The sequence below is a fragment of the Sminthopsis crassicaudata genome, chromosome 4, assembly GCF_048593235.1.
Source record: "Sminthopsis crassicaudata isolate SCR6 chromosome 4, ASM4859323v1, whole genome shotgun sequence".
In the NCBI taxonomy this organism is placed as follows: Eukaryota; Metazoa; Chordata; class Mammalia; order Dasyuromorphia; family Dasyuridae; genus Sminthopsis; species Sminthopsis crassicaudata.
Genome location: NC_133620.1, coordinates 375,103,493 through 375,247,671, shown reverse-complemented (window position 1 = coordinate 375,247,671; position 144,179 = coordinate 375,103,493). Strand labels below are relative to the sequence as shown.

Genomic DNA, 144,179 nt, shown 5'->3' with positions numbered 1-144,179 from the left:
GAATGTAAACTGTTATTTTTACCTTCTGAATCCAATTCTTCCTGTGCAACAAAAAATTCGGTTCTACACACATATATTGTATCTAGAATATACTGTAATATATTTAACATATATAAGACTGCTTGCCATCTGGGGGAGGGGGTTGGGGAGGAAGGGAAAAAATCTGAATAGAAGTAAGTGCAAGGGATAATGTTGTAAAAAATTACCCATGCATATGTACTGTCAAAAAATGTTATAATTATAAAATAAAATAAAAATTAAAAAAAATTAAGAATAATATCTTTGAGTGAATAAAACACTTGCTATTATAATTAGCTAAATTAGCTACAAAGGACATGTGAAGGAAGATATCTGCAAACAGAGAAAGAACTGTTAAATAGGAGTATGTATAGAATGATTTTACATTACGTGCGTGTGTTTACACACATATGTGTGTCTAATGGTAGCCATCTCAGGGTGAGGAAAGAAAAAAAAGAGGGGGGGGAATCTACAGAATAATTTTATTCTATATGTAAAGGAATAGCAAGTTGTATATAACAAATTTGTAGTCTCACGTACATTCATCTTATTTTATTATACTAAGTTATAAAATTCTTGTTTTATTTTATAAATTTACAATAAAATAAATTTTAAAAATTTTAACGTGAAACCTTATACACACATAAAGTATTGTTATTCATCATGAAGGAAAGGGAATTTATTACCAAAATTTCATTAAAGATTAGTCTACATATAGAAATTATCGACATAATCCTAGTCCCACAAAATGACCCCAGCTGATCTAGAAGAAACTAGTAACTGCACCTCGTCCTGGATCTATATTCTGATACAAATGAATGAGAACAGAACTAAGAATCATAAGACCTGAATTGAATTCCTATATTATCTATGAACTATATTTTGTGATTTAGATTAAATTACTTCACCTGCCTAGGGCCTTGCTTTTCTCATCTGCAAAATAAAAGGGTTTGACCAAAATATCTCTGTCTCTTCTAGCTCTTCATGCAACAATTTCCAAATCCATGAATATTGAATAGAACCCTGGGATCCAGGGATTCAAAGGGTAGGAAGGGATGTGGAAACCATCATGACATGAGCAAAAATTTCTAACTTCTATCCCAATGAATTTGTTAAATGTGAATTATAAAAGAATAGGAACTAAAACTCTACAAACCTAAAATAAAGAATAGAGATTATAAAATTAGTGTTATGGTTAGTTCATTTCAATTTGCCTAAAGGACAAAATTCATCTCTAAATTTATTTCATTCTCACATCTAAAAAAAAAAGGTCTATTGTTCAGAGTATATTCTTTTCATTCATCTAACAATGACTCATTAAGACAATCTAATGGGTTCAGATTGCTTGCTCTGATGAATGGCATTCCAAGATAGGACTGGCAAAAGAATTAAGTAAGGGGTGTGTTCCCTGCAATTTTAGGACACAGGTTTTGGCCCATTGCTCGCCAAAGAGCTGCTTTGAATTCCTTGTTCCTCAAACTGTAAATCATGGGATTGAATAATGGGGTTAGAATGGTATAGTACACAGATATTAGAATATCTTGGCTTGAGATGTAGTTGGTCTTGGGCCTCAAATAGATAAAAGAGGCACAGCCATAGTGAACAGTCACAACAATAAGATGAGAGGCACAGGTAGAGAAGGCTTTGTATCTGCCCACAGTGGAAGGGATCTTTAAAATGGCAGAGATGATATGGATATAGGACACCAGGATTAACAGCAGAGGAATGACTAGAACCAACACACTAAGCATGAAGATGATCATCTGGCTTAGACTAGTGTGATGGGAAGCCAGCTTGAGAACAGGAGAAATGTCACAGAAGAAGTGATGGAGCTGGTTGGAGGAATGGAAGGGCAAGTGAAAGACCAGAGAAGTGATGATCAAGGCAACAGTAAAGCCACAGGCACAGGCTGCAGCCACAAGTCCCAGACATGTCCCATGACTCATCAACACTGTGTAGCGGAGAGGGTTGCAGATGGCCACATAGCGGTCATAGCCCATGGCTGCCAACAGGAAAGAGTGAGAACAGCCAAGGAAGAGAAAGGTAAGCATCTGAACAATACAGCCCAAAAAGGAGATGGTCTTCTTCTGGGACAGAAGATCTACCAGCATTTTGGGCACAATGACGAAGGTGTAGCAGGTCTCAAAACAAGACAATATTCCAAGAAAGAAATACATGGGAGTATGAAGAGCTCGCTCCAGCAGGATGGTGGACAGAATTACAGCATTGGTGCTCAGTGTGAACAAATAGAGGAGAAGGAACAACGCAAACAGTAGTCGCTGAAATCCAGCCAGGTCTGAGAAGCCAAGAAACACAAATTCACTCACAGCTGTTACATTGTTCCTCTCCATAGAGAAAAATCTTCAAGGTTGGTAAAGGAATAACAGGCTATTTATTATCCAAGGAGTAGAGACTTTAAAATATTAAGCTTCTTTCACCCTCTGTAATATTTCTGTTCATGAAGCTGGAAAACAGTCTATAGATCAGGAGTCTATAAATGAGCATTTCTTCTCAATAACTATCTAATCTTCACCATGTTTGATTTCTTACCTTCTTATTTAGCTCATTTCTTATTCCTATCATTATTAAATTTTTTCTCACTTGTCTTGATCTCCTCACAGCACCCTGATCCTTGGTTTCACAACTTCTATACTCAACTCAGTGGTCTTCTTTGCAACTTGTTCAAGTTCTCACAAATATTCCTGATTTGCATACCTACTATCTTCATTCTCTCCTTCTATATTCTACTATCTTTACCTCAACTCCAATCTCATATCCATCTATTCTACCTAGTCATTGTTCATTCAAAGGTCTCATAAGATTGAGGTGAAGTGAAGTTGTCAAAGCTTATGACAGTGGAACACAATATTTGTTATGTGACTTGCATACAGGCTTGCTAACAGGCCATTTCTCTTAACTGATTTGGTAGTGGCTAATCACTGAGAAGCTAATCCATCATCTGCCTAGCAACTGAATTGGGGGCCACTGAAATTTATGCAACCATTTATCAAGATTGAGAAGTGCTTCAACTGAAACTAATGAAAAGAGAACCCATATGAGCAAAATCATAGAATTGTAGATTTAGAGTTAGAAAAGATCTCAGACACCATATAGTCCAATTCATCTAATTTTGCAAATAAGGAAAAAGAGGTTTACTCAAGTTAAGTTTCTTGACTATATAACACAGGCAGTAAACAACATATATAGAATTTGAACACAGATCCTCTTACTCTTTTCATTGTATTATGATATTTCTTAATAAATTCTTGAAATTGTTATGTTCTTTCTAGATAGGTTTCCTTGTGTTTTTCACTTTTCTTATATAAAATTAGCATTCAGTTACAATCTCACCTCTTTCAGGTGGGACCACTTTTCCCAGTTGGTCTATAACACACACACACACACACACACACACACACACACACACACACACACTTCCCATTGAAAGTTGATGTGTACATGTGCATGCAGGTGTATGTGTGTGTTGTGTATGTGGTGAGTCATAATCCTATTTGGGGTTTTCTTGGCAAAAATACTGAAGTTTTTTACATTTTCTTCCAAAGCATCAAACTTAGATTATTGAAAAGATCAAATTCTACCTCAGATATTAACCTAGCTAGTCCCCATTTCCTCATCTGAAAAATGGAAATAAACTCTAATGTTTATTACCAACATCACTGAGTTATGATGAGAAAAATGTTCTAAAGTTCCTAAAACCTATGTAAATTGGTGTTTTTTTTTATTTACCAAGAGGTATATTGGCTCTAGTTTAATGGAAATAGGCATTGAGAATTTAAATAATGTAACTACTTTATGAGAATTTAGTATTTACAGTGTGATCTAACTGCATTTCTTTTATATACATAGCAAGGATATTATAATGTCTTTTCTGGGCATCTCTGGCAGAGAATGTAGGGATATCCCACCATTTCCTTCTGTTTTTCTGGAATCTTATTCTTTGTTTGATGGTATTTGTTCCTCTCCCTGTGATTCCTTGAAAATCTGTTAAATGATGAATTGCACAATATGACTACACAAAGAACACAAAAAACAGATACATTCATTCTGTGTAGTACTAACTGTAATAGACATGGCTAATGAGCTATCAACTAAGAATGGATAGACAGAAAAGTCACACAACTCAAATTATCTTCCATCAGGCCAATACATCAACTTGGAACTAAATCCAATAGCACCTTCCAATAGCCAGTCCTTTAAGGAAGAACTAGAGAAGAGAGGAATCTAAGCTTATCTAAGAGTATCTAAGCTTAGTTTCAACCCTAACTTCTTCAAACTAACAAAGAATGCATTGAATAAAGTAATGAAAATAGTAAGCAAAGAAAGAATACATAAAAACATATATATATATGAATATATATATTCATATATATATGGATAGAGAGACATATGTGTGTGTGTATCCAACCTTACTTTAATTAGTGAACTAAACATGGAATTCCATCTATCTTCAAACTCTATGCCTTCTTTGTACAGGCTGTCTTCTCATGATTGAAATATTCTTATTAGGGGTGCGAGAGGAATGAGAAACCACATCAACATTCCTGGCCCATCATATATGGTTAACCCAGTGCCTTCTGCTCTTTGTCTTCCTTATTAGATCTATTCATAGAACTCTAAATAGTTTCCATGGCATAAATCATTGCATCTCAGTGTCTCCCCTCCTCATTGACTTATCCAGGCACACACACACACACACACACACACACACACACACACACACACACACACCCCATGAAAAAGAAAAGTCATTGAGCTCTAGTACTCTGAATAATATAAAGTAGAATCTATGAATGGCAGAGAAATGGAAGTGTAGAACTTCATCTAACATAATAAAAAAACAGAAGAGAAATCTTCCAGAAATAAAATCAAGTAACAGTAGACATTCTCATTACCTCTTAGAAACTCCCTTCAACAGTGATACAGTGATCCTTAACAGAAGATGTGATTAACTTTATCCAGCTTTAGTAATCTGGAAAGGAGAAAGAATGCAACCATGGAAGAGAGACAGGTCTTTCATTATAGGGCTTGATCCAAAACTTTGAAAAAAAAAAAAAAAACAGAAATAGTATTCAACAAGATGGTGGAGAAAGAGGTTGAATAAAATTTCAGCCCCAAGAGAGCTAAACTCCTAAACAGCTAAAAAGCCAACCAATAAAATAAAGAAAAGAAACAAGAAAAGGGAAAATAAGATAATTTATTTCAGGCAATATGGCTGAATGAAAGGACATATCTAAACCCAATTTCAAAGAAGCAAGTAAAGTATCAAAAGAGATAAAGGGATAATAACAAATATAAAAATAAAGGATATGAAAAATATCATTAAAAACAGCATCATTGGCCAGCAAAAAAAATAGAGACAATCTTGGAAAAGGCACAATACAACAAATAAATACTACAAAAAGAAGAAAGACAATTTGAAAACCCCCAATAAGGGCAATAAATTATAGGATAGCCACAAAAATGATAGTGAAATAATTGGGGGGAAAAGCCTCCTGAATGATTTAAAAGATAAACTTTAAAGCTAAAAGAAATAAGAATATAAATCATGGTCCAAATCAGAACTTTCAAAGATTTTTTTTTCAAAGAATGTGGCCATTTAGAAAATATCATGAAGATAATTTTCAAGTAAAAAGAGGAATAGAATATTTGGAACTTAAAATGCAGAAATAAAAGAAAATTGGTAGAAAAAATTAACACTACATCTTTGAAAGAACACATGACTTTTTTCATGTTAGGACTATTAACTTTAATAACAAAATTCACAGGGAGAATTCAAGTATCATTGATCTCCCAGTAAAACATGATAAAATAAGAGATTTGAAAATACTTCTAATAAAAATATTCACCATTCCTGTTTTCTAAAAAGTTATCTAGAAATATTTAGAATAGAGTAAAAACTACAATTCAAGTACCTACAATCCATAAGGCACCAAAAATAAAACCAAAATTTTAATTACAAAGAAATTATATGGTAGCACAATTTCTAAATATAAATATTAATTGATGTACCTTTTGGGTAACCAGAAAAGAATCCCCCAGATTTTAGAAAATTGGCATAAATCTTGAAAGATAGCTCCTTATTTATGAGAAATAAAGAGAGTAATTGGAATATGATCTTCTAAAAATGAAAGATCAATTTGTACTATGAAATAGCATTCTACAAAAATTAAGTTTAATCAGCAGTGGAAGAAAAAGACAAAGTTAAATTTCTTGCCTTCTCAAGGAGGGAAATGAAATTGTAAAAGGTAGAAAATGTGTAACTAAAATATTTTAAATGATGTTAATAATATTTTACATGTAATTGGGAAATAATGAATTAATAAGATATTTTAAATGATAGATTCTCAACAAAAAAATTTGAACAATTCTCTCAAAAGAAACCAGAGATACAATGAAAAATTTATAAACATTATATCAATCAAAATAAGCACAAGAAAGTTAAATGATTATCTTTGGGAGAAAGAAAAAAAAAAGCAAAGGAATGAAATCAATCCTGTAATGATTCCAGTACCAAGACAAAGACTTTAAAAAACAAAACACATCATTTGAGGTGAAATAACAATAAAATCATTTACAAGGACAAAAGTTTTAGGGGGTCAAAAAATTCAGGGGTAAGAAAAGAGGAAGAATCGAATTATCATACATTAGTCTAAAAACTACATTCCCTTAAAAGGGACTCAATGACTGGGGACATAAGAAAGTGCAGAGGAAAACTGGTTAAGTGAGAAGACAGGAAGGGGGAAAAGGGCAGGATCAAGATATAAATTCCCACATTGAGGCAAAAGAATTATTGACTTTTTTTTCAAGTTTCTCATTGTTCTGGAGTAGAAGACTTAGAAGAACAGGGATAGGGACAGCTAGGTGGTGTATTAGATAAAGCACTACCCTTGAAATCAGGCAGACTGAGTTCAAATCTGGTCTCAGACACTTAACACTTCCTAGCTTTGTGACTTTGGGCAATCCCAATTGTCTCAGAAAAAAAAAAAGATCAAGAAGAAGAAGAAGACCATTTGCCATCTTTAATGTCCAAGAACATCTGGTGTGAAGAACAAGTAAATAGGCAGACAAGAATCCAAAACAGGATTAACTTGCATTAGGATGGGCAGGTGGTAAATAAAAAGACAAACAGTAGGACAATCCATCAACATAAAATATAAAGTCCCTTCTACCATTCTTTGCTGCCTTCTTTATGAATAAATATTTCTGGTTTAAGATGGCTTAGAAGAAAACTCTTGACAAAAAATATTCTTAAGGAAATTATAATAGAAGAAAGATCTGCAAAACACGTGTAAAGGTATATAGATGGGGGAAAGTCCTTTTTTCTTTCAAAAATTCTATTTTGTATGAAAGTTATAGAGAAATAAAAAAAAAAAACCAGCACAAAGCTCATCACAGGAAATTTTATCCTATATTAGCCTAGAAAGGTAAAAAAGCAAGAAAGAGAATGAAATAAATTGCTACTTTCAGGAAAATGGAATAGTCAATGAATATTGTACTAAGACTGTCAATAGTGGTAGGAAAAAGGGGAGATTTCTGAACAATATCTTTATCTGGAGAAGAAAAGGAAATGGAAGGAAAGGAAAAGAAAGAAAAAGGGAGAGAGAGACAAAAAGAGAGATAGAAACAGAGACAAATAAACAAAGAGACAGAGACAGAGATAGAAGACCTGGACCAGTTGAGAGGCAGATTCTATGTTCAATATCAGGAAAGGCTTCCTAAGAATTCTAGTTGTCAAAAATTATAATAATAAAATTAGATATTTGCAAAGCACTTTGCAAAACTTAAATACTATACAAATACTAGCTGCTTTTTTAAAATGGGCTATCTTGGAATGGAGGATGGAGTGAATTCCATTATTAAAGGTTCTCAGAGACTAGATGACCACTTCTTGGAGATGTAGATAATATTCATGATTTGTTACAGTTAGATTCAATGACCCCTAAAGTCTGTTCCAACTCATCTGTGACATGACAGAAATATCACAATCAAAAATGTACATGAAAGTTATTTGAAAACCACAATGTGGTGTTAAAAATGTAAAGGAATATTGTAACATACCCCTCTCAATCTCATACCAATTCAAGACCAAGGAAATCAATGATTAGGTAATTAAATACTAGATCATGTCATCCATAAAGAAACTAAATTGGAAAGTAATTCAAGTTCAAAAAGAAATGTCTTTTGCTTAATTTATCTAGTTTATTGGAATAATCTCAGGATCAGTCTCTCCTGTAAGCTAACTAACTGGGTCTTTTGCTTGACCTTGTAATGGCTAAGAATCACAGAATTTTAGAAATAGAAAGATCAGAGATCATGAAATCCAACCCAAATCAGAAAAAAAGATGTAATTACAACATACTTCACAAATCGTCATCTATTCTCTATTTGAGGGCTTTGGATGAAGAGGGAAATTCCTGAGGCAACCCATTCTACTTTGGGATATTTCTAATTGTTAGAAAATTCTTTGCTTCCATGAAGACTAAATCTAAATCTGCCTCTTTGCAATTTCCATCCATTACAGCTTATGATTCTGTCTGTGGAGCCAAACTGAACAAGTCTATATATGAATGAATTTTGATAGCAAAATTGTAGAAAAGATGCATAATGATCACCTTCATGTTTTTGTCAAACAGAGAAATTCTATGATTCTATTACTTTATGAACTGCCTCCACCTGGAGCCTATGGGACTTCTCAGTTCCACCTGGTTCCCACCTGATAAAACGAAAGCCTTAGTTTCTACCATGGAGGCAGCCCTTCCTTTCAGATGGAAGTAGGCTGCCCTGAATTGTGCCATCGTTGGGATCTTGCACTGAGTTTGGGGATAAAGGGAAGCTTCAGGTCCCTTTGTAAGCAGGTGTTGAAGGGAGGAAACAGATAGATATGTGCTTTCAGAAAGAAACTACAGGATGGGCAATGATCCCCCAAAGAGTTCCATAGAAATCAACCTAAAAATCTCTCCTGCTCTTTCCCCAATTTATTTTATCTGATTTGTTCCTGACCTTTCCCCAAAACAATACATGAATATAAACTCATGGGAAGTCCTGGGCATGATCATAGCTACCCCAAAATGAGGAAGAAAACATACCTGGTAATTCTGCTTAAGTCCTGAAGAAGAAAGTACCAAAGAGGAGTTGGGGGGAAATAAAGGTGATGTGCATATGGGGAAAGAAACATGAGTTTCAATTTTGACTTTTTTGCCACTAAAGTAATTTTGTTGCTGTCATGTTTCAATCATATCTGACTCTTTGTGACCCAATTTGAGTGTTTTTTATTTGTTTGTTTGTTTGTTTTTTGCAAAGATAATGGAGTGGCTTGCTTTTTTTTTCTCCAGTTGATTTTACAAATGAGAAACTTAGAGTAAATGATTTATCCAGGATTTCATAGCCAGATTTGAATTTATGAAGATGAGATTTCCTGATACCAAACCCAATGTTCTATCCACTATGCCAACTAGCAGCTCAAAGTAACTTCAGAAGTAAAGTAACATACTACTCTTAGTTACCACTTTCTCATCTGCCAACAAACATACTTCATCCTTTGTTCTGAGGATCAAAGAAGACCTGGATGGAAAGTAGATTGAAAGAGTAAATTAGCATAGAAATGGCAGAATTTCCTTTTGTTTTGATTTCATCAGCATAAGAGATTCTAGGTTGGAAAACTCCTCTGCCAAAGCACATCAACAATTGTTTGTAGATTCTAGTATTGAAAAATTGCCCAGGATTTTGAAAAATAAAGTGATTTATCAGTTGTCATGTATATAGTATAGTTTATAATAGGGAAAGGACTTGCTTCCTCACTCCAAGACTGACTTTCTATCCAGTTTCTTTTTATTTTTCACATGGGTCTCAAATCACTGTCTAATTACCACCAGAACAGAGGACAGTATAGCCCTTTTTTCCTTTTATATAAAAAAGTGGAGATTAAGAAATGATTCAGCTCATTTAGGTTGTATAAACCCATCTGGAACCCACTTTCCACTCTAGCACATGAATGACAAATCCACTTTAGCATTATGAATGTTAAATGACAATAGTTTTGATGTTATAGTACTGAGTGGGATCCTTTCCAATTGTACTTCCCTTGGGATAGTGTAGGCTTGACCTCTGTGGCCCTCTCTTACCTGGACTCTACAATAGGAATTTTTTTAAGAAAAGGCCTATTATCTTCACTCACTGCCAGTCCTCCAAAGTGGCAATGTCACAAATGTTCCAGTCCAAATAAATGCTCCAACTGTCCAGCCTGCTTCCTCCCAAATATGTCATGAATGAGTTCCCAGTGTTGTCAGTTAAAAACATTGAAACAATGGTTTGGAATGTCAGAGATTGTGATAATCATCAGGATAACGACCCTCCTTCCTCCATCTTACACCTCTTTCTCTCTGACCAAAGAAGTGAGTCTTCAAGTTGTCAGTGACCACATACACAGTTCTTAAGGAGGAGAGGTAAATTTATTGGTCCCCTAGCACTAGAGTTGCTGCTATGGAGAAGTTTCACAGGGGATAATTAGCAATCATGGTTCTCATGGAAAAAAGTAACTATTTTTGCACAAGTGGTCTGAGTCCTAAGGGCCTTAGAGATTCAAAGGACATGATGTCATCAAATTAACAATCCAAATTTATAGAGTGCTTTATATATATAAAACACTTTATGATCATTACCCCAATTGCTTCTTTATGATATGGGTAACCCAATTATTAGTATATCCCTTTTATGTATGAAGAAACTAAGGCATATAAATGTTAAGTGCCTTGCCTAAGATCAAGCAGCTATTATGTAGCAGAAAACGAATTCCATGCCTTCTGATGCTAAGCCCAAACTATTTGTTCCAAACTCAATGCTCCTCCAATTAAATCAAACATTTCCCTGGTCATCATCAACCCATATCAGATACAAAGACAGATTACTCTGCCTCCAAAACATTTCTCATTCCTTTTTTTTTCCATTTTTAAATGAGTTTTTATTGATGATTCTTTTTTTCCTATCACCATAGTTTTTCCCAATATTCCTCTACTGTTCCTCCCAGAGAGACATCCCTTATAACAAATAACATCTTCTAAAGATGAAAGAAAAGCAAAAGAAATGGAAAAGTTGACATAATCAATTAATACATTAAAAAAATCCAAAAAACACTTGCAATGCACAACACCTGTTGATCTACCACTTCCACAAAATAACAGATTGGGAACATCTTCTCATCTCTCTTTTTTCAAGTCAGACTTGATTTTATAATTTGACAATATTTGCTTTTCATTTTTTGGTGTATGGTTGTTCTTTCCATTTGCATTGCTGCAATCACTATACACACACACACACACACACACACACATATATATATATTGTTTTCTTGTTTGTTTCATTCTGCATCAGTTTACGTAGATACTTCTATGCTTCTCTGTATTTATCATATTCATCATTTCTTACAATAAAATCATATCCCATTATACCCATATCCCTAAGTTTCCTCATATGTAAAAATGAAGAAGTTTGGGGCAGCTAGGTGGTGCAGTGGATAGAGCACCAGCTTTGAATTCAGGAGGACCCGAGTTCGAATCTGGCCTCAGACACTTAATACTTCCTAGCTGTGTGACCCTGGGCAAGTCACTTAACCCCAGCCTAAAATTAAAAAAAAAAAAAAAAAAAAAAAAAAATGAAGAAGTTTGACTCAGTGGCATCTGAGGTACTTTTAGTTCTACTAGAGGATTACTGAAGTCTTTTCCCACTCTTAGATTCTGTGATTTTGTGATGTTGAGGCATGAACATTGGATACATACCAGAACTTTTATTTATGATCATGAATTCAACAAGTTACTTTTCAAAAGCCCATTTTCCTTATAAACAAAATAAGGGGGTTGGAATAAGTAATCTTCCCATTATAAATCTTATACATAGATGACATGCTTTATTTTCAGAATACTCCTTATCAGAGGCAGAAATGTTACAAGGAAGTAGTGCTATAATCTAGGAAACAAGTCTGCTTTGCAGAGCTCCTATCTTCTTTTCTCCCCTTCTTTTGAGGCAGGCTATGAGTTCTCTGATCTTAAGGGACATTTAAGGGATTTCTTCTGCTTCTGTCTCTCTAGAATAGTCCCATACTCTATCATTGATATATTTCCTCTGGCATATAGTAAAGTGCCTTATTCAGATAGAGGTTGGAATAGATGGTCTCCAGAGTTCCTTCCAACCCTGAGACTATATGATTCTATAATATGTTTGATTGATTTAATGTAATCTAATTTGAATAAAGTAGAAGTCAATCAATAAACATTTATTAAATATTACTATGTCAAGCATTCCATAGCATCATCATCTTCACCATCCCTCACATTTTTGCCCGGGTATTAGAGCGTGCCGAATTTTTTCCAGTTATTAAGTATTTATTAAACAGGTACTATGTGCCAACTGTTATGCTAAATGTAGGAGATATAAAGAAGGTAAAAATAGTACCTGTCCTCAAGGAGTTTATATTCTTTTTTTTTTTTAACTAATTAATTAATTAATTATTTTTTTTTAATTTTTATAATTATACCATTTTCTTTGGCAGTACATATGCATAGGTAATTTTTTTTGCAACGTTATCCCTTGTACTCCCTTCTGTTCCGAATTTTTCCCCTCCTTCCCTCCATCCCCTCCCCTAGATGGCAGGCATTCCCATACATATTAAATATCTTATAGTATATCCTAGGTATAATATATATGTGCAGAACCGAATTTTGTTATTGTTGTTGTTGCAAAGGAAGGATTGTATTCGGAAGGTAAAAATAATCTGGGAAGAAAAACAAAACAAAACAAAACAAAAAACAAACAAACAAACAAACAAACAAAAAAAAACACGAAACAATGCTCACAGTTTATACTCATTTCCCAGTGTTCCTTTTCTGGATGGTAGCTGATTCTGTCCATCATTGATCAATTGGAATTGGATTAGCTCTTCTCTATGTTGAAGATATCTACTTCCATCAGAATACATCTTCATACAGTATCATTGTTGAAGTGTATAATGATCCCCTACTTCTACTCATTTCACTCAGCATCAGTTGATGTAAGTCTCTCTGAGCCTCTCTGTATTCCTCCTGTTGGTCATTTGTTACAGAGCAATAATATTCCATAACCTTCATATACCATAATTTACCCAACCATTCTCCAATTGATGGACATACATTCATCTTCCAGTTTCTAGCCACTACAAAAAGAGCTGCCACAAACATTTTGGCACATACAGGTCCCTTTCCCCTCCTCAGTATTTCTTTGGGATATAAGCCTAATAGCAGCAATGCTGGATCAAAGGGTATGCACAGTTTGATAACTTTTTGGGCATAACTCCAGATTGCTCTCCAGAATGGCTGGATTCTTTCACAACTCCACCAACAATGTATTAGTCTCCCAGTTTTCCCACATCCCCTCCAACATTCATCATTATTTGTTCCTGTCATCTTAGCCAATCTGACAGGTGTGTAGTGGTATCTCAGAGTTGTCTTAATTTGCATTTCTCTGATCAATAGTGATTTGGAACACTCTTTCATATGAGTGGAAATAGTTTCAATTTCATCATCTGAAAATTGTCTGTTCATATCCTTTGACCATTTATCAATTGGAGAATGGCTTGATTTCTTATAAATTAAAGTCAGTTCTCTGTATATTTTGGAGATGAGGCCTTTATCAGAACCTTTAACTGTAAAAATATTTTCTCAATTTGTTACTTCCCTTCTAATTTTGTTTGCATTAGTTTTGTTTGTGCAGAAACTTTTTAATTTGGTGTAATCAAAATGTTCTATTTTGTGATCAATAATGGTTTCTAGTTCTCCCTTGGATACAAACTCCTTCCTCCTCCACAAGTCTGAGAGGTAAACCATCCCAAGTTCCTCCAATTTATTTATGATTTCGTCCTTTATGCCTAAATCTTGGACCCATTTTGATCTTATCTTAGTATGTGTTGTTAAATGTGGGTCCATGCCTAGTTTCTGCCACACTTAATTAAGAGTTTATATTCTAATGGATGAAATAGCAGGGCATTAGGGAAAGATACAGAAAAGAAAGAATTAACATCATCATTTTTACCCTGCCTTAAAGTATGCAGAGTTCTTTCTGAATTTTCTCAAGTCACAGCCAGTGTAATGCTTCCTTTTCACTTGGGTGGCTAAATCATTTGAGTCAAGACTAAGACCAGAGATGATATGCCAGAGTACTCAATGTGAGAAAAAGCTTCTAATTCCTCCTTGTCCATGAAAGTTGCATCTTTAAACTTATTAAAAACTTTGTCTGGACTGACAAACTTTCAGTAAAGGAGCTTTGGACCCAGAATACTTTTTAGTCCAGTTATTTCCATGTTCACTGATTATGCTAATGATTATGTGTCCTTTCCCAGCCTGGGATTTGGAGGGATCTACCACTTCTCCAGGGAGTTGAATCAGTTTTTGTTTGCTAGTTTGTTTCTAAGTTTGTTTTTCAGAAGTGCCAATCAGTTTTAGAATTTAGTTTTCCATCCCTTCAGGAAAGTATTTGTTCAAAATCAGATGCTAAATCTGATCCAGATTTGAATGGTTAAAACAACCAATTCATGTTGCATATAAACTACTAAGTCAAGACACTAAGATTATAAACATAAATTAATAGAGTGATATGTGAGGTAATGGAAGACTCCCTGTACTTGGAATCAGAATACCTAGGATTAAGTACCAATTATGTCAGCTGGGGGACAATGAGAATGTTTCTCCACTCCTGGATTTCAGTTTTCTCATCTGTTCAATGAGATATTGGACTAGATGATCTCTAAAGTACCTTCTGATTCTACAGGAAAGATCATTGACTCTGGAGTCAGATGAAATAAGGTGAGGTTCCATTCCTGACATTACTTCTGTGTCCTCAGGCATGTCACTTAAACTCTCCAGGCTTCAATTTCCCTGTCTCTAAAATGAGGGGGTTAGCCTGTGTTCTAAGACTATGATTTTATGCTATTATAAACATCTAATTTGTATAACAAAATTGGTCATCACAAAAGCCTTTGATTCTTCCTTCACAGAAACGTGCAATCTCCCCAAAGCAGGCTAGACCTCTTCCAATACACCAATTCCTCTAGAAGCTCAGATCACTGATTATACACCTCTCTCTCCCCCCCTTCTCTCCCTCCTTATCCCCCTTTGTCCCTCCCCCCACTTCTCTCTCTCTCTCTCTCTCTCTCTCTTTCTCTCTCTCTCTCTCTCTCTCTCTCTCTCTCTCTCTCTCTCTCTCTCTCTCTCTCTCTCTCTCTTTCTCTCTCTCTCTCTCTCATGCTCTACATTTTATGCCCACTTGTTGGTCCCTCAGCTAGATCCTTTGCTTAGGATTCTGCTCTTAAGAAAAAGATATTAGCTTTCTAGGGTCTTCCTCAACCTAGCAATGTTAATAGGATAACAATGTCCAGATTTATCTTCCTCTCTTTGGTCCCTGACCTGAAACCTCATATCCAAAGGGAAATACTTGATGCTCAGCAGGCCAGGTCATGATGCCATTAGACAGATTTTTTTGGATCAGTAATAATAATTAATTTATACTGGATTCATTTCAGTGTGTGTTCAGGGTGTACCTGATGTGTCATGTCTTAATATCTCAAAAACATTTTGTAATTTTAAGTTTATTTTTAAGTTCATTTGTTATTTTTATTTTAGTCCTATTTAGTTCACTTTAAATTTCTTTAATTTTATTAAATAAAAATTGTATATTTTTGATTGAATATTCAATAAAAAATCATCTGAAAAAATCAAAATTCCTAGATATACAGCCTAATGAAATGTGTACTATGCACAGCTATAGATGTTAAATTTCATACAGTGCTTTAAGAATAACCCTGTGATATAACTAGTGTTAATATTATCCTACTTTTTATTCGTCCATTTGCTCAACAAAATTTTATGAAGTTTTAACTATATGGAAATCATTAATGCCAAGCACTAAAGACACAAATGCAAAATTGTAATGTATTTTATCAGTGGTGAGGTGCCAACTTCTATGGGCTCTAGAGACTCAAGAGTAAAATTTCACTGAACATTTATACCTTGGAATTTGTCAAGTTTTACAAATCAGGACTTGTTTTTTTGGTGTTGATTATTTAGACTTTTAAAAATTATGGAGAAAATGTAAACAATTGACATTAAATATAAATTAATTTTATAATATGTATATACATATAATTATGATAATAAAGTAATTTAAAAGTTTGTTGTGTATATTTTCCCCAGAGATCTTTTTTTTTTTTTTTTTTTTTTTTTTTTTTTTTTTTTACTGAGGCAATTCAGATTAAGTGACTTGCCCAGGTCACACAGCTAGAAAGTGTTAAGTATCTGAGGTCAAATTTGAACTCAGGTCCTCCTGACTTCAGGGTTAGTGTTCTATCTACTGTGCTACCTAGCTGTCTTCAGAGAACTAATTTTTAAACATTTTCTAGCACACCTTTGGTTTTTCCCCTCATTCTACAAGGACTAAATTGCTGAATGACTTTTAATATCCATTTAAATTCTAAATCTATGATTCATTGGACAAGTACACAGGTAAGACAACACAAAATTCACAAATGTAAGGGAGGGCACTAATAATTTATTTAGGGCTGGGGGAAGCCTAATGGAAGAGATACCCCTAGAACTCAACCTTGAAGGGAGCTATCTATGCATTCCAAAACAAAACAAAAAGCAATGAGATTTACTTCCTTGTGACCTTGAGCAGATCACACAACCTCTCAGGGCCTCCCTTTACTCATCTGTAAAATGAGATCACTGGAATATAGGGCTCCAGAGGTCCTCCCAGTTGCATATCTAGGGAATACAATACTGGAAAACCTTCCAGCCATGTTGGGAAAGCCTATTCAGGAACAGGAGGTGAGGGATAATATGTTATGCTAAGGGACAAGCTAGTAAATTAATTTGGTTGTGTGAGAGAATTGATGTGATCTTCCTGGAAAAGATAGTTGGAACCATACTGCAGATGTCTTTAACCACTAAGAGGAGCAGTTTATATTTCATCCTAGTGACACAGGGGATTGTCCAAATGGAGTCCTCTCCTTTTAATATGGTAATTTTCTTCTATTTGGCCAACCTATGTAAATGCTTGAGGAGATTGCTTCTGTAATATCCCCATTCTGAAATTCCCCATTATTTCAAGGCACCACCACCCTTCAAGTCCCCAAGCTCACAAAGAAGGGGTCATCCTCTAATCTATTGTCTCTGTCACTCCCTACCCCTAAGCCCATACCCAATCTATTATCGTCTTACCAATTTTTACCTTTGTAATGTCTTTCTAATATTCTTCTTCTCCTCTTCTCATATTCCCACTACCCCATTACAGGTCCTTAACATCTCTCATTATTGCAATATCCTGCTGGTAATTTAATATCCTTAATATAAGTCTCTTTTCACTGCAGTCCATCCTGAAATCAGGGATCAAATCAATGTTTCTAAAAAGCAGTTGTGTCCATATCATGACCTTATTTAAAAACTCCATTGATTCCTTCTTACCTCTAGAAGAAAATATAGAATCTTCTGTTTTACATTCAACACCATTTATAATCTAGCCCTCTCCTATCTTCACAGTCTTTTTACATCTTGCTCATCTCTAAAGATGATGCCTAAGCATCCCATAAATTAGCAATACTGACCTCCTTGTCATTCCTCACACAGAACAAGCCATATCCTCCCAACTTCCTATGGTTACATGGGATGTCCCTAGTGGCTCAGATTCTTTTGTAACTGATCTTTTCTTCCTGGCTTCCCCAATTTTCTTTAGTGCCAACGAAATTCATAGCTTCTACAAAAAGCCTTTCTCCTGCCCCCTAAAGCCAATATCTTCTGTTTGTTGATCTCTAATTTGTTCTATGTATTCTTGTGTGTACATAGTTGTTTTCATTTCATCTCCCTCAATAAACAGTCTCTGGTCTTTCTTTGTATTCCCAGTGCTTAACACTGTGGCTGGCACATTTGTGTTCTTCAGTCATTTTAGTTTTATCCAACTCTCTGTGACTCCATTTGGAGTTTTCTTGCAGATTTGCTAGAGTGGTTTGCCATTTCCTTCCCCAATTCATTTTACAGATGAGGAACTGAGGTAAAACAGAGCTAACTGATTTGTCCAAAGTAATATAGCTAGTAAGTTTTGAGGATGAATATGAATTCACGGAAATGAGTCTTCCTGATTCCAGGTCCAGTTCTCTAACCAGTGGAGTAACAAACTGCTCTGGCACTTAGTAGGAGTTTAATCAATGCTTGTTTATTGAATATTGACTAATTGATGATGTGTAATATAGTTTGCTCCATGGTTAAGAACATATACAAGTATTGTAGTTATTTTCCCATCTCCTGCTTCTTGATAAAGAAAAGTTTCTTAAGTGACTGTAGATAGGAAATGGAACATGCACATAAAAGACCCTAAGCAATTACAACTAAGTCCATGCCTTCCTGCTAGATGTTTTTCCTAAGCTCTGGAAGATTTACATGGTGACAGGAGCACATCAAGGGGCATCACTTGCAAATATTGGAGATTTTCAATTACTGGTGGTAATGGCATCACTAAGAATAAGGAATATGGGGATTTGGAAATGTAATTTGGCATCATGCTTCTGGGGCTGCTTCTCAATCTTATTCTGGAAAATAGAGATACTTCCCTTTTCTCTTTTTTACCAGTTAAATACTTCAATATCCTCTAGCATTCTTCTACTCTGCTAGTCCCTCCCCTATTATGGTAGATCCCCATTACAGGAAGTTAGATGACAAAATGTTGGACTCAGACTCAAGAAGACCTAGGTTCAAACTCTATCTTATATACTTACTATGTAAACTCCCCATCAACATCTTATCAGCTTATTTTTGTGTATTATCATCCCTGTTTCATTGTAAGCTCTTTGAGGGCATAAACTACCTTTCTTGTAGCCTTCGCACACACCCAATATCTGGTACATAGTAGGCTCTTAATAAATGATTGTTAATTGATGATTCAACTTGGTCAAATCACTTAACTTTTCTTAGCATCAATTTGTTCATTAATAAAATGAGGATATTATTCATACTTGTGAAGATCAAATAAGATAGCAGACATAAAGCTCTTTTTAACTCTTAAGGTAATATGAAAATACTAGCTGTTCTAGGATAGGAGACTTAAAATTTGGAATTTAATTTTAAATTCAATTATGGAAAACTATGGAATTGATTCAGTACAATTCTCTCATTTCACAGATTAGAAAACTGAGTGTCAGAGAATCTAAATAACTCTCTCAGTGTCACAGAGATGCCAAAGCCAAGATTTGAACCACAATTTTCTGATTCTAAACACAATGCTATTCCCACTGTACTACCCTGCCTCCCAAGCAAAACCACCAAGGAGAGATCTCCTCCTTCCTTTCCAGTGTCTTAGAGATTTCTGATTCTCTTCTTTGTATTTCTTTTGAACACTTGAGGCATATGATCATTAGATGATAAATCTAGAGTTAAAAATAACTCAAATTATTTAATATAATCTCTCCATTTTATAGATATAGAAACTTAAGTCCAAGGTCACACAAGTTTTGATCCTCAACATAGATTTTGAATGCAGGTCTTCTAATGCTTCAGAGAAAATACTATTTATACTGTGCCATGTTGCCTTCATATTTGATATTTGAGTTATGTCCACATCTTATCTCCATTCCTGATTATAAGCTCCATGAGGTCAGGAACAATGCCTTACTCGTCTTTTTAAAAATCCTATCAGGGTCAAGTAACTTGCCCAGGTCACAAAGCTAGTAAGTGTCTGAGGTCAGATTTGAACTCAGATCTTCTTAACTCCGCAGCTAGTACTCTATCCACTGTACCACATAGCTCTCCCCTTATTCATCTTTGTATCTCACAGGTTCAGTACAATAACTCATTAAGTTACTTAAAATTTCTGTTTCCTTGAGTTAAAAACAAGAGGATAATCTAGGGGCAAACCATAGAGTAGAGAGAATATAACAAATGGGCTTTGAAAAAGGAAGGAAAAAATAGGACAAGATATATGGAGGAGGCAAAAATGTTGGATATGGCACAGGAGTGATGTGGGATAAGAAAGTCTGGGAAATATTTTTTAAAATGGAGATTCCAAAAGTTATCAAACTGTGCATACCCTTTAATCTAGCAGTGTTCCTACTGGGATTATATCCCAAAGAGATCTTAAAGGAGGGAAAAGGACCCACATATACAAAAATGTTTGTGGCAGCCCTCTTTGTAGTGGCAAGAAACTGGAAACTGAGTGGATGCCCATCAATTGGAGAATGGCTAAATAAATCATGGCATATGAATGTTATGGAATATTATTGTTGTGTAAGAAATGACCAGCAGGATGATTTTAGAGAGGTCTGGAGAGACTTACATGAACTGATGCTAAATGAAATGAGCAGAACAGGAGATCATTATACACAGCAATAAGAAAACTATGTGACAATCAATTCTGATGGACATGGCTCTCTTCAATATCGAGATGATTCAAACCAGTTCCACTTGTTCAGTGATGAAGAGAGCCATCTACATCCAGGAGAGAACTGTTGGAACAGAGTGTGGAACACAACATAGCATTCTCACTCTCTCTGTTATTATTTGCTTGAATTTTGTTTTCTTTCTCAATTTTTCTTTTTCTTCCTTCTTGATTTGATTTTTCTTGTGCAGCAAGGTAACTGTATAAATATGTATACATATATTGGATTTAATATGTATTTCAACATATCTAACATGTATTGGACTACCTGCCAGCTAGGGGAGGGGGGAAGAAGAGGAGGGGAAAATTTGGAACAAAAGGTTTTGCAAGGGTCAATGTTGGAAAAATTATTCATGCATATGATTTGTAAATAAAAAGTTTCAATTAAAAATGACAAAAAATGGAGATTCCAATGGAATATAGAGGAAAGGTTGAGAGATCGTGTATTATTTCTTCATGACTAACATGCACAGAATATGAAAGAAAGGAAAGATTTGATATTTGGCGAGGGGATTTTGGGGTGTGATATTATTTGAAAACCAAACCAGATACTTCATTTCTCTCTTAAAATAAAAATCACCCAAAAAAGATTAGAATAGATACATTTTTAGAACTGATTGTGTATTACTGTGTTTATACATTATTAGTGAAGTGGATATTAGGCAATTACTTGGTTTATGTGAACCTTATTCTTATTCAAGACTTGGAATCCATACACTTTCAGAAAAAAAGAAGACATTAGAAGATAATTTAAGCTATACAGAAAACCATGATTAATTGCACAAGTGTTGCCTGTCCACATGGGTCCAATGAAATACCTAATTAATAACTCATATTTATGTAGCTTTGTATATTGTAACCTTTTTAAATTTAACAGATAAACTAAGATTAAGAAGGGCTTGATTACTAATGAATTATTTGATTTTTTTTTTATTTTTATAGTAATTATTAATAATGAGAGCTGGCATTTATATGGTATTTTAAAATTTGCAGTTTTTTATAAATGTCATCTCATTGGATCCTTGGAATAAGCCTGATAAGCAGGTGCTACTTCTACTTTCACAGATTAAATTGTTAAAAGTAAATTTTGGACCCATGTCAAATTCAGCACTCCGCTATTCCACACTGCTCTTCCCCTTCCCTTAAACTGAGGTGAAGATGGCTGGCAATGGCCAAGTATGCAATGAGTTACCTTGATGTTTATATAAATTAAGTTCTTTCCCCAAACCTGGGCACATTCACTTGAAGATTCAAATTGCTTCCTGATTTGTACATTCCAGGTTTCAAGGTTCAAGATTTCCCTCAGGATCTTATTCCTATGGGGCATTATAGCCATATTAGCTCTAGTCTCAACTCGAATATTTGTTTCAAGGCCAGAGAACTACTGCTGACATTGAAGCCACTAGGCAGCTTCTTCATCTCCAGGGAAATTTCTATATTCAGACCCAGGGACCTTGGATATATTTCCCAAATCAAAAGTGGAAAGGAGATGCTCCTTCTTAGTCTCCAATAATCCATTTTCATTCTTTTTCTTCCTTAGTCTGCCCTGAATTAAAAAAGATGAAAGGAAGACATACCTATAACTGAATCCTGGCAACAAGCGTAAGTATTAACTAAAATATTTTTTTAGGACAATTTTGATGACATTTTCTCTCAGTCAGTACAACCTATCAAGGAATGCATATCCCTGTTGGCAAATCCATCCTTTTTAATACCTTGAGTCCAATTCCAGTCTCCTTGTCCTATGAGCAAACTCTTGCAGAGAAATCCAAAGAAAGGATAAAACAAGAAATCTGTTGTCAGAAAGTTCCCTGTTTTCTGAGGTTTGAAATAAGACATACTCCCCAAGATGTAGACAAATATACCAGTGGCATAGAATCCCATATAACAGCTTGTTAGAGCTATGAAAAGTATTGAGAAGGGATGAAAGGGAGCTGACCTAAGAATATAAAAATGAGAATATCAGGAAAGTAAAGGCTTCATGGAAGAGAAGAGTATAAATTTAGGTTAAAAAAAGAAATGAACAGAGATAGGCCAAGAAGAATTATCATGGCAGTATATATGAGAGTGATATGTGTGAAAGACTGAGGAGAGAGGAGAGCAGGTGGGGAGATACAGAGTAGGGAGATTTGCATGATAGGATTAGCATCTTAAAACAGGAGCAATGGGGTCAAAATAAAGTGGAGAGTGATGTAATGGGAAACTATTGCCTTTAGATTTGGCTAGCTTTGTCCTCATGTGTAAGTGAATTAATCTCTCTGATTCTATGTAGTCCATCTGTGAAAAATGAGGATAACTAAAATATTTAGTAAGGTGAGAGATTGTTGTCTGTTAAATGGTCATACTGCTTCATTCAGATTTTTGTTTTTTTAATTCCATGTAGATTATTTTCTGTAACTATTTTAAAGGAAAAATATATTCTACTTTATTTAACAATAACTGTTCTGTACTATATGGAATAAAATAAACTTTTAGATTTCAGCTTTAATATATCAAGGGGGAAGCAGCATGATAGTAGAGACACTGACCCAGGGAACCTAGAAACCACTGCTAGTCTTGATTAAGCCACCAGTTCTCTGTATGACCTTAGACAAGTCATTAGTCCTCAATATTTTCATATGTAAAAATGGGGAAGCTGAAATCATTGATAAGGACCTTGGAGCTCTACCATTTTGTTGTTCTAAATGGAAACGAAAATAACCTATTGACCAAAGTGGACGTAGAGTGAAACAGCAATTTCAGTCAGTTCAGGGAAATCCAAGAAAGGTTTTCAGGGAGTGAGTTTTGAGTTCAATTTAAAAAGAGGAGACCCAAGTGTTAGTGGAAAACCAGAATAATTACATTCAAGTAAGGAGGAAATACATATGTAGAGATGAATAAACTAGAGAGACAAGAAACCAAAAATATTTGCAGAATCTTAGGCTGCATCATTGCCATACAGAGTTGGGAAGGTGATAGTGGATGCACTGTTCTCTGCTCTGATCATACCTCATCTGAATAACTGTGTTTACTTCTAAGCATCGCATTTAAGAAGGACATGGAAAAATTAAAGAAGTACAGAGGAAGGCGGACAGGTAGGTGAACAGTCTGGAAATTACTTATTCAGCCACTGTTGTTTATTAAACACTTTCTATGTCTGATCTCTACGCTATGTACTGGGGGAGAAAAAGATAAAACTAAAATAATCCCTGCCCTTCAGGAAAAAATATTTTTTCCAGAATAATACATATACAAATATGTCAGTACAAAAATAGAAAATGCAAACTAATTCAGGAACGAGTATGAAAGTGCTATTAACTAGATGGGGAAAAGAAAGTCCTTACTAAAAAGAGGACCCTTGAACTAAGTCTTGAAGAAAGCCAGGAATTAAAAGAAGTGAGGGGATAAGTGCATTATGAGCATGAGAAAGAGGAGACCACATGGAGAATAATAATGAAAGCCAGAACAATCATAGATTCTATCTGTCTTTCTCTGTCTCCCCCTTCTTCCTCTCTACTTTCTTTCTCTATCTCCCTCTATCTTTGTTTCTTTCTATCTCTCTCTGTCTCTCTAGCTCTCTGTTTGTGTTTCTATCTCTGTCTCTCTATCTTTGTCTGTCTTTCTGTCTCTATTTCTCTGTCTCTTCTCCTCTTTATCTCTATCCCTTGGTCTGTGTGACTCCTTGCCTTGGTGTCTCTCTCTCTCTCTCTCTCTCTCTCTCTCTCTCTCTCTCTCTCTCTCTCTCTCTCTTTCTCTCTCTCTCTCTCTCTCTCTCTCTCTCTCTTTCTCTCTCTCTCTCTCTCTCTTTCTCTCTCTCTCTCTCTCTCTCTCTCTCTCTCTCTCTCTCTCTCTGTCTCTCTATATATGTCTCTCTCTGCGTGTCTCTGTGTGTCTTTATCTCTCTCCCTGTCTCTGTCTCTGTCTGTGTGTGTCTCTGTCTCTCTATATATGGTCTCTCTCTGCGTGTCTCTGTGTGTCTTTATCTCTCTCCCTGTCTCTGTCTCTGTCTGTGTGTGTGTCTCTGTCTCTCTCTATATGTCTCTCTCTGCGTGTCTCTGTGTGTCTTTATTTCTCTCCCTGTCTCTGTCTCTGTCTCTCTGTGTCTCTCTATCTATGTCTCTCTGTCTCTGTTTCTCTGTCTCTGCCTCTCTTTATCTCTGTCCCTTTGTCTGTGTGACTCCCTGCCTTGGTCTCTGTCTTTCTCTGTTTCTCTCTGTGTGTGTATTGTGTCTCTGTCTCTCTCTGTGTGTCTTTTTCTCCTCTCCTTGTCTCTCTCTCTCTCTCTCTCTCTCTCTCTCTCTCTCTCTCTCTCTCTGTATGTGTGTGTGTGTGTGTCTATCTCTCTGTTTCTCTGTCTCTGACTCTCTTTATCTCTGTCCCTTTGTCTGTGTGACTCCCTGCCTTGGTCTCTGTCTTTCTCTGTTTCTCTCTGTGTGTGTATTGTGTCTCTGTCTCTCTCTGTGTGTCTTTTTCTCTCTCCTTGTCTCTCTCTCTCTCTCTCTCTCTCTCTCTCTCTCTCTCTCTCTCTCTCTCTCTCTCTCTCTCTCTCTGTATGTGTGTGTGTGTGTCTATCTCTCTGTTTCTCTGTCTCTGACTCTCTTTATCTCTGTCCCTCTGTGTGACTCCCTGTCTTGGTCTCTGCTTTCTCTGTTTCTCTCTCTTTGTGTATGTGTGTCTCTGTCTCTCTCTGTGTATCTCTCTCTCTCTCTCTCTCTCTCTCTCTCTCTCTCTCTCTCTCTCTCTCTCTCTCTCTCTCTCCCTCCTCCCTCCCTCCCTCCCTCCCTCCCTCCCTCCCTCTCTCTCTCTCTCTCTCTCTCTCTCTCTCTCTCTCTCTCTCTCTCCCTCCCTCCCTCCCTCCCTCCCTCCCTCCCTCCCTCCCTCCCTCTCTCTCTCTCTCTCTCTCTCTCTCTCTCTCTCTCTCTCTCTCTCTCTCTCTCTCTCTCTCTCTCTTTCCTCCCTCTTCAATTATTCTTATTTGCCAGTCTTTCCTTTTCTCTCCCAGTCTATCTTTCTTAGTTCTCTGTCTCTGTGTCCATACGTGTGTGTGTGTGTGTGAGAGAGAGAGAGAGAGAGAGAGAGAGTGTGTGTGTATGTCTGTTTCAGTCTTCAACTATTGGTGGATGTTGTACAAGTTACCCCTGTTCAACATAGCTTAGAGTGGTTTCTGAAATCTGCTCTGAAAATACCTAATGGAGTAGAAGGAAGGATGATTATGGTTTTATATTTGCTGAAAAAATTGGGAATTTCCCAGTGCTTTGATCAATCAACAAGCTGTCTAGAAGCCTTTAATGTCCTGGAGTGTGTTCAAATAAAAGTCTGATGACCACCTGCCAGACATAGTATTAAAAGAAATGAGTATTTGGACCAAATAATTTCTCAGGTCCCTTCTAACTCCAAGTCATTATGATTCTATAAATCTAAAACCTCCTCCAGTGTTGGAAGATACATGTGGAGTCCACTGGCACCATGTTGTCATTTCATTTGTAGATCTGCAAATAAAACAGGAGAATTCCCTTGATACAGCAGGGCTAAGGCAGTACAATGATGGTCTGAAATGTGCAGTGAGCTGGTATGGAATGGGATGCCAAACAAATGAACTGATATTGGCAAAGATGTGCTTTGGTTTTTACTTTTGTTTGCACGGGAACAAAAATTTAGAGAAAAATCAATGGAACAAAAATTCTTTGGTTCTGTGCTAAGCATCCCAGGGGCTTCCAACATGCCAATAATTTGAACTGAAATATTTTGAATAAAATTGAATTGATATTGGGATAAGAATTTGGAACTACAGGGATCTTTAGAGACCAATAAGCCCACCCCCTTATTTAACACAGGAGGAGGAAATTGAGACAAGTAGAAGTGGCCTGACCAAGCTCACATAATTCATAAGTATGTGAGATGGGAGAAAGTTGGACTACATGATCTTTAAATACCTTTTCTATTAACTTCTTATTAATAGAAAGGACCTCAGAAACCATTTAGTATACCCCATACAGCACGAGCTCCCTCTATAATAGGTATCTACATCATGTGGTGGCTAAAGTACTAGATCCAGAGTCTAAAAATCCTGAGTTCAAATCCGTCTCAGATTTTACTAACTATGTGAATTTAGGCAACCTAATTTCCCTTAACTTCTGCTTACCTCAGTTTCATAATCAAGAAAATGGGGATAATAATACTACCTAACTACTAGGTAGTTATTGTGAATACTACCAGAGTTATTGAATACTATTGTGGATTACTACTAGAGTATTGTGAAGATAAAATGAGGTAAAATTTGTAAAGTGTAAAGATGTAAAGATACATCTATACCTATAAATTATATATATGCCCACATACACTCATATAAATACATATATAAACACATGTATGTACTCTCTAATATACTTACATCTGTAAATTAATACATATTATATATATGCATTTTCTATAGATTATATTATACATGTATATGTATGCATATATACTGTCTATATATGTGTATATATATGTATATGTATATATATATATATAGCATATGTGCAAATGTTGTATTATTATTACTGCTATGATTATAACTAATAGTTGTTCATCTAATCCATTTCCCAAAACCCTCCAATGATGGGGAAATTCTTTAGGTCTTAAGGCTACTCTACCTTTATTGAATATCTTATATTCCTCCTATTGGTCTTAATTCTCCTTCTCTGAGGGCAAGAGCAATTGTAATCCTTCTACCAGATGACAGATCTTCAAATATTTAAACATATCTATTATATGTCCTCTGACTCTTCTCTTTTCCTGGTTAGCATTCCTAGTTCCTTTAATTTACTGACAGATACATGGTTCGGAGTTTTCTGCTCTAGTTTAAGATATTTCAATGGATCTATGATGGGAAGCCCAATATATCCATGGCTTTTTATCCTGTTCAGTTCTTATCCATGTTTTTCCAGAAAGTCCCACAAAGACTATCCACCCAATATGCTGAAAGATTTGTCCTGGTTATAGGTTTTGTTTTGTTTTGTTTTTTTCATTTTGAGGGTAAAAAAGAATCAACTGGACTACCCATCTTTCAATCCATGACCAACCCACCTCCTTTTCCATCCTGCATTTTTTTCATTTATATCCTTTGCATCTCTTCTTAAGGTAGGTTATCACTGGAAATGAGTTTCAGCCTACTGGTGATCACTCTGTGGCTTTCCATTTACTTTTGGGTTATGCACAATATTAATTCCATAATATTCTAAGATTTACCATTATAGACCATCGCTGGCAAAACACTTTTTGTTTAAAAGGGGCTCTTTGTACTGCTGAGCAGCTTAGGGTTATTAAGAGCTTTGTGCCATTTCCCAAATGCAATCCATCCTTTTCTTTCCCTCCAGTTCAATTTTATGCCAAATTCATTGCTTCTCTAGGATTAGAGTGTTAAACAGGCTTGGAAACACTTGGGTTCAAATCTAACTTCTGATACTAAGTTTGAAACCATGGACAAATTATTTAATGTCTCCGAGTCTTAATTTTCTTACTTGAAATTTAGACTTAAAATATGTAGTAACAATGTCACAGGGTTGCTGTGAGGACAAAACAAACCCCAACATATGAAATGCTTTGTAATGTATCACCATATAAATGTCATACTATAATCATCATTAATTTATGTACCTATTCTGAATGCAACATTATACTAACTCAATGGACTGGCCACCCTCCTGCATGTTACTAGCTCAACATTAGGTAATTTCATTCGTGTAATTTTTCCTTGACTTATAGTTCAATCTCTTTTGAATAGAAATGGATCTCAATGTCATGTTCTGGAGTTTGAGCCCTTCAGTACAATATTAAATATAGATAATAGCTTTGGAAATTTTCACAATACATGGGGAACCCTTCTTCCATTTGGATCTAAACAAGGCACTCTTCAAGACTGTTGAAAACACCTTTGGTGAGCATATATTTTAATACCTTGACTATTGTTAACAAATACAGTATTACTGACTAGAATTGTCTATGTGATTGTAGTAATCAAGGAATATCGTATGATCTTTATATAAATTAAAGGTTATTTTATGGAGAAGACTTATAAAGCTTTGTTTTGCTCTCCTACAAAGTTGAATGCTTTTTATTTTGACAAAAACTCTATTGCATGTAAAAATCATTTACATATAGGTATTATAAAGATGTCTCATTGAGTGTCTTCTGTGCATATATTTTCCCAACTCAAGATCAGATCATAGAAATTAAGCCACAATGCCAGAGGTTCTCTGCTCATTTCAGTTTTGGAGCCTAGAAGTAGAAATATTTAAATGACTTAAGGACAACACTGTATCTATAAAAAAAGGACATTCATTCACAACCCTGCATATGCTCCGATTGATGGAATTTGGGGATTGAGCTATATATTTGGGTAGACTACCAGCACTGATATAATTTTTTTGAAGGAAATAACAACTGATCTTGACTTATACATACCTATGTTTCTCTTACTACTCCACAAGTTCCGTTTGTTCTGTTTGCTTTCCCCTTCCAAATAATTCACCCTCTTTTGCCCAATAATTTCCATTCCACAATGATAAATATAGTTCTAAGTTACACTGGAACCTCAGATCTAAAGTATATGTCATCTGACAGAAGCCCTTTGAACTCTTACCTCAAAATTCAGTCATTCTTTTTCACAAGAAGTTAGGATACTGACCAAAATCTTAGCATTAATTACATAGTCTCTAGGAGAGAATATAATACAATTAGAAATTTTTATCATTATTAAATCATTTTGGGGGGATGTATAACTGTGTGACCTCATTTTGGGTTTTCTAGGGAAAGTACTGCAGTAATTTGCCATTTCTCCTTCCAAATCACTTTTCAGATTAGAAAATTGAAACTAATGTGGTTAGCCACATGACTTTTCCAGGGTAATACAGCTGGTAAATGTCTGAGATTAAATAGAAAAATGAAGCTTCCTGATCCCAGGTTCTGGGAATACAGCCCAAAAGGGGAGAAGGAGAAATACTTAGCAGTATAGTGCCCAAAGCAAGTCTTTCTAGGTTAACCATCCAGAAGGATGCTTACAGCTAAATAAAGCTAGGGGAAATGAGAGCTAGCCTTGCTAGCATCTAGCTGAGGGATGAGTTCCCCTCTGATTGTTATCCTGCAGAGTTAATACTAAGAAGAGTGCACAGTCTAGGACAGAGCCCTCCAGTCTTAGTCCTGTTTCCCCACTGCTTCCCCCAAGTCCTACAAGTATTGTGAAACTGTAAGAGAATCATAGATTATAGTGCAAACACCAAGCAGACTAGTTGGACAATCCATTTCTCAAAAAATATCAATTCCCTTATCATTCCAAAGGAAGAATATCCTTTTTTGGGTGAGAAATCAAAAGGAACTATTCCCTCATAATGTGATTAATCCCCAAAAGACAGAGGCTTGCCAGTATTGAGTACTTACCCATGAGAATCAGTAACAGTGGGAACAAACTATTTTCAGTTTCTACCACATCTGTGCTGGATTTGCAAAGCCTTTCTGTTGGTCTCAATCAAAATTTTACCTAATGGGAATAGAGGGAAGTAGGAAAGAAACTGGAAGGAAAGGTGCTTGGATGCTAAGTATAATTTTCTGAATAATAGCACAGACTCCACCACTGTTCCTTTGGTCTGTCTAGAATATGATGACAGTTAAGAAATGAGGTCCAGGTGGTTACACGAGGCTGGGCTGGGATGTTTTATGCACTTGCTTCTTAAACTGTGGCATAATTAAATGAGGGGATCACGAAATTATGACTTGTTATCAGTAAATGTTTGATTTGCATGCCTACTTTTCATACCTTTAGACCTGGGGTCACATAAACATTTTTAGTGGGGGAGGAGGGTCATGTGTGGAAAAGGTTTAAGAAAATCTGGTCTAAATAGGGGAAGGCCCAGCCTCAAGATTAAAAGACATAGGAGCAATTAGTTGAACAAGTCATGTACACTCTTCTCTCTCCCTTCCTTTCTTGACCTTGACCTCCCTCCTGGTATCCCCATTGAATCTAGGCAAGACTCTCTGGGAATTTCAATATTTGCCTTCTATTCCCAACTCACTATTCCACTAGAAATGTCTTTAAGTTTTTGCCAGAGAACCATATTTCAGGCTCTCCTGTATCAGTACATTGGGATTGCCCCTTGGCATGGGATCAAAATCATCCCTAATACTAGGATGGCAAAAAGGTTGCAAACAATAGCTCACTCCCTGGGGAATGTGATAGGGATTTTCATTAGTGACTGAGTGGAAATAAGCATGGAAGAGATACTCTGGGTGGGGCTCCAGGCACATTCAGAATCCTCTGGTAGATTTTCCCATTGTGAGAGAAGCTGGGGTTATATTGCCCAATAGCAGAAAGTTGACCCATGATGGGTAGATAGGATAAACTTGGTGATGTCAAGGAGAACAGGCACTATAAATGTTCCTGGCTAACATTCCTCATAAACGTGTCACCAGATCCAGCCCTGACGTTAGACATTCCTGTCCCAGTGCAAACTCAGCTTCTTTTCCCAGAAAGCTGAGTGATTGAACAGCAGCCCCTTGGGTAGTGGCCAAAGGCAGGAGCCTCGGCAGTAGGGTCAGGCTGCCATCAGGCCTGCCATGACTGTTGTCACCAATGCCCCCATTCTGGCCTCTGATCACAGCAGCTTCAGCTCCAGCAGTCCCTCCTTTCTCCTCAAGTGCTTTTAAAAAAAAATCAACTAACAATAAATACAGTGATATTGATTTTTGGTCCTTCTTATAACTACAAGATGTGGTCTGCCATATAAAATTCTTTACAAAAACCTGCCTATTCCTTTTTCATATTTTCATTAAATAGTCTCTGAATATGTTTATACATCATTTCCTTGAACACTTGATAAAGATGAAAAGATTGGTATATAAACTGGTAATTACTGATGTTTTCTGGTCTCCACTTGTGGATACAATTAATCTTCCATAATTTCTCCAGTCTATTGGCATCCCCTCCATGAGGTATTGTGAAAAGTAATTCCTCCTTCCTTTAAATATTGTGTCAAATCTAGTCTATATTTGCTCCAGGTATATTATTTTGTTTTTATTGTTATTTTCAGCCACCCTTCCCAATGTCATATTCCAAAGTATTATTTGTTTCTATCATTCATATAGAACTTATACATCCATATACCTAAGTATCATTTTTACTTCTTTCACAAAGAATTTTTAGGACTAAGGTGTTGAAGTACAAATGCAATGGTTCCTCAGTTATTGATCACAAAATAGATTGCTTATGGAAATGTTGACAAATATGTTCCATTATACCTCTATGAATTGTCAGCCTGCCACTTTCTTCAATGACTGCTCTTAGAATAAAGCAACCCATTTGGCTCTCAAGCCAAGCTTCATTTAAGACTGCTATCACTTCCACTGCTTGCCAAAGACCTTTTTAAAATACAGTGCTCCTCAGTGAAAAATGTCTTCCAGATGCTGCCTGACCTGGCAAAACACAATGGACTCTATTGGTCCTTATTTTATCCAATGTTTCTCTAACTGCAGCCAGAACCTTCTGCTCAAGTGGTTCTCTAGCTTTCACATGGGCTTTTGTGTGGCTATAGCTCCTTTAGAGGAGCTAAGTGGTACAGTGAATAGAGTTCTCAACTTGAAATCAGGAAGATCTGAGTTCAAATCCAGGATCATGACACTGTATTTTCCTGGCAAGTCACTCAATTCTTTTCACCTCAGTTTCCTCATCTATAAAGTGAACTGGAGAAAGAAATGGCAAACTTCTAAAGTATATTTGCAAAAAATGGGGTCACAAAGAGTTGGAGATGAACTGAAATAGCACCTACAACCAGCACTTTTTCATTAGACACACACATTTAAATATATGGATAAATAGATATCTAATAGATAGAGATATACTAATATTTAAAGTCATTAAGTTTCACCTTATCAAATTCAGTACTTAAATGTAGCTGTCAAGATCTCTTATGATCTCATTTCTGTTCTTCAAAATATTTACCTATGCCTATTTCTTTAGCTTATGTCATCTACATAACTGTTATGCATTCTACCCCTACCTCCATTCAAATCACTGAACAAAAGAGTTGAAGCCAGATCATGGGAATATTTCATTTCTGACTCTTCTAATTTGTGTTGAAGTATGAATTACCATTCTTGCAGCTCAATCCAGTTCTGTCTAATTATGAACTATCATCTGGGCCATATCTCTTTAAACTTGTCCGTAATGACATCATAAAAATTGTGTCAGATACCTCCTGAAATCTATCTTAACTATGTCTATCATTCCCCTGCTATAGCAATATACTATTATTATGTTATAACAGTATGATTTGTTCTTGACATCCTATGCTGGATTAGAGAAGCCGCTACTTCCCTTTTTTAAGTATACAGAAACTGTTCTTATAAGAATGAATCCTATTTCCTAAAAAATGAAGTAGAGTCTCAAATCTACAGTTTAAAGAAACAATCTTTTCCTCTTTTTTGATTTGCTCATCTGTGATCCTGCAGAACCAATTCCATTTTCCATGATTTTATGGAGATCACTGATACTGGCTCCAAAATCACATCTTGATTTTTTTTTTCATCTTTAATACCCTGGTAATTATTTTGTTGTGGCCTGATGGTTTTAATTCACTTACAAGGACTAGGTATTCTCTCATTATCTCCTCATATATTTTTAGTTTCAACTCTCTTTTGCCAATCTTTTTTTTCAAAGATTATTTCCATGGAAGAAAACCCACGAACAAAGTAAAAGTTGATTTGCTTGGCCTTCTTTCTTATACCCATTATTTAACCCACTTATAGAAATGCCCTCCCTCCAGTCTTTGATATTTTTCAAATGTGGCTATAAAAAAGACATTTCTGATGTTCTTAGATTTAATTATAGCCTCAGTTCATTCTGAGCTTCTTATAAGTCTGATGCTCTTTTGTGTTCACCTTCCACTAACTGATTTTTCTATCTTCTTATACAGCATTTTTTAACAAAATGAATTCTTAATGAATTGTATCTATTGAATCAAACCTATGAACCCATATTTATATAAATATAGAGTACACTATCCCATGTCTCCAATTTCAGTTCTATAAAACCTAAGTGCAATCTGTACTAATATTATTTTGCCATTTATCCTTCTTATCTGTTTCAAAGAGATCTAAATTGAAGTATGGCCTATGCTCAAAGTTATGATTCAGTTGTTTTGGTCATGCCCAACTCTTTATGACCCCATATGGTATTTTCTTGGCAAACATATTGGAGTGGTTTGCCATTTTCTTCTCCAGTTCATATTTACCATTGAAGAGACAAACATAGGTAAGTGGATGGACCAGAATCATACAGCTAGCTAAAGGTCTGTGACCAAATTTGAGCTTAGAAAGATGAACCTTGCTGACTCAAGCTCAGCACTTTCTCCAGTGCATCACTTTGCTTCTCTCAGGCCATATTCAAAGGATTGTCACATATTTACACAGAATAAGAACAAGAACAAGAAGAAAATGAAGAACAAAAAGATAGAAAAAAAACAAGAAGAAAATGAAGAACAAAAAGATGAAAAAGAAGAAAAAGAAGAAGAAAATGAAGAACAAAAAGATAAAAAACAAGATAAAGAAGAAACACCAAAAATGTTTTGCATTAATCATAGTTATTGGATCAGTCTTCCTATAATTTGTTTTAGTATTAATCAATAATAAGGATGAGAACACAATTTATGCTTACTTATATTCTTGGTTAACTTTATTGAAATTGAATAATAGAGGAAGGAGCCAATTCACAGAATATTTGGATTGGAGACAAAGATATAAAGCTAATTTATTTGGGCCATATACCTTTTATACAAACTTCAACTCACATAAATTCTATCTGCATTTAGGTTGTTCACTTTTCTTCTGTGATCAATGAAGAGACAGAACCAGAGTATGATCACTGAATTCGTCCTTGTGGGCTTCTCCAGTCTGGGAGACCTGCAGATTCTGCTCTTCATCATCTTCCTTCTGGTCTACCTGACTACCTTAATGGCAAATGTTACTATCATGACTGTCATTCGCCTAGACCGCACCCTCCATACGCCAATGTACTTCTTTCTTTTCATCCTTTCATGTTCTGAGACCTGCTATACCTTGGTCATCATCCCCAAGATGCTGACAAATCTGCTCTCTACTGACAAAACTATTTCTTTCTCTGGCTGTGCAGCCCAGCTCTACTTTTTTGTAGGCTTGGCTTGTACCAATTGCTTTTTAATTGCTGTAATGGGTTATGATCGCTATGTTGCCATCTGCAATCCTCTCAACTACATGCTCATTGTTAGCCAAGCAACTTGTATTCAGTTGGTGTTGACCTGTGCCTTCTGCGGTTTCATAATCTCTGTCATTGTCAACATCCTAGTGTTTAGCCTGCCTTTTTGTGCATCAAACCGAGTTAACCACTTTTTCTGTGACATCTCTCCTGTCATCAAGTTGGGCTGTACTGACACAAATATGAAAGAAATGGTCATCTTCTTTCTCAGTATTTTGGTGTTATTGGTCCCCTTTGTGCTGATATTCATCTCCTATGTTTTCATTGTCTCTACCATCCTCAAGATCTCATCAGCTGAGGGGCAACGAAAGGCATTTGCCACTTGCATCTCCCACCTCACTGTGGTCATTGTCCATTATGGCTGTGCTTCTTTCATCTACCTGCGCCCTACATCCCTCTATTCCTCAGACAAGGACCGACTGGTGGCAGTGACCTACACTGTGATTACCCCAATGCTCAATCCCCTTGTCTATACTCTGAGGAATAAAGAAGTAAAAACAGCCTTAACTAAGGTCCTAACCAGATACTCATTTCCCAAAAGCATAAAACTAGATGGGAAAGCAGTGAAGCCTCAAACTATATAGGACATGGGGGAGTCAACAATCCTGCATGTGGAATATCTGTCATGCTCCTTGAAGATATCTTAGAAAGTAGAATCCATAATCAACTGTTGGATCTTTTGGTTGTAATCTGCAGGAAGTTCTTAGACTTAGACTACTGAGTATTCATATGCTAAAAGTGAAGCTTTGGATAAGCTTCCCATCAATTTTTACTTTAAAAAAAAAATTTAAAGGGTGACCTTCTGAAACAATGAGCGCGTGATAACTGAAAATGCCCATTTATTTGTTGTTCAGTCATTTTTCAAGTGGGTATTATTCTTTGTGATCCTATGTGGAGTTTCCTTGGCATAGATATTCTTACCATTTCTTTCTTCAGCTCTTTATACAGATGAGGAAACTGAGGCAAACAGGATTAAGTGACTTGTCCAGGGTCACACAGTTAATAAGTGACTGAAGCCAGATTTGAACTCAGAAAAGTGAGTCTCTCTGAGTCCAAACCTGACAGTCTATTCACTGTCACTATCTACTGTATTATCTAGCTGCCCCAATCAGGTGCTAAATAAGTCAGAGATACTAAAGAGATTTTTGCTTTGAGCAAAAGATTGGATTAGGCGATATCTAAACCTGCTTTCAACTCTAATATTCTCTATTTCTACACTCTTTATGGATTATAGATAAAATGGTCTATTGACCTCCAGGGCATCCCTGCTCCAAGAGATGTTCTGAACGTGATATTAGATTAGGAGTGAGCAGACTCTTAAACCATGTTCTTGTTGCAGTACCATGGACTAGTCACAACATTTCTGTGCCTCAATTTTCATACTTGTATTACTTATACCAGAAAATGGTTAAGAGACACAAACAGAAGAATGTATAGAAAATATTATAACTTAGAGAACCCCAAAGATTCTACTAAAAAGCTATTAGAAATAATCCACACTTTTAGAAAAGTTGCACGATACAAAATAAACCCACATAAATCATCAGCATTCTTATATATCACTAACAAAACCTAACAGAGTTACAAAGAGAAATTCCATTTAAAGTAACTACCGATAATATAAAATATTTAGGAATCTATCTGCCAAGGGAAATCAAAAACTATATAAGCAAAACTACAAAACACTTTCTATACAAATTAAGTCTGATCTAACCAATTGGAAAAATATTAAATGCTCTTGGATAGGGCGAGCAAATATAATAAAGATGACAATACTACCTAAACTAATCTATTTATTTAGCACTATACCAATCAGACTCCCAAAAAACTATTTTAATGACCTAGAAAAAATAACAATGAAGTTTATATGGAAGAACAAAAGGTCAAGAATTTCAAGGGAATTAATGAAAAAAAAAAAAATCAAATGAAGGTGGCCTAGCCGTACCACATCTAAAATTATATTATAAAGCAGCGGTTACCCAAACCATTTAATATTGGCTAAGAAATAGACTAGTTGATCAGTGGAATAGGTTAGGTCCAAAGGACAAAATAATCAATAACTCTAATAACCTAGTGTTTGACAAAGCCAAGGACCTCAGCCTTTGGGATAAGAACTCAATGTTTGACAAAAATTGCTGGGAAAATTGGAAACTAATATGGCAGAAACTAGGCATTGACTCACACTTAACACTGTACACCAAGGTCAGGTCAAAATGGGTTCATGGCCTAGGCATAAAGAATGAGATTATAAATAAATTAGAGGAACATAGGATAGTTTTCATCTCAAACCTGTGGAAGAGGAATGAATTTATATCCAAAGAAGTAGAGATCATTATTGATCACAAAGTAAAAAACTGATTATATCAAATTGAAAAGTTTTTGTACAAACAAAACTAATGCAGAAAATATTAGAAGGGAAACAATAAACTGGGAAAACATCTTTACAGTCACAGGTTCCGATAAAGGTTTCATTTCCAAAATATATAGAGAATTGACTCTAATTTATAAGAAATCAAGCCAATCTCCAGTTGATAAATGGTCAAAGGATATAAACAGACAATTCTCGGATGAAGAAATTGAAACTATTTCTAGCTATATGAAAAGATGCTCCAAGTAATTATTAATCAGAGAAATTCAAATTAAGACAACTCTGAGATACCACTACACACCTGTCAGATTGGCTAAAATGACAGGGAAAGGTGATGGAGAATGTTGGAGGGGATGTGGGAAAACAAAGACACTGATACAATGTTGGTGGAGTTGTGAATACATCCAGCCATTCTGGAGAGCAATTTGGAACTATACTCAAAAAGTTATCAAACTGTGCATACCCTTTGACCCAGCAATGTTACTACTGGGCTTATACCCCAAAGAGATTTTAAAGAAGGGAAAGGGACCTGTATGTGCAAGAATGTTTGTGGCAGCCCTCTTTGTAGTGGCCAGAAACTGGCAACTATGTGGATGCCCATCAATTGGACAATGGCTGAATAAATTGTGGTATATGAATATTATGGAATATTATTATTCTATAAGAAATGACCAAGAGGATGGTTTCAGAGGGGCCTGGAGAGACTTACATGAACTGATGCTGAGTGAAATGAGTAGGAACAGGAGATCAATGTATACTTCAACAACAATATTATATGATGATCAATTCTGATGGATGTGGCTGTTTTCAACAATGAGATAAACCAAATCAGTTCCAATAGATCAGTAATGAACTGAACCAGCTACATTCAGCAAAAGAATTCTGGGAGATGACTATGAACCACTACATAGAATTCCCAATCCCTCTAATTTTGTCTATCTGTATTTTGGATTTCCTTCACAGGCTAATTGTGCATTATTTCAAAGTCCAATTCTTTTTGTACAGCAAAACAACTGTTTGGACATGAATACATATATTGTATTTAGTTTATACTTTAACATATTGAACATGTATTGGTCAACCTGCCATCTGAGGGAGGGGAGAAGGAGAGGAAAAATTAGAACAAAAGGTTTGGCATTTGTCAATGTTATAAAATTACCCATGCATATATCTGGTAAATAAAAACTATTAAAATTGTTTAAAAATTTAAAAACATAAAAAAGAATAAATTTTAAAAACTCAAATATCAAATTAAAAATTCTGAAAATCAAAGGAGAGTAATAAAAAAGTAAGGGAAAAATGAACTAATAAACAAAACTAAGAGATTATTTTATGAAAGAAAAAAGCCTGTGATTAATTTAATTTAAAAAAGGAAAGAAGAAAACTAGATTATCAGTATGAAAATTGAAAAGGATGAACATATCACTAATGATGAGGAAATTATGACAATACTTGGAAGTTATTTTGCCCAATTGTATGCTAATATTAATCTGAAAATCTAAGTGAAATGGATGAATATTTACAAAAATATAGTTTGCCCAAGAAAAGGAAAAGCCAGGTGGATTTACCAGTGAATTCTACCAAACATTTAAAGAAAAATTAATTCCAATACTACATAAACTATTTGAGAAAATATATGAAGAAGGAATCCTACCAAATTCCTTTTATGACACAGATATGATGCTGATACCTAAACCTGGAAGGGCCAAAATATAGAAAGAAAATTATAGACCAATTTTCCTAATAAATATTAATGCAAAAATATTAAATAAAATATTAGCAAAGAAATTATATCAACTTATTATCAGAATAATAGTATGATCAAGTGGGATTTATACCAGGAATGCAGCATTGGTCCAATATTGGGAAAACTATTAGCATAATAGATCATATCAATCACAAAATTAACAAAAATCATATGATTATCTCAATAGATGCAGAAAAGGCATTTGACAAAATAAATGTTTATTGTAATAAAAACACTAGAGAACATAGGAATAAATGGAGTTTTCCTTAAAATGATGAGTAGTATCTATCTAAAACCATCACCCAACATTATATGTAATGGGGATAATCTGGAAGCACTCACAATAAAATCAAGACAAACAAATTTCCCCATTATAACCATTGTATAACTCAATATTGTACTAGAAATTTTTGATTTAGCAATTAGAGAAGAAAAAGACATTGAAGAAATTAGAGTAGGAAATATGGAAAGTATCTTTATAGATAGTATGAGAGTATATTTAGAGAATCCTATAGAATCAACTAAAAAACTACTAGAAATGGAGAAAATGCAAGACTGGAGAAGTGCAGGATGGCCAGGGTGAAAAAGAGGGAAGCATAACACTGCATCGGGTGAGATTTGTATGTTGAGAATTTGAAGACTAAAGATTGAATAGAAATTAGTTTATTAGGTATAAACTAAATAGATTAGGAAAGTGAGGCTGTAGGAGGTTAAATGACTTGCCCAGGATTACCGAGTTATTAAGTACTGAGAATTCTAGGACTTTATTTTCTCCTTAACAGAAAAATTATCATGTTGCAGTTTTTCTTAGACAGTGACTTATTTTGATTTTTTGAATCTATAATGTTCTCTCCTATTCTTCTTTCACCAGCAAAATTCAAGAGATGTGCATGTCATTCCTTCCACTCGGGAATTTTTAGCATGTGCCTCATGTGAATCCACATTTGTCCCTTGGTAAAATTATTTTCTACAGAATGCAGAACATCTCATTCATGGTTTTTAATGATACAGAAGAACATCATTTCCCATTTCAAAAGACTGGATTATCTGGTATTTATTGAATTTGTCAAATTATCATGAACAATAAACCACCACCTTTTGAGTGCTAGTGTGTGTAGATCACTGTCTTAAACAAGGAGAATCTATAACTTTTGAAGTTTCAGGTTTCAGTCATGAAATTTGAAATTTTTACCTCTTTTTTAACACTGTGTTTATATTTTTTGCTTTTTTTTAAATAAAGTAATACAAGGGCAGCTAGGTAGAGCAGTGGATAGAGTAACAACCCTGAAGTCAGGAGGACCTGAATTCAAATCTAAGTGTCAGACACTTAGCACTTCTTAGCTGTGTGACCTTGGGCAAGTCACTTCACCTCAATTTTCTCAGAAAAAAAAAGTAATCCTAAAACTTTAATAAAGGTCCTAAAATAATCATATATACAATATAACAATATGTATATATTGCTCCTCCATTAAGAAACATCAGAATTGTTGCAATAGTAGAATTATGATTCTTGTTTTTATATTAAATTAGTGTTATTAGATTAGATTAGTAAAGGAAGCACATGCTTCCTACTTTTACATCTCATACTTTAAAAATTGTTGGTGACCTATACAACTAGAATTTTTAGATTTTGAATTATTTACTCACAAAGGATTTGTAGATATTTTTTTCTATTTTACTATGCATTTTCATAATGCTCTTCAAACTTTATTTTAAATTAGTTCTTTTAATATCAGTGCCAATTTAAGAGATTTTCCAAGTTAACAAGTAATAAGTAATGTCATTAATTTTTTCTCACCTAGTTCCCTACTTTCTTTCAATAACACTTTGTTTTGTTTGGGGTTTGTTTGTTTTTTAAGGACAAAGAAATACTATAACTCTAGATTTTTAAAAATATGCATTTTACCAAAATAACCTGTTTTTTTATAAGAATTGATTTAAACAGTAGTAAACATTGAATTTAAACAATTACCTCCATTCTAGGAATATGAAATTTGAAACCAAAATTATATTTTAAAAGTTTGTATTATAAATCTACTTGAATAAGATAAGCAAGAATGGAGAATTTTCATTATATTTCCCTAATTTTGATTAAGCATTCTGCTGTGTGAAGTCATTAAATGAACAAATTTTCTTTTTTTTTTTCTTTTTTTGTGAGGCAATTGGGGTTACTTGACCTGTCCAGGGTCATTCAATTAAGAGATAGTAAGTGGGCAGATTTGAACTAGGGTCCTCCTGACTTCAGGGCCAGTGCTTTACTCACTGTGCCATATAGAAGGCCTAAGTTTTCTAATAGCAAGAAATTTGTGTCTGTATTTTCCTTTAGAGTCTTTAAAAAATGACATGGCTTCTTTATCTATTTATTTGTTTTGCTGAGGTAATTGGGGTCATGAAGCTAAGAAGTCTTAAGTGTCTGAGGTTAGATTTGAGGTCTGGTCCTTCTAACTTCAGGATCAGTGATCTATCCATTGAGCCACCTAATTATCCCAACAATGGCTTCCTTAAAAAACCAAAATTATGCAGAGTATTTTCATAGATTAATTAGGTCTGCAATGCACATTTAAAACAAGATTGATATAAATGTTAGTGATTAGTGGCTAAAATACTTATACCTTATTTTGAAAGACTCTATTAAGAATAAATGCCAAGAGAAATTAGGCGTGGACCCATACTTAATACCATATACCAAGATAAGATCAAAATGGTCCATGATTTAGGCATAAAGAAGGAGATTATAAATAAATTAGAGGAACATAGGAGAGTTTAGCTCTCAGACTTGTGGAGGAAGAAGGAATTTGTGACCAAAGAAGAATTAGAGATCATTATTGATCACAAAATAAGAAAATTTTATTTTATCAAATTAAATGGCCTTTGTATAAACAAAACTAATACAAACAAAATTAGAAGTGAAGTAACAAACTGGGAAAACATTTTTACAGTTAAAGGTTCTGATAAAGGCCTCACATCCAAAATATATAGAGAATTTACTCTAATTTATAAGAAATCAAGCCATTCTCCAATTTTAAGTGGTCAAAGGATATGAACAGACAATTTTCAGATGATGAAACTGAAACTATTTCCACTCATATGAAAGAGTGTTCCAAATCACTATTGATCAGAGAAATGCAAATTAAGACAACTCTGAGATACTACTACATGCCTGTCAGATTGGCTAAGATGACAGGAAAAAATAATGATGAATGTTGGAAGAGATGCGGGAAAACTGGACATTGATGCATTGCTTGTAGAGTTGTGAACGAATCTAACCATTCTGGAGAGCAATCTGGAATTATGTCCCAAAAGTTATCAAACTGTGCATACCTTTTGATCTAGCAGTGCTACTACTGGGCTTATATCCCAAAGAAATACTAAAGAAGGGAAAGAGACCTGTATATGCCAAAATGTTTGTGGCAGCCCTTTTTGTAGTGGCTGGAAACTGGAAAATGAATGGATGCCCATCAATTGGAGAATGGTTGGGTAAATTGTGGTAAATGAATGTTATGAGATATTATTGTTCTGTAAGAAATGACCAGCAGGATGAATACAGAGAGGCTTGGAGAGACTTACATGAACTGATGCTTGGTGAAATGAGCAGAACCAGGAGATCATTATACACTTCAAAAATGATACTGTATGAGGATGTATTCTGATAGAAGTGGATATCTTCAACAAAAAGAAGATCCAATTCAGTTCCAATTGATTAATGATGAACAGAATCAGCTACACCCAGAAAAGGAACACTGGGAAATGAGTATAAACTGTTTGAATTTTTGTTTTTCTTCCCACCTTATTTTTACCTTCTGAATCCAATTCTCCCTGTGCAACAAGAGAACTATTCGGTTCTGCACACAGATATTGTATCTAGGATATACTATTAACATATTTAACATGTAAAAGACTGCTTGCCATCTAGGGAAGGGGATGGAGGGAGGGAAGGGAAAAGTCAGAACAGAAGTGAGTGCAAGGGATAATCTTGTAAAAAATTTCCCAGGCATATATTCTGTTAATAAAAAGTTATAATAAAAAATAAAAGATGGAAGAATAGGAAAAAAATTAAAATGAAATGAAATAAAATTAGGCATTTGAAAAAAAAAAATAAAACAAATCAAAAAAAAAAAAAAAAAAAAAAAAGATAAATGACCAAGAATCTCAAGTCAATTCTTTGCAAACATGAAAATTGCCAAAAAGCCTCATTTCACACATTGTCCCTTCTAGTCTATTGCTAAGAGGTAATTTCCTTTTACTAGGATATCTACTCATTTCATCATTAATTCCAGTCAAATCTTTTCATTCTATAAATGAGGAAACGAAGGCAGAAAGTGAAATTACTCAGTTATTTCATGGGTTCTAGTTTTAATAGACTTCTTAAACTTCTTAGCCCTTAACAAACTTCTCCTTGCACTATATTTACTTTTCACTTTCAATGTGAAGAGCAAAATTGTGGTGTTTTTATCTCTTTTCCTTTTGACAATTGACTGCTATGGTTGGCATCAGGAGCCACTCAGTCTTAGTCATAGCAAAATTATATAAGAAGATAGAAACACCTATCAAAAAAAGGGAGTGTAGAGAAATATGAATTTGCTTTTTTTTTTAACCATCAGAGGTTCAACTTAAGAAAGTTTGTTATAAACTATAAGTTTTGTGCTTCACCTGTCAGTAGTAGCACTTCACTTATACAAGTATAATTCTTCTTATTTTCCTAGTTATCAGCAAAATTACCTTAATGTAAATATATTGGCTGTAGCTTTATTGTGGTTTTAACTTAAAATTTGTCTTCAATATCTCTATTCTTGTTATATTTATGATATTCTTTTTTATTATTATTAATTTTATAATTATAATTTTTGACAGTACATATGCATAGTTATTTTTTTAATATCATTATCCCTTGTATTCATTTTTCCAAAATTTCCCCTCCCTCCTTCTACTCCCTCCCCTAGATGACAGGCAATCCCATACATATTAAATGTATTATACTATAACCTAGATACAATATATTTGTGTAAATCCAATTTTCTTGTTGCACATTAAGAAGTGGATTCCACAGGTATAGGTAATCTGGGTAGAAAGACAGTAGTGCTAACAGTATACATTCAATTCCCATTGTTCCTTTTCTGAGTGTAGCTGACTCTGTCCATCATTGATCAATTGGAACTGGATTAGCTCTTCTCTATGTTGAAGATATCCACTTCCATCAGAATATATCTTCATACACTATTGTTGTTGAAGTGTATAGTGATCTTCTGGTTCTGCTCATTTCACTCACCATCAGGTCATGTAAGTCTCTCCAAACTTCTCTGTATTCATCCTGCTGGTTATTACTTGTAGAGCAATGATATTCCATAACATTCATATACCATAGTTTACCCAACCATTCTCCAATTGATGGACATCCATTCATATTCCAGTTTCTAGCCACTACAAAAAGAGCTGCCACAAACATTTTGGCACATACAGGTCCCTTCCTCATCTTTGGTATTTCTTTGGGATATAAGCCCAGTAGTAGCACTGCTAGATCAAAAGGTATGCACAGTATGATAACTTTTTGGGCATAGTTCCAAATTGCTCTCCAGAATGGTTGGATTCTTTCACAATTCCACCAACAATGCATCAATGTCCCAGTTTTCCCACAGCCCCTCCAACATTCAACATTGTCTTTTCCTGTCATCTTAGCCAACCTGACAGGTATGTAGTGGTAGCTCAGAGTTGTCTTAATTTGCATTTCTCTGATCAGTAGTGATTTGGAACAATCTTTCTTATGAGTGGATATAGTTTCAATTTCATCATCTGAAAATTGTCTGTTCATATCCTTTGACCATTTATCAATTGGACAATGGTTTGATTTCTTATAAATTAGTGTCAGTTCTCTATATATTTTGGAAATGAGACCTTTATCAGAACCGTTAACTGTAAAAATATTTTCCCAATTTGTTACTTTCCTTCTAATCTTGTTTGCATTAGTTTTGTTTGTACAGAAGATTTTTAATTTGATGTAATCAAAATCTTCTATTTTGTGATCAATAATGATCTCTAGTTCTCCTTTGGTCATAAATTCCTTCCTCCTCCACAGGTCTGAGAGGTAGACTATCTTCTCTTCCTCTAATCTATTTATTATCTCATTCTTTATGCCTAAATCATGGACCTATTTTGATCTTATCTTGGTACATGGTGTTAAGTGTGGGTCCAAATCTAATTTCTGCCATACTAATTTCCAGTTTTCCCAACAGTTTTTTTCAAATAATGAATTCTTGGGGGGCAGAGCCAAGATGGCAGAGAAGAAACACACGTCTCTGTGAACGTCCTCACTCCCTCACAACCAATTAGATAAATTAAGTCTCAGAATTAGCTCAGGACTGATAGATACCATAAGGACTGGAAGCACGACTTACCAGCTGAAGAGAATCTGGAGGTTCAACAGGAAAGGTCAGTTCCCAGAGGAGGAATAAGAGAGACCAGCACAGACGGTGGGGTAGTGGCACACTGCGCCCATTGCGCTGGGAAGGGTTCTGGGATCAGAGAAGTCACTGAGGTAAAGGAATCTGGCACAGGCTGTTAGCTCTTCTCTGCTAATTATTTAGCAGTTCAGAAGAGAAAGCCAAAATATTTTAAAACTCAGATTAGATTTTCCAGGACCCTGGGGGTGACTCAGCAGATCTCCGCACCAGGGGGCGTGGCCTCAGCTACCTCCTGAGAATAGTTAAGATATTGACAAGTGGGTGGATACGGCCCAAGGCAACACACACTGCCTAGCTTAGCTGGAGGGAGTGGAACTCAGCTCCAGGAAGTCCCAGAGAAGCAGAACCTTTGAACTAGGGACAGCGGTTTCTGGCAGACACTTCCAGTTTGAGCACAGGGGCTTTTCACGTCACCTGCTGCAGACATCCACTCCCCACCCGGACACATAGGCTGGGCTTTGTGCTGTCTTTACTATTCTACGCCCTCGAAGCACAGCAGTGCTAATCACCTCTGAGGCACTTCCAGGGAGGGGTTGGGGAACTCTCTTCCAGAGCTCTATCTTAGCTCAGGCACAGGAGCCTCTGCATCTGTCCGGTCTGGGAGGAAGCTGGTAAAGAAGTAAATAAATAATTTCCTACCCCAGGGACAGACCCCAAAAGATTTTTTTAAATATGAGCAAAAAAGCTAGAAAAACCATAGATTCCTTCTATACAAAGAAAGAGCGGGTATCCAACCCCGAGGAAGTTAACAGCAGAGGGTCAGCAGATAACAACCCAAAGGGGAATGATCCCTGCCCCCCATCACATAACTCTCTCCTAGAAGAAACTCTTAAAAAATTGAGGGAGATTGAAGAAAAATGGGGAAAGGAAAGGGAAGCTAGGATAGAGAATAACAACATCCTGAAATTGGAGTTGGAAAAAATAAAGAATTCACAGGAGATGCAGGGAAACAAAATTTATGAATTAGAAAAGGTTAAAAAAACACAGGAAAGTAGGATTTCTGAATTGGAAAAGATAAAAAAGTCTCAAGAAAATAGAATTTCTGAATTAGAAAAAGAAAATAATTCTCAAAAAAAAATTAGGGAAATGGAAAAAAATTCAATAGAGCAAAATAATTCATTTAAAAATGAAATTGGGCATTTACAAAAAGAACTAAAAACTGTGAAAGAAGAAAATAACTCCTTAAAAGTCAGGATGGAACAAATAGAAATGAATGATTCACAGAGAACCCAAGAATCAGTCAAACAAAACAAAAAAAATGAGAAGCTGGAGAACAACGTCAAATACTTACTGGGAAAATCTATAGACCTGGAAAATAGATCTAGGAGAGATAATCTGCGGATTATTGGACTTCCAGAAAACTATGACCAAAAAAAGAGCCTAGATTCTATTTTACAGGAAATTATCAAAGAGAACTGTCCAGAGATAATAGAAACAGAAGGGAAAGTAGATGTGGAAAGAATTCATCGAACTCCTTCTGAAATAGACCCTAAAAAAAGAACACCACGGAATATTGTGGCTAAGCTGCAGAATTACCACACAAAGGAGAAAATCCTGCAAGCAGCTAGAAAAAAACAATTTAAATACCAAGGTGCCACAATAAGGGTCACCCAAGATCTGGCTGCCTCCACATTAAAAGATAGAAGGGCCTGGAACCTGATATTCCGTAAGGCAAAAGATCAAGGACTGCAACCAAGAATGAACTACCCAGCTAAGTTTAGCATCTTTTTCCATGGAAGAAGATGGTCATTCAATGAAACAGAGGAATTCTATATGTTTCTAAGAAAAAAACCAGACTTAAACAAAAAATTTGATCTACATCCACAAGACTGAAGAGAAACAGAAAAAGGTACACAGAACCCTTGAGAACTGTAACTCTGTTGTGGGTATATAAAAAATACTCAAGGATAATTTGATTTTACTGATATAAAAGAAAAAAAAGGGGGTGTAGTAAAGGGAAGGAGGTCAGTTCAGAAAAAGGGGAAGGAGTGATAAAAAGAGGGAAATTACATCCCAGGAAGAGGCATAGAAAATACACCATATCTGAGGGAACTTAGTGAGGGGGAGAATCATTGTGTGAATCTTACTCTCATCAGGAGAGGCTCAAAGAGTAAATAATTAACATATCTGTTTTTCAGAGAATTTTCTCTCACCTCATTAAAAGGGGGGAGAGGAAAGGGAAAAGGAAAAGGAGAATAAGTGAAGGGACTTGGAGGGAGGGGGGAGAGATCCTAAAAAAAAAAAAAAAAAAAAAAAGAGGGAGGGTTGCGCGTCACAAGGGGGGTCTGTAAATTAAATAATGGGGAGGGGGATCAGGGGGGTCAAGGGAAAAAAGCATAATCTGGGGATAATACGATGGCAGGAAATACAGAATTAGTAATTTTAACTGTAAATGTAAATGGGATGAACGATCCCATCAAACGGAGACGGATAGCAGATTGGATCAAAAAGCAGAACCCTACAATATGTTGTCTACAGGAAACACACTTAAAGCAGGGAGATACATACAGAGTAAAGGTAAAAGGTTGGAACAGAGCCTATTATGCTTCAGGTAAAGCCAAAAAAGCAGGGGTAGCTATCCTTATCTCAGATCAAGCAAAAGCAGAAGTAGATCTCCTTAAAAAAGATAAGGAAGGAAACTAGTAATCCTAACAAAATCTGACTTTATTTTTGTGGCAAGTGTTTTGTAATTTTACTTATATAATTCCTAACTTTTCTTTGGTAGATGGATTCCCAAATATTTTATATTCTTGATATTTGTTTTGAATGCAATTACTCTTTGTATCTCTTGCTGTTCCACTTTGTTGGTGATGTATAAAAATGCTGAGGATTTATGTGGATTTATTTTGTATCCAGCAACTTTGCTAAAGCTTTGAATTATTTCTAATAACTTTTTATTAGACTCTCTGGGGTTTTCTAAGTATACCATCATATCATCTGCAAAGAATGACAGTTTGATTTCCTCATTACCTACTCTTATTCCTTGAATCTCTTTCTCGACTCTTATTGCCGAGGCTAGCATTTCTAATACAATATTGAATAGTAATGGTGATAGTGGGCAGCCTTGTTTCACTCCTGATCTTACTGGGAAAGGTTACAGTTTATCTCCATTACATATTATGCTTACTGACTGTCTTAAATATATGCTCCTGACTATTTTAAGGAATAGTTCATTTATTCCTATACTCTCAAACGTTTTTAGTAGGAATGGATGTTGTATTTTATCAAATGCTATTTCTGCATCTATTGAGATGATCATATGGTTTTTATTAATTTGATTATTAATATGGTCAATTATACTAATAGTTTTCCTAATATTAAACCAGCCCTGCACTCCTGGTATAAATCTCACTTGATCATAGTGTATTATACTGGGGATGATTTTCTGAAGTCTTTTTGCTAATATCTTATTTAAGATTTTAGCATCAATATTCATTAAGGAGATTGGTCTATAGTTTTCTTTCTCAGTTTTCAACCTACCTGGTTTAGGTATCAGTACCATGTCTGTGTCATAAAAGGAGTTTGGTAGGTCTCCTTCATCCCCTATTTTTTCAAATAGTTTACATAACATTGGGGCTAATTGCTCTTTAAATATTTAGTAGAATTCACATGTAAATGCATCTGGTCCTGGGGATTTTTTCCGTGGGAGTTGATTAATAGCTTGTTCTATTTCTTTTTCTGAAATGAGACTATTTAAGCAGTTTACCTCCTCCTCTGTTAATCTAGGAAGCCTGTATTTTTGGAGGTAGTCATCCATTTCACTTAAGTTATCAAATTTAGTGGCATAAAGTTGGGCAAAGTAACTCATTATTTCTCTAATTTCCTCTTCATTTGGTGGAAAGATCCCCCTTTTCATTTTTAGGACTAACAATTTGATTTTCCTCTTTCTTTTTTTCTGATCAAATTTACCAAAGGTTTATCTATTTCATTGGCTTTTTCATAAAACCAACTCTTAGTTTTAATTATTAATTCAATACTTTTTTTTTCCTTTCAATATTATTGATTTCTGCTTTTAATTTTAGAATTTCAAGTTTAGTTTTTGGTTGGGGGTTTTTAATTTGGCCTTTTTCTAGCTTTTTAAGTTGCAGGACCAATTCATTGATCTTCTCTTTCTCTATTTTATTCATATAAGCCTTTAAAGATATAAAATTTCCCCTTATTACTGCTTTAGCTGCATCCCACAAATTTTGGTATGATATTTCATCATTGTCATTATCTTGGGTGAAATTATTAATTGTTTCTATAATTTGCTGTTTCACCCAGTCATTATTTAAGATGAGATTATTTAGTTTCCAATTACTTTTTGGTCTATTTACCCCTAATTTCTTGTTGAATGTAGTTTTTATTGCATTATGATATGAGAAGAAAGCATTTACTATTTCTGCCTTCCTGCATTTAATTTTGAGATCTTTATGTCCCAATATATGGTCAATTTTTGGATAGGTTCCATGAACTGCTGAGAAGAAAGTATACTCCTTTCTATCACCATTCAGTTTTCTCCAAAGATCTATCATACCTAGTTTTCTAATGTTCTATTTACCTCTTTAATTTCTTTCTTATTTGTTTTGTGGTTTGATTTATCTAATTCTGAGAGTGCAAGGTTGAGATCTCCCACTATTATAGTTTTGCTGTCTATTTCTTCTTGCAACTCTCTTAACTTCTCCATTAGCAAGTTAGATGCTATACCAGTTGGTGCATATATGTTTAGTATTGATATGACTTCATTGTCTATGCTACCTTGTAGCAGGATATAGCTTCCTTCCTTATCTCTTTTAATTAGATCAATTTCTGCTTTTGCTTGATCTGAGATAAGGATGGCTACTCCTCCTTTTTTGGCTTCACCTGAACATAATAGATTATGCTCCAACCTTTTACCTTTACTCTGTAAGTATCTCCATGCTTTAAGTGTATTTCCTGTGAATATTATTGTTCTGTAAGAAATGACCAACAGGAGGAATATAGAGAGGCTTGAAGAGACTTACATTAACTGATGCTGAGTGAAACAAACAAAACTAGGAGATTATTATACACTTCAACAATGATACTGTATGAGGATGTATTCTGATGGAAGTGGATATCTTCAACATAGATAAGAGCTAATCCAATTCCAATTGATCAATGATGGGCAGAACCAGCTACACCCAGAATAGGAACACTGGGAAATGAGTGTAAACTGTTAGCACTTTTTGTTTTTCTCCCCAGATTATTTTTACATTTTGAATCCAATTCTTCCTTTGCAACAACAACAACAACAACAAAATTCTGTTCTGCACATATATATTGTACCTAGGATATACTATAAGATATTTAATATGCATGGGAATGCTTGCCATCTAGGGGAGGGGGTGGAGAGAAGGAGGGGAAAAATTCAGAACAGAAGGGAGTACAAGGGATAATGATGTAAAAAAAAATTACTTATGCATATGTACTGTCATGTTATAATTATAAAATTAATTTAAAAAAATAAGTGTGTTTCTTTTGAACAACATATTGTAGGGTTCTGGGTTTTGATCCAGTCTGCTATCCACCTCCATTTAATGGGATCGTTCATCCCATTCACATTTACAGTTAAAATTACTAATTCTGTATTTCCTGCCATGATATTATCCCCTAATTATGCTTTTTTTCCCCTTGTCCACCCTGAACCCTTTCCCCAATATTTAATTTATGGACCCCACTTGTGATGTGCAGCCCTCCCTTTTTAGTATCCCTCCTCCTCCTTTTAAGCCCCTCTCCCTTTCTTGTACCCTTCCCTTATTCCCCTTTTCCTTTTCCCTTTTCTTCTCCCCCCTTATAATGAGGTGAGCGAGAGTTCTCTGAAAAACAAATATGTCAATTATTTACTCTTTGAGCCTACTCTGATGGGAGGAAGATTCACACAATGTTTCTCCCCCTCTCTATATTTTCTGGTAGATTTTCTATGCCTCTTCCTTGGATGTAGTTTCCCTCTTTTTATCTCTCCTTTCCCTTTTTCTGATACAATCCCCTTCCCTTTACTATTTCCCTTTTTTTAATGTTATATCAGTAAAATCAAATTATCCATGTGAACTTTCTGTATATCCATAACAGAGTTACAATTCTCAAGAGTTCTTTTTACCTTTTTCTGCTTCTCTTGAGTCTTATGGATGTAGATCACATTTTTTGTTTAAGTCTGGTTTTTTTTCTTAGAAACAAATGGAATTCCTCTGTTTCATTAAATGACCATCTTCTTCCATGGAAGAAAATGATAAATTTAGCTGAGTAGTTTATTCTTGGTTGCAATCCTTGTTCTTTTGCCTTTTGGAATATCAGGTTCCAGGCCCTTAGATTCCTTTAATGTGGAAGCAGCCAGATCTTGCATGACCTTTATTGTGGCACCTTGATATTTGAATTGTTTTTTCCTAGCTGCTTGCAATATTTTTTTCCTTAGTTTGGTAGTTCTGCAGCTTAGTCACTATGTTCCATGGAGTTCTTTTTTAAGAGTCTTTTTCAGAAGGTGTTTGATGAATTCTTTCAACGCCTATTTTCCCTTCTGTTTCTATTATCTCTGGGACAGTGTTCTTTGATGATTTCCTGTAAAATAGAATCTAGGCTCTTTTTTTCATCATAATTTTTGGGAAGTCCAATGATCCTCAGATTATCTCTCCTAGATCTATTTTCCAGGTCTATAGATTTTCCCAGTAAATATTTGACATTATTCTCCAGCTTTTCATTTTTTTTTTGTTTTGTTTGACTGATTCTTGGTTTCTCAATGAATCATTCATTTCTATTTGTTCAGTCCTGATTTTAATGAGTTATTTTCTTCATTCACATTTTTAGTTCTTTTTTGTATATGTCCAATTGTGTTTTTAAATGAATTATTTTGCTCTGTTGAATTTTTTTCCATTTCATTAACTTTTTTTAGTGAATTATTTTCTTTTTCCAAATCACAAATGCTACTTTCTTGGGAATTTTTTATTTTTTCCAATTCAGAAATCCTACTTTCCAGTGATTTTTTTAACCTTTTCTAACTCACAAATTTTGTTTCCCTGCACCTCCTGTGAATTCTTTATTTTTTCCAACTCAAATTTCTGGACATTGTTATTCTCTATCATAGCTTTTCTTTCCTTTCCCCATTTTTCTTCAAACTCTCTTAACTTTTTAATAGTTTCTTCTAGGAGAGAGTTATGTGATGGGGGGCAGGTATCATTCCCCTTTAGGGTGTTATCTGGAGACTGTCTGCTCTTAGCCTCCTCAGGGTTGGATTCCTGCTCTTTCTTTGTATAGAAGGTGTCAATCATTCTCTTCAGCTTCTTAAGTCATCGTTAACACTCTGTGGGGGGTCTGCCCTTGGGGCAAGAAATTTATTTATCAGTTTCCTCCCAGACAGGAGGTAGAATGCAACAACCTTATGCCTGGGCTAAGAGAGACCTCTGGGAGAGAGTTTCACTCCCCGGAAATGCCTCAGAGGTGGTTAGCATGGCTGCTCTGGGAGGAGTGCCCAGGGAAGGAACCCTGCTGTGTGGCCTAGTGACTGCCCTGAGGTTTAAGGCTGAACAGTGAAAGCGTCACAAACCCCAGCCAAAGCCTCCCGTGTGGCTGTGGATATTAGCAGCTGACATGAAAAGCCCTTGCACTCAAATTGGAAGTGTCTGCCTGGAAACCACGGTCCCTGTTGAGGGGGTTCCACTGCTCTGGGAGTTTTGCTGCTGTTGGAGTTTCACTACTGTTAGAATTCTACTGCCTCAGTCTGAGCCCTGCACTATGTGGATAAGAGGCCTCCCTGGGCTGTGTCCCCCACTGTTCAGGCTCTTAACTGTCCCAAGGAAAAGCCCTGGACAGCAGAAAGCGGCTGCACAGCCGTGCCAAGATTGGTGTTAGGTCACTTCCGGATTGGGGTGGTTCTAGGATCTGTCTTTATATTTTAAAGTGGCTTGATTTCTCTTCTGATCTGCTGTTTTTGCTGCTATCAGCCTGTGACAGATTCCTCTATCTCAGTGGTTTCTCTGATCCCAAAGTTCTCCCCAGCCCTTTTGTCACAGTTTGCTAGCCCCTAGTCCAACCCTGTCCATGCTGATCTTTTTTTTCTTCCCCTCGGGACCAACCTTTTCTATTGAAATTCTAGATTCTTTTCAGCTGGTAAGTTATGCTTCTAATCCTTGTGGTTTTTATCAGTCCAGTGTTATTTTTGAGGCTGATTTATCTAGTTGGTATTGAGGGAAGAAAGGAGCTTACAAATCCGCGTGTATCTTCTCCACCATCTTGCCCCCCCTCCCCATTTATGATAGTCTTAAGATCCTGTTTTACACGTTTAACATTTTTTTTCACTCTGGGAGATTTCATTTGTAATTTCTTAATATCTATCTACTCTTATTAATCATTCTGAACTAAAACTAAGTTCATCATATGTAAAATTTTAATATGTAACTTACATGTTTACAACATTAAAATAAACTTTTTCACACACAAAAAAAAAAAAACTCCTAGAAACAATTAAGAGTTTTAGCAAAGTTGCAGGATATAAAATAAACCTACAAAAATAATTAGCATTTCAATGTTACCAACAAAGCCCAACAGCAAAAGATAGAAAAAGAAATCCCATTTAAAATAACTGTAGACAATATAAAATATCTGAGAGTCTACCTGCCAAGACAAAGCCAGAGACTATATGAGCACAATTACAAAATGTTTTTCACACAAATAAAATGATAGCTAAAAATTGGAAAAATATCAATTGTATGGGGGTAGAATATAATAAAAATGAGAATTCTATGTAAATTAATCTGTTTATTCAATATCTTATCACCCAAACTGCCAAAAAAAAATTACTTTATAGAGCTGGAAAAAAAAAATAAGTTCAAGAATACAAAAGGAAATAATGAAAAAAATGCAAAGGAAAGAATTTCCTGTCTGTCTTCTCTATTTTCCCTACCAATATCTGGGTTAAGTAATTGACAATGTTCATAGCATCTTCCCTTCTATATTCTCTACTTTTCTAAAGCAGCCTGCTATTTGTTACCAGAAGGATATCTCTGTTGAGTAGCACCCAACATGCCACTTTTCTTTTCCAAAGTCTTTAGTGGCTTCTTATTGTCTAAAAGAGTTCAAACTCCAAGAGGAGATTGCCAGGATGAGTCCTTACTAAATGAGACTATGTAAGGAGACTGGAAATTGAACTCTTACAAAAGAAGCGAGGCATTCAGCATGATGAATAATGACTGCCTTTCCATGGGAGAAAGGAATCTTAAATTAAAATGTAGTCTATAGCCATGGAACAGACCAACCAAGAATCATAAAGACTAGTGTGACATATTCATCCCATTGACTCCTGTGTTGACCAAAAACTCGAGTGGAGTAAAGAGTGAACAATGAAAGAATAGGAAAAGATGACAAAATTACTTTTAGAACATAAATTCTTGGTATTTGTTATCCTTGTCAGGATTGCATTTCTCACATTGATGGATAGAGATATGATAGCTAACTTTAAATTTTTAAAAGATCTGTGATTTTTATTGTTATAAGGTATTTCCAATGAGGAACTCCATCTATCAATGCAGATAAACAACTGCTCTGAAACTTACTGTAGTAGAATTTCCAAGGGAAGTAAGGGATAATTGGCTTATCCAGTTTCACATAGCTAGTATTTGTCAAAGGTAGGTTGTGAACTCAAATCTTCTTGACTCTGTGACTGGTCCTCTATCCATTATACAATGACAGATGCTTTTAAACATTTACAAAAAATCCTTTATGTGGATTATCACATTAAATTCTTCCAACAATTCTATGGTTGTCATTAGAAATATTGTCATGTAAATGTTCACAGAGGCATTTGGACATGAGGATAGCTTTGCACATTTGGGATGAAAAATATCAAGACTCAAAGAGAGTAGTTTTTCCTCATGGCCATACAACTGTTATGCAAGGCATAATGCAAATCCAGCTCTCTCTTGATTCTAAATCTCAAATTATTTTTCTCTTGAAATTAGCCACACACACACACACACACACACACACACACACACACACACACACACCATAATTAGAGAACCAGAATCAAAGACAGAAATCAAATAGAAGAATCTGTTTTTAATGTTTGGAAGACAAGTTCTGGCCTATTGCCCACCACAGAGCTGCCTTGAATTCCTTATTTCTCAAACTATAAATCATGGAGTTAATAATAGGATTAGAATGGTATAGGACACAGATATCAGAACAGCTTGCTAGAGTTATAATTATTCTTAGACCTCAAATAAGTAAAGGAAGTACAGTCATAGTGGACAATGACAATAAAAAATAGGGCAGAAGTGGAGAAAACCTTGTATCTTTCTACAGTGGAAGGAAACTTTAATATGGCAGAAATGATATACATATAGGAAGCCAGATTAACAGTAAAGGAATGACCAGGGCAAATATAGCCAAGATTAAGATGACCATCTGAATGAGGTAAGTATTGTGGGAAGCCAAATTGAGGATAGGAAAAATGTCACAGAAATGATGGAGCTTCTTAGAAGAATGGAAGGGCAAATAAAATACAAGATATATTGTACTAAAGCAATTATGAGGCCATAGGCTGGGGCTGCAGCTACCAGTCCCAGATACATCTAATGGCCCTGAAACACTGTATAATAAAGAGAATTGCAAATGCTATATAGAGGTCATAACCCATGACTGCTAGCAAAAAGGAGTGAGAATAGCCAAGAAAGAGGAAGATGAAGATCTAAACAGGACAATGCACAAAAGAGATAGTCTTCTTCTGGACCAACAAGTCCATTAGCATCTTCAGCAAATGATATAAGTGTATCAGGTATTAAATAAGGACAAAATTCCAAGAAAAAGGTATATGGAAATATGGAGGGCTCAGCAAGATGGTGGACAAGATTATAACATTATTGTCTAGCATGAATAGATAAAGGAGAAAGAACACTACAAACAATAGCTGCTGAAATCCAGTCAGGGCTAGAGGCTAAGGAAGACACATTCACTCACATTGGTCTCATTGCTCCTCTCCAGAGAGGAAGAGTACTTGGAGGATTCAGGAAAAGTGAATCTTTTTCCTGAAAGATTAGCTTTCTTTCAGTAGAGGCAAAACACCATATGAAGTTCAGAAAGAGTACTGAAGTATGGGACTAAACATAACAGTGAATTCAGAGAAGCATAGAAATATCTACATGAACTGACACAGAATGAACAAACAAGAAAACAATATACAAAGTGATTGGGACAATGTAAATGGAAAGAACAACTATACACCAAAAAATCAGAAGCATATACAAATAAATTATGAAGATATTCACAAGTGTTTAATCCCAACTCCTACATTCCTTCTCCAGAGTTTGAAGACAGATGTACAGAGGATATAAGACCGAGTACAAGACCAAATCACCATCAGAAAGTTTTATCTGGAAATCTCTCAACTGGAACTCAACTTATCAATTTATGTAATGTAACTATTCTCTTGATCATATCCTCAATATATCATCACAGTGGGTCTGTGAGGTAGATAACACAATTATTAGCGTACCCACTTTGTGGATGAAGAAACATAAAAGTTAAGTACATAGTCCAAAATCAAACAGCCATTATGTAGGAAAGCTGGAAATAGATTCTATGCCTTCTGACCTAAAGTCCATACTACTTGTTATAATCTCAATGCTCTTTGAATTATATCAAATCTCCCCTAGTCATTACCCTATGTCAGGTACAAAGATAGATCATTCTGTCTCTACATCTCTCGTTCCTTTTTTTCTTTTTCAAATGAGTTTTTTAATTGATGATTCTTTTGTTTTTGTATCACTATTGTTTTTGCCAATATTCCTCTACTGCTGTTCCCAGAGGGACATTCCATATAATAAATAGCATCTTCTAAACATAAAAAAAGCAAAAGGAGGAAAAATCAACCTAATCAATCAATACATTTTAAATAAAAAAAAACACTTGCAATGCACACCACCTGTTGATATATAATTTCCTTCTCATCTCTTTTTTCAAATGATGCTTATTTTTATAATTTGTCCATATTTACTTCTGATTTTTTGGTATGTGTTTGTTCTTTCCATTTACAATGGTGCAAGGAGTATGCATATTTTTTCTTGTTTGTTTCATTCTGCATCAGCTCATGTAGATATTTCTATGCTTCTCTGCATTTATCGCTTTCATCATTTTTTACAGCACAGTCCCATGTGTATATATGAGGAATATACATCCATGTTATTCAGTTTTCTTATATGAAAAATTAATAAGTTGGACTCAGTGACCTCTAAGGTATTTTTAGTTCTACTAGAGGCCTACTAAAGTTCTTTTCCTCTCTCAGGTTCTGTAATTTTGTGATGTAATGACATGAATATTGAGTACAAACCACAGATCTTATTGATTACAAAGATTTTGACCAAGTTACTTCTCAAGAGTCCAGTTTCCTTATACACAAAATGAGGAGGTTGAGATAAGCAATCTTCCATTATTAATCCTGTACATAAATGACATGCTTTATTTTCAGGATTTCCTTTTCAAAAGCAGAAATGTTTTTTTTTGTTTTTTTTTTAATTATATATATATATATTTTATAATATTATCCCTTGTATTCATTTTTCCAAATTACCCCCCCTCCCTCTATTCCCTCCCCCCGACGACAGGCAATACCATACATTTTACATGTGCTACAATATAGTCTAAGTACAATACATGTGTGTGAATATCATTTTCTTGTTGCACAATAAACATTAGAATCCGAAGGTACATGCAACCTGGGCAGACAGATTGTAGTGCTAACAATTTACATTCCCCTCCCAGTGTTTCTTCTCTGAGTGTATCTACCTCTGTCCATCATTGATCAACTGGAAGTGAGTTGGATCTTCTTTATGTTGAAGATTTCCACTTCCATCAGAATACATCCTCATACAGTATTGTTGTTGAAGTGTACAGTGATCTTCTGGTTCTGCTCATTTCACTCAGCATCAGTTGATTTAAGTCTCTCCAACCCTCTCTGTATTCCTCCTGCTGGTCATTTCTTACCGAGCAATAATATTCCATAACTTTCATATACCACAATTTACCCAACCATTCTCCAACTGATGGACATCCATTCATCTTCCAGTTTCTAGCTACAACAAAAAGAGCTGCCACAAACATTTTTTCACATATATGTCTCTTTCCGCTCTTTAGTATTTCTTTGGGATATAATCCCAGTAGTAGCGCTGCTGGGTCAAAGGGTATGCACAGTTTGATAACTTTTTGGGCATAATTCCAGATTGCTCTCCAGAATGGCTGGATTCTTTCACAACTCCACCAGCAATGTATTAGTGTCCCAATTTCCCCACATCCCCTCCAACATTTGTCATTATTTGTTCCTGTCATCTTAGCCAATCTGACAGGTGTGTAGTGGTATCTCAGAGTGGTCTTAATTTGCATTTCTCTGATCAGTAGTGATTTGGAACACTCTTTCATGTGAGTGGATATAGTTTCAATTTCTTCATCTGAGAATTGTCTGTTCATATCCCTTGACCATTTATCAATTGGAGAATGGTTCGGTTTCTTATAAATTATGGTCAATTCTCTATATATTTTGGAAATGAGACCTTTATCAGAACCTTTGTTTTTAAAAATATTTTCCCAATTTGTTACTTCCCTTCTAATCTTGTTTGCATTAGTATTATTTGTACAGAAACTTTTTAGTTTGATGTAATCAAAATCTTCTATTTTGTGATCAATAATGATCTCTAGTTCTCCTCTGGTCATAAATTCCTTCCTCCTCCACAAGTCTGAGAGGTAGATTATCCTCTGTTCCTCTAATCTATTTATTATCTCCCTCTTTATGCCTAAATCATGGACCCATTTTGATCTTATCTTGGTATATGGTGTTAAGTGTGGATCCATATCTAATTTCTGCCATACTAATTTCCAGTTTTCCCAACAGTTTTTTCCGAATAATGAATTTTTATCCCTAATGTTGGAATCTTTGGGTTTGTCAAAGATTAGATTGCTATAGATGTACCCTTTTTTGTCCTTTGTATCTAATCTGTTCCACTGATCTACCGGCCTATTTCTTAGCCAATACCAAATGGTTTTGGTGACTGCTGCTATATAATATAGCTTTAGATCAGGTACACTTAGACCACCTTCCTCTGAGTTTTTTTTCATTAGTTCCCTTGCAATTCTTGACCTTTTATTCTTCCATATGAATTTTGTTGTTATTTTTTCTAGTTCACTAAAATAGTTTCTTGGGAGTCTGATTGGTATAGCACTAAATAAATAGATTAGTTTGGGGAGTATTGTCATCTTTATTATATTTGCTCGGCCTATCCAAGAGCACTGAATGTCTTTCCAATTATTTAAATCTGATTTTATTTTTGTGGCAAGTGTTTTGTAATTTTTCTCATATAATTCCTGACTTTTCTTTGGTAGATGGATTCCCAAATATTTTATACTCTCAACATTTGTTTGGAATGGAATTTCTCTTTGTATCTCTTGCTGTTGCATTTTGTTAGTGATATATAAAAATGCCGAGGATTTATGTGGATTTATTTTGTATCCTGCCACTTTGCTGAAATTTTGAATTATTTCTAGTAGAAAAGCAGAAATGTTATAAGAAATTAGTGCTATATTCTAGGAAACAAGTCTGCTTTGCAGAACCCCCATCTTCTTTCCTCCCCTTCTGATGAGATGGGCTATGGATTCTCTGTTCTTTGGGGCCATTTAAGAGATTTCTTCTGCTTCTGTACCTCTAGAATGGTCTCATAACTCTACTGGATCATAATATGATATAAATATATCATGTTCTACTTTAACATATTTAACATGTATGGGACTACCTGCTATCTAGGGGAGGGAGTGGAGGAAAGGAGGGGAAAAGTTGGAACAGAAGTTTTTGCAAGGGTTAATGTTGAAAAATTACCCACACATATTTTTTGTCAATAAAAAGCTATAATAAAAATATATAAATAAAAAATATAGTATGTTGATATATTTCCTTTGGCATATAACAAAATGCCTTATTCAGATAGAGGTTAGAATAGATAGTGTCCAGGATTCCTTCCAATACTGAGATCATGTGATTCTATAAATGTTTGACAAACTTAATATAATCTAATTTGAATAAAATAGACATCAATCAATTTACATTTATTAAGTACTACTATGTCAAGCATCCCAGAGCAGAATGAAATGAGAAAGCCAAGCATTATTGTCTTCAACATCACTAACATTTTTGCCCAGATTTTAGAGTGTGTAGAACATTTTCCAATTAATAACTATTTATTAACATGTATTTTGTGCCAACTCTTTTGCTAAGTGCAGTGAATATAAAGAAAGGTAAAAATAGCATCTGCTCTCAAGGAGTTTATATTCTAATGGGTGAAACAGCAAGGGGCTGAGGGAAGGTATAAGAAAAGAGTCTTATCATCATTATTTGTAACCTGCCCATATTTAAGATATAATTTCCACCTTAATATACGCAGAGTTCTTTCAACACATTTTCCCAGTCACAGCCTTTGTAACGCTTCCCCTTTGCTCAAGTGGCTAAATCATTTGAGCCAAGACTAGGACATAAGATGATATACAAGAGCACTCAATGTGAGAAAAAGACACTAATTCCTCCTCTTCCATGAAACATGCATTTTAAGCCCACTGTGAAGATTCTTCCTTAACTTTTTGTCTAGACTAACTTTCAGTAAAGGAGCTTTGGACCCAGAATATTTTTAATCAAGTTATCATCATATTCACTGATTATGTCAATGATTATGTGTCCTCTCCCAGCCTAGGATATGGAAGGATCCATCACTTACCCAGGGAATTGATACAGTATTTGATTGTTAGTTTGTTTATTTGTTTGTTTTCTTCAGAAGTTCCAGCCAGTTTTAGAATTTAATTTTCCATCCCTTCAGGAAAGTGTTTGTTCATGATAAAAGTGATCTAGATTTGAATTGTTAAAACAAACAGTTCATGTTGCACATAAATAAGCTAGTCAAGACACTAGCATTATAGACATAAATGAATAGAGTGACATGTTATATAATGTACCCCTGCATTTGGAATCAGAACACGTCAGATTAGGTAACAATTCTGTCATCTGAGTGACCATACTCCACACCTTGACCTCAGTTTTCTTATCCATACAATGAGGTGATTGGACTAGATGATCTCTAAGGTACCTTCTGGTACTACAGGAAAGATCATTGACTCTGGAGTCAGAGGAAATAAAATGAGCTTCCATTCCTGACACAATTTGTGTGCCCTTGGATGTGTCACTTAAATTCTCCTGGCCTCAGTTCCCTTGTCCTAAAATGAGGGGATTGGTCTCTGTTCAAAGACTATGTTCCTATAATATTATAAAAATTGAATTTGTATAACAAAATTGGTAATCATAAAAGCCTTTGATTCTTCCTTCACAGGACTATACAAAGACTCCCCAAAGTCTAGACCTCTTCCAATACATCAATTCCTTCAGCAAAGTTTCTAGAAGCTCAGATCACTGATTATACACCTCTCTCTCTCTCTCTCTCTCTCTCTCTCTCTCTCTCTCTCTCTCTCCATTTTATGCCCACTTGTTGGATCTCTCTCCCTCAACTGGATTCTGTTCTTGGGATTCCACTCTTAAGAAAAAGGAATTATCCCAAAGAAATACTAAAGAGCGGAAAGAGACATATATGTGCCAAAATGTTTGTGGCAGCTCTTTTTGTTGTAGCTAGAAACTGGAAGATGAATGGATGTCCATCAGTTGGAGAATGGTTGGGTAAATTGTGGTATATGAAGGTTATGGAATATTATTGCTCTGTAAGAAATGACCAGCAGGAGGAATACAGAGAGGCCTGGAGAGACTTAAATCAACTGATGCTGAGTGAAATGAGCAGAACCAGAAGATCACTGTACACTTCAACAACAATACTGTATGAGGATGTATTCTGATGGAAGTGGAGATCTTCAACATAAAGAAGATCCAACTCACTTCCAGTTGATCAATGATGGACAGAGGTAGCTACACCCAGAGAAGAAACACTGGGAAGTGAATGTAAATTGTTAGCACTAATATCTGTCTGCCCAGGTTGCATGTACCTTCGGATTCTAATGTTTATTGTGCAACAAGAAAATGATATTCACACACATGTATTGTACCTAGACTATATTGTAACACATGTAAAATGTATGGGATTGCCTGTCATCGGGGGGGGGGGAATAGAGGGAGGGGGGGTAATTTGGAAAAATGAATACAAGGGATAATATTATAAAAAATATATATATATATATATAATAAAAAAAATTTAAAAAAAAATAGTGACATGTAACAAATATAAGAACAGTTGGTTTTGCCTTAATGATACATGTGCTCTTGAAAATCATTGCACTGTGCAAAATAATATGATAAAAACCACAGGACTTATGGAAAACAAAGTTGGGGGCACAATATATCTGTTTACTCATCTTTGTAATATCCACTGCACTTAACTGGGATCACGAACTTAATAGGTGCCTAGTAAATGTTTGTTTTATTTTGCCTTGTCTTTATACTTTAGCTGAAGAAAACTGAGTTGTCTCCCTTTGTTGGTGCAAGTAGGTAAATTTAAGGAACAGATTAAAATAATGTGGTACCAATAAAAAAAAAAAAAAAAAAAAGAAAAAGGAATTAGCTTCCTAAGGTCTTCCTCAATCTAACAATGTTAATAGAATAACTTTGTCCAAACTATCTTCTTTTCTTCAGTTTCCATCCAGGAACCTCAGATATCCAAAGGGAAATATTTTCTTCCCTGCAGTTCAGGCAACCTATCATGATACCACTAAGCAAAATTTCTTGGATCAGTAATAATAATTCATTTATATTGAGTTGTTTTTTTTTTTTAAGAATGTGTTTAAGGTGTGCAAGATATGCTATACCTTAAAGTCTCAAAAACATTTTATTTTATTTATGCTTTTCAAGTTTATTTTTAAATGCATTTGCTATTTTAATCCAATTTAGTTAACTTTTATTTTTTTTAATTTTATTGAATAAAATTACTGATTTTTGATTGAATATTCAATAAAAATTTACCTAAAAAAATTTCCTAGATGTATGTAGCCTAATGGGCTTCAAGTTTCATGCAGTGCTTTAAGAACAACTTTGTGATATAAGTAGTATTAATATTATCGTACTTTTATTCCTCCATTTGTTTAACATTTTGTTTGCCTATGCTGGGCACTGGAGATAAAAATACAAAATTTACAGTATATTTTGCCAGTGGTGAGGTGCCAACTCTTAGGGTCTCTAGATACCTAAAGAGCAAATCTCAGTGAACATTTATACCTTAGAATTTGGCAAGCTTTACAAATGAGCATTGATTTACTGTTTTATTGATTATCTAGACTTTTAGAAATGATGGAGAAAATGTAAATAATTGACATTAAACTTAAAAGTGTGTCATATATAATTTTTTTCTCCAGAGAATTGATTGTTAAACATTTTCTAATACACCTTTGATTTTTACTCACAAGTGAATTTTACTTACCAGGTGAAAATAGGGATAATGCTGAATGACCTTTAGTATCCCCTTTGATTATAACTATGGACAACTACACAGATAAGTCAACACAAAATTCATATGGGTGAGGGAGGGCACTAACAATTTATTTAAGGCTGGGGGAAGACTAATGGAAGAGATGCCCCTAAAGCTCAGCTTTGAAGGGAGCTATGTGCTCCAAAAACAAAAATCAATGAGATATACTGCCTTGTGACCTTGAGCAGATCACACAATCTTCCCAGGCTATAAAATGAGATCACTGGAATACATAGCTTCAAAAATCCTTCCAATTACAAATCTAAGTAAACCATAAAGGAGAACCTTCCACTTGTTGAGACAATCTTTCCAGGAGCAGGAGATGAGGGCTGGAATGTTTTGTTCAGGGACAAGCTAGTAAAGTAATTTGACTGTGTGAAAGAGATTGATGTGAAGTCTTCCTGGAAAAGATAATGGGAGCTATACTATAGATGTTTTTAATCACCAGGAGGATGAGTTTATATTTCACCCTAATATCATGGAGAATTGTCCAAAAAGAATCCTGTCCTTTAAGTATGGTAATTCTCTATTTTATGCCAACCTACATCAATGCATAAAGAGCATGAAATTACCCTCATTATTGTCCAAGGCACAACCATCCCCAAGGCTTACAAAGAGTCATCTTCTACTCTACATCCTTTGTCACTTCCTACCCTTATGCCTCATATCCAATCTTTTACCAAGTCCTGTCAATTTTTACTTTTGAAACATCTTTCTTATATTGTCCTTTCTCTCCTCTGATTCTATCGCCATCCTAGTGCAGGTCCTTAGCACCTCTCATTATTGCAATAGCCTGATGGTTACTCAAATTCCTTAGTACAAATCTCTTATCTCTTTACATTCCAGTCCATCCTCCATTCAGAGGCCAAATCAATTTTTCTCTTTTAAAATTTTTATTAAATACAAAATAAGAAAAACAAAATTAAAAAGACAGAAAAGGAAAAGGAAAACAAAACATTGTTATGTGTCCAGAAGAACATCAGAGAGGATTCAAAATATGTATCAAGAGATTTCAGTTTCAAGAAATAATAGGTAATTAATAATAAACAATAATAGAAGATATATATTGATAATTGTCTACTTTTTTCTTTGCTTCCTTGTAGGTTATTCTTTTGTTCTTTGTCTTGTACATTTTAATTCTTTTTTTCCCACCTTTTATGAACCCACCTCCCTCAAATAGGCTATAATTAAGCACATTTATAAATATGCATTCACACACACATACATATATCTGTGTATACATATACATACATTCACATGTATATACATACATAATTACATGTCTGTAGACATGCATCTAAAATAATATTAATATGGCTGATATTTAATATAGATTTCTCTCTTGATTGAATCTTTAAGTTTAACTTTGTCTGAGATATATGATAGTTCTACTTTTTTCCTAAAGAATTCTATTCCTGATCCTTATTATATTTGTATATATCTCTTATTTCTTATCCTTGCTAACTCTTCTACTTTAATTCTACCCCTTAACTTGCCTTGCTATTACTTAATATCTCCCAACCATGGATCCTTCCTTTATCTTATTCCCTCACCTTTTTGTCCCCCTTTTTTTCTTTCCCATTAATCTACAGACTTCATTCCACTCCCATTAATTTAAACATCCTTCTGTGTCCCACCTTATCATATGCCATTCTTTCCCTCCCTTTTTATTCCTTTCTCATTAATCTACACCTTTTGTTCTACTGCCATAGATCCATATACCCTTCTATACCCAACCTTATCCTAGTCCCTCCCCTCTTATTTCTTTAAAGATTTTGGAAGGTGCTATACCCTTTGTGGTATGTGTGTATGTGTATATATATCTCCCATTCCTTATATGAGTACATTTTCAGAACTACAGGCCTCCTGCCCCATCTAATACTTCTGTATCAGTTCTTACTCTGCACCTCATTCATATAGGATAGTTACTCTTTTTACATTTTTCAGACAGTTTTGCTTTTAAGAGTCCAATCATACTAATCTCTATCCCAATTTTTCTTTTGAGCTACTAAATATATATATATATATATATATATATATATATATATATATATATATATATATATATATATATATATATATACATGGCTGCATATTAGTTTTCTTCAGTAATTTTAGTTCATATCCTGCTCTTTGTGACTCCACTTGATGTTTTTATGGGAGAAACCAGGAAATTGCCATTTCCTCCAGCAGCTCATTTTACAGATGAGGAAGTAATGCAAACAGAATTTATCCAGGATCACATAATACTAAGTATCTGAGGCAGCATTTGAATTCATGGAGATGAATCTTTCTGATTACAAGATCAGTTTTCTATTCCTGTACCATCTATGCTCTGGCACATCATAGGAGCTTAATCAATGCTTACTTATTGATTGTTAACTAATTGATGACATGTGACATAATCTTGCTCCACAGTTCAAAACATGTGCAAGCATTGCAATTATGTCCTGTCTCCTTCCCTCTGAATAAAGAAAAGTTCCTTAAGTAACTGTAGATATGGAATGGAATATGCATATAAAAGACTCTAAACAATTAAAAAGTTTTGGTACAAACAAAACCAATGCAGACAAGATTAGTAGGGAAGCATAAAACTGGGGGAAAGAGGGGGGAAGAGATATATATTCAAATTTTCTGATGAAGATCTCATTTCCAAAATATATAGAGAATTGACTGAAATTTTTAGGAATACAAGTCATACTTCAATTGATAAATGGTAAAAGGATATGAAGAGACAATTTTCAGACAAATAAAGTAAAACCATTCCTAGTCATATGAAAAAAATGCTCTAAATCCCTATTGATTAGAAAAATGCAAATTAATACAATTGGAGGTACAACCACATATATCTCTTAGATTGGCTAAGGTAACAGGAAAAGTTAATGATAAATATTAGAGGGGATGTGGGAAAACTGAGACACTAACCCATTGTTGATAGAGTTGTGAATTGATCCAATAATTCTGGAAAGCATTTGGAACTATGCCCAAAGAAATATAAAAATTGCAGACCCATTGACTAGCCTCTACTGGGCCTGTATCCCAAAGGGATCATAAAAAGAGAAAAAGACCCATATGTACAAAAATGTTTGTAGCAGCCCTTTTGGTAGTGGCAAGGAATGGAAACTGAGTGGATGCCCCTCATTCTATAAGAAATGATCAGCAGGATGATTTCAGAGAGGTCTGGAGAGACTTACATGAACCAATGCTGAGTGAAGGAAAAAGAACCAGGAGAACATTGTACACAGCAACATAATTATACAATGATCAATTGTGATAGACAGAACTCTTTTCAGCAGTGAGGTAATCCAGACCAGTTCCAATGGTCGTGTAATGAAAAGAACCATCTGCATGCAGAGAGAGGAATGTGGAAACCAAATGTGTATCACAACATAGTATTTTCACTTTTTTGTTGTTGTTTACTTGGATTTTGTTTTCTTTCTCATTTTTCCCTTTTTGATCTTATTTTTCTTGTGTAGCATAATAATTTTAGAAATAGGTGTTTAACGTATATTGGATTACTTGTCATGTAGGGGAGGAGGTGGAGAAAAGGGAGGGAGAAAAAAATTGGAACCTAAAGTGTTGCAAAGGTGAATGTTGAAAATTATCCATGCATATGTTTTTAAAATAAGAAGTTTTATTTTAAAAAAAAATTCAACTGAGTCCATGCCTTCCTATTAGATGTTTTTCTAAGCTCTGGAAGATTTACATGGTGACAGTGGTACTTCAGGGCATCACTTACAAATTCTGGAGATTTCTACTTAGTGGTAGCAATGGCATCACTAAGAGTTAGGTAAGGAATGTGGGAGTATGGAAATTCAGTTTAGTATCATACTGCTTCTGGAAAATGGAGATGCTTTCCTCTTCTTCTCACCAGTCAAATGCTTCAATATCCTCTTGAGTCTACCTACTCTACTACTCCTTCCTCTATTATGGTAAATAATATACGATAGATCCCCATTACAGAAAACTAGATAATATAATGTTAGACTCAGGAAGACTTGGTTCAAATTCTACCTCATATACTTACTATGTGAATTCTCCACCAACACCTTATTAAAGTATTTTTGTATGTTATCATCCCTGTTCCATTCTAAGCTCCTTAAAGGCAGAAACTATTTTTCTTTTTGTCTTGTCTCCCTAGCACTTAGCACAGTACTTCACTTAATAAATGATTATTGATTGAGCTACCTTGAGCAAACCTCAGCCTCATTTTTTTTAACTTGTGAGGATCAAAATGAGATAGCATAGATAAGTTATTTTTAACTCTTAAGGTGGTATAAAAATGCTAACTGTTCTTGTATAGGAGACAACATCTGTAATTTAACTTTAAATTCAATTCTGGAAAACCATGGAATTCATCCAATACAATTCCCTCATTTTACAGATGAAAAAACTGAGCCCAAATAGTCTAAATGACTAATGTCACAGGTGGTACATGTCAAAGCCAAGATTTGAACCACACTCTTTTGATTCTGTCAATACTCAAGGTAGGGCTATATTCTTATACTATGTCATGTTGCCTTCACATTTTATTTTATATTTCAGTTATGACCATCTTATTCTCTACTTAACTGGAAAGTACAATGCCTTATTATTTTTGGAAAGAATCAGGATTAAGTGACTCGACTAGAGTAAGTATCTCAGACTAGATTTGAACACAGATACTTCTGACTACAGGACAGATACTTTATTCACTGAGCCATGTAAGCCCCCTTATTCATAATCTTTGTATCTTGCAGACTCCAGCACAGTAAATCATTCACCTGCTTAAGAAATTCCTGTTTCCTTGAATTAAAAATAAGATCTTTGTAAACTGAGAAGATTTTTTTGCATGAAAATTTCAAATCTTTCTTACTACCACCATTCTTTATTAAAGACATTTTGCATTTGGTTTTGTGAAAAGGAAAAAATGTAAGAAGATAATCTTGGGGCAAGCCAGAGAGTAGAGAGGGTATAAGACAAATAGAATTTGAAAAAGGAAAGAAAATATAAGATGAGTTATAAAAGGAAGCAAAAATGTGGGGTGTAACACAAGAGGGATATAGGATGAAAAGGTTTGGGAAATATTTTCAAAATGGAGATTCCAATAGATTATAGAGAACCTTGAAAAGTAGGAAATTGTGTACTTTCTTTTCATGATTAACATGTACAGAATATTAAAGGAAGGAGAAATGTGATAGTTTTGGGGGAGTTGGGAATGTGGGTGTTATTTGAAAACCAAACCAGATAATTTATTTCTCCCCTAAAATAAAAGTCATTAAGAGAGAAGTGAGTAGATATTTTAAATTTTTTAAACTGAATATTTGTGTATTGTTTTGTCTACATCACTAGTGAAGTGAATATTAGGAAACTAGTTGATTTATGTGAACCACAAAGTTGCTCATTCAAGTCTTGAAATTCATGTAGTTCCAGGAATAGGAAGACATTGGAAGATAAATTGGGCTGAACAGAAAATCATGATTAATGGTTTAGGTATTGCTTATTCACACTGGTCCAATGAAATACCTAATTAATAACTCGCATTAATGTAGCTTTCTACATTGTAATCCATTTGTAATTTAACAGATTCCCTGAGATTATGAAGAGTTTGATTACTTGTGCACTATCTATCTAAAAGAAATTACTAATAATAAAAGCTGGTATTTATGTGGCATTTTAAGATTTTTAAGGTATTTTATAAATGTCATCTCATTGGATCCTTAGAACAACCCTAGGACGTGGGTGCTACTAGGAACCCTAGTTTTACAAATCAAATTGTCAAAAGTAAGTTTTGAGTATAGGTTAAATCCAGCACTTTATCCATTCATTGTGTCACACTGCCCTTCCTCTTCCCTTACACCAAAATTAGGATGGCTGGCAATAGCCCAGGAAGCAGTGAGTAACCTTGATTTTTATCTAAATTAAGGTCTTTCCCAAAATCTGGGCACACTCACTTGAAGATTCAAGTTGCTATCTGACTTTTCATACTCCAGGGTCCCAAAGTTCAAGGTTTCCCTCAAGACCTTAATCCTATGGGGCTTTATAGTCCCATATTAGCCCTGGCCTCAGCACAATGATGTTTGTTTCAGGACTACAATACTGCTGTTAACATTGCAGACATCAGGAAGCTTCACTGGCCCCAGGGAAATTTCTATATATCCTCAAACCCAGGGACCTGGATATTTCCCAAGTCAGAATTGGAAGACACATGTTCCTTCTTAGTCTCCAATAACCTATTTCCATTCTTTTTTTTCCCCTCAGGTTTTTCTGGGTTTAAAAAGATAAAACAAAGTCATACTCATACTTAAAATCTGACAACAAGAGTAAGTATTGCCTAAAGTATGTTTTAAAACAACTTTCATTTTTGATGCTTTTTTTCTCTCAATTAGTACAATCAATCAAGAAATGTATCCTATTGGCAAGTTCATCCTTAATTAATTAATTAATCTCTTTGATCCTGTGCAGTCCATCTGTAAGAAATGGGGATAATTAATGCAAAAATGTTTTAATAATGTGAGAGACTATTGCCTTTATAATTAGGTCAGTTAAAATGGTCATACTGGTTCATTCAGATTTTTGTTTTTTAATTCCATGTAGATTATTTTCTATTACTATTTTAAAGGAAAAAAATCCATTCTATTTTATTTAACAGTGACTGTTCTGAACTATATGAAATAAAAGAAACTTTTAGATTTCAGCTTTTATATATCAAGGGAAATGCACCATGATAGTAGGAACACTGACCAAAGGAACTTGGAAAATTGGCTACTAGTCTTGGTTAAGCCACCAATTCTCTGTATGACCTTAGAAAAGTCATTAGCCTTCAGCATCTCCACATAATAAAAATGGGGAAGCTGAAATCATTGATAAGATCCTTGAAGCTCTATCATTTTGTTGTTCTGAGTGCAAATGAAAATAACCTGTAGACCAAAGTGGATGTAGATAGAAACAGCAGTTTGAGTTAGTTCAGGGGAATCCAAGAAAGGTTTTCAGGGAGTGAGTATTGAGCTCAAATGCAAAAAGAAACCCAAGTATTGGTGGAGGACAAGTACATTCAATTAAGGGACCTAGTATATGTGTAGAGATGAAAAGACTTTAAAGAGACAAAGAACCAAAAATATTTATGGAATCTTGGGCTGCATCAATAACATCCAGAGTAAGGAAGGTGAGAAATCCATTGTCCTCTGCCCCTATCAGTCCTCATCTGAAGAACTGTGCTGACTTCTAAGCTTCACATTTAAGAAGGACATAAGCAAATTAAAGAAGTACTGAGGAAGGCAGACAGGTAAATGAGGAGAATGGAGATCAGGTAATATTCACTTATTTAGCCACTATTTATTAAGCACCTCCTATGTCTGTCTGATCTCTATGCTATATGCTGGAAAGAAAAAGGCGAAACCAACATAATCCCTGACCTGCAGGAAATTAAATTTTTCAGGAATAACATATATACAAATAAGTCAGTACAAAAATAGTAGAGGCAAAGTAATTAAGGGATGAATAGGAGGGCACTATTAACTTGAGGGAAAAAGAAAGTCCTCATTAAAGATGACCCTTGAACTAAGCTTTGAAATAAACTAGGAATTCTAAGAAATAAGGGGTCAATGTTATGAGCATGGACAGTAGGGGGCCACATGGAGAATAACAATGAAAGCTAGAAGAATCAGAGATTCTCTATTTCTCTGTCACTTTCTCTCCCTCTTTTTCCTCTCTTTTCTCTCTCTCTCTCTGTCTCTCTCTCTCTCTCTCTCTCTCTCTCTCTCTCTCTCTCTCTCTCTCTCTCTCTGTCTCTCTCTGTCTCTCTCTGTCTCTCTCTGTCTCTCTCTCTCCCTGTCTCTCTCTATGTCTCCCTCTGTGTATCTCTGTCCTCTCCCTATTTCTTTCTGTCTCTGTCTATGTATCTTCCCCATTTCCCTATTTCCCTCTTCAATTTCTCTCCTTTCTCTCTCTCTCTCTCTCTCTCTCTCTCTCTCTCTCTCTCTCTCTCTCTCTCTCTCCCTTCCCCCCCTTTCTCTCTGTCTCTCTCTCTTTTTCTCTGTGTCTCTCTGTCTCTCTCTCTGTCTTTCTCTCTGTCTCTCTTTCTCTGTCTCTCTCTCTGTCTCTCTCTCCCTTCCCCCCCTCTCTCTGTCTCTCTCTCTCTTTTTCTCTGTCTCTGTCTCTCTCTCTCTCTCTCTCTCTCTCTCTCTCTCTCTCTCTCTCTCTCTCTCTCTCTCTCTCTCTCTGTCTCTCTCTCTCTGTCTCTCTCTCTTTCTCTGTGTGTATTTCTGCCTTCAAGTATTGGTGGATGTTGAATAAGTAACCTCTGTTCAGCATAGTTCACAGAGGATGGTTTCTGAAGTCTCTTTACTCTGAGATTATGTGAGACAAGAAGCAGAAGATAATTGTGGTTTTATATTTGCTGACAAAGTTGGGAGCTTCCCAAAGCTTGGATCAATCTACAAGCATTTCTAAGAACCTCTGATGTCCTGGAGAGTGTTTGAGTAAAGGTCTGATGACCACCTGCCAGGGATAGTATTAAATGAAGTGAGCACTTGGAGCAGCTAATCTCCCAGGTCCCTTCTAACTCCAAGTCAATATGAGTCTATAAATCTAAAATCTCCTCCAATGTTGAAAGGTACATGTGGAGTCTATCGACCCCATGTTGGCATTTTATTTGTAGGTCTGCAAACAAAACAACAGACTTCCCTTGATATAACAGGGCTAAGGGCAATATAATAATAGGCTGAAATGTGCAGAGAGCTGGTATGGGGTAGGGTGCCAAGCAAAATGATCTGATATTGGCAGTGCCTTTAGCTTTGCTTTGGTTTTTACTCCTGTTTGCATGGGAACAAAAGATTTAGAGAAAAATCAATGGAACAAAAATTGTTTGATTCTGTGTTGAGCATCCCAGGGGTTTCCAAAATGCCTATAATTTAAACTGAAATTCTTTGAGTGAAATTGAACTGTTCTTGGAATCATGGATTTGGAACTATAGGATGCTTAGAAAGCACAGAGCCCACCCCATTATTTAACACAGAAGAAGGAAACTGAGTCAAGTGGAGGTTAAATAACCTTCCAAGCTCACATAATTTATAAGTATGTATGTGCCTATATATATATATATATATATATATATATATATGTGTGTGTGTGTGTGTGTGTGTGTGTGTGTGTGTGTATACAGAGAGAGAGAAAGAGAGAGAGAGAGCATTATGTATTAGCTTTTCCAGATATTATTACAATTAATGTGTTCATCAAATCTACTTTCAAAACCATTCAGTAATAGAAATTCTCTGGGTCTTAAGACTATTCTAACACTATTAAATATCTAATATGGGAGATGGGAAAAGGTTGGACTACATGATCTCTAAATACCCTTTCAGTAATAATATTCTATTTCCTTCTTATTAATAGAAGGAACCTCAGAAAGAAGTTAGTATACCTCATATTTCAGCAAGAACACTCTCTATACTATGATATAATCTCTATGGTGTGGTGGGTAAAGTACTAGCTCTGGAGTCAGGAAATCCTTAGTTTAAATCCAGCCTCAGACTTTAACTAGCTGGGTGACCCTAGGCAATCTAATTTTCCTTAAATTCTGCTTAACTCAGTTTCATAATCAGAAAAATGGAGATAATAATACTACCTACCTGCCAGAGTTATTGTGAAGGTAAAATAAGATAATTGTTAAGTGCTTTGCAAACCTTAAATTATATACATTTATATCTTTAAATCTATTTGATATATTTTATATATACATATGTATATGCATGTATATCCATTATAATATTCATATGAGTACTATACATGTATACATTATATATATATATAAAACATTCATGTGTTTATGGATATATTATATACACATAAATGTATGCATATATATATATATATACTATCTCTCTAGGTCTTAAGGCTATTCTCTCACTATTGAATATCTAATATTCCTCACCATCGCTCCTAGTCCTCCTCTCTGAGGCCAACAATTGTAATTCTTCTACCATATGAACAGACGTTCAAATACTTAAAAGTATCTATTTTATATCCTCTGAGTCTTCTCTTTTCTGTGTTAGCATTCCTAGTTCCTTTAACTTACTGACAGATGACATCATGATCATTGTTCCAGTTTCAAATATTGCAATGGATCTGTGGTCTTGTGGCTGTGGGATTAGTGAGAAGCCAGATCTATCCATGCCTTTTTCATCCTCTTTAATCCTTATCCATCTTCTTCTAGAAGGGCCCACAAAGACTATCTAGCCAATGTGCTGAAAGATTTCCTCTAGTTATTTTTTTTTTCATTTTAAGAAGGATAAAGAAGCTACTGGGCTACACATTTTTCAATCCATGACCAGTCCACCTCCTTTTTCATCATCCATTTCCTCAGTAATATCCTTTACATCTCTTCTTGGGCCTAGGTTATCACTGGAAATATACTTCAGCCTGTTCATGATCACCCTGTGTCTTTCCATTGCCTTTTGGGTTATCCACAATATTAATTCTATAGCATTCTAACAGTTGCCATTTTCCAACACTAGGAAAACATTTTTGTTTAAAAGTGGTCCTTTGTACTACTGAGCAACTTAGGGTTATTAAGAGTTTTATGCCATTTCCCAAATGCAATCCATCCTCTTCTCTCCCTCCCATTCAATTTTATGACAAACTCATTATTTCTCTATCCTTATAGAGTAGGATAGGTTTAGAAACACCAGTGTGCAGGAAGAACTTGCCTCTGATACTTACTAGCTTTGGAACCATGGGAAAATCAATTAAAATCTCTGAGTCTGAATTTAATTATTTGTAATTTAGAGTTAAAATAAGTAACGACACTATCACAAGATTGCTGTGAGGACAAAACAAAGGACAATATGTAATATGTTTTATAATGTGTCACCACATAAATGTCATAGTATAATCATCATTTTCAACATCATCATCTTACATATCTATCCCAATTGCAATATATACCAACTGAATGGACTGGTCATCCTAATGCACGGTATCATCTAAACATCAATTAACATGTAACTTTTTCCTGATTTATAGGTCAATCTCTTTTGAGTAGTCATAGATCTCATTGTCATTTTCTGGAGTTTGCACCATTCAGCATAATATTAAATATAAATAATAGCTTTGGAGAATTTCATAGTCCACGGAAACCTCTTCTTATACTTGGACCTAAAGAAAGCATTCTTCAGGGCTGTGAAAAACATCTTTGGTGAGCATATATTTTTAATGCCTTTGACTATTGTTAACAAACAGAGCATCATTAACTAGCATTGCCTCTGTAGTTGGTATTTATCAAAGAATATTGCATAATCTTTATATTAATTAAACTTTTAATGGAGAAGACGTTTAAAGCTTTGTTTTGCTCTCCTACAAAGTTGAATGCCTCCTTTTATACCAAAAAAGAAACTATTGCAAGCAAAGATTATTTGCGTACAATCAAATATAATGGTCTCTTTGATTGACTTCTCTGCATATATTTTCTCAATTCAAGATAATATCACAGAAATTGGACCACAATATCAGAAGTTCTCTGCTCATGGCAGAATAAGAGAGAGGATTGTAGTTTAGAGGTAAAAAACATTAAAATAAAGAAAGAAAGAAGTAAAAACATTTAAATGGCAGAAAAATTACACTGCATCTATAGAGCAAGAACACTCATCCACAACTCTGTGTCTGTTACAATTGAGGGAATTGGAGGCTTGAATCTAGTGCTTATCCCAGAGGTATACAACTTGGTAAATTAATAGTCTTGATATTTATTTTGAGTGAAATAACAACTGATCTTGTCTCAAAACTACCTATGTTTCTCTTATTACTTCACAATCCCAGTTTATCCTGTTTGTTTTCCCTTTCCAAAGAATTCTCCCCCTGTTGCCCAAAAAGCTCCATCACACAATGGTATTTAAGCTAAATGAAATTCTAGTTTACTCTTGTACCTCAGAGCTAAAATATATGTCAGCTAACTCACGAGGCAGAAGCCCTTTGAATTCTGACTTTGGAATCCAGTCACTCTCTTTCACAAGTAGCTAGGATGCTAACCAAAACTTAAGGTTACCTACATAGCTATATAGATGAAGACTCTAAAAGAAAATGTAATATAGTAGGAATCTTTTTTTAATGTTGCTCAGTCATTTTTGAGAGGTATATAACTTTATTATCTCATTTGGGGTTTTCTAGGCAAAGACACTAGAGTGCTTTGCCATGTCTCCCTCCATTCATTTTGCAGATGATAAAACTGAGGCAAATGGAGTTAAATGACTTTTTAGAGTCATCTAGCTTGTAAATGTCTAAGACTAAATAGAAAGATGAATCATCCTGATCCCAGGCCCTGCTCTCTATCCTGCAGGAGCTTAGAATACAGCCCAAAATGGGAGGAGGAAAGATGCTCAGCACTATAAGTGTCCAAAGCATGTCTTTCTGAAGTAACCATCCAGAAGAATGCTTGCAGCTAAATAAAGCTAGGGAAAATGAGAGCTAGCCTTGCTAGCATCTAGCTAAGAGATGAATTCTCCTCTGATTGTTCTCCTGCAGAGTTAATACTTAGAATAGTGCACAACCTAGAACAGAGTCCTCCAGTCTTAGTCTTGTTTCCCCTCTGCTACTGGCCACCACTGCTTCCCCCAAGTCCTCTAAGTATTGTGAAGCTGTAAGAGAACCATAGATTATAGAGCAAACATCAAGCAGACTAGCTGCACAATCCTCCACTCCTCAAAAAATATCAATTCCCTTATCACTCCAAAGAAAGAATGTCCTTGTTTCAGCGAGAAATCAAAAGGAACTGTTCCCTCATAATGTGTTTAATCCCAAAAAGACAGAGACTTGCCAATATTGAATATTTTCCCATGAGAATCAGTGATGGTGAGAAAAAAAAACTATTTTCAGTTTTTACTACCTCTGTGCTAGATTTACAAAGACTTTTTGTTGGTCTTAATCAAATTTCTACCTGATGACAGTAGAGGGAAGTGGGAAAGAGGCAGAAGGGAAAGGTGCTTGGGTGCTAAGTATAGCTTCCTGAATAATAGCACAAACTCTACTACTGTTCTTTTGGTCTGTCTTTTACAGTGACTATAAATTAAACAAAATGAAATTATGAGAAATGAGAAATGAGGTCCAGGTAGTAACACTAGGATGGGCTGAGCTCTCACTTCTTAAACTGTGTCATAACTGAATGCAAGGATCATGAAATTATGATTTGTTATCAGTAAATGGTTGATTTCAACAACTAGTTTATATACCTGGGATCACATAAAAACTTCTTGGATGGGGAAGGGTAAACATGTTGCCAGTGGAAAAAAAAGTTAAGAAACCCCGGTCTAAGCAAGGGAAGGCACAACTTCAAGACTGAAAGACATCCAAGCAACTAGCTGAATAAGTCATGTCACATTCTCCTCTCTTCCCCCTCCCCCACTTTCTTTACCTCAGTCTTCCTCCTGGTTCCCCATAGACTTCTGGGGAAGCCCCCTAGGAGTTTCAGCATTCAGTGTTCTCTCCCCAGCCCGTTAGAAATGTCCTTCAGTTTTTGCCAGAGAACCATGCTGCTGGCTCTCCTATATCAGTACTTGGAGATTGGCCTTAGGCTTAGGACCAAAATGGTTCTTGGTATCTGGATGGCAAGAAGGTTGCAAACAACAACCAAATCCCATCCGAGGTGGATGGGATAGAGGTTTTTGGCTTTTAGTTTCTAAATGGAAATAAGCACAGAGAAGATACTCAGGTAGATTATCCTGTTGTGGAAGAAGTTAAAATTATTACCCAATGTCATCAAATTGATCCCTGGTGGATATCAAGATGTTAAGAAGTGATGTGAAGAAGATCAGGCACAATAATCATTCCTGGCTCAGGTTCCTTCTAAATGGACATGACACTGGGTGCTCCTGTCCCAGATTGAGCACAACTTCTGCTCCATGAAAGCTAAAGTGATAGAGTAGTACCCATTTGGGCAGCAGTCAAAGGCTGAATCCTGGGTACTAGAGTCAGGCTGCCACTGGACTCAGAATCACTGATGTCACCACCATTGCCACCCCTTGCTGGCCCAGGGACTCTGCAGTCTCAGTCCCAGAAGTCACTGACTCCCCCGAAGTGCTTTTTTAAAACTCAGCTAACAATAAACGTAATGGGATTGTTTTGTTTTCACTTTTTAAATCCTTCATATAAGTGTAGTGATGTTGTCTGCTGTATAAAACCCGTTGCAACTATCTGTCTGTTCCCATCTCATTTTTATCAAGTATACTTGGAATATGTGTATACATCATTTGCTTGAATACTTGCTAAAGATGAAAAGGTTGGCACATGAGTTTTTAGTTACTGATCTCCACTTGTAGATACAAATATCGTCCACAGTGCATCCAATCTGTTGGCATCCCCATCATGAGATATTGTGAAAAGCCATCCCTCCATGTTTTAAATATTGTATCAAATCTAGCTTATATTAGCTCTATATGTGTTATTTTATTATTCTTATTTTCAGCCACTCCTCCCAATTTCATATTCCAAAATATTATGTGTTTCTATCATTTATATAGAATTTTCACATCCATATACCTATCATTTTTGCTTTCTTCCCAAAGAACTTTCAGGACAAGGTGTTGAAGTGCAAATGCAATGGTTTCTCAGTCACTGATCACAAAATAGATTGCTATGAAAATGTTGGCAAATGTCTTCCATTTTACCTCTATGGATTGTTGTCTGCTGCTTTCTTCAATGACTGCTCTTGGAATAAAGCAGCCCATTTGAATTTCAAGCCAAGCTTCCTTTAAGGTGATTATCAAGTCCACTGCTTACGAAAGACCTTCTTAAATATAGAGCCCATCAGTGAAAAAAAAGTGCTCCAAATGCTGTTTGAAAGCAGAGCAAAAAGACTCTGTTGGTCCTCATTCTATCCACAGTGTTTCTCTTACTGCAGCCAGAGCCTTCTTGTTCAAATGGTTTTCTTTAGCTATCTTGTTACAGTTTTAAGTCATTCTGAATTTTAAGTATGTTTTCACATTGGTCTTTTTAGTGGCTAGAGCTCTTTCGGGGGAACTAAGTGGCATGGAAGATAAAGTGCCAGGCCTAAAGGCAGGAAAATCTGAGTTCAAATATAGACTCAGACACTTTCTAGCTGTGTGATACTTTGCAAGTCACTTAACTCTGTTTGCCTCAGTTTCCTTATCTGTAAAGTGAGCTGGAGAAAGAATTAGCAAATGTCTATAGTTTCTTTGCAGAAACACACACACACACACACACACACACACACACACAAAGAGTAGGAGATAATTAAACAGAAACTAAAATGGTTCCTGCAATCTGTACTTTTTCATTAGATAGATAAATATAGATATATTAAATATTTAAAGTCATTAAATTTCATCTTATCAAATTCAGTTCTTAACCATAGCTGTCAATATCTCTTAGGATCCCACTTCTGTCTTCCAAAGTATTTAACTATGCCTATTTCTTTTAGTTGTTATCACCTACATAATTGATAAGCATTCTACCTCTACCTACATTCAAGTCACTAATAAAAAGCCTGAACAAAAGAGCTTAAGTCAGACCATGGGAATTTTATTTATAACTCCTCAGGTTGACTTCAATCTAGTAATTACCACTCTTTCATCCCAATTCAGTTCTGTCTAATTATGAATTGTCATCCAATACAAATGTCTTCAAACTTCTCCACAATGATATCATGAAATATTTTGTCAAATATCTTCCTGAAATACAGCTTAACTATGTCGGTTATTCCCCTGATCAACAATACAGTAACTTTGTCATAAAAGGAAATTCTATTAGAACTATGATTTGTTCTTGACAACCCTATGCTGGATTATAGAAGCCACTACTTCCCTTTCTAAGTGTCCACAAACTATTCTTGTAAGAAACAACCTTTTTCCTTTTTTTTTTTTTTTTTTTGATTTGCTCAGCTCTGATCCTCTAGTACCATTCCCATTTTCCATGATTTTATTAAAATTACTGATAGCTCTAAAACCACATCATTTTTAATCCTGATGGTTTTAATTCATTGACAATGACTAGATATCCTCTCATTCTCTTCTTACATAACTTGAATTTCACTGCTCTTTTACCAAATTGTTTTTCAAAAATTATTTCCATGGTAGAAAACTCAAGAGCAAAGTAAAAGTTAACTAGTTGTTCTTATGTTCTTTATCATTATTTCATCCTCTCCTTGTAATGCCTTCCCTCAAGTCTTTGATCTTTATGTTGCCTCTAATGTGGCTATTAAAGATAGTTCTGATGTTTATAATTCTGATGTGTTTAGATTTAATTACAGCTTCAATTCATTCTGACCTTCTTACAAGTCTGTTGCTCCTTTGCATTCTTCCTCCACTATTAGATCTTTTTTCTATCTTCTATATATGGCATTTTTAATGAAATGAATTTTTAATGAATTGAATCTATGAATCTATATTTATCCAAATACAAAGTATACTCCCCCACCTCTTCAAGTTCAGTTACAGAAAATCTTGAGTACAATCTGTACTAATATTATTTTGTCATATATGGTTCTTATCTATTTCAGAAAGATCTAAGTTTAAGGATAGCCTTATTCAGTTCAAATATTATTCAGTTATTTTGGTCATATCCAACTCTTTCTGATCCCATTTGGTGTTTTTTTGGCAAAGATATTGGAGGAGTTTACCATTTCCTTCTCCAGCTCATTTTACAGATGAGGAAACTGAGACAAATATTGTTAAGTGAATTGCCCAGTATCACACAGCTATTAAGTATCTGAGGTAGGTCAAATTTAAGCTTAGAAAGGTGATTCAGGCTCAGCACTTTTTCCACTGAACCTCTAGCTTCTCTAGGCTGATATGCAAAGGATATCATATAGTTACATAAGAAGAAGAAGAAGAAGAAGAAGAAGAAGAAGAAGAAGAAGAAGAAGAAGAAGAAGAAGAAGAAGAAGAAGAAGAAGAAGAAGAAGAAGAAGAAGAAGAAGAAGAAGAAGAAGAATGAGGAGGAGGAGGAGGAGGAGGAGGAGGAAGAGGAAGAGGAGGAGGAGGAGGAAGAAGAGGAAGAGGAGGAGGAGGAGGAGGGAGGAGGGGGGAGGAGGAGGAGGAAGAGGAGGAGGAGGAGGAGGGGAAAGGAGGAGGAGGAAGAGGAGGAGGGGGAGGAGGATGAATAAAAGGAGGAAAAAGAAGAAAAGAAAGGAGAAAAAGAATGAAAAGGAGGAGGAAGAGGAGAAGAAAGAGAACAAGACACAAAAAATTTGTTTTGGATTGATCATAATTATTGGATCAGTCTTGCTACAAATTGCTCTAGTAGTTATCAATAATAAGGATGACAACACAATTTATGCTTGTATTCTTGATCAACTTAACTGAAATTGAATACTAGAAGAAGGTGCAAATTCATGGAATATTTGGATTGGGGACAAAGATATAAATCCACTTTATTTGGGACATATTTCTTTTACACAAACTGCAACTCACGTAAATTTTATCTGCTTCTAGGTTGTTCTAGCTTCTCTTCTGTGATCAATGAAGAGACAGAACCAGAGTGTAATCACTGAATTCGTCCTTGTGGGCTTCTCCAGTCTGGGAGACCTGCAGATTCTGCTCTTCGTCATCTTCCTACTGGTCTACCTGTCCACCTTAATGGCCAATGTCACTATCATGACTGTCATTCGCCTAGACCGCACCCTCCATACCCCAATGTACTTCTTTCTTTTCGTCCTTTCATTATCTGAAACCTGTTATACCTTGATCATCATCCCCAAGATGCTGACAAATCTGCTCTCTACTGACAAAACTATTTCTTTCACTGGTTGTGCAGCCCAGCTCTACTTTTTTATAGGCTTGGCTTGTACCAATTGCTTTCTAATTGCTGTGATGGGTTATGATCGCTATGTTGCCATCTGCAATCCTCTCAACTACATGCTCATTATTAGCCGAGCAACATGTATCCAGTTGGTATTGACCTGTGCCTTCTGTGGTTTCATGATCTCTGTAGTTGTCAGCATTCTCGTGTTCAGCCTGCCTTTCTGTGCATCAAACCGAGTCAACCACTTCTTCTGTGATGTCTCTCCTGTCATCAAGCTTGCCTGTACTGACACAAAGATGAAAGAGATGGTCATCTTCTTTCTCAGTATTTTGGTGTTATTGGTCCCCTTTGTGCTGATATTCATCTCCTATGTTTTCATTGTCTCTACCATCCTCAAGATCTCATCAGCTGAGGGGCAACGAAAGGCATTTGCCACTTGCATCTCCCACCTCACTGTGGTCATTGTCCATTATGGCTGTGCTTCTTTCATCTACCTGCGCCCTACATCCCTCTATTCCTCAGACAAGGACCGACTGGTGGCAGTGACCTACACTGTGATTACCCCAATGCTCAATCCCCTTGTCTATACTCTGAGGAATAAAGAAGTAAAAACAGCCTTAACTAAGGTCCTAACCAGATACTCATTTCCCAAAAGCATATAACTAGATGGGGAATCAGTGAAGCTTCAGACTATATGGGAAATGGGAAGTCTATAGTCCTGCATGTGGACCATCTTTCATACTTCTTCAAGATGTCTCAAAAAGTCTAATCCATGGTTATCTGTGTGCCCACCATGAAGTTCTTAGACTTGGACTACATGCTAAAAGTGAAGCTTTGGATAAACTTTCTAACAATTTCTATATTTTAAAATGGAATGGGTGACCTTTTGAAACAATGAGCTCATCATCACTGAAAATGCCCATTTATTTGTTGTTCAGTCATTTTTCAATTGTCAAATGTTTCCTTGTGATCCCATTTAATTCTTTTTTTTGGGGGGGAAGGGGTTTGGCAAAGACAATTTTGCCATTTCCTTTTCCAGCTCATTATACAGATGAGGAAGCTAAGGCAAACAGGATTAAGTGACTTGCCTATAGTCACACAGAGAGTAAATGTCTGATTTGAGCCAGATTTTAATTTAGGAAGATAAGTCTTTTTGACTCAAAGCTTGGCAGTCTATCCACTGTACCATCACTTATAGTTGCCTCTACACCACCTGACTACCCCAAGCAGGGGCTAAATAAGTCAGGTATATTAAAGGGGGATTTTTTTGTATTGGGCAAAAGACTGACCTAGATGATCTCTAAAGCTATTTTCAACTCTAGGATTCTATGAATCTAGTCTTTTTTTTTGAGATTATAATTCAAATGATTTATTGACTACTAGGGCATTTCTGCTGCAAGAGATGGTCTGAAAAGGATATTAGACTAGAATCAGCAGACTCCTAACCCACTTTCTTCTTGTGGTACCACGGACCAGTCATTTAACATTTCTTGTCCAACAAGATGGCTAGGAGACACAAAAGAAGAATGTGTAGAAAATATTATAACTCCAAAAAATGCTAAATAAACATGAGTTGTTATCTGGTGGAAACATATATGAATATCTGGATGTTCACATACAAAATTATTTCAGTATTTCTTCATAATCCATTTGGAATTTCATATAAGATAAAAGCTACAATTAATCTCTGAGAAAAGAAAAGAATCAAAAAGTGAAATTGAATATCACTACCCTGAATAATTTCTTGAACATCACTTGCATGGTCAACATGGTCAATTAGTTTATTTTTTATGTCAAAATTTTTATGTTTTCCCAATCATATGTAAAAATAATTTTAACAGTTTTTTATATATTTTGAGTTCCAAATTATCCCCTTTCCTCCTAACCTTCCCTCCTCAAGAGAGCAAGAAATTTTATACAAGTTATAACAAAACTATATCCATATTGGTCCTATAGTAAAAGGAAATACAGACCAAAAAAAAAAAAAAAGAAAAAGAAAGAAAGTTTCTAAAACTATGCTTTAATCTGCATTTAGACTCGATCAGTTCTTTGTCTGGAGTAGATAGTTTTTTTTCACCATAAGACTTTTGAAATTGTCTTAAATCATTGTATTGATGAGAATAGCTATATCATCCCCAGTTGATCATAGTAGTGTTGCTGTTACTATATACACAATTTTTTTTGGTTTTTCTCACTTCAGTTTATATCACTTCATATAAGTTTTCCGATTATTTTTCTGAAAGCATCCTGTTATTGTGTTCTATAGCAATAAGGGTATTCCATCACAACCATATATCTATCAAACTTGTTGAGCCATTCCCCAACTGATGAGTATTCTCTCAATTTCCAGTTCTTTTCCACCACAAAGAGAACTGCTATACATATTTTTGTACATATAGGTTTTTCTTTTATTTTTTTTTTCTATCTTTAGGATATAGATCTAGCAGTAGTATTGCTAGATCAAAAGATTTATACAGCTTTATAACACTTTGGACATTATTCCAAATTGCTCTCAAGAATCCTTAGATCAGTTCATGACTCTATCAATACTGTTTTAATTACTCCAAATTTTCCATATTCCCTCCAACATTTTCCTTTTCTTTTCTTATCATATAAGATAATTTAATATCATAATAGATAATTTAATAGACAATTCCAAAAATCATAGATAGAAAATGCTATCCACATCCAGGGAAAGAACTATGAAATCTGAATGCACATAGAAATATATACTTTTTTCACTTAGAATTTTTTTTGTTCTTGTGGTTTTCCCTTTTGTCTTATTTTTTTATAGTATAAGTTAATAGCTCTTCCCCTGCCTCTGTAACCATAATATCAGCCAAAATTCTTGTAAGGAATTGTACCACAATCCCGAGTTGTGGTACAAATCTGGGGCAATTGTTGTTAACTTTGCTCGATTTCTCTCATCCCAAATAGATTAATTGGGACATAACTGTGGCCTTTTATGAAAGAAGAATGTAAAAACAATTTTTAGGACTTTGGCAGAGATGCCAATAAACCTCCTTACAATTGTTTTTGGTCCTCTTACTGGTAGCTCTTCTTTGTTTTCAAGCTTCCTGAATTACTTTTAGGTACCTTGGGATCTGTATCTGGAGAGGATGGAGTATATTGAAGCATGGTTTTAATACAGATTTTTTTTAACCCTTCAGTATTGTATTAGACATAGAATAGGGATCAGAACACAATATTGCCAACAAGTATTTTTCTTTCTTAATTAAACTTTCTGTCATTCCTCTATTTGACCATAATCTTTTATCACACCATTTTCCCATATGCTTAATCTGTCCTAAACTCATTATTCGCCTTCATCAAAACTATAATCCCTTCAACCTTCATTATTTTCTCAAGTCATTATCTCTATTTTGACTTCATTTACCTCCCTTCTTCAATCTTGCCTTTATAATTACTCATTTCAATTCTAAAGCATCTTGTATTCTCATGTTTCTTGCCTCCTTGTTTTATACTTTGAGTGTTACCACAATTTTCTTTTGCTCCTGTTCATATGCTGCTGAATGGTGCTGGAGGACATTATAAATTTAAGTATCCAACTTTAATTGAGACCTCACTACGTAAGGCAATCCTTGTATTTTTCCTTCTACCAAAGGAAGATCACATCTCATTCCCCACAAAAGCTTATCCAAGCTTTCTCTCCTCTCTTCATAATTTCCACACCTCCAGCTTCTCTTTTGCTCTCAGTTAAAAAAAAATCTCACCTCTTATAAGAAAATTGAGGCCATTCAACATGAACTCTCACTTCCTTGCGTATATATCACTCTCTTTGTCTCTCTGTCTCTGTTTCTAACTCTGTTTCTCTCTGTCTCTCTGTCTCTCTGTCTTTCTCTTTCTCTCTCTTTCTCTCTCTCTCTTTCTCTCTGTCTCTGTCTCTCTCTGTCTCTGTCTCTCTCTCTGTCTCTCTCTCTCTGTCTCTCTCTCTCTGTCTCTCTGTCTCTCTCTCTCTCTGTCTCTGTCTCTCTCTCTGTCTCTGTCTCTCTCTCTGTCTCTCTCTCTCTGTCTCTCTCTCTCTCTCTCTCTCTCTCTCTCTCTCTCTCTCTCTCTCTCTCTCTCTCTCTCTCTCTCCCTCTCCTTCTCCTCCTCTTCTTCCTTCTCCTCCTGCCCCCTTCTCTTTCTGCTTTTCCTTCTTCAACTTCTCCCTATATCCTGGTCCTTTTCTATCATTTTACATAAGCCAGTCATGCCATCCTGAATTCTTTTTTCATCATTTGACTGAAACTTTTCCCCACTCCCAAATTACAAATGATATCTTAATTGCCAAATCCAATGATTTCTTTCCATTTACATCTTTCTCAACCTATTTTTTTTCTTATGCTATTACTGACTTTCCCTCTTGAATATTCTCCTCTGTGGAGGAGAGTGTGGTGTTAGGCCGTACATGTCTAATAGCTTTTTTTTATATCCTTTGCCTGTTCGTCCGCAGATCACGCCTTCTGATTGTGGCTCTTTTGCAAGATTCTGCTGTAACTCCCAATGTCTCTCAACATTGTCTCTCTTAGTGATATCATCATCTTTCATGAATTTAGGTGTATCTTTAGTTATTCTCCTTAGCTTTAAGCCCACATCACCAACTATGTGGTAGACATTTCAAACTATGTGTCCCAGAGAATCTCAAACTCCATATGTCTAAAATAAAACATCTCTTCCCCTAAACCTATTCTTCTTCCTCAAAGTTGCCACAATTCTTCAGGTCTCTCATGTTTGTAAACATGGCACCCATACTCCTCACTCTCCACTCTACATAATCATTAAGTTGCCAGATTGTATTATTTCTGACTCTACAATATTTCCCACACTCAACTATATCTCTCTATTCACTTACCACCTTATTTCAAGCCCTCATCATTTCTTACCAGTTAATTGTAATGCAATTGCAATTGATCTCCCTGCCTTAAGCACCTTTCTCCTTACTATAGCTAATTCTAGTTAATCTGCTAAACTCCTCTATGGATTTAACCTGGCAAACAATGGTGTACTCAGACATTTTCCTTTAATGGATTCTTCCAAACTCCTTTCCTTGGTAACTTTATTGTTCTCCCAAATCTATTCCATGTTTACCATTCCTGATGCCTGTTTTCCTTCTTCATTTTATCTATAACCTTTTCTCCTAAATAAATATCCATTTGGCAAAGAGAATGGCTGTTGTGAATTTGTCACATGTTTATTTTGAACTAGGAATTGCAAACTGACCTCATCACTTATCACAGTGCCTGGTATGTAGTAAATAATTAATAAATGTTTGTTGCCTTATTGCTGACTTTCTCATAAGATGTTCAAGAGATGCTGTTAGAATGAATAGGAAATAAGTGAGAGGTTGGTTGAGAGAAGCCTGAATTGTATATACTGACACAAATCTACATGCAAAAGAATAAAACTATAATTTTAGATGTGTATATCCATGTGGCAAGTTGATCTGGTGAATATGAATTAGTTTTCTGAGCATAGCAGGGGCTGAAAATATGGAACACATGCATATGGGATATGGAAGCATTTTGGTAAAGCAAATGCTGTTGAAGGCTTAGAACTTGGTCAGATATTGAAGACACCAGTCATCTTCCACATCCTGTGCCGTTGCCACTAGTCCTGACTTTAGTCTTGTGACTGGACTTCAATGAACCTGGAAGAGAAAGTGAGATTGATAACTTTGTGTAACTTTACTTCACATAAATCTAATTTGTACATGCGCCAAAACATCATCTTGTGATGTCATTGGTCCTCTTTGAAAATGGTATCTGATGGTTTGTTGTTCTTGAATGCTCTTGAGCATCATGGGCTGGATCTATATTCCCCATTTAGCACTGGGATATAGCTAATCTATGGAGTCAAAACCCAGACTGCTTTTAAAATTCTTGTATCTCAAAATACTCATTCAAATACAGACAATCCCTACCCTCAAGGAGTTTATATTCTTGGGAGGGGGAGAAGAGGAAGAGAGACAAAACATAAAAGGAAATTGAAAAACAAGGGAATGGGGAGAGAAGATGTGGAGGCCAGAGAGGAATGAAGGAATGCATATACTAGCCTGGACACTCTTTAAAATGAATGTTCCAGCAGGAACTGACTAATCAGAAGTCCTGGTGTGGGGTGATCTTCCAGGGTGAGAAGTGCTGCATAATAATATAGAAAGAAGTCTAAAGTTGAGTCTCGAGAAAAATAAAAGAGTAAAACAAATGGCAAAGAGGGGACATGCCCCAGAATTACCCATCACACTTCCAGATTATATAATGTCTCCTTGATAAGAATTTTATTTCCCATATATTCCCTCCTCCCCTGAAAAAAAAAGAAAGAAAGAAACCTGACAAAAATACATGACATAGAGGATGCTCCAAAATTCTTAACTAAAACTTAAAACTGCAATAATACTCCTGGGAATCTCTATATTCTAAAAGAGAATAGAATATAAAACAACCATTTGTAATTATTTGATTCTGTTTTCTTTGACTTAAAATTGTATTTTTCCCACCTACAATCTGACTGATAAAATTCCAAAACAGCTGCCTTCTTATTCACAATCCTGGAATTTTTTTTTTTTGTTCTCAAAGAGGAGCATGGCAGTTACTATTTTTATATTTATATACATCCTGAACAATCTGGTCCAAGCAATGATCTGGACTTTGCTGAGATTTATAGTTGAACAATTAAAGAGAGTCAGAGTGATTTCCTTAAAGATATGGTCTTTAAGAAAGAAACCTAATGCACTTCAAGATATCTTGTAAGGTTTCAGTTATCAAAATATATGTTCGTTTGGGCAGAGCACCTGCAGATAAGGGCCTGATACAGGAGAAGGGTGTAATGCCAGAGAAACTGAGGCAAGATAAAGATTAGATAGTTTTTAATATTTTATTTGAAAGAGAGAGATTTACTGGAACCAAATGGATTCATGGTTTGGTCCCAGAGCTGAATGAGACTATCATCTCCAAGAATCCAGCAACCAAAGTGAGTTCTCAAACATACACACACACACACACACACACACACACACACACACATATATATATATATATATATATATATATATATATATGTATATATATATATATATGCATATATATATATATACATATATATATATATATATACATATATATATATATATATATATATGTGGCTCAGCTATGGGGGTAGAGCAAGGCAGGGGAGGAGTAGAGCACTGAGAGTAGGAACAGGGATATCAATCCAGTTCTGACAGGGTGGGGGGAGACATTCTGATAAATTGGGGTTACAGAATGGTGAGAGGCACTGGATGTTCTGATGATGTCTAAGATAGAAGGTCTTTCTCCTTATCCAGATCATGGGATTAGGAGGAAGAGGTAGTGTTGCAAGATTGAATAGAACAATTAGGAACTGAGGCAGAACAATTTAGGGAAATTGAGTCAGGACAGTTAGGGAAATTATGTCAGGAAAATAAAAGTGAACTGTGGCACAACAAGGGGAAGAAGCCTGATAGAAGAGGAAAAGAATAGAAAGGAAGAGAGAGAAGAAATGAGATGGAGAGAAATATACAATAATCATAACCATGAAAGAGATTTTATAGCAAATTTATCTGATTAAGGCATTATTTCTCTTTTTTTAATTAATTTTATAATTATAACATTTTTTTGACAGTACATATGTATGCATAGGTAATTTTTTTACAACATTATCCCTTGTACTCCCTTCTGTTCCGAATTTTTCCCCTCCTTCCTTCCACCCCCTCCCTTGGATGGCAGGCATTCCCATACATATTAAATATCTTATAGTATATACTTGGTACAATATATATGTGCAGAACCGAATTTTGTTGTTGTTGTTGTTGCAAAGGAAGAATTGTATTTGGAAGGTAAAAATAATCTGGGAAGAAAAACAAAACAAAACAAAACAAAAACAACAACAACAACAACAAAAAAAAAAAAAAAAAAAAAAAAAAAAAAAAAACAATGCTCACAGTTTACACTCATTATCCAGTGTTCCTTTTCTGGGTGTAGCTTTTTCTGTCCATCATGGATCAAGTGAAATTGGATTAGCTCTTCTCTATGTTGAAGATATCCACTTCCATCAGAATACATCCTCATACAGTATCATTGTTGAAGTGTATAATGATCTCCTAGTTCTACTCGTTTCACTCAGCATCAGTTCATGTAAGTCTCTCCAAGCCTCTCTGTATTCCTCCTGTTGGTCATTTCTTACAAAACAATAATATTCCATAACATTCATATACCATAATTTACCCAACCATTCTCCAATTGATGGGCATCCATTCATTTTCCAGTTTCCAGCCACTACAAAAAGGGCTTCCACAAACATTTTGGCACATACAGGTCCCTTTCCCTTCTTTAGTATTTCCTTAGGATATAAGCCCAGTAGTAGTATGGCTGGGTCAAAGGGTATGCACATTTTGATAACTTTTTGGGCATAATTCCAGATTGCTCTCCAGAATGGTTGGATTCTTTCACAACTCCACCAACAATGCATCAGTGTCCCAGTTTTCCCACAGCCCCTCCAACATTCATCATTATTTGTTCCTGTCATCTTAGCCAATCTGACAGGTGTGTAATGATATCTCAGAGTTGTCTTAATTTGCATTTCTCTGATCAATAGTGATTTGGAACACTCTTTCATATGAGTGGAAATAGTTTTAATTTCATCATCTGAAAATTTCTGTTCATATCCTTTGACCATTTATCAATTGGAGAATGGCTTGATTTCTTATAAATTAAAGTCAATTCTCTGTATATTTTGGAGATGAGGCCTTTATCAGAACCTTTAACTGCAAAAATGTTTTCCCAATTTGTTACTTCCCTTCTAATCTTGTTTGCATTAGTTTTGTTTGTGCAGAAACTTTTTAATTTGATGTAATCAAAATTTTCTATTTTGTGATCAATAATGATCTCTAATTCTCCTTTGGACACAAATTCCTTTCTCCTCCACAAGTCTGAGAGGTAAACTATCCTATGTATCTTGGACCCATTTTGATCTTATCTTAATATGTGGTGTTAAATGTGGGTCCATGTCTAGTTTCTGCCGTACTAATTTCCAGTTTTCCCAATGAATTCTTATCCCAAAAGTGGGGATCTTTGGGTTTGTCAAACACTAGATTGCTATTTTTAAATCCACATAAGTCCTCAGCATTTTTATACATTACCAACACAATCCAAGAGCAAGAGATACAAAGAGAAATCCCATTCAAAATAACTGTTAATAGTATAAAATATTTGGGAATATATCTACCAAAGGAGAGTCAGGAATTATATGAGCAAAATTACAAAACACTTGCCACAAAAATAAAGTCAGATTTACATAATTGGAAAGACATTGAGTGCTCATGGATAGGCCGAGCAAATATAATTAAGATGACAATACTCCCTAAATTAATCTATTTATTCAGTGCCATACCAATCAGACTCCCAAGAAACTATTTTAATGACCTAGAAAAAAATAACAACAGAAATCATATGGAACAAAAGGTCGAGAATTTCAAGGGAACTAATGAAAAAAAAAATTAAATGAAGGTGGTCTAGCTGTACCTGATCTAGAACTGTATTATAAAGCAACAGTCACCAAAACCATTTGGTATTGGCTAAGAAACAGACTAATTGATCAGTGGAATAGGTTAGGTCTACAGGGCAAGATAGTGAATAAGGCATTATTTCTCAAATATAGAGTAGATAGATATCTGTACACAATGCATGAGGAAATTTGTTTTGCTTGACTATGCATACTTGTAACAATGATTTTAATAGGATGGAGAATAAGTTCTATTTCCATAGATGTTATAACTTGGCTACAAAGATAAGGAAATGGGGGAAGTCAAACTAATGAGGTCAGAGGTAGCAATTCCTAGTTCAAAATAAATATATGACAAATTCACAGTGGCCATTCTCTTTGTCAAAGGTAAATTTATTTAGGAGAAGAAATTACAGACAAAATGGAGAAGTAAAATAAGAACCAGGAGTGGTAAATGTTAAATAGATTTGGGAGAGCAAAAAATTTACCGAGGAAACAAGTTTGGAAGAATCCATTAAAAGAATATACCTGGTATACCATTAACTGACAGATTAAATCCACAGAAGAGTTTAGCAGCCTAAACACAGTTAGGTATAGTAAGGAGAAAGATGTCATTAAAGGGAAAACACTATGAGGGAGAGTGTCCCTCACAGTGGACTTAGTCCTGAAAAGATTCAACAAAAGTCTTCATTGTGAGCACATCTATTAGAGGGGAAATACAACCTTGGGGGTTTCTTAGGGGAAGAGGGGAAGTACCAAGGAAAGATTTGGTAGCTCACAGGGAGGAATCCAGGAGGAGTCAAATGGAATGCACCTAGCATACCAGGTCCCAGACCTATCTAAAGATATAAAGTAGGTTGTGGTCCCTTTAAGAAAAGGAATGTGTAGTTTCTTTAAGGAATTTGTAATTCATTTCAGAATCATTTGTAATTCAGATTACTCCCAGCCCTCCTGGCTAATGCATTATCAGTTCAGGAAGCCTGCACTGTTGATTCACAAATCCTGGTCAAAAGTACCCCTTTGAATTCCAATAGGAGATCCAGGCTTGTCCCATCCCCCATCAGATCTGAGCCAACTTGGGACTCCACCTACAGGCCCCCTTTAGCTAAATCTCTCATTTAAAAAGGAGCCAAACTAAAATCTTCTCTTTGCAGAGATTCCAAACATTCCAGCATCATGCTTGGCACCACAAGGAGCTTCTGCCCACTGGAATACTCTTTTTCAGTGCCCTCTTCTTTTTATCCTCACCTATTTTCTTAACCAGACTTTAATATTACTTCCAATCCCCATAATAATAAATCAATGAGGTTTAGATTTGGGATACCCAAATGAAATTAGGGTTTCTGATGGTCAGGGAATTAAGTGATGTCTAATAGCAGGTTCAGGGTTCAAAGAGTCAAATAGAGGTTCCCTGCAGCCTCTTTGGATTCAGCGCAAGGGTAGGGAGTTCTGAGGATTCCCTTTCTGGTGGCACAGAGATCCTCTGTAAAGAAATATTTTACTTCTCTATTTTGTTTGTAATTTCTTCTCCTAAATAAACTTACCTTTGACAAAGAGAATGGCCACTGTGAATTTGTCATATGTTTATTTTGAACTAGGAACTGCTACCTCTGACCTCATCAGTTTGACTCCCCCCATTTCCTTATCTTTGTAGCCAAGTTATCACATCTATCAAAATAGAACTTGTTCTCCCACCGGTTCTAACAATGAGTTTTGTTTTTACATTGCAAATATTTATTTCTCCATTTTGGGAGAGATCTCCAACAAAGTAAATAATTAAACAATGTTAATAATTATTAATAATTAAGCAATTATTAATAATAAACAATAAATTGATAAAAGAGGTTTATTATGGGGATTGGAAGTAAAGTTAAAGTCTGGTTAAGGAAATAGATGAGGGTAAAGAGAAGAGGGCACTGGAAAAAGAGTATTCCAGTGGACAGAAGCTCCTTTGGGTGCCAAGTATGGTGCTGGCATGTTTGGAACTTCTGCAAAGAGAGGATTTTAGTTTGGCTCCTTTTAAAATGAGAGATTTAGCTAAATGGGGCCCGTGAGTGGAGTCCCAAGTTGGCTCAGATCTGATGGGGGCTGGGATAAGCCCGGATCTCCTATTGGAATTCAAAGGGGTGCTTTTGACCAGGATTTGTGAATCAAAGGTGTAGGCTTCCTGAACTGATAATGCATCAGCCAGGAGGGGCTGGGAGTAATCTGAATCACGAATCAATCTGAAAGGAATTACAAATTCCTTTTCTTAAAGGGACCACAACCTGCTTCATTCTCCCCTCAAGAAGTTAAAACTTTTTTGTTTTTGCTTGATCTGAGATGAGGATGGCTACCCCTGCTTTTTTGGCTTTGCCTGAAGCATAGTAGATTCTGCTCCACCCTTTTACTTTTAGTTTGAATGTCTCACCCTGTTTCAGATGTGTTTCCTATAAACAACATATAGTAGGATTCTGACTTTTAATCCAGTCTGCTAACTGCTTCCTCTTTATGAGGCAGTTTGCCCCATTCACATTTATGGTTAGAATGACTAATTCTATATTGCTTGCCATTCTATTAACCCCTACTTATGTTTTTCCCCTTTCCTTCCCTCTTACCCCCGTACCCAGTATTAAACTTGTGAACACCACTTGCTTTTCACAGCCCTCCCTTTTTAGGATCCCTCCCCTACCTTAAAGTTCCTCCCCTTATTTTACCCCTTTTCCTCACAATTTCTGTATTCCCTTCCCCTTAGCTTACTCCTTCCCACCTACTTTTCAATGATGTGGAAGAAGTTTCACCATAAATCAAATATGTCTATTGATACACACTATGTTCATCTCCCTCCTTTCTTTCTCTCAGATATAATAGGTTAGTTACCTTTGCCTCTTCATGAGATGTAGTACCACCACTTTACCCTTTTTTATGATATAATTTCCTTTCCACCACTAGTTTCTAGAACAAAATATACTATGTTCTTTACATATTTTTATGGCAGAAGTATAGTTCTCAAGATTTCTTTTTACTTTTTAGAAATCTCTTGAATTCTGTATTTGAAGATCAAACCTTTTATGTAGGTCTGTTTTTTTCATCAAGAATAGATGGAATTCATTTATTTCGTTAAATGTCCATCTTCTTCCCTGGAAAACGATGCTCATTTTTGCTGGGTAAGTTATTTTTGGCTGCATACCAAGTTCCTTAACCTTTCTGAATATCATGTTCCAGGCCCTTCAAAAATATACCTTTCCCAGATTAACAGAGGAAGAAATAAGTAGTCTAAATAGTCCCATCTCGGAAAAAGAAATAGAACAAGCTATTAATCAACTTCCTAAGAAAAAGTCCCCAGGACCAGATGGATTTACATGTGAATTCTACCAAACATTTAAAGAACAACTAACTCCAATGCTATATAAACTATTTGAAAAAATAGGGATTGAAGGAGTCCTACCAAATTCCTTCTATGACACAGACATGGTACTGATACCTAAACCAGGTAGATCTAAAACTGAGAAAGAAAACTATAGACCAATTTCCTTAATGAATATTGATGCTAAAATCTTAAATAAGTTATTAGCAAATAGACTTCAGAAAATCATGCCCAGGATAATACACTATGACCAAGTGGGATTTATACCAGGAATGCAGGGCTGGTTTAATATTAAGAAAATTATAAGTATAATTGACCATATTAATAATCAAATTAATAAAAACCATATGATCATCTCAAGACATGCAGAAAAAGCATTTGATAAAATCCAACATCCATTCCTACTAAAAACGCTTGAGAGTATAGGAATAAATGGACTATTCCTTAAAATAATAAGGAGCATATATTTAAAACCTTCAGTAAACATCATATGTAAAGATGATAAACTAGAACCTTTCCCTGTAAGATCAGGAGTGAAACAAGGTTGCCCACTATCACCATTACTATTCAATATAGTACTAGAAACGCTAGCCTCGGCAATAAGAGCCGAGAAAGAGATTCAAGGAATTAGAGTAGGAAATGAGGAAATCAAATTATCAATCTTTGCAGATGACATGATGGTATACTTAGAGAACCCCAAAGACTCTGCTAAAAAGCTATTAGACATAATTCATAACTTTAGCAAAGTTGCAGGATACAAAATAAATCCACATAAATCCTCAGAATTTTTATACATTACCAACACAATCCAAGAGCAAGAGATACAAAGAGAAATCCCATTCAAACTAACAGTCGATAGTATAAAATATTTGGGAATATATCTACCAAAGGAGAGTCAGGAATTATATGAGCAAAATTACAAAACACTTGCCACAAAAATAAAGTCAGATTTACATAATTGGAAAGACATTGAGTGCTCTTGGATAGGTTGAGCGAATATAATTAAGATGACAATACTCCCTAAAATAATCTATTTATTTAGTGCTATACCAATCAGACTCCCAAGAAATTATTTTAATGACCTAGAAAAATAACAACAGAATTCATATGGAACAACAAAAGGTCAAGAATTTCAAGGGAAGTAATGAAAAAAAAATTAAATGAAGGTGGTCTAGCTGTACCTGATCTAGAACTGTATTATAAGGCAACAGTCAGCAAAACCATTTGGTATTGGCTAAGAAATAGACTAGTTGATCAGTGGCATAGATTAGGTTCACAGGGCAAGATAGTGAATAAAAATAGCAATCTAGTGTTTGACAAACCCAAAGATCCTGAATTTTGGGATAAGAATTCATTATTTGACAAAAACTGCTGAGAAAACTGGAAATTAGTATGGCAGAAACTAGACATGGACCCACATTTAACACCACATACTAAGATAAGATCAAAATGGGTCCAACATTTAGGCATAAAGAACGAAATCATAAATAAATTAGAGGAACATAGGATAGTTTACCTGTCGGACTTGTGGAGGAGGAAGGAGTTTGTGTCCAAGGGAGAAGTAGACTCCATTATTGATCACAAAATAGAAAATTTTGATTACATCAAATTAAAAGTTTCTGCACAAACAAAACTAATGCAAACAAGATTAGAAGGGAAGTAACAAATTGGGAAAACATTTTTACAGTTAAAGGTTTAAAGGCCTTTAATAAAGGCCTCATTTCCAAAATATACAGAGAATTGACTTTAATTTATAAGAAATCATGCCATTCTCCAATTGATAAATGGTCAAAGGATATGAACAGACAATTTTCAGATGATGAAATTAAAACTATTTCCACTCATATGAAAGAGTGTTCCAAATCACTATTGATCAGAGAAATGCAAATTAAGACAACTCTGAGATATCATTACACACCTGTCAGATTGGCTAAGATGACAGGAACAAATAACTATGAATGTTGGAGGGGATGTGGGAAAACTGGGACACTGATGCATTGTTGGTGGAATTGTGAAAGAATCCAACCATTCTGGAGAGCAATCTGGAATTATGCCCAAAAAGTTATCAAAATGTGCATACCCTTTGATCCAGCCGTACTACTACTGGGCTTATATCCCAAGGAAATACTAAAGAAGGGAAAGAGACCTGTATATGCCAAAATGTTTGTGGAAGCCCTTTTTGTAGTGGCTGGAAACTGGAAAATGAATGGATGCCCATCAATTGGAGAATGGTTGGGTAAATTATGGTATATGAATGTTATGGAATATTATTGTTCTGTAAGAAATGACCAACAGGAGGAATGCAGAGAGGCTTGGAGAGACTTACATGAACTGATGCTGAGTGAAACGAGCAGAACCAGGAGATCATTATACACTTCAACAATGATACTGTATGAGGATGTATTCTGATGGAAGTGGATATCTTCAACATAGAGAAGAGCTAATCCAATTCCAATTGATCAATGATGGACAGAATCAGCTACATCCAGAAAAGGAATGGGTGTAAACTGTGAGCATTTTGTTTTGTTTTGTTTCTCTTTCCAGATTATTTTTACCTTGTGAATACAATCCTTCCTTTGCAACAACAACAACAACAAAATTCAGTTCTGCACATATATATTGTACTTAAGATACACTATAAGATATTTAATATGTATGGGAATGCCTGCCATCCAAGGGAGGGGGTGGAAGGAAGGAGGAGAAAAACTCGGAATAGAAGGGAGTACAAGGGATAATGTTGTAAAAAAAAAAATTACCTATGCATATGTACTGCCAAAGAAAATGTTATAATTATAAATTTTTTTTAAAAAGGGAAAAAAATAAAAAAAGAAGTTAAAACTTAAATTCATTTAAGAGAAAGAAAAAAAAAAAGGACTTGGGCTATTGAGCCAGAATTGAAGGAGATATTCTCCTTCAAGAATTTTCAGAGTTCTTGGGTCCCCTCTGCAGATATGCTAATCAATATCTCAAAGATTATTTAAAGATGATCAGAGATTTTGAGGAATAGATAAAAAATTCCATACTCACAATCACTCACTGGGACTTGGTTATGCCTGATAATAATAATTTGGGATTTTTTCTGATGAGGGAAGAAAATAAGCTCAAAGTCTGTTAGGATTACTAAGTGAGAACTCGAGTTGTCTGGATAGTGACAAGGTGAGAATTCAGGTTGGACAATTACAAGGTGAGAACTCAGGTTGACTTGAAGGAAGGAGCAGGCTCATTGGCTGAGGTGGGGCAAGAACGTGGGGCAAGGACTTTTGCTTATCCTGACAAAAGGAGCTAGACCAGACCTTCGCAATTTGGTGCCCGAACAGGGACAGACACGGTCCTGATTCCAGTGGAAAAGCCTCCCATCCAGATCTCAGTCTCTCTAACCCAAAACCGTGAGTAACGAGGAAACTTTGTTAAAGATTAAGTGAGCGTGCTAATAGATAAATAAGGAACTTGTTAAGGGCTAAACCAGGATTCTCTTATAGTGAAATGGGGCAAACACCTTCTGTTCAAGGAAAATGTTTAGAGAGCATCATCGAGGTTATGAAAAGCCAAGGATTGATTATAATTTTGGAAGAGATTACTGAACTTTTAAGAACTGTGAAGGTCATATATCCTTGTTTCTCTCTGGAAAAAGAATTGGATCCAGATGAGTGGAAATTAGTAGGAGAGCAATTAGGTGAACACTACAATTGTCTTTGTGACATTTTACCCTTTGGTTCCAGACCAAACTCAGTTTCCAAAGATACAATTCATACCTACAATTTAATCCAAATGGCTTTAAAAAATGTTATTCTAAAGGAAGAGATGAAGGAGCAAATTTTAGAATTTTAGCAAAGTCGCAGGATACAAAATAAATCCACATAAATCCTCAGGATTTTTATACATTACCAACACAATCCAACAGCAAGAGATACAAAGAGAAATTCCATTCAAAATAACAGTCGATAGTATCAAATATTTGGGAATATATCTACCAAAGGAGAGTCAGGAATTATATGAGCAAAATTACAAAACACTTGCCACAAAAATAAAGTCAGATTTAAATAATTGGAAAGACATTCAATGTTCTTGGATAGGCCGAGCGAATATAATAAAGATGACAATACTCCCCAAACTAATCTATTTATTTAGTGCTATACCAATCAGACTCCCAAGAAACTATTTTAATGACCTAGAAAAAATAACAACAAAATTCATATGGAAGAATAAAAGGTCGAGAATTGCAAGGGAACTAATGAAAAAAAAGTCAGAGGAAGGTGGTCTAAGTGTACCTGATTTAAAGCTATATTATAAAGCAACAGTCACCAAAACCATTTGGTATTGGCTAAGAAATAGACTAGTTGATCAGTGGTATAGGTTAGGTTCACAGGACAAGATAGTGAATAAAAATAGCAATCTAATCTTTGACAAACCCAAAGATCCCAAATTTTGGGATAAGAATTCATTATTTGACAAAAACTGCTGGGAAAACTGGAAATTAGTATGGCAGAAACTAGGCATGGACCCACATTTAACACCACATACTAAGATTAGATCAAAATGGGTCCAAGATTTAGGCATAAAGAACGAAATCATAAATAAATTGGAGGAACATGGGATGGTTTACCTCTCAGACTTGTGGAGGAGGAAGGAGTTTGTGTCCAAGGGAGAACTAGAGACCATTATTGATCACAAAATAGAACATTTTGATTACACCAAATTAAAAAGTTTCTGCACAAACAAAACTAATGCAAACAAGATTAGAAGGGAAGTAACAAATTGGGAAAAAATTTTTACAGTTAAAGGTTCTGATAAAGGCCTCATCTCCAAAATATACAGAGAATTGACTTTAATTTATAAGAAATCAAGCCATTCTCCAATTGATAAATGGTCAAAGGATATGAACAGACAATTTTCAGATGATGAAATTAAAACTATTTCCACTCATATGAAAGAGTGTTCCAAATCACTATTGATCAGAGAAATGCAAATTAAGACAACTCTGAGATATCATTACACACCTGTCAGATTGGCTAAGATGACAGGAACAAATAACGATGAATGTTGGAGGGGCTGTGGGAAAACTGGGACACTGATGCATTGTTGGTGGAGTTGTGAAAGAATCCAACCATTCTGGAGAGCAATCTGTAATTATGCCCAAAAAGTTATCAAAATGTGCATACCCTTTGACCCAGCCATACTACTACTGGGCTTATACCCCAAGGAACTACTAGAGAAGGGAAAGGGTCCTGTATGTGCCAAAATGTTTGTGGCAGCCCTTTTCATAGTGGCTAGAAGCTGGAAGATGAATGGATGTCCATCAATTGGAGAATGGTTGGGTAAACTATGGTATATGAATGTTATGGAATATTATTGTTCTATAAGAAATGACCAACAGGAGAAATACAGAGAGGCTTGGAGAGACTTACATCAACTGATGCTGAGTGAAACGAGCAGAACCAGAAGATCATTATACACTTCAACAATGATACTGTACGAGGATGTATGCTGATGGAAGTGGATTTCTTCAGCATAGAGAAGAACTAATCCAATTCCAATTGATTAATGATGGACAGAACCAGCTACATCCAGAAAAGGAACACTGGGAAATGAATGTAAACTGTTATTTTTACCTTCTGAATCCAATTCTTCCTGTGCAACAAAAAATTCGGTTCTACACACATATATTGTATCTAAATTATACTGTAATATATTTAACATATATAAGACTGCTTGCCATCTGGGGGAGGGGGTTGGGGGAGGAAGGGAAAAAATCTGAATAGAAGTAAGTGCAAGGGATAATGTTGTAAAAAATTACCCATGCATATGTACTGTCAAAAAATGTTATAATTATAAAATAAAATTAAAAAAAATAAAACCGTAGATTAATCTCAAAGAGTCTAGAAATTAGAGAAAATTTAAGAAGGCTTTAAATACTGAAACTTTGGGTCTTAACTAAGAAAATAATAGCCTACAAGGCTGTAAATTGGAAAAAAGACAGAGATAAGAAAGACTGTGATTTAGGGAAGTAGACAATTAAGACATTTTACAAAAATAGAAATTAAAAAGTGAGGATGGGGGTTTTGCAGGGGGAAATTGAGGAGTAATAGATAAGATATTTTAATTGCTTCACATTTCTTAGCTAGACATATAGTTTGGAGTGGACCCTAGGCTGTGATCCATCGGTAATTCAAAGACCACAAGACATGAAAGACACTCAAACCCCCTGGATTCAAACTTTGTGTCACAGTGCTCTTGCTACTGTGCATTCCTAATTAGCCTTATTAATATTAACTTCTCCCCAGGAGGAGTTTAGGCTTCATTAACATAACATGGGATGCATGTTCAGGGATGGGAGGACATATTAAGCAATATATTTAGTAGAAATGTAAGGTCATGTTAGATCCCTGAAGGGTCTCCTCCAATGGAAATTGAGAAGGAGAAGGAAGGGGTGTTAGAGCAGGATTACAGCAAATAACTGCTGGCTCTGGTATCTATGAAGTGTGTTTGAATTCATATGTGTATATATATATATATATATATATATATACACTCACACATGCATATCCTGGCAATAGTCACTTTATTCCTTACACATTTGCAAAATTTCTGTTCCAAAAATACAGCTCTGTTTCTCCAACCTAATGAAAAACTTTCAGTGATTTATTGCTTCTAAGATAAAAGAAAAAAATTCCTCAGCCTAGCATTTAGGACCTATATAATTTACCTTACTATCTTTATTTCAAATTACTTCTTTTCATGCTCTTCATGTTTTAACGAAATTGGACTACAAATGTTATCTAAATTCAATATTCTGTCTCTCATCTTCAGACATTCACATAGGCCATTCTCCCTGACTAGAAAGCACTATTTCATCATCTCTGCCTTTTAGAAGGTTGGGTTTTGTTTAGGTTATTAAGATGTCACCATTAGAGTAAGCTGGAATCAGCAAGTTCTGAAGTCAGATCTAGTCTCAGAAACTTAATACCTGTGTGATGCTGGGAAAGTACTTTAACCTAGATCTGCCTCAGTTTCTTCATGTGTAAAAGGGTGACAATAATGGCCATCTATATCCCAGAGTTGTTATGAGAATCAAAAAAGATTATTTGTGTAATGTGCTCAAGCTATTATTATGATCTTATGCTTCAATGCTTCTGATGAGGGTTGAGGTCCCTTTAAGCTAGGATCTTTTGATTCACAAATCCTGGTCAAAAAGCACCCTTTTTAATTCCAATGATATCTGGGATTTTGCCAGCCCCCACCGGATCTGAGCTAACTTGGATTTTCCCAACCCCCACAAACAGTTTCTTCTTTATCTAAAAAACTCATTGATTTCTATTCAATGTTGACCCTGGCTGAAAACCAGCCAGGAGCCTGGGACTACACCCCCCTTCAAGATTATAAAAAGGGACCTCTGGGGCCCAGTCTCTTTGCAGGAGTTCCCCCCGAAACATGGTATCCTTCCAGCCATGTAAGGGTTCCTGTCTGCCCGGTGACCACCTCTAGCCCTGGTGTCTTTTTACCTTTACTCTTACTTCCAAACCCCAAATAAACCTTTTTTATCAATCTAGGTTTTCGGACCTGTAAATTCCTTTACAGGGGACTCTGTGCCATCATTGGACTATCCTTGCGCTGATCCAAAATGGGTTCCCCCTTTCCTAACTCTCATCACTTCAATGGGATATCTTCCATGAAACTTTGCCTAATCATCTTCTTTCTCCCTCTCTACATGTACATTGTATCTCCCCAATAGAAGAGAAGCTATTTGAGGATAGGGATTGTTTGTTTCTATCCCCTGTATGAAGTATGATGTTTTGCATGTAATAGGCACTTAATAAATTTTTATTGATTTGTAAGTTTACAAAAAAAAAAAATTTGTATTGATCATTTCAAAATAAGTATTTGCTTATCTACAATGCTGGGTTTCTTGGTCCATTCTGCTCTTCCCACCCCTCCCCTTGGTAATAATTGCTTTCAACTTCTTGTTAAAAATATTGGCTAAAAATTTTAATTCTTTATTATATATCTCACTAAATCCATTGATTCTTGACTCTCCTTCCCAATTGCAGCAACAAGATGTAGAAATATATGACTTTTAAACTATTTACATTCCTAAGTACAGAAAACTAGAAAGTTTAGAGCATTTAGAAGAAGGGGAAGTAGCCTTTTGACAAGGGATTTGCATCCTTCTTTAAGATGATACTAACCATTCCTGATATAGAATGAGTAACAGGAAGAGCTTGCAGATGAAAGGAATAATGGCAAAAAGGGGGTTTCTTTCAAACTCTCCCTTGTTTAAGTCTCATTACTATCTACTTCATACTTCCCAAGATTGTTGTGAGGCAGGCATTTTGCAAACCTTAAAAGATTTTTTGCCCATCAATTACTATTATACTAAAGGAAAAGATAATTCATGTAATCACAAAAAGTAAGGGGCAGAGAACAGATATGTTAACTAATAAGGCATTTGATTAATTAATAGCAAAATACAAAGATACACCTAAACTCTGCTATCTGTTTAAGAAGAAGTCCTCTGATAGAATTGGAAAAGAAACTGGAAGAGATATATTGAGCAATTCAAGAGTTTAAAGTTCTTGAAGCTGGTGGCAATTTAGGGGCATATGATCCTAGATCCTCTGTAAGAATGTAGAAGAAGGGATAAATTTTCATTTTTCCCTCATCCAACTAACCATGATATCCAAAAGCAGAGCTACTTTCCCAGAAGGACTACATCTAGCAGGAAGTAGTTTATTAAATAAAATAGTTTAAGGTAGGAAGCAAAAACATACTATCCAGAAAAATAGTTACAGAAAGATGAGATTTAAGTCAGAAAGTAGATTCAAGGAATGAGACCTCTGGCAGCAAAAAAGAGCGCTGACTATAAAATCAAGAAAGATCTAACCCAAGCAGTAGAATATATACCTGGGAAAGGAGCATTAAAAAATAAGTTTATACTACATCCTAGAATAAAGAGCTTCTGGAATTCATTGAATAGAAGAATTACATAGCCAAATATCTGTATATACTTCAGGAAAATAACTTTGGCAGACATATGTAGAATGGATTGGAGTGGGGAGAGATTTGGCACCTAATTAAGTGACTTTTACATTAGTCCTGATGAGAGGTGATGAGAGCCTGAATTAGCTAGACAGCTGAATGATTAGAGAGAACAGAATAGATGCAAAAGCTTAAAAGAGCTTCCTAAAACAAAAAGAAATGTATTTTTCCTAGATTACCTAATACATTTCAGTTTCTCTTTTGCCCACCCATCATCATAGATAATTGAACATTGCATAATCCTAGACAAATTGATTTTGTTACATCGTTCTAGGAACTGTTTTCAGAGGCTCCTGCTCCCTAGACCTAGCATTTGGTGACTTTCCTCTATTTTCCATAATAAACTTGTCTTTTAATTATACCCAGTGTGTCATCTCCATGGCAAATGCTGCCATGGGAGACCAATGAAAGTGCTACCAGCTACAGATCAATAATAATAAAAGCTTAGGCCCCAACGGTCATTGTCAGCCCCAAGGCTTGGTGGGGTCTTTGGCCAGAGGGAATGAGGTGCCAGATGGAGGGTGGAGACTGGGTAAGCTAATGCCTAGGTTATTGTCTTATTTCTCCCTGTGGGCCAAGGCTGGTTCCCTCTGCCCCACCCTTGATGTTCACAATCATTTTATTAACTTGAATCCCATTCTTTTGCTACTCTCAGCAAAGAGTTCTGTAGTCCATCTCTTTGGTGAAACAAGGAAGGGGAAAATGATCCAGAAACCAACTCAGGCAGTGAAAAAATCAGCTCTAAACAGGACATCTATGAAATCTAGAATATAAATGATGGACATTAGCTTAGGGTGATATCACTCAGCCTACGGAGGAACCAGTCTTTTCAACTCTAAGTAAGAGGTAAGCTTGAAGGAGCTAACATACATAATTGTGAAGTGCTAAGAAAGGGGTAATAATACCAGTCAAGCTCTCAGTTCTCAGGATCTAACTAGTCTGCATCCAAATAAATTCAAAAGTGTGGGGGATTTTGCCCAGATTACCCAGAAAAATTCTTTCTATGTCTTAAATCAGCTTAATCATTATCTGTTCTATGTAATTTTGTGTAGACACATCCTATGTCTAGGTTAATCCACTTTTTCCCTGATAAGATTCAATTAGTCCCTCAATACTACCATTATTAATTAATAAACAAATAAATAAATAAAGCATCTCAATTAAGCACATATCTTCACAAAGAGATGTATTAATTGGGCTCTCATTGACATTTGGACTGGATTTTTTGTAGATGTTCAGGACTGCTAGCCAGTTAATTGATTACATGGACATGATCCCTGACCTTTGAAGTCTGAAGTGCACACATGGAGAGGCATAGACATATAGGTGGCAAACAGGATCAAAACAAAAACATAGACAACAAGTCCACAGACAGAAAGTATCATATAATATTGATACCATATATTTATTAAAACTGTTGTCATAACTTCTCCCAAATGACTAATGGTATAGAGTGATATGAAAGTTCATCTGCATGTAGAAAGGACAAACAGCACTCCTTCTAAAGGGAAAACGGGGAATTCCTCCTCCTGTCTTCATGGATTTTCTACAAGTCACTTTCCTTCTCTGAGACTCAATTTCTTCATCTAAAAAGTTTCTATTTCTATTGAATCAAATTTCTATATTATATGTAAATGTGTAAAAGATCCTTGATTTGTGAGCTTAGGATCTCCCTCCAAATTTTAATCTGTCTAGTGACTTCACTAAGTTTTAAGAAATTGCTTTAAACATAGAGGTTAAATTACTTGACCAGGGTCACACAATTCATGAATATTAGGTGCAACACTTGAATCTACATTTTTTTTGGACTCCATATCCAGCAATCTAATCCTTTGCTAAATTTTCTTTCTATATACTATTAATAATCATACTAATTTCACCTCTTTATTATAAGTGAAAATGGCAGTGTGTGTGATCCCTAAGCTGTTTTTCACTTTCAGTGTACAATGTTTCTGTTAAGCTCTTCATGCAGGAGGAAAAAAAAGGAGAATTATGTATATAATATGTATATATTAACTTTATCAATATCAATCTGGTCCCATTTTAGAGGTATAAATTGGGGCTAATCTTCCCTCTGATTTATCCATGTTGAAAGCAATGATTCTTTCTCTACTGTTCTGACAGCCCACTCACCCACATAAAAAATTAAGTTCAGGGAGACACCAGAAAGATATGCTATTCCTACCCCCTAGCTGAATCAAAAATATTTTCCAAAAGTTATTTGTCTTTCCAGGAAAATTCATTGACAGAAAAAAATGTGAGATTTCCTCTTTCATGCTGCTCTAGGATACAGACATGTGATACACTGATGAATGAAAATTCAATTTCTTTAAGAAAGTGATTGAGTTTTAGAGTTTATATAAAAAAAAATTATTCCATGGATGTGTAGAGCAATTTAGAGTCTGCAAGGTGAATTCAAAGAAAGATAATTTGCTCCTCATAGTCCTGTGAGGTAGCCAAGGACAAAGAAAAAAAGTTACAAAGGGGGAAAAATTAGTGAGTAAAATTTGGTTATGCATTAGTAAGTGTATGAGTGTACATGTTTATACATGCTTTTTTATATTTGTTACTATTATAGGTACAGGAGGAAAATAGAACAATTCTTTTATGTTGATCAATATGATGTAAGGTAGTGAAAAATGAGGCCTGGAATTAGAGACCTGGCTTTAAGTTGAGCTCTGAGCTCTCTTCTCTATTATCTTAAGTATATTTATTTGTTTATAAGATCTTTGATGGCAGAAATTGTTTTTGTTTTTTCTCTGTTTTCCTAGTGCTTAGCCTAGGATCTATCACATAGTAAACCCTTAATAAATATTTGTTAATTGACTGACTGATTAAACATTTGCCCAATTTGAATAAAAGACAAGAGGGTTATGCTAGGTTCCCCTAGAAACAGTGCTTAGTAGCTTGGCATTTTTTCCCAGAGCAATTTGGAGAGGTTATCCAGTCTGGCAAAGAACAAAAACATAAGAGGAAAATTCAAGTAGTTACAATATCAAACATGCAAATAAATATACAGCTGGGAAAGGAAATTCTCAGCAGGCTCATAGAACTATCATTATTCCCATTATCCAATTATCCATTGTCCAAACACTCCAAATTACCCATTATTTTCAATTTCCAGATGCCTGACTATGAATGGGACTTCAATTTCAAAAAACTGTTTAGGAATCATGTTATCAGATCCAAGTTTCATTTGGGGAGTCTCACAGAAATTGATTTGGAATTAGGCCTGTGATGTCTATTCCCTATTAGTACACAGATTCACAGTTTCTCAAGCATCAGCAAAGCTTCTAGGGTAGAGAGAGACAAATTGAATCATGGCAATACTACAAAGGAATTTCCAGATGAGCACACACACACACACACACACACACACACACACACACACACACACTGAGGAAGTAGCTTGTTATCTTCAGCCAAAGATTATTATAGGATATTTTGGCATCTTGATGATCAGAATGAAATGACCACAATTAGTCCCCAGGAAAATTTTTCCTAGATGATGAATGGAATAGTATGATTATACCCATGAAAAAAATTTGATTAGATTTTTTATAGATCTTCTTTTCTACCCATGCCCAGGCCTGATGAAAACGGTGCAATAGCACAGATTAATATTTTCCTCTTTTGAGGAGTGAATTCCAGACAATTAACCAAGCAACCAACCAACAAGTATCTGTTAAGTACTTATTATGTGCCAAGCACTAAGCCAGGCTTTAGGGATACAAAAAAGGCAAAAATAATCTTTGCCTTTGAGAAGGCACAATCTGTTGGAAAGTTTATATATACATGTGTGTGTGTGTGTGCGTGCGCGCGTGCGTGTATAACACATGCAAAGGACAATATACAAACAAGATAAGTATAAGAAAAATTGGAGGTAATTTCAATGGGAAAGCATTAAACAGGAGTCCAGGAAAGGCTTCTTGTAATAGAAATTTTAGTTAAGACTTGAAGGACCTTACATTGTATCAAGAAAGACATTACATGTGTATATTTATAAATATCTTATATACATATATATATCATATATCATATATCATATATATATGCACACATATATATACATACACAAGATACTTGAAAAACAAATACTGATTATTGTGGAGGGAGACACTGGCAGCACTGGGTATTAAGAAAGAGCCCACATAGAATGTAGCACTTTAGCTACTTTAAAGAAAACTAAAGATTCCAAGAGTAACATTTGTGCAAAATAAGCTGGCCACTTTGACTAGTCTATACAGTGTATGAAGTAGAAGAGAGTCTAATAAGGTTGTAAAGGTAGGGAAGGACTTTTAAAAGCCACCAAAATTTGTGTATGATTTGTATGTGATCCTAACCTGAAATCTGTGAATTTAAGCTTGGCCTCAGGGTAAAAGTCTTAAATTCCAAAACTGGAAAGTGTTGCCACCGAAGGTGATGGATCCCCTTCTTTGGAGATCTCTGAGAGGCTGGATAACAAATTGTCAGTTGTATTTAGGTAGACTGGACTAAATGAAGAGAAAGCCTTTGAGCTGTATCCCACAGAAGGATTAAGAGGAAAGGCTTTATAATCTGGCGGAATAGCATGGACAAAGGATCGGCAAGAGGAGTGAGAAAGATGTCTGTAGGTAGCCCAAAAAGACTATCCAATTAGGATAGTAGGGAAATTAAATTTGGAAGAAATAGGAGAAGCATTATGGCACAGTAGGAAAAAAAATCTTAGATTTGGAGACAGAACAATTGGATTAATCATTTATGCAATTTAGTACTTGTATGACTTTAGCCTAGTCACTTCTCATCTGTGTGTCTGTTTCCTTATAAGCAAAATAAAGGGATCATATTTAAAGAGCTAGAGACTCCATAAATGCTTGTCATATTTCCCCCTTTAAGATTCTTTTCAGCTCTCTAGCTATGAATCAAGAGTACTAAGAGCCTATTAAGACTTCATAAGATTGAAATTAGGGATTTGTAATTTCTTTAGCATGGAAGTGACATACTGAATTTGGTGTTTAAATTTATTCTGGTAGCAGTGTCATGGATAGCTTGAAAAGTAATGTGGAGGTTCATGATTCCTGGACTGGGAGAGTAAAATGCTAAGTCAGATTCAGACAGCATCTTTTTGGATAATTGGCAAGATAACATACTGAAGAGGAAACTAAGGTTTGGGACTAAGTGTCTGGGAGCACCTGACTTCTTCAGACTCATCCCTTATTCTGCTGAAGGAAATTCTGATTAATCCAATAGCAAAATTTTGTTTCTAACTTTGTTTTCCAAGCATTTGGCACTATGCCTTTTACATAGTAGGTGCTTAATAAGTATTTGTTGAAATTCCACTAATATCTTTCCACGGCTTTTCATTGCAGGTTGTCTCTTGTTCTTTTCCTGACCCTCGCAGACAGATCTTTCTTCTATGGAGAGGACCAATGAGACAGCTGTGACTGAGTTTGTCTTTCTTGGTTTCTCATCTCTATTTGAGCTACAACAGCTTCTGTTTGTGGTGTTCCTCCTTCTCTACCTATTCACCCTGGGCACCAATGCTGTGATCCTGATCACCATTTTTCTGGATCGAGCCCTCCACACTCCTATGTACTTCTTCCTTGCTGTTCTCTCCTGTTCTGAGACCTGCTACACCTTTGTCATTGTGCCTAAGATGCTGGTTGATCTCCTGTCCCAAAAGAAGACCATCTCCTTTGTGGGCTGTGCGATCCAGATGTTCACCTTCCTCTTTCTCGGCTGTTCTCACTCCTTCCTCCTGGCAGCCATGGGTTATGACCGCTATGTTGCCATTTGCAATCCTCTTCGTTACACAACATTGATGAGCCCTGGGATGTGCCTATGTCTGGTAGCCATGGCCTGTTCCTGTGGCTTCACTATCTCCATCATCATCACCTCTCTTGTATTCCACCTGCCCTTTCACTCTTCCAACAAGCTCCTCCATTTCTTTTGTGATATCTCCCCTGTCCTCAAGGTGGCCTCCTACCACACCCATCTCAGTCAAATGGTCATCTTTATGCTCTGTGCATTAGTCCTAGTCATTCCACTGCTATTAATCCTTGTCTCCTATGTCCACATCATCTTTGCCATCCTCCAGTTTTCTTCTTCTGTAGGCAGATACAAGGCCTTCTCCACCTGTGCCTCCCATCTCATTGTTGTCACTGTCCACTATGGTTGTGCCTCCTTCATATATTTAAGGCCCAAGACCAACTATACCTCAAGCCAGGACACCCTGATATCTGTTTCCTATACCATCCTTACCCCATTGTTTAATCCCATGATCTACAGCTTGAGAAACAAAGAATTCAAGTCAGCACTTAGAAGAATCTTAGGGAGAATATTTTTTTCCATACAACAATGATATTAAACCTTCTGTCCAACCCCATAAAGACTGAAGAGGGAATGAGGATGAAATAATTCCCCAATGCAGGTTGGTCAATGTTCCAGAATGTTTGATTGTCTGGAAGAATTTCTAAGACTACAGACTATTTCTCCTTTCTCCCCTAGTGAGAAAATATGGGAATTGCAATTTCTCATACTCATCACATTCCCATTGAAAGTGTCTTATTCATATGTGTATTTTATTTCTCCCTTTCACAGTATAAAACAGCAAGAATTCAAGTTTTCCTCTGCCTCTCAAACTCTCTCATCAAATGGAGCTTACACTGATAAGAACATAGAATTACTCAACCTGATACAATCACTTCTGAACATTTAATAAGGACAGATATTCTTCCGTTCCCCCTGCTACTTCTAACGTAGTTTCCTTCAACCAATATTGGACATTTCTTCCTTCAGTCTAGTCAATTCCCCTTTTGGATTTTCCCCATATCTTTCTTCCTTATTTTTTTGTGAAAATAAACTGTTACATTATCAATGTTTCCTTGTAATCACCTGTGTTAGATATAAAGAGAGAGAAATAGTCATCCTTAACCTTCTTTTTCTTGGGGCTAAATGACTATCATCTTTCTTTTCCTTTTCCCCTACCTTTAGCTATTTCAACTCTTTTGCTCTCATCTCCGGGTATCCCCTTGCTCCTGTGCAAAGGCAAAGATGCTGTCCTCCAAAAAGCTAAGGATGATCAATAGCCTAAAAGTTAATAAGCTGATATATCTCTCTCTCTTCTTCAAAGATCAGTTCACTTAAATGGGATTTCTGGGTATGAGGCCAGAATTTTTCTCTGTTCCTATCCCTAAGTCATGTGTGAAAATCTACATGATATTCTGTCAATCTAGCCATATCCTTACCTTGAAAGGTCCACACACACTACCCAAACCTTCCTTTTCCCTAGACCAAGCGCTGTCCAAAACAGTACAGCACCATCACTAACTCTACTGACTCCAGATGTGTAATAAGCTGTGGAGTTCTCCTGTTCAAAGCAGGTCTTAATCCAGTGTGAATTTAAATAATGTCACCACCCATTTTTCTCCAAACTTGGTTTCAGAAAATGTTTTTATATAGATGTCTGTAAGGCTTTCATCAAAAGGTGAGCTTCTTCCAAAGGAACTTAAAGGACAAAAACAGAAAAAAAGTGATTTCTATATTACCTCCAGGGAAAAGGAAGTGGAAGAGTTTAGTCACATATTTCCATTTATTCTGAATAGCTAAGGATAGATGCTATTCCTTTCAAATCTATAGCCAAATATCCCTCATCCCATCATGTCTAGTTTTGTCCTCCTTGCTGATGGCAGGTTTTAAAGTTCAAAAATAGAAGGACACACAGTCTATACCATTGTGAGAGTTTCATCCCAGATGAGGGAACCAGGACATTTTGTTATTTTTTAAGTTGTGTCTGACTCTATATGACCCCATTTGGAGTTATCTTGGCAAACAAACAATACTGAAATGGTTTACCATTTCCTTCTTCAGCTCATTTTATGGATAAGGAAACTGAGGAAAGAAGGGTTAAGTGACTTGTCCAGCGTCACACAACTAAGAAGTATCTGAGGAAAGATTTGAACTCTGATCTTCCAACTTCAAGCGTGGTGCTCTATCCACTGCTCCACCTAGCTGCATGACCACAGAACATATTAATGTTAAATTGATGGTGGGGAGGGCAGCTACCTGGCTCAGTGGATAGAACATCAACTCTAGAATCTGGAGAAACTGTGTTCAAATACAACCTCAGATACTTAATACTTACTAATTGTGTGATCCTGGGCAAGTAACTTAACCCCAATTGACATACATGGGCATGCGCATACACACACACACACACACACACACACAAACAATTGATTTGGAGAAACTGGGGGGGGGGGGGGAAGAGCAATGGGATCATGCTAGGAAAGCTTCCTAAAAGCAAATTAAAGCTGATTATGAAGCAGGACTTGGATAATAGAAATGAATCTTAATGGAGTAAAGCATCATAGAATTTAAAACTATAAGAATCAGTTGACTTAGCACTTATTAAGGCATCTTAATGTGCCAAGTACTGTGACAAGCTCTGTAGTTACACAGAAAAATTTTTAAAAAGTCTCTTCTCTCAAGAAGCTCAGTCTAATGTGAGGGAGGAGGAAACAACATGCAAACAACTATGTGCAAGAGTGGGGAGTCGCAGAGGGAAAGGACCTAAAAGGTAGGATTTTATCTGAGACTTGAAAGAAGCCAGGGAAGCTAGGAGGTAAAAATAAGGAAGGAGAGTTCCAGGCATGGGACACAGCCAGTGAAAATACTTGGAGTCTGTTGATGGATTATCATGAATGAGGAATAACAAGGAAACCCACATCACTGGATCACAGACTATGAAAGAATATTCATCTTTTGTAGATTTCTAAATGTGATTAAATCAAACTAGATCATTTTCCTTTTGGGAAGAAGACTAGAAAAATAAGATGGAGCCAGACAATGAAGAACTTTAAATGCCAAACATTGTACTTGATGCTAGAGGAAATAGGGAGCCACTGAGAGTTATTAGATGGAGAAAGGGGTACCTTAAAGATCCAAACATCCGGGGGTGGAGCTAACATAGTAGAGAGTAAATGGGTGTTTGTCTGAGCTCTTCCTGGCTTTCCTCAGATCAACACCAAGATCAAGCCTCTGAATGGATTTTAGAGTGACAGAACCACAAATAACTGGAGTGTAACAAATTTCCAGCAGAAGACATTTTGGAATAATTTCAGGAAAGGTCTATCTCAGTCAGTCAGGGATTGGGGATTGGGGTGGGATTACAGCCCAGAAAGGAGACCAAAGGCAAAGGGGGCTTCCATGGACTGGGGTAATGTAATGGGATGTGTAGAGCCAAAATGCAGCAGTGTTTGTTATTCTTTCCTAGTTCAGAAATTAGTGAATCAGCAGACTAACTGTGATACCTCCAACTCAACCACAGAGGACAAATAGTGAGCCCCTAAACCCCAGCATAACAAGTGGGATTTGGCCACACCCACCCAGCACAAGAAGAAAGCTGGCAGCACTGACTCCGGGTGTGAAGCTGCTGTCACCTGTAGAAAAAGTTGGAGACAATCTTCCCTTTGCCCTTTAAAAATAAAGAAAACTCAACATTTTAAAATGAGTAAAATAGTAAAAAAAAAAAAAAAAAATAGCTCTGACCATAGGCAGCTTTTATGGAGTCAGGGAAAAATAAACCTTAAAATCCTGAGGACACTAAAGGCAAAACACCTCCAGATGAAGCCTTAAAAGTTGATATAAGTTGATCTCCATCTCACAAGGCTCTCTTGGAAGAATTCAAAAAATTCAAAAAATATCCAAACATCTAACCATCTGAATCCTTTAATTAACCATCTGAAGAGTACACAAAGAAAACATATTCCCCCAAGTCCAAAATTTGTTGGGGAGAAAAAAAATAGGGTACATTGTGTGAAGGTAAAAAAATTAAAAGTAAAAGTAAAAACCCAGAATAATAAATTATTTGACCAAGGTTACATGGGTGTTAAATGATAAAGCTAGGATTTTAACCCAGATTGTCTGAGTCTAAATCTATAGTAGCTCTATCCATTATCCCATACTTCCTGGAACAGTCTGCAGGAAGCCCAGAGACAGAGTAAAGAGAGACAAGAAGGTGTATTTGTCAAACTGCAACAGAATCGAAACTGAAAATCCAGAAGGATAAAAATTAGTCACCGATGGAAGAAGAAAAAGGAAATTATTTTTAGTGAAGTAGGTAACTAGAAAAACCTCTATATCAGAGGTTTCTTCCTGACTTGAAAAAGACTTTAGGGCAAGGGGGGATAAATGAGAGAGATAGCTATTACAAATCTCTCAGTGTAGTCAGACCTCACTCAGATAAAACAAGAACCTCAATGTATGGCATCCTTCAAAAGAGTAGCCACCAATTGCACTCAAGAGCATAAAGCATAATACAAATATTCACCAAATCTATTATATTTACTATTTTTTTAAACTTTTACCAATTAAATTTCCCAAGTGTCTACCTATTACATACTATGCTTACCAATAGGAGATATTTACAAATACCTACTATATGCCAGGCATTGTGATAGGTATTGGTGATACAAAGAACACAGGGAGAACATCTGTCTGACAGCAAAGAATGTCTTCCCTCTTTCCAATAGTACTCCTCCCCACAATTTCCTCAACCCAAAAAAGACATATAGAATCCCTGGCACTCATAGTATTGCCCTAAGTAAGGTCTCCTTTGAGGTGGGAGCTTCATTAAGGAAAAAAATGTGCTATTCCCCATTACTCACTATTGTATGTACTTGCCTCAGGCTCTAAGGTTTGGCTATATCCACAACAGACAATGCTGGACTTGAGTTTGAATATTGCTTTGAACACTTATCAGCTGTGTGATCTCTAAAATGGAAATAATAGCATCTACCTCCAGTGGGTTGTTGAAGAGGATTAAATGAGATAATTCACTTTACAAATCATAAAGTGTTATATAAATATTGGTTATTGTAATTCTTTAGGTTTTATGTTATTTCATTGAAGATGTCATTCATTCCTAACATTGTAATTCTCAGTGATTTTTCAAATGGATGGATCCATTTCAATGTTGCTCACTAGAAGTAATCAACTATCAATGTTTATTAAGCACCTAATATGCGCCAGGTATTGTGCTAAACACTGAGGAACAAAATAAGACCAAAAACCCTTGCCCTTAAGGAGCTTACAATGCAATGGAGGAGATAATATACAAATATATATAAAGCAAATTGTATGCAGAATATATAGGAAATAATTAAAAGAGGGAAGACTAGAATTGAAAAATAGGGGAAGGCTTCCTATTAAAGGTGGGATTTTATTTGGGACTTAAAGTCAGGGAATTCAGTTTCAGAGTAAAGGAGGGAACAAGGGAAAATGAGGATGGTTGAGAGAGGTGGAGCATTTTATGGAACAGATTAGAAGGTCGTGTAACTGAATTGAAGAGGATGTGGTGGGGAATAAGATACAAGAAGACTAAAAGGAGAGGATATTCATGAAGGATTTGAATGCCAAACGAAGTACTTTGTACTTTAATCTGGATGCAATAGGGAGCCACTGGAGTTTATTGAATAGGGGAGAGTGACATGATCGGATCTTAAAGTAATTTTTTAAAAATTACTTTAGTCACTACATTTTGGCAATAACACCGACAGCGAAGCCTTTTGTTTGCACACTTGCCTCACCTGTTCCCACGTGATTCATAGCTTCTTTCCAGTATTCTATCTTCCCAATAGCCTTTACAACCTCTCCCACCACAAAATTCAAATAAGCTCAAGACTTTTCACAACTTCTAGTTTTAATTTCTGTACACAGAGGTCAAGGTAGAGCTATCTCCTTGCAATAATGAGAATCTCCTCTATACTGGAAAAGCTGAGCTTGTCTTAAACCATCCCAATCAAAATCGCTTAAAAAACCAAATACTAGAAGCTACAAAAGATAGAAAAAGTGAAAGCACCCTCATCAGGGGAGTTCAGAAACCTGCATGTTCTCCTTCTATGATCTTGAGGTCCTTTTTCAGTTATGAATCTAAAAATCCCCTTCTCTATGATTCTCTCCCTATGCCCTGTGTGACCTTAAGTCAAAATATACTCTCCCTGAGATTTCAGTTTCCTCTTCTGTAAAATTTAGGGAACTGGTAAGTTCTTTCCAGTTTTGGAATTCTATAAGTCTAGGCCTTGGGTATTATTACATCTCCATTTCATGAAGAATTGTAAAGAGAGCTGCTTCAGCATTGCCTTCCACTTTGTCAGGAGTCCTGTCAGTCAGCCCCTATTGAAGGTCCCCCATAAGAATAAATATAAGATGAATGGTAAACATGATTACACTGCACCAAGACTGTCAAAATGAAAGGAGAATACACATAGAAACAACTGTGAAAGGCAATAGAATGGATAGAAAGAGCATTAGAACCAGAAATTATGGAATCTACTTAAGGAAATGTGGTAGCCAGACAAACCAACTCAGGAGAGCTGATTGCTAAGTTTTCAGTAAGAACATCTATAGCTTCAAAATAGATAAATACTATAAATTAGGATTTGACTTGCTTTGTTGATTATCTGGACTTAAGGAAGTGATGGAGAAAATAATTATGTTAATACTGCAGATTAAACTTAAAATATATATTATAGAGGAGGGAGCTAGATGGAACAGTGAATGGAGCACTGGCTCTGGAATCTAGAGGACCTGAGTTCAAATGTGGCTTCAAACACTTAACACTTATGAGTTGTGGGACTCTAGGCAAGTCATTAAATATATCAATTGCCTCCCCAAAAAAATATATTGTATATATATCATTTTCATCTTCCCTTTTGTCCTGCCACTGAACTTAGATGACTCTGGAAGAGAGAGTTAGGTTAATAACTTTGCAAAACTCTGCCATACTTAAATACAATTCATACACAAGTCAAGATATCACAGGCGATATGATTGATCTTCTTCAGAAATGAAGAATGAACATTAATATTTTTCCAGAGATACAGTTGATAAATAGTAGCACACCTCAAGCTCTACTATTTACTAAGTGGGTGATGTTAAGAAAATCACTTCAATTTACTGAGTTTCAGTTCTTTCATCTTCAGAATAGGGTATTGATCCGATTAGCCTCTAAAGTTAATTCTAAAGTTGAATGAGGCTATTGTAGATCTCAGCTGTATTTTTTGAGCCGAACCTAAAAAGAGATTAATAGATCAGAACGAGATCCAAAGGAAATTAAGCACAGAGTAGAGAATAAAGCCTGGAATTCAGAGAATAGACTTGGTTCTCTGGGACTTGAAAAATGGGAATTGGCACATATCTCAGGAACCACACACACCTCAGCCTCAGAGAGCAGTCCTGTGGGCAGTCAGTGGCCTTGCAGGTTGACGATGTGGAGATTGGGGACCATGTGACCCTAGGATAGGAAAAAGCTACACAGAATTAGTCAAGAGGAAGTAGAATGATGAAATGTTCTTATTTCAGAACCTTTGAAAGAGACAAAGATATTTGAGCAGTGGTAAAACCTTGAAGAGAAGAACAAACATGGTCCTAAATGAGAACACTGAACAAAAGTGGAGAGAGCAAACCTAGCCCTTCTCTACTAGCATGAGTTACTAGAATCATGCATGTCTAATGGAAAGAAGATTGCTTTTCTAAAAACCTGAAATTATAAATATAGTCCTGGAGGAAGAAGAAATAAAAAAGCATTAAAGTAGCAACTATGTGTCAGGCACTGTGCTAAGCTCTTCACAATAGTATCTCATTTGATCCTCACAACAACTCTGAGAGGTAGGTACTATCACAATTTCCATTTTGCAGTTGAGAAAATGTGACAGATAGAGGTGAAATGAACCTGTTTTAGGTCACACAGTAAATGTCTGAGGTCAAATTTGAGCTCAATGCAGTAATATCAACATTGTTGGATGATCAATTGTGATTGACTTAGCTCTTCTCAGCAATGCAATGATCCAATACAATTCCAAAAGATTCAAGAAGGACAATGCTATCCATATGTAGAAAGAAAAAAATAAAAGCACAAAAAACTATGGAGTCTGAATACAGACTGAAGTATACTATTTTCATTTTTTGTTACTGTTTTTCTTTATGGTTTTTCCTTTCTGTTCTGTTTCTTCTTTTACAACATAAAAATACGTTTAACATGATTGCACATATGTAACCTATATCCAGATTGCTTGCCAGCTTAGGGAAGGGATAGTGGAGGGGGGGAGGAAAAAAAATTGGAACTCAAAATCTTATAAAAAACAAATATTGAAAACTATTCTTAAATATAATTGGAAAAAATAAAATTCCAATTTTAAAAAAGATAGAATAGGCTTTTGAGATGACCCCTGCAGATAAGAAGTGTATAGAAACTGGTTGTATGGATTTCTGAGAGAAGTTCTGAATAGTCATTTTCTTCCTGTTCTGGGATGGACTGAAACTATCACAATCTCTGAAGTAGGCTTGACTGCCTGATAAGGGATGAAGTGGACTACTGCTGCTTCTGGAAGTCTTTGAACAGACCTTATGGCAAAGGGAGGAGTAATTCCTTGTGATAACAGATATGGAATTGTGTGTTTTGAGCAAAGAAGAAAATAAAATGGCAGCTGAGTGAGATACTAGACAAGGAAGCCAAGCATTAGGGCACTGCAAGTTATTGAGGGCACTACCTTCAGACGCTACAGAAGTCTCATGTCTCAGTGGCCAGAATGGGGTTATTGCTGCTCACTTTCAGATTGGGAGATTGGGTACCTGAGTAGGGAAGAAGCCAGTTCTAAGGTTTATACTGTTCTGAAAAATCATCTTCCTCACAACTTTGAAATACTTAAGGGACTCTGATCACTGCAATGCCCAATCACATTTCCAGAGGAATAGTGATAAAGCAAGCCACCCACCCCCTCACCAAAAGAGGATAGACTCAAGGTATAAAATTCAACCTACATTTTCAGACACAGATAATTTAACACAATCTGTTTGATTGTGTGTATTGTTATAAGGACTTCATTTTTTTCTTTTCTTTTTTTTTCCAGTGTTGATGGGTGAGAGAAAAAAAGTGGGCAAGAGTAACCCACCCAAAAATAAATAAATAAAAGGAAGAAGTGTCACTGAAACATTTTTAGTGCATAGAAAGGAACAGAAAGAAGATTAGGAGGAAACGTGGACAAACAGGATCACTTGAAAATACACTATTGGATTTATTATGTACTTAAAAGAAAAACCAAGTTCTATGTAAAAGAAATTCACAGTTGTGTAAATTTGTTTTTGCCCTACTTTGCATACAAAATATTCTTTTACTTCATTTTTATTAAATTTTCAAAATTTTAAATAGTCACTTTTTTTAATTTTTGCTGAAACATTCTGAATTTATTTTTCTGGCTAAAATAAATCTTATCAATCTATCTGTGATTGGTCTATATATTGAAATATTTGTAAACAAGACGATGTGGGAAATTGCAACAGTGAAAAAATAATAATTCTATATTGTTATATAGAAATACAAAAAAGGACCAGGATTTGAGCCATAAATAAAAAAGTGTTAGGACTTTTTTCAAATTTCTCCTGGTTGGGTATTGAGCTAATTTAAAATAGAGAATCATATGGCTTTAATCTTGTTATCATTTTAGTAAATCTCTCAGAAGACAGAATTAACCCCAATCTGTGGGTGTCCTAAATTAGAAATTAGTCAGAGTATTATTTTTGTTGTCTTAGACAATACTGAACTGTCAATACACATAATCTTATTTATTCCCTTTATCATTCCCACCCTCAAAGAATGAAAGAAAAAGTCTCTCTACAGGAGTAGAATTAAAGGCAATGACCAATTAAATTTTCATTCCAAAGATGAATCCAGAGAAGAAAGCAGTACTTTCCGCCTTTCAATTTCCACTTTTCTTTCAAGTCTATATCCAGATTAGCACAGATACATGAGTATCAGGAGAGGCTATACCTAAGCTGTACTTTGAAAAATGAAAACGATTTCAAAAGATACACTATAAAATCTTAGGATGCTCAATACTACTTCCATTGAAGAACCTGAGCAACACTGTCACAGTTCTGATTGGTTCTGCTAAATAGAAGACAAGAAGTCTTGTTAGCAGTGTCCAGTGAATGTCTGTTGAATATGGAACAGCCACATTCCTTAGAGTATTTAAAACAGGTAACTAAGTACAATCATGAGTGGCTAGATGGCACAATGGGTAAAGCTCCTGGACATGAACTCAGGAAGACCTGAATTGAAATCCAGCCACAGATGCACACTAACCATCTAATCCTAGAAAGGTCATTTAATTCTATTTACCTCCATTTCCCCATCTATAAAATGAACAAGGAGGATGGAGAAATGGCAAAGCATTCCAGTATCTTTGCCAAGAGAAACCCAAATGAGGTCACAAAGAGTCAGACATGACTGAACACAATGATGTAAGGAAAAGTAGCATTAAAAAATGAAATGAAAAAATGAAAAAATACATATTTTCTCTTTCCCTTAAGAAATAGGGGTCTTTAGAAGTGACATACTGAAAATTCTGTCAGATAAAATTATGATGTGGTTTAATTTTGCTTCAATTTTTCTTTGTTTATTTGTAATAACTCAATGTTGTAACTCAAGATTCAACCGTGAATATTTGCATAAGTTTGACACTGTGTGCTTGCATAAGGAACAGAGTTGGGAAGAGTTTGGGAGGGGAAAGGAATAACTACCTAAACCTTTTCCCTTAGATTGCAAGTATCTTTCCATTGAGCAGTCAGAGCATCAGAAGAAATTTGGACAACTCTGAAAAGACTTTAGGCTCAGTGGATTTTCCTATCTCATTCCCTGACACTTAAAATCTGACTATGACTGGCCATAGTCCTGTATCAGGGTTTTCCAGATTATTGCAGGGAAAAAAAGTTAAAGTTTTATAGATTGGAAGGGCATGATTAGCAATGAGTCTACTAAGTTGAAAATCTTCTCAGTTTTAAGAAGCCTTATCAGATTATCAGTTTTATTCTTTATTTTAACGTACACAAAATGTTTTCCTTCCAACACATACTGCAAAATAGAAAAAAGTAGGATAGAAAACTCCTATTTTCAGATAAGTAAACTGAGGCTTAGAATGGTTAAGTGACCTACCCAAAATCATACATCAAGTAGGTATTATAGGGTAAATTTTAATTTAAGTTTTCTAATTCCCAGTATAGAGTTCTTTACATACTACCTCTGCTATTCCATTTCTCCTAAGCATTTGGTCATTCATGAACTACAGAATCTCAGATTTGGAAAAGATCTCATAGATCCTTTAGTCCAACTTGAGTAAGAATTCTCTTTAATAACTTCTCTGGCAAGTTATCATCTAGTTTCTGCTTGAAACACTCTGGTAGGTCAGAAATTTGCCTATGGTCCACTCACTAGGATTTTGTTTAATTGGAAATTGCTTCATGTGCTCTTGATCCCTTATGAGGTTTGGTTTTTTTCCGTTCTCCATCTTAATTTGACCTCCCTTTGCTCTGGGGAAACTTCTTAGGGAAAGAATTCTTAATTGCTTTTTTATATCTCACATTTTCTACTAGAAAGTTTTTTCTTTGTCCCCCAAGAATCCTAATTAGTGGTTGTGAGAAGGTTATTTGTCAAAACATACTGCCATAATCACTCTCTGGGGACATGGTTAACACAATTATTGGCAAAGATTCTGGGGCTGCAATGAGTAACAAAAATCAGAGAAAACTTCCCTTGGTTATGATCATCAGGTCAACAGCTCAGAAAAACTTCTAGAGAAGACAGAAAAATAGAGCCCCTATTTTAAAAGTAGGATCTACCAGATCTAGACAAAAAAAGGCAGTGTAATGTCAAAAGTGTGAAGAAAGATAAGTGAAACCCACCCACACCCCCCCAGAACAGCTTAGGAAAGGAGATGGTTACAACCATCTCTTTGAGGGATGAGAGCAGAAATTAGAAGACATGGCATCTGGGTTTTATTGGAATTCTAGCAATTATGTGCAACTGCATTTTAATCAGTTTCAATTTTTTTTCTCTGCCAAGAATAAAGTCTCCACACCTACTTGTGCTTCTTCCTGCATGTTCCTCTAAATCTGTTGTGTCTTCCCTATCTTGACCAAAAAGTTTTCGCAACTGCACTCCATATGCACCATAATTTTTGCCATCTGTGCCCCCAGATGCTCTTCCTTGACATCATCATATCCAAATGTTCACTGATGGGTTATGAATGCTCTCACCATCTGCCAACCCCTCTGTGAATGGTATCATTTTCTTTGTGCTGATGAGCATGTGAATAGCTGGAAGCTGCATAAGGATAATCTCAACTAAGGGGAAATGGAGTTTATTTCAAAGATGATTGTGATTTTCTAAAGTGGGGATAATTTTAGTCTTGGCTACTTCTACTCTTTCTTGCCCTTAAAATTAACAAAACTTCAGGAGAAGAAAGACAAATATACATAGGAAAACATATTTTTTTCTGGGTTAATACACATAGGCTTTTTAAATAGTAAAGAAACCATGAATTTGCCATATAAATACAAAGATGGCTATTTTGCCCATATCATACAAAACCATATATTAAAGGATAATATAACTCCATCCAATATAGCATATTCCAGAGGTAAAGGTAGTGGGTACCTCAACTCTGGGCTATCATAGAATCTGAGAGGACCAAAGTTGGAGGAGAGCTTAGAATATCTAGTCCAACACCAACCTGAACAGTAATAGCATCTGGGACACTCCCAATGATGTTTATCCAGGCTATGTTAAAAGACCAGCTGTAAAGGAACACTCATTACAGAGGATGTTTTATTAGGAAGTTTTTCTTTAGAGCAATTCAATACCTACCTTCCTCCAATTTCTACCCATTATATTTTTTCTGCCTTGTGAGTCAACAGAAAAGAACTCTAATCTTTTTTCCACATGATGGTACTTATAATACTTAATAACAACTATAACAATAATAATAATATCTAACAGTTATCTACTGCCTACCAAGCACTATGCTAAATCCTTTAGAAATATTATTCATATGATCTTTAAAATAATACTGAGATAGGTACTATTATTATCTCCATTTATAGATGACAAAACTGAGGCAAACAGAGGTAAAGTGACTTGGTCAAGGCCACACAGCTAGCAAGTATCCAAGGTCAGGTCTTCCTGATTCTAAGTCCACCACTCCATCCAAGTACAACATAGCTATCCCTTGAAGGAGACTATAAAGTTTTTCTTAAGGCATCTCTATTTCAAGGATAATTAAGTTTCTTCAATTAATGCTCACAATATCTTTTTTAGTCTTCTCACTATATTTTAAATGAACTCTTATTTTTTTTATAAATATGGTGGCCAGAGCAGAATGCAGTTCTTCAGAGGTAGTCTGATCATGGTAAAACACAATGGGGTTTTCACCTCCTTTTCTCTGCATCCTACACTTCTAGAAATGCAGTTAAAATATTAGATTCCTCAGACACTTAACACTTCCTAGCTGTGTGACCCTGGTCAAGTCACTTAACCCCAGCCTCAGGGAATTCTTTCCTCCTACAACCTCAAAAAAAGAACAGGAGAAGGAATAAAAAGTAAACTCTTTCATCAGAATTGCCTCTTACTTTCTAAGATCACAAGAGTGATCCTTCAGCCAATCAATCATCTCAATTGTCTGTATACAGTGACCAATACCCTATAATTCCATCATGTTAACTGAGGAGTTTCTCAAATTTCATCAGTGAATACTTGTGTTGCCTAAGAGTCTAATATTATATTAAGAAGCACTGTCTGCAATGTATTCATACCACAGCTAGGGCTTTGGGATAATTCTTTTATAATATCTTATTAGAGTGTTTAGTAAAACACCAAAACACCTTCTTTGCATATGTTGATTATGAAGGGTTTTAGGGTTACTTCCAGTTATTCAGACAAATGTTACCATCATAATAAGTTTCTATTGATGATTTATTTGAGGAGATAACTATTTCTACAGCCCAGTAAATCTTGAAAGCATAGTACTAGACTTCTCAGAAAAGTAAAAAAGGGTAATGAAAGGGAAAGGGAGCTAATAGAAAATGTTATCTCTTACATATGTCCCAAACACACACACACACACACACACACACACACACACACACACACACACACACACCCCTCAATACCATCAGGATACAAGTATTAAAATTAGACCAGAGTTTTCAAAAAATCTGATTCATCTTGAATCCCTTACTAAGATTCTATCTCTAAACAGATTTCCTAATTCCATTCCCACATATAAATTTCTTCCCTGACCATGATCCCACTATTTGGAATGTTAGCTCTTCCAGATTCTCATATTCCTAGTAAGATTTCAGTATCTCAACTCCATTCCTCATCAACTTTATGATAGTCATTCATAACATCATGGGTTTCCTTTTTTCACTGAAAATTATGGTATTGGTCTTTAGACTCTTTAACAAAAAGCAGAGTAGCATAGTAGAAAATGCAATGGTCTTGGAAATAAAAAAACCTATCTTCAAATCCCACTTTGAACCCTTATTAGCTGTGTAAAAGTAGACAAATTTCCCCAGTTTCTGTGCCTCAGTTCCACCATATATAAAATAAGGAACTTGGGCTTAATATTCTCCCTTTCAGCTCTAAATCTGTGATCCTATGATAATTGTGAACTATGCAAATCAATCAACCTCTCTAAACATCAGTTTCTTCATCTGAAAAATTGAAGTAATTGTTACAATCCATCATAGTCTGATTCTTAACAGCTTGCTAGGTTGTCACCATGTCCATAAGGTAGATTCGGTCATTTATGATGAAAAATAAATTTTAAAAATAAAGAGGAAAGAAGTGGGCAAAGAATAGCAGGGAGTAAAAAACTAGATCAATAGAAAAAGGAGAGGAGAACCACAGAAAGGACAAATTGGGAATTATTCTATACTCTATAGAGTTTGGATTCATGCTAAAAATTCAGAGTTGTTACATTATTAATGAAACTGTGTATGATATGCTATATTAATAAAAACAGCAATAAAATACATGATTATATCAATAAATGCAGGAATGGCTTTTGAAAAAGTACAACTCCCATTTTTCTTTACTTGTTTTTCAAAAGAACATAAAAGACCTATAGTGTTGAGATTGCAAGGGAGGAATTCATGATGGAGGCAAAATAGCTGAGAATAATTGGGAACAGGAAGAGAAGCAAAAAGTCAACAAAGGGCATCAGAGAGCATCCATGATGGGCAAAAGTGGGAGAGGAGCAGGGAATGGTACAGAACAGTTGATGGCAGCAAGAAGCAACACAATGAAGTGCCCTCAGTCCTACAAGAAAGAAAAACTATGAAAACCAAGTAGGAAAGTTCCAGGATGCAGATTAAAACAATTACGCCAGTCTAGTCTATGTAGAAAGATTTGGTGTTGGAAAGTAGACAAAAGTTACATGTCTACTCCACTCCTACCAATCTTGGTAAGTGAAAATCCTTCCAAAATTCAATAACAGGGTCATTATGGGAGTTGAAAAGAATTTGCTCATCACAGAAGAAATACCAGTCAGGACTTAAGGGAAACAACAGTGAAGGGGAAACCAAAAGTGAAAAACAGATTTAGTCCAAATGCCTAGAGAATAGTCCAGTGACTAACAATAATGCATTGAAATCTCTCACTGCCCATAAAGATTAGTTCAACTTTTCAGTGATCAGGAAAATAAAAAAGAGGGGGTGAGTTGGCCAAGTAAGTCCTCAAGTAGACCCAACAGTTCATCAAAATTAATTAAACTACAAATTAACTACAATAAGTTAATTACTATGAAACTATGTAAGTAATGATTGCCTTTAGTTCCTCTTATTGTTGTTCATCCTTAGTTCTCAAAGAGAATTAATGATATCTGGAGGGTGATGTTTTAGCAAATTGAATTTAAAGTCATCTGCTACACTCTTCCAGAGTCATCTGAGTTGAGTGACAAGACATAGGACAAAATAATTGGCAATGGCCCAGGATACAATGGAATCCTTAGCCTTTTTAAGCTAAGGTCTTTACCCAGGTCTCAATTTGTTTGGGGCAGCAGCTATTTAGTAGTTAAAGGACAGATAAAAATTGAGCCCCCACCCCCAAAAAAAAGAATTGGCCTAATTTGCCTTCACAAAAGAATCAGTCAAGAGGGGAAAACCTTCTGGTTTTTGACAGAACAGAAACAATTGCTATTTATACTGATCCTAAGCTATCAAACCCCATGAGCAACAGAGGCTTGGCCTGGGAACTATTTTTGGTCAGTCAGTGAGAGCCAGTATTTACTAGGAGTCAAACCTACCTTTGCTAGGTACTCAATAAACAACAAAATAAAACAGTCCTTCCCCTCTAGAAGCTTACACTATATCAGTGAAGATAATGCATATATAGTTAAAAATAAGCAAAAGGTAGAAAATAAATATAAGATAACAGCAAAATTTGTTAGATTATATGGAGAACATCAGAATCATGATTTGTATTAAGAAAAAAATCAGAGGCTTCACTCTGCCTGACTAGTATACCAGCTCTGGAGGTCCTTGGAAAATTGATAACATCCATAAAAAACTAGCAATAAAAGTAGTCCAGTCTGATTTAGGAGTTACCCTCAAGTTCAGAAGGGGAGGATAAGGTATCTAAACACCAAATGGGAAGGAGGGAGGGAGGGAGAGAGAAGGAAAGGAGAGAGGGAGGGAGGGAGGGAGGAAGGAAGGAAGGAAGGAAGGAAGGAAGGGAGGGAAGGAGAGAGAAGGAAGGGAGAGAGGGAGGGAGGGAGGGAGGGAGGGAGGGAGGGAGGGAGGGAGGGAGGGAGGGAGGGAGGGAGGGAAGGAGAGAGAAGGAAGAGAGAGAGGGAAGAAGGAAGGGAGAGAGGAAAGCAGTAAGGAAGGGGAGGGAGGGAGGGAAAGAAGGAAGGAAGGGGAGGGAGGGAGAGAAGGAAAGAAATAAGGAAAGAAGTTAAGGAGGGAGGAGGGAAAGGGGAAAGGAGGGAGGGAGGAAGAAGGAAGGGAGGGAGAAAGGAAGGAAGGGAGGAAAGAAGGGAGGGAGGGAGGAAGGAAGGAAAAGAGAGAGTGAAGAAGGAAGGGAGGGAGTGAAGGAGGAAAGGAGGGAGGGAAGGAAGGAAAGGAAGAAGGGAGGGAGGGAAGGAAGGGAGGAAGAAAGGGAGGGAAGAAGGGTGGAAGAAAGAAAGGGATGGAGGGAGGGAGAGAGGAAGGGAGGGAAGGAGATGGGGGAAGGAAAAGAAGGAAACACAACACAAAAAAAATAAAAATGTCACTAAGTTAGTCCATGGCCAGAATTTATTTTTTAATAATATCTTTTTATCTTCAAAATATATACAAAGATAGCTTTCAACTTTACCCTTGCAAAACCTTATGTTCCGAATTTTTCTCCCTCCTTTTCCTCACCCTTTTTCCTAGATAGCAAGTAATCCAATATATGTTAATGTTTGATTCTTCTGTACATATTTCCATATTTATCCTGCTGCACAAGAAAAGTCGGATCAAAAATGAAAAATAATCAGAAAGAAAAACAAAACAAGCAAATAAGAAAAAGGTGAAAATGCTATATTATGATCCACAATCAGTCCCCACAGTCCTCTCTCTGGATGCAGATGGCTCTCTCCATCACAAGTCTATTGGAATTGGCCTGAATCACTTCATTGTTGAAAACAGCCAAGTCCATCATAGTTGATCATCACATAATCATGTTGTTGCTATGTAAAATGTTTTGTTTTTCCTCACTTCAGTTCGCATCAATTCATATAAGTCTATCCAGGACTTTCTGAAATGGCCCTGATGATCATTTCTTATAGAAAAATGGTATTCCATAACATTCATATACCATAACTTATTTGGCCATCCCCAACTGATGGGCATCTGCTCAATTTCCAGTTCCTTGCCACCACAAAAGAGGTTGCTACAAACATTTTTCCACATGTGGGTCCCTTTCTCTTTGTTATGATCTCTTTGGGTTATAGATGCAGTAAAGACAGTACTGGATCAAAGTTTTCACAATTTGATAGTCTTTGGGGCATAGTTCTAAATTCCTCTCCAGAATGGTTGGATCAGTTCACAACTCCACCATCAATGTATTAGTGTCCCAGTGTTCCCACATCCCTTCCAACATTTATCATTATCTTTTCCTATCATCTTAACCAATATGAAAGATGTATAGTGGTACTCAGAGTTGTCTTAATTTGCATTTCTCTGATCAAAAGTGATTTCGATTTTAATTTATTATTCTGAAAATTGTCTCTTCATATCCTTTGAATATGTATTCTTGTAAATTTCAGTCAGTTCTTTATACATTTTATAAATTAGACCATTATCAGAACCCTTGGATAAAAAAAAATTTCCAAGTTTTCCTTTTCCCTTCTAATCTTGTCTGCATTAATTTTGTTTGTACAAAAACTTTTTAATTAAATATAATCAAAATTATCAATTTTGCATTTCATAATGTTCTCTAGTTCTTCTCTGAAGTCAGTCACCAGTCTTTAAAACATGTCATATAGGTGCAATAAATAAATTAATATTCATAAAGTTCAGTAATTTACATATATCAAGATGTCTTGCATCTGTGAATTTCTCTTTGTTCTTTCATTCATAAAAATAATTTTCCTATCCTTTTTATAAACCAAACTGTTCAAATGTGATAGAAACTACATTTTATCCTCCTTCTATCAGTGAACTTTTTAAATTCTCTGAAAACTAAAAATTTAGAATAGGAGGTGATGTAAAAATAGCATGTAAACTCTAAAATGCCAACTTTTTTACATAAATAAAATTTTATTTTAGATCCATATAATCAAAAGTAAACATTGTCATTCATGATGATCATAATCATAGTTACAAAACACATAATCAATCAAATGTATAATTCACTTCTAAAATCTTGTACATGTAAACATTAATGAGGATACACATTACCAAGAAATAATGAAGAATATACATGATAGCATGCATAGTAATATTTTATAAACACTAAATTGTATAAAATACAAATCAAGGTACAGTTGTATACAAACATATATTATAAATTTATCACTAAAAAGTTTTGTTATTGAATAAATGATTTATCTCTCTGGCTTTACTTGGTGCATCATTTGTGAGTCTAACCATTGATTCAATCATTCTAACACTATGACCATTATTTTCTTAATTTCTCAATGTTTGATTCTTTACATCATACAAGGGTAATTGAACTCAGATATGGTTCATGTAGCTTATCAGAATTTTTAATTGGTACCCTCTGTACCAACAATTATTCTATTACAATAAAAGTGAATTGCTTTGGATTTCATTTCTATCTTATTCATTGAGTTTTTATTCACCTTCGCTGACATCCTCATGGTTGAAGCACCTGGAACCTTGAAGTAATCTTGCTAAGTGAAGATACAAGGTAATATGTCTGGTCCTAATTAAATTGCCAGAGATTTCACGGCATGAAAGGAATTTGATTACCACAATTCAAATATCACATTGGTCTGAAGTTGGTATCAAGGAAAAAAAAGTTCAAAATTACTTTTACCTGTAGGACTTGGCTATGCTGACTGGATTCTATTAATTTTCCTTGAAGCTATGAACTATATTCACAAAAAGAAGTAATAATCCTCTATGGAAAAATGGCAGTGTGGCATTTGCAAATCATTTGAGGACCAGAAGAGAGAGAGCAGAGCAGCATCAGCAAAAGCAGCCAAGCATTTACTTCATTTGCTCACATACCATATGAAAAGGCAACTCAACAGGTAATATCAAAGACTTTCTTTTATTTATTTATTTAATATTTTATTTTTCCTCAATTATACATAAAAACAATTAACTTTTTTTTTTAATTTGAGTTTTAAATTCTCTACCTCTTTCCCTTATTTACTCATTGAGGGACAGTTAGTATAACTTATACAAGTTTAATTATGCAAAATCCCCTGAAGGATTATACTCAATTTTGCTGGGTAAGTGATTCTTAATAATAACTCTAGCTCCTTTAATCTTTGGAATATCATATTCCTAGCCCTCTGATTCTTTGATGTAGAAGCTGCTAAATCTTGTGTTATCCTGACTGTGGCTCCATTATATTTGAACTATTTCTTTATGGATGCTTGCAATATTTCCTGGATCTGGGAGTTCCAGAATGTGGCTATAATATTCTTGGGAGCTTTCCTTTTGGGATCTCTTTCAGGAGGTGATTGGTGGATTCTTTCAATGACTGTATTACCTTCTTGAATACCAGGAAAGTTTTCCTTGATAATTTTTTGAAAGATAATATATAATTTTGTTTTGTCTTTTATCATGGAGTTCAGATTATCTAATAAATCTTAAATTAGCTCTCCTCTATTTATTTTTCCCTATTTCGTCATTCCTTTGATTTTGTTTTATTGTTTCTTGATGTCACATGGAATCATTGGCTTATTCATGAATAATTCTAATTTTTAAGGAATTATTTTCTTCAGTGAACTTTTTTTTCAGTGAACTTTTTTTTTCAGCAAACATCTTTTCCATTTTGCCAATTCAACTTTTTTAAAAATTCTTTTTTTCAGTGAATTTTTATATTCTCCTTTCCATTTGGCCAGTTCTGCTTTTTTATGGAATTCTTCTCTTCAGTGGATTTTTGTATCTCTTTTGACATTTGACCTATTCTGTTTTGTAAGGTATTTTCTTCAGTATTTTTTTTGCCTCCTTTACCAAGCAACCTTTTGTTGACCTTTTCATTATTTTCTTCTATCATTCTCATTTCTTTTTCCCTTTTTTCCCCTCTGTCTCTCTTATTTGAGTTTTAAAATTTTTGTTGAGCACTTCCAGGAATTCTTTTTGGGCCTGAAATCAATTCACATTTTTCTTTGAGGCTTTAAATATATCTGTTTATATTTTGTTGCCTTCTTCTGAGTGTGTGTTTTGATTTTTATTATATTCTTCTGTTGTTTTCTCATTTTTCCAGCTTTTTTCTTAACTTTGAACTTTATGTTAAAGTTATACTCTACTCCAAGAGTAAAGAAAGCATGTAGAGTTTTTGTGCTGTTCTTTTCAGACCTAGTTCTGGGGGTTTGTACATTTTCAATTCTTCCAGCAGCATTATCTGAGGAGATATGTGATCACTGCTTTCCTAGACTGTGCTCTGTTCTGTGAATGATAAAAATTAATGTTTTCCATATTGAAGCTGTGATCAGGATTCCCATTCCCCTGTGGACATAAGTTCTAGTGTGCTAGAAATCATCCTCACCATGGGAGTAAGACCCAGAACTGCAACCCAGATCTGAATTCGGCAATGCAACAGAGTCCTGCACTCAGTGCCAGCAAAGGGACCTTTGTCATTTCCTTGTGGCAAGTTGTCCAATCCCCTTACCATTTTTGGGATGAGAGCTGCAGAAGCCATCATTAATTCAGTCACCCCTAAGCCTTGTTGCCGGTTTGCTGGGCTGCAGCCTGCATTGGACTGTGTACCAATCTTAATCTGATGTGACTTTCCTATTGCCCTTCTAAGTTTTCTTGAGAGGAAAAAGTGTGTATCTCTGTCATTGTGTGGGTTCTTCCACTCCCAAATTCACTTTGAGATGTTATTTAAAGTTGCTTGGAGGAAAATTTGGAATAGTTTAGGTGAGTTGTTGCCTTTTCTCTACTACCATGTTCCCAGTGACTTTCCAATAATATTAGGAGCTCTATAGAATAACAGAAATGGGAAAGAAACTTCAGAGGGAAAAAGCATCCTCTAGCTTGATTACAGATAAACCTAATCAAATAAATTTCAAGGATATATGTGATCCATGTTTAAGCTATATTGGATTACTTGCTGTCTAGGGGAGGAAAATGTGGAAAGAGAGGGAGAAATTTTTGAAACAGAAAATTTTGCAAAGATGAATATTGAAAACTATATTTGCAGGCATTTTGAAAAATAAAAAGCTGATTTAGATTTAAATTTAGATTTTTTTTATATTTAGATTTACATTTACATTTTTAAAAGGACATGCATAATCTTCCCCCCATCAATAATGTGGGAATTTGTGAAATAATATGGACTTTGCATGAGAGGGATATGGATGCAGTTTTTTAAAAAAATTTCCCTGTCATTAATCTTGCTCTTTTATTTAGTTAAATGCATTTGTTTTAAGTTAATGGGCTAGGTTTTTTGAGGAGAAGGAAGAAGAGGAGAAAGAGGAGAAGAAAGAGAAGAGGAGAAGAAATAGGAAATTGAAGGGGGAAATGGCAGTATTGGATAAAAATTCATAAGCTTTTTATTTGAATAGATGGTGATCAAAATTATATCATCATTCCTTGAAGCTTGGAAGAACTTTCAGGGGTCCATGTTTGTGGGGGAGAATCAAAATATACTTCTGAGTAACCTTAGGGCTGTGGGGGGTAATAGTGTGGGACATAATTAAATTTTCACAAAATTGCAAAAAGTTTTAATGCTAACAATTACATAATTATATATGTGTGTATTTGTATATGCATATATACATATATATATTTATCTATATTATATTGTGTATATATTCATATTTATATATCCACATACACATACATACTTCAGGCTCAGCACTTGCAAATGTACCAAATTGTCTTAATGGGAGGAATCTCCCTCCCCCCCCCAAAAAAAAGGAGGGAAAAGATAGAAAGGAACAGGAAACACAACTTTTTCTTGGTACATTTTCTTTACTGACTCATAAGATTTGAGTTTCCATCAGCCTTTTTTTCTGCCAACTTCATAGTATTCATTATTCAGGGATCTCAGGGCATAAAAATTTAGCTGGCAGTTGTAGAAAAGGAAATATCTATTAATGGGATGTTTCCCCTAACCATATTTGCATACATTAATTTGCTCATTGTCTTTAGAAGACTAGGAGTATTCAAGCCCAAAAAGCTTTACAAATATAATTTGGGCAACTCTTCTTGTAGTCAAGGATGACTGTCTAATATGCTTTTGTATCCACTCACTTTCCCTTGCCTCAAAATACCTCTTTTTAAAGATCTCTAGAAAATTTGTAAAAGGAATGTACTGTCAGCATTAATAATAATAATAATAACTTTGACTATAACCAAAGAAATTTTTCCTTAAGAAAAATCCCTAACTCATTGAATTCCATAAATGTGATTTTTCTTTTTTTTTTTTTTTTGGTTATTACTCTGACCAGTCACCATAGCATAAAATATTAGAATCAAGAAACCTGAATTTGAATTCTAACTCTGACATTTATTGAGCTTCCCTACAAGAATGTATACTCCTTGAGAAAGGAAGTTACTTCATTTCTGTCTTTGTACATTCAAATGTCTATCACAGTTTCTGAAGTTTTGCTGTTGGATTGTTTAGTTGTGTCTAATTTTTTCTGACCTCATAGACTACAGAACACCAATACTGCCTATTGGGGTTTTTTGGCATAGAGACAAGAATAGTTTATCATTTCCTATTCCACTGAATTGAGGAAAAATACAGGTTAAATGACTTGCCTAGGGTCACACAGCTAATAAGTATTTAAGGTCAGAATTCAGCTAAGATTTTCCTGCCTCCAGGCCTAGTGCTCTGTCCACTGAGCAACCTAGCTGGCCCATTCTTCAATAATAAGTATGTAAGAAAAGTTATTTTCTTGAATGAATGAATGAATGAGTGACCATGGATAAGTCCCTTAATTCCTCTGAGATTCCATCTATAAAATAGGGATGACTAAAATCCTCAAAGGGCATTTTGAGGAAAGCATTTTATAAAACTTTACATTGTGTTATTATAAGATTCAAAACTAGAAATTATTTTAGAGATCACAACTTTATTTTATAAATGAAGAAACTGAAGTCTGAAGAGATATGATAATTTTCTCAAGATCAAGCAAGTGATAATAGTGTATCCAAGACTGGAATGTTCTTGGATATGCTGTTTCTACTACACTATAATTTATCCTATATTGTTATTTTATGAAGTATTCTTTCTCACCCTGGACTGGACTTTCTGTCTTCTGGCATTAAATAGGTCAAACAACTCTCCCAATTTTAGTCATTTATTTTTCCCTAAGTTCCCCAGAGCACCAGTTCCTGGAACCCCAGAAGGCCATAAGTACACTCCAGCCTAATTACACAATTTAATACTTCTCTATAAGCTGGACTGCTTTAACCCTCTTATCTAAGAAAAAATAGTTCTAAAATTTCCAAGTCCATATAATTCCCATTCTGCCTGTACAACAATATTTTAGCTGGACATAGAGTGTTTCTAAAACAGATGTCCCAGCTTTTCCAATTCATGCTCCCCAAAGACCCCTTTTTAAAAGCTCTACATGCCTAGGAGACAGCAGGACCAAAGACCAAAGCACAGCTTTCTTAAACCTACTGGAGAGAACAGGTAAGTTGTTTTCTCTGCTAGTGACTTTCTGAAAATCTTTTTAAAAATCATTTGTTTAGAAATAGACAAGAACTTTGATCTCATGTAATCTAATCCCTTAGTTTTACAAATGAAAAAAACTGGAGCTAGGAGAGGCTGAATGACTTTTCAGGGACGTCACACTGTTTGTAAGTGACAGAGTTGACATATGAACTCAGGTTCTCTAATTCCAAAACTTGTTTTCATTTGATAGTACTATGCTCTCTCAAGAAATAATAAACTTATTTTTATATAGCACTTTATTGATTACAAAGCATCCTCCTCACCACAACCCCATGGGGAGAAGTATTATTATGCCCTTTTTTAAAGATAAGGAAACTAAGGCTCTGTTTATCCTTCCTTATGATAGTCCATTAGAAGCTGTGTAAGAGGGCATTCTGTCCAGCCCTCCTGGGTGTTTTGAATCACGCCTTGGACCATTCCTTCCTCCAGTTGCCCAATCCTCTTGCTATGACTGACTGATTGCCCAATTTTGCCTGTGTCTATATAATGATAAAATAACAAAATACTTGGAAACATCCAGGGCTTAGATGTTTTCCATTGAATAATTGACTCATTTTTCCCCAGATTTCCTTGTTTATTTAGAATACAATATTAAATGTGGAAAGGACCTTTAGTGATTATCAAGCCCCATTCTCTTATTTTACAGATGAGCAAATCAAGACCCAAAGAAATTAAAGTCATCCTAATAGCAAATCCAGATCCAGAAAACAAGATTAGGAACCTGAAATCCTGACATTAATCCCAGTACCACCAATTATTAGCAATGTGATCCTAGGAAGTTCATAGACCTATAAGCTGCTCTATCTGTTTGTAATATGAGTGTCATAGAGGGACTTTCAAGTTCAGTTAGTCCAATTGCTGCATTTTAGAGGTAAGAAAGCCAAAACCCAGATTAGGGATTGAGGGCGAGGAAGAAGAGTGACTTGCCCAAAGTCACACAGCTAGTATGTGGTCAGAGCTGCTACTCAAATCTCTGTATCCCAGTCAGATTTCTACAATTCAGAACTTACATATAACTTTCCAGAACTGCTAGGTGGCACTAGGGATAGAACCAGGAAGACCTCAGTTGAAATCCAACCTCAGAAACTTTTCAGCTATGTGACTCCAGGCAATTCACTTAACCCAGTTTGCTTTAATTTTCTTATCCGTAAAATGATCTGGAGAAGGAAATGGTAAACCATTCCAGTATCTTTGCCAAAAAACGCAAACCCAAAAAGGTGACAAAGAGTGGAAAATGATTGAAAAATGATTAAATGTCATATAATATATATATGTATATATATATTTAATATATAATTATAAATTGCCTTTTCTGATCATAAGATACTGTCTGTGAATGTCCAGTCTCCTTCCCTTCTTTAAAGTCTCTTTGAGGTCAAGAGCCATGTTCTTTATATCTCTCAGTATTCTCTACTAGACCTAGAAAAAATGCAAATTCGATAAATAATGCTTGTTCATTAAAAAACTAAATGGACTTTCTTGTTTTCAAGGCTTCCCACAGATATTGTGATCTACCTAGGATGATAGAACATCTTTGTCAGTCCCCATTTCTCCATTCTTTCCAAACAACACCAAACCCCTTCTTTTCAGGAAATCTTCCCTGATTCATCTCATCTGTTCTCCCTCCAACCAGAGATCATATTCTTTACTCAATATTTCTTTATCAGATACACTGCCTTATAATTTTTGGAAGAAGTATATGTGTTTGTGTGTGTGTGTGTGTGTGTGTGTGTGTGTGTGTGTGTGTTGTAAATTAGAAAAGTGGCATTTAAAAAGGAAATTTCACTTCAGGAATGGAATGTCACAGACACTTCCAAGTTAGAAAGGACGTTGTTGATCCTCTGGTCCATCCCATGTCCAAGCAAGTATTCCCCTTATAACAGCATAACAAGTGATCGTCCATCCTCTATGAGAAATCATCAGTGAAGGGGAATCTACAGCTATCAGAGACAGCCCATTTTGCTTTTAAGCTTCTCTACTAGTTAGGAAGCTTTTCTTTATCTCTAGAAAAATACCAAGCACTTCTAATGAGCTTTGCTTCCCAGGCCAAGAAAAACAAGTTATCCATAACATAGTCAAACATATGGTTATTATCCATGTCTTCTCATATTTAGATTAAAATATTCTGGTTCTCCTAACCTCTTCCCTTAAAGGCAGACTTTCATGCCAAAAGCCATACCATTCACAACCTCCTGCTCAAGAATTTCTGCTTCAAGTTCTTTAGAACCAGGAAAAGTGGGCTTGGTATTTCAATCAAGGACTATAAGGTTGCTATCAAAATAACACTTGAGCAAACCAATCTTCAAGTATATGTTTTTTGTTTAGTTTGGAGTTTTTTGCAAAGCAATCAAGGTTGTGACTTGCCTAGAGTCACAGAGCTATTACATGTCAAGTGTCTAAGAATGGATTTGAATTCAGGTCTTGATTGACTTTAAGACTTGTGCTCTATCCACTGCACCACCTAACTGCTTTGACTATATGTTGATAAAGGAATTTAAAAGCATTAGCATACTAAAATAATACTTTTTTTAGAAATTAATTTGAGTGCTTTTTAGAACTTCTAAAATAAATTAATAATGTGAATAAAATGAAATAAAATGCTGAATATTTAGAAAGATTTAGATGAAACAAATCTCAGGTAATAGCACCATGCTCATCACAAATAATATTTCTAGGGAATTTTACAAAATATTAACTCTTTAGCAACAGAAGTATTATTTGTAACCTCAAGGAGGCAATTTACATGTAAAATTATCATATAGCACTTGGTGGATTATATTTCATTGGATCTTCCTCTTTATTTTAAAAGACAAGAAAATAAACCCAGAAAGGTGAAGTAATGAAGTAATGCTCATATAGCTAAAGTACTAGTGTAAAATTCAAACCCAAATCCCTTCACTTTGAATCGAGTCCTTTAAAAAAAATTTGACAAGGCAAATGAAACAGAAAAACTTTAACATTGTTGCTCTACTTGCTTCAGTCTTTTAGGGATAAGCATTTTTCACAAGTCTGGATGTTGTCATTTTACCTTAGAGTAGAAAGCTTTTAGGACTGCTATAGCCAATCCAATTTCACAAATGAAAATGAAGGCAGACAGGTTCTAGTTTACAGAACTAAACTTACCACTTCTAATTGGAAAATGAATAAAGGAGATAGAGTTCTTAATTTCATTTTAAAAATAGTTCATCACATGCTTAGTGACCACAGAATCAGTGGTATCACTCAGGAAAACTACAAGACCAGCAGGGATGTCCAACAGTAACCATTATACCAATGGAGATACAAGTAGTATAGAGCAACATGATAATGACAACAGAGGAAAACCCCATTATACAGAAAGGTAAGTTATCTTGGTAATAATGAATAATAATAATGATAACTAATAGATACATAGCACTTAAAGCTTTGCAAAATACTTTCATGTTGTTGTTCTGAGTCATTTAACTGCCTCCAAATAGAAATTTACCATAATCTCAAACCTGGGGTTACTCTTTGGGGTTCTCATAGGAGAAGAGATGATTCATAGTCCCTGAATAATTCACAGATTTGCTCAGAAAATGAGAATTGAATAACTTTCTCTCCTTGGAATTTTTTGATCATTCTGACAATGCCTAGAATCCTATCTCCTACAGGAAGCTTTCTCAGTTGGTGAAAGAAAGAAGCTTTTTTTTTTCCTCATCACATATTGTACTATCTACCATGCTTTGGAATTCTTACAACTAGACCCCATCCTGCTCTTACCTCTACTATCACTCTACCATGTATCCATCTGCTACATTTATTTGGACAGTTGTGTGAAATGTATTGATTTAATCTTAAATTGATAATAAGCAAGAGTATACTGGTAAATGTTTAACTAGCTCTTCAAATGTAGATGTTTCATATGTGTATGTCTATATATGTATGTATGTATACATTTAAATATATACATACATTTCACACTTCAAGTTTAACTTGCATTATTAACATTTTCCTCATCACTTTAAGTCTAAATTATCAACAAAAAATTAAATGAAGCTTTGATTTATAGCAGGAGATGATTTCCAAGGGATAAATGTTCCCATTGAAAATCAGTTCTCTCCAGTTTCTTCTGGCTCCAGTATATCTCTGCGTAAATATACTATACTTTAACTTATTTCTTTATAACCCTGTAAAGCAGGGAATGCAAATGTTACAATCTCCATTTCACAAGTTGGGGGGGGGGGAATGGAAGGAGCTGTATTAGAGAGAAGAATCCTGAATTTGGATTCAAAAGATATGACTTAGCTTGTAGACTTTATCACATAAAGGACCCTTCTTAAGCCAAAGTTTCTCTAGGACTAATTCCATTGAAAATAAGAGGTGATAATTGCACTATTACAGACCTACTCCATAGGTATGTAAGGTAGCTACAATGAAGTATAATCCATCAAATGCTATTCAATAAGAGTTCACATGTCAATTGCTTTCTCCTGGTCACAAATAACTCTCCTGATGAGAATTCTAAGATTTGGATCATGAAAGCATTTTTATATCCATTTAATAGGAGATGAAGCTAAAACTTATGCTGATGAGCATGTGTAATTATTTTTGTAAAAATTTTATATAGCTGAGGAAAACAAGGCACATGAATCTCTAGTCCTCAATGTTTTCTAGAAATAAGGTTTTATTTTTCCCCTGGACTGTTGGTATGTTCTTTTCTTTCATTTACTTTGAGAACCAATACAGCAAATCACTCAAACCTAAGGCCACCTCCATTATAGACTTTAATCAATGAATATTTGGTCTAATTAAACTATTTTCCTCATTTTTATCTTCTTCACTACCATTTCCACTTTCTCTGGAAACACATATGAGGTTGTTAAAGATGTGATATAGTGGAAACATTCTCCTTGATGGTAAAATGAGTTTATAATTTAAAAGTTCCAGCAGATTTTTTCCATCTATCTCTTGTCCTTTCAATTTCATCCTTAAATGTCCTCATGCTGACCTGGCCTGTTTTGGTAACTGCAATAGTATGTTTTTCACTGTAATTCATATAATAATATAACACTTACTGTGTGCCAGGAATTGTGCAAAGTACTCTACAATTATGATCTAATTTGATCCTCACAGCAATCCTGAAAGATAGAGTCTGTTACTATCCCTGTTTTAGAGATGAGGAAACTAATAAAAGCAGAGATTAAGTGATTTGTTCAGGGTCACACAGCTAGCAAGTGTCTAAGGCTGGATTTGAACTCAGGTCTATACTAACTCCAAGCTCAATGCACTATTCATTGCACCACCTTGCTGACCCATATAGTTGACAATATATGAATAGTATGTGTAACAGCTGCCTCATCAAATAGTCTTCAAAGAATTAAAGCCAAAAGCTACGCAAAGAGCAAATGAAGCAGGACATGGTAGGTAAAATATTTTACCAACAAGAATTACAAAAAAATATAAATATGCATTGAGTATATATGACTATAAAGGATGCCATTCAAAAACATATATAATCAAATTAGAAAATGGACCAATATGATGACAATGGAGAGAGTGGAGAATGAACAGCCCATGTGATCTTGCACATTTAAGAGAAAAAAACACGAAGGTCTTTAGCTTATTGGATAGACCTCTTATGGAAAAGTGATGGGAGAATATTAACAAGAGTTCTACAGGATGAGCAAACATTGATTAGTTGAAATCTGTATTACTGTTGGTAGTACCAAAATTGAAATCATGGAGATGAATTTGTGTAACATAAAGTATAGAGTTTGAAACCAAAAGTAATTTCTATTTCATTTTGGATTGTGTTATGCCATTTGGAGAGACAAGTTATTGACTATCAATATATGTAATTCGTGGTAATATTAAAGCACTTGAATACTATTCATATGAACCACATGTTAGTGATGGAAATACCCAGAATAATTTAAAAGAAAAATTGGGATTTCAGTCCTGGTTTTGCAGTTCACAAGATGTACCATCTTAAATGAAGTGTTATAACAAAGGAAACAATGGGCTGGTATTTATATTTATTGCCAATATCTGCCAAATTCATGAACTACAGTCTTTAACACTTCAGAAGTCTCCTTGCTGATGGGCACAGTCCTTTCCATAATGTAGATCATAATCCATTAATCCTATCTATTCCTTCTTACCCAATATAACTTTTGTCTATGTCTTCCTATAAATCTTCCCCCCAAGGAGTCCACCCAATGTTAATAGTTGGGGATAGTAGAGTTAATATTGTATGGATCTTCTGGATCACACAGGCTATCCATCTGGTTTACCTCATTCACATGACATGTCTGTATTTCTTTTTTCAGGCTTACATCTCTCTGATAACATTCCATGTTTTCTATATAATTTTGCATTAGCAATATGTTGCAGCCTTCTCGTGCCCACCATATGGCTATCCATTATACTTTGGGTGTCCAACTTTAACTTTAACCCCTTCTGGTTCATCAAGAATTGCACCAATGTACATATGTACATTGTACATAGATTATTGTCATAATAACTTTCTAGAAATGAGAATATGGGCCTAGGGGTGAGTACTCATTTATGTTTCCTCAAAAAAAAAAATTTATAATACTAAAGTCCATGATTTCTTCCAAGCATTTAGTATCAAACAATCATACTAGCCTCTTTAAGATATTAAACTCAGTTTGATATGACTTTTTCTTAACCAAGCAATGGTGGATACTAGTGATTCCCGTTTTATTTCTACATGCTCATTTGCACCTTGGCTGAATTCATTATCATTCAAAACACCCCCCACTGGTCACCACTCTTTTATAAATATTTTTTTCTCCTACTAGAATATAAGAAGGCAAAGACTATCTGTCTTGTTTGTATTTGTATCCCTCATGCTAAGACCATGGTAACATTGAATATTGATATTTTTATGTTTTATTTAGCATAACCACATATAAGTTATCAAAAAGTGGCCATGATTTTTAGTATAATTCTATGATTTAGGTATTTATAATAAAAACTTGGGAAGAAGAGTCAATGTGGTACACTGGATAGAATCCTAAATTAGGGGGCAAAGGAGACTTTCCTGGATTTGAATCCCAGCTTTGCCACTAACTAGTTATATGAGTACAGATTCTTTGAAGTAGGGTACATTGGGACCCTTTTACAGGATTCGATAAATTATAAGCATTATTATACTCATTTTATAGATGAGGAAATTAAGTTTCTGAGGTAACATTTCTTAGTTGAAAATCACACAACTAATAAATGATAGAGCAAAAATCTGATTTTTTGGTGTGCTCCAAGTCCTTCATTACCCTGAGCTTCAAGTTTTTCTTCTTGGCCTTATATTTTTTAAATGTTATTTTATATATATATATATATATATATATATATATATATATATATATATATATATATACATATATATATATATGTATACATGTATACATATATATATATAATTGTTTATATTATATATAAATATACATATATATTTAAGTATTTTTTAAATTTTGTATTATAAAAAAAAAAAAACACCACTCTAGTGTGCTTTATATTTACATACTCTGTGTAAGTCAATTCCCAAAACTGAACTTGAAAATCTGGAAGATTGTTTCCAATTCTAAAATATATAATGGTGCTAATGATAATAATGACATAGCTAACCCATTAATTTAATTTATTCCCAGGAAAAAGTTGCTAAGATGCAAAGAATCAACCAAACCATTAGAGTCACTAAGTTTATCCTTGTGGGTTTCTCCAGCCTGGGTGAGTTACAGATGCTCCTTTTTGTGATCTTCCTGTTTCTCTACATGACAATCCTTTTGGCCAATGCCACCATTATGACTGTGATTCGTTGCAGCCGGTCCCTCCACACCCCTATGTATGGCTTCCTTTTCATCCTCTCTTTTTCTGAAACCTGTTATACCTTTGTCATCATCCCCCAGCTCCTGGACCATTTGCTCTCAGATACTAAGACCATCTCTTTTGTGGCTTGCGCCACCCAACTCTTCTTCTTTCTGGGCTTTGCATGCACCAATTGCTTCCTCATCGCTGTGATGGGCTATGACCGTTATGTGGCTATCTGCTTCCCCCTGAGGTACATGATTATCATGAACAAGAGACTGGGGCTTGGACTTATATCTGTGTCTGCTGCTACAGGATTCTTCATTGCCCTGGTAGCCACCAATCTTATCTGTGACATGCCCTTCTGTGGCCCCAACAGGGTCAATCACTACTTCTGTGATATGGCACCTGTTATCAAGCTGGCCTGTACAGACACCCATGTGAAGGAATTAGTTCTATTCAGCCTCAGCATCCTTGTCATTATGGTTCCCTTTGTGCTAATCTTAATCTCCTATGGCTTCATTGTCAACACCATCCTTAAGATTCCATCAGCTGATGGGAAGCGTAAGGCATTTGCCACCTGTGCTTCTCATCTCACTGTAGTCATTGTCCACTATGGATGTGCCTCCATTATCTACCTTCGGCCCAAGTCCAAGTCTGCATCAGATAAGGATCAGCTTGTGGCAGTGACATATACTGTAGTGACTCCCTTGCTCAATCCCCTTGTCTATAGCCTGAGGAATCAGGAGGTGAAGGCAGCACTGAAAAGAGTCTTCTGGAGGCCAGCACCTGCCAAGTTAGTCTGAAGGAGGCATTTTAGTTTATAAAGAATGGGGAAAAGGTGCCCAAGGCATGAATCCACCATGCCATAGAAATATTTATTCAAAGGCTGGGGGCACTTTGTCTTTTTCAAACTGGAAAAAAGCAAACAAATATGAACCATATACAATGGAGCATCATAAACATGCCCCATTGCCTCATGGCTATGATCCTCAGCATAGCTTAGTGGGGGGAAAAGCACTGAATTTAGAGTCAGATGTCCTAAATTCGAGTACTAATGATATGTATAACCTATGCGATCATGGCCAAATGTTTCAATGCCTGTGTGTCTATTTTCTACCAAAAAATAAGACATGGGTGGGATGAGCCAATATGGCAGAGAAAAGATAATCACTCATCTGAGCTCTTCCAAATCCCCTTCAAACACCTTTAAAAGATGGCATAAAACAATTTTTGGAGCAGAAGAAACTACAAAAGGATAGAGTGAAATAATCTTCCATCTGAAGACAGCTCAGGTCAGCAAGAAAGGTCTGTCATACCTCCTTGATGGTGGAGGGCATTCTAGTATAGGCTGTGCCAACATAGTCCTTGCCCCAGAAAATCACAAGCAGGCCTTGGAAGCCACTGAATAAGCAGTAGCAATAGTGGCAACTTCTGGAATTCTCAGTTCATAGATGGTTAGGGAACAAGAGATTATAGTCTCTCTTTGTTGGCACTGGGGGCAAGACTCTGTCCATTCTCAGATCTGGCTCACAGTCCTAGGATAAGGAGGAGGACTAACACACCAAATCTTGCAGCCCTAGTGAAGCAGAGACCCTCCTCACAGTTACAGGGCAGAAATGAGTGCTTGTGGTCATTCACAGACCAGGCCAGGAGAATAGCAAACACCTCTCCTTAGATCATACCACCTTGGAAGAACTGAAAACTTACAGAAGCATCTTTGAAAATAGCTGCACAGAACTTCTGAATCTTGGGATAGTTAATCCTACATCTTGAAAGCAGAGCCCCACTTTAATAAAGAAAAGTCAAGAAACAAACTGAAAAATAAGCAAACAGGCAAAAAATATTCTAGCCATACAAAGTTACTATGTTGACAAGGAAGATCAAAACTCACAATTAGAAGATGACAAAATTAAAGTTCCAACATCCAAAGACTCCAAGAAAAATATGAATTGCTCTCAAGCCATGGAGGAGCCCAAAATGGATTTTGAAAATCAAGTAAGGAAGGTAGGAAAAATGGGAAGAGAAACAAGAGTGATATAAGAACATCATGAAAAATAAATTAAGAGTTTGGTAAAGAATACATGTGTACATCTAGTGTTTGAAAAACCCAGAGATCACAACTTTTGGGATAAGAATTCATTATTTGACAAAAACTGCTGGGAAAACTGAAAATTAGTATGGCAGAAATTAGGCATGGACCCACACTTAACACCACATACCAAGATAAGATCAAAATGGGTCCATGATTTAGGCATAAAGAATGAGATCATAAATAAATTAGAGGAACATAGGATAGTTTACCTCTCATACTTGTGGAGGAAGAAGGAATTTGTGACCAAAGAAGAACTAGAAATCATTATTGATCACAAAATAGAAAATTTATATTACATCAAATTAAAAAATTAAAAATATTACATCAAACAAAACTAATGCAAACAAAATTGGAAGAAAAGTAACAAGTTGGGAAAACATTTTTACAATTAAAGGTTCTGATAAAGGCCTCATTTCCAAAATATATAGAGAACTGACTCTAATTTATAAGAACTCAAGCCATTCTCCAATTGATAAATGGTCAAAGGATATGAACAGACAATTTTCAGATGATGAAATTGAAACTACTTCCATGCATATGAGTGTTCCCAATCACTATTGATCAGAGAAATGCAAATTAAGACAACTCTGAGATACCACTACACACCTGTCAGATTGGCTAAGATGACAGGAAAAAATAATGATGAATGTTGGAGGGGATGCAGGAAAACTGGGACATTGATGCATTGCTGGTGGAGTTGTGAAAGAATCCAACCATTCTGGAGAGCAATCTGGAATTATGC

General features: G+C 35.5%; 5 protein-coding genes and 1 pseudogene across 5 annotated transcripts; 4 read left to right on the top strand and 2 right to left on the bottom strand.

Annotated features, from left to right (window-relative positions):
• Positions 1-1,406: 1,406 nt before the first annotated feature.
• LOC141540837 (olfactory receptor 10K1-like) lies at positions 1,407-2,369 on the bottom strand. Its single transcript, XM_074264779.1, has one exon. It carries the CDS (start codon positions 2,367-2,369, stop codon positions 1,407-1,409), a length of 963 nt encoding a protein of 320 aa, XP_074120880.1.
• Positions 2,370-34,320: 31,951 nt separating this feature from the next.
• Positions 34,321-35,284, top strand: LOC141541373 (olfactory receptor 10T2-like). Its single transcript, XM_074265512.1, has 2 exons — positions 34,321-35,229; positions 35,270-35,284. Exons 1-2 carry the CDS (start codon positions 34,321-34,323, stop codon positions 35,282-35,284), a joined length of 924 nt encoding a protein of 307 aa, XP_074121613.1.
• Positions 35,285-43,281: 7,997 nt separating this feature from the next.
• On the bottom strand, positions 43,282-74,166 carry LOC141540836 (olfactory receptor 10K2-like; annotated as a pseudogene).
• Positions 74,167-81,189: 7,023 nt separating this feature from the next.
• Positions 81,190-82,149, top strand: LOC141541372 (olfactory receptor 10T2-like). The gene has a single exon (XM_074265511.1). The coding sequence runs from the start codon at positions 81,205-81,207 to the stop codon at positions 82,147-82,149; it is 945 nt and encodes a 314-aa protein (XP_074121612.1). The 5' UTR covers positions 81,190-81,204.
• Positions 82,150-108,777: 26,628 nt separating this feature from the next.
• Positions 108,778-109,722, top strand: LOC141540835 (olfactory receptor 10K1-like). The gene has a single exon (XM_074264778.1). The coding sequence runs from the start codon at positions 108,778-108,780 to the stop codon at positions 109,720-109,722; it is 945 nt and encodes a 314-aa protein (XP_074120879.1).
• Positions 109,723-141,200: 31,478 nt separating this feature from the next.
• Positions 141,201-142,148, top strand: LOC141541371 (olfactory receptor 10T2). The gene has a single exon (XM_074265510.1). The coding sequence runs from the start codon at positions 141,201-141,203 to the stop codon at positions 142,146-142,148; it is 948 nt and encodes a 315-aa protein (XP_074121611.1).
• The last annotated feature ends 2,031 nt before the right edge of the window (positions 142,149-144,179 follow it).

What these genes read in the sequence shown, in the direction of transcription:
- LOC141540837 (XM_074264779.1), bottom strand. Translation starts at nt 2,369, where the DNA reads ATGGAGAGGAACAATGTAACAGCTGTGAGTGAATTTGTGTTTCTTGGC.
- LOC141541373 (XM_074265512.1), top strand. Translation starts at nt 34,321, where the DNA reads ATGAAGAGACAGAACCAGAGTATGATCACTGAATTCGTCCTTGTGGGC.
- LOC141541372 (XM_074265511.1), top strand. Translation starts at nt 81,205, where the DNA reads ATGAAGAGACAGAACCAGAGTGTAATCACTGAATTCGTCCTTGTGGGC.
- LOC141540835 (XM_074264778.1), top strand. Translation starts at nt 108,778, where the DNA reads ATGGAGAGGACCAATGAGACAGCTGTGACTGAGTTTGTCTTTCTTGGT.
- LOC141541371 (XM_074265510.1), top strand. Translation starts at nt 141,201, where the DNA reads ATGCAAAGAATCAACCAAACCATTAGAGTCACTAAGTTTATCCTTGTG.